General features: G+C 42.4%; 2 protein-coding genes and 1 pseudogene across 3 annotated transcripts; 1 reads left to right on the forward strand and 2 right to left on the reverse strand.

Moving 5' to 3' along the window:
* Positions 1-26387: 26387 nt before the first annotated feature.
* Positions 26388-29688, reverse strand: LOC134569168 (uncharacterized; annotated as a pseudogene).
* A 2742-nt stretch (positions 29689-32430) lies between these two features.
* LOC134569169 (allograft inflammatory factor 1-like) lies at positions 32431-43144 on the forward strand. The gene is made up of 6 exons (XM_063428081.1): positions 32431-32446; positions 32590-32645; positions 33339-33405; positions 40064-40105; positions 42227-42389; positions 42839-43144. Exons 1-6 carry the CDS (start codon positions 32431-32433, stop codon positions 43086-43088), a joined length of 594 nt encoding a protein of 197 aa, XP_063284151.1. The 3' UTR covers positions 43089-43144.
* Positions 43145-45634: 2490 nt separating this feature from the next.
* Positions 45635-74123, reverse strand: MYOC (myocilin). Of its 2 annotated transcripts, XR_010084024.1 has the most exons (4): positions 73454-74123; positions 49424-49552; positions 46118-47307; positions 45635-46086 (listed from the first exon to the last, which is right to left on the reverse strand). XR_010084024.1 is itself a non-coding variant. In XM_063426170.1 (3 exons), exons 1-3 carry the CDS (start codon positions 73986-73988, stop codon positions 46520-46522), a joined length of 1452 nt encoding a protein of 483 aa, XP_063282240.1. In that variant the 5' UTR covers positions 73989-74123; the 3' UTR covers positions 45635-46519. The 2 variants fall into 2 exon arrangements, 1 of the variants encoding a protein (XP_063282240.1); XM_063426170.1 differs by having other exon boundaries at positions 45635-47307.
* Between the last annotated feature and the right edge of the window lie 35820 nt (positions 74124-109943).

The following is a 109943-nucleotide window of genomic DNA, read 5'->3' on the forward strand; positions in this document are numbered from 1 at the left end:
TGTTTAACACTATATAGAGTGCACAAAACTGCAACCGGCTAATTGATTTGACAGATTATTAACTTTGTATGCTGTTGATCTATGCTGTGTTCCTGAGAGGCCAAATAGAGGCTAAATTAGAGGTGAGTTATAAAGACTATTAATTTGACAGTTAATGGGGACCATTTCAAAAGTGACAGCATATGCCACACATGCAGAACTGCGTTAGCAGAGAACCTTTTGAACTGATTTTAGGTAAGTTGCACTCATAGACACAGAATTGAAAGAACCTCTGAGGCCGTTTCAACACATACATATGACAAGATTCACAAACTGGACATCTATGTCAAAACTGCTCTTATGGCTCACTGAGAGTTCAATCTTCGTACTGCAAATGACTTGGGTCTGTTGTAGATTATACATTTACTTTTGGTATTAGTCAGCCTTTGGTGCAGGCTGTTGGGACTCCTCAGTTTCTTCTGTCATTGCACATTTTATTTGAGTGGGTTCCTTTCTGGCTTTAAGGTGCTTTTCAGGCATCCAGCTTCCATCCCTGGAACCCTGCTAGCTACTAGTTATAGTCTTCCCTGGGTTTCCAGGTGTGTGTGTGTATATACACACACTTTCTTTCAGCGTGATTATTTTGAGGCAAATGTAGCGGTGTGTGTATTTTTCTGGCTTTAGATATTGGCAGGGACCCTATCAGCTGCCCACTTTTGTAAGAGAGTCTCTGCTACTAGGTGGCCACATTCTACTTTAGTAATGGCAAACCTTTTTGAGCCAGAGTGTCTAAACTGCAGCTTATGACAAACTTATTTATTTCAAGATGCAAACTGCAATTAAGCACAAAAATAAGGAACTGCATTTAGGCTGTGTGGTATGTTTTGATGGCTGTTTAGTTTAACTGCATCTTCATCAGCCACACTAGATCACCTTTCCTGGATTAGAGCGTTAATGGCACAAGTTCTTCAGAAGGATCCCACTCCAATCAACATTGTGCCCAAAAGGAGGTTTTTTTTTATTAGGATTCTGATTCTAGTGTTAAAGTCTTTGGAATACTTTTGCCTCTTCTGTTCCAGACCAAACGGATGGGAAGCTGTGTTTATTATACATTATCCTCCCATAGCCAGTAACCTGTGTTTATTATACATTATCCTCCCATGGCAGTAACCTGTGTTTATTATGCATTATCCCCCCCCCATAGCCAGTAACCTGTACTTTTTATACATTATCTCCCCCCATAGCCAGTAACCTGTGTTTATTATACATTATCCCCCCACAACCAGTAACCTGTGTTTATTATACATTATCCCCCCATAGCCAGTAACCTGTGTTTATTATACATTATCCCTCCATAGCCAGTAACCTGTGTTTATTATACATTATCCCTCCATAGCCAGTAACCTGTGTTTATTATACATTATCCTCCCATAGCCAGTAACCCGTGTTTATTATACATTATCCCCCCCATAGCTAGTAACGTGCTTATTATACATTATCCCCCCACAACCAGTAACCTGTGTTTATTATACATTATCCCCCATAGCCAGTAACCTGTGTTTATTATACATTATCCATCCATAGCCAGTAACCTGTGTTGATTATACATTATCCCTCCCATAGCCAGTAACGTGTTTATTATACATTATCCCCCCATAGCCAGTAACCTGTGCTTATTATACATTATCCATCCATAGCCAGTAACCTGTGTTGATTATACATTATCCCTCCCATAGCCAGTAACGTGTTTATTATACATTATCCCCCCATAGCCAGTAACCTGTGTTTATTATACATTATCCATCCATAGCCAGTAACCCGTGTTGATTATACATTATCCCTCCCATAGCCAGTAACGTGTTGATTATACATTATCCCTCCCATAGCCAGTAACGTGTTTATTATACATTATCCCCCCATAGCCAGTAACCTGTGTTTATTATACATTATCCCTCCCATAGCCAGTAACCTGTGTTTATTATACATTATCCCCCATAGCCAGTAACCTGTGTTTATTATACATTATCCATCCATAGCCAGTAACCTGTGTTGATTATACATTATCCCTCCCATAGCCAGTAACGTGTTGATTATACATTATCCCTCCCATAGCCAGTAACGTGTTGATTATACATTATCCCCCCATAGCCAGTAACCTGTGTTTATTATACATTATCCCCCCCATAGCCAGTAACCTGTGCTTATTATACATTATCCCCCCATAGCCAGTAACCTGTGTTTATTATACATTATCCCTCCCATAGCCAGTAACCTGTGTTTATTATACATTATCCCTCCCATAGCCAGTAACCTGTGTTTATTATACATTATCCCTCCCATAGCCAGTAACCTGTGTTTATTATACATTATCCCCCCATAGCCAGTAACCTGTGTTTATTATACATTACCCCCCACACACAACCAGTAACCTGTGTTTATTATACATTATCCCTCCATAGTCATTTATCGTTAGACCTAGGCAGCATGATGTCTTAGGCCAGCCCAGAGAGTGAGTGAGTGAGTGAACAATATAATATATATGTTCAGAAACATATTAGTAATATATGTAAATCGGGTTCATGCAAAGAGGGTGAAAAGGTATTAAAGAAAAACACACTTATTGCATCAAATTTACAAAGCCAAACTTTTAAAAGCTGTCCTCATTTCTTTCTCGGGATGAGGAATATATCGGTTGTAGACTGAGGATTTCCATCTGCCCAATCTTTTAATAATATGCACTGGAGTGTCAGTGTTGAAGGAGACCGAAGCTGCCCCTATTCTAAATGAAAGGCCCGAGACATGGATACAACCCAATCTTAGGAGTAGTGTTCTGATGTAGAAGATGAATTTAGCCGTAGTCAGAGGGATTCAGTGAGAGTAGTGGTGAAATGTGTGTGGCATGACTGAGTGTGGGTAAGTAAGAGTCAAGTATTTTAACTGGGCACTAGTTCTAGTTGGGATAAAGTGGTATAGCGGATGGATGAGTAGTTTGGTTCGTTTTAGAGGTTTGTAGAGAAAGTATATAGTGATCATGATTTTTAGCGATATCCAATATTTTTAAGGTGGTCTCAAACAAACATAAAATGCTATATAAAATTTGTGGGAATATCGAATAGTCGTGTACAGTAAATCAGAGAGGGCTCCGAATAGCGAACCATCGATCGGTAACCTGGATGAAGTAGGCGGTCTATCTGTTTTATTAAATACGCGGTAATATGCTTTTAATGGGATAGGACGTTAGGAAAGGTGTGTGATTGGGATAAGTGGTTGTGGCTGTATTTACCTTATCCTGGGACCGACCTGGCTCCTAAGCTTGAGCCGCGCGTGGCTGGATCACTCCTGCCTCCATGCGGCTTGATTTCTTCTGACTTAGCCGCGTGCAATGACCACAGTGATCGGTCACGTGGCCCGCCTGGCACTAGGAGCACAGTTCAAGTCACGAGCTTGCTCTTAAAGGGGCAGTGGGAGCCAAAAGTTGATTCAGGCTCCCATTGGCCCACGTCACTCCAGCACCCCCACACACTAACGTTTTGGGGGGGTGTAGGCATGACGTGGGCCAATCACTGGTGTAACAGTAGTGTACATTTAAAAAAAAAAAATACAGGGGGCTTGTTGTCACCTTTCGGGGACCCTTGGTGTTGTACGTGGCTGGGTGGAGGAAGAGACCTTCAATGACATCAGTGAGGACAAGGAACGGGACATGGCTAGCTTGGTATCCAACCATGTGCAAATGGGGAGTTTGCGGTTGTGCAAATTGACTGTTTGCGGTGCGTTAAACGGGGAGTTTGGTCTGTCACTGTGAAGCGGGCGTAACCCTTACACTACCTGATCGATACAACATCATACCTGATGTTTTAAAGCACGTTATTCCAAACAATTTAGGAATGTTAGGTGATTTATGCCCTTTATGGATTAAAACCAGACTCTGCATCAACTATGTAATTTTCCATGGGAGTTTTGACCACCTCAGAGTTTGCAACTCACTTCACTGACAATATCTCTACAATCAGGGAAGAGCTCTCTCATATTTCTTCTTCCCCTTACAATACTTCCCCTAACCTCACTCTCACTGGACAGACTTCCTCGAGTCCAACTCTCTTCTAGACCAGCTTCGGTCTGGTTTCCACACTAAGCACTCTGTGGAAACAGCGCTGACCAAAATATCCAATAATTTTTCTGCGGCTTTTGTCACTGTTGACCATCAATAGCTTCTTCTCATCCTCCGCAATATCAGTCTACAATATCTCTCCTGGTGCTCCTCCTACCTTTCCCAGCGCTCTTTCAGTGTTTCTTTCTCTGACTCTGCTCCTTCTCCCCAACTCCTCTGTGTTGGTGTCCCCCAAGGTTCAGTCCTTGGTCCCCTACTGTTCTCCATCTATACTGTCTCCCTTGGTAAACTCATTAGCTCCTTTGGCTTCCAATACCATATTTATGCGGATGACATGCAAATCTATCTGTCCTCTCATGATCTCACCCCGTCCCTCTTGATTAGTGTCTTTGACTGCCTCTTTGCTATTTCTAACTGGATGGCTGCCCACTTCCTTAATCTCAACTTGACCAAAACTGAAATTCTGGTCTTTCCTCCATCAAGTGTTGCTACTCCTGTGTCTGTCTCCCTCCAAGTCCACAGTGCTACCATCCGCTCCACCACGCAGGCTCGCTGCCTAGGTGTTCTTTTTGACTCCTACCTCTCCTTTACGCCTCATGTTCAATCTATCGCCAAATCCTGTTACTTCCATCTCAAAAACATTGTACAGTCCATAATGAATACGGCGGCGAGTCTCATCTTCCTGTCTGCTCTCACCTCCCACGCCTCACCCTTCTGTCAGTCCCTACATTGGCTTCCTGTAAGATATAGGGCTCAATTTAAAATTCAGTTTTTTGCTTTCAAATCTCTACATAATGCTGCTCCCACCTATCTATCCTCCCTAATATACAACTATGTTCCATCTAGGCCCTTATGCTCTGCTGAAGACTTACGTCTATCTCCTGTCAGTACTCCCACCTCTGATGCTCGCCTTCAAGACTTCTCGAGGGCTGCACCGTTCCTGTGGAACTCACTTCCCTCCATCGATAGATGCTCACCCGGTCTCCACTCCTTCAAAAAATCATTAAAAACCCACTTCTTCATAAAAGCGTATAAATTAAACTGTTAATGGGGGGCGGGGCCGGGCTGCCGAGCAGAGCGGCAGCCATGCATGCGAGCTCCGGCTCGGAGCAATCTAAATGCCGAAAATCACAGACTCTAAAGCTAGCCAGAAGCCGGGGAGGCACCAGGCATTGTGTGGGGAGAGACCCGGGAGCAGAATGTGCCAACGCTCACCAAGCTGCAGCCGCGAAGTCTGCATAAATGAGACGAACCCACAAGGCCTGCACACACACGGACTGCAGGCATGTAAGGCACGATGACAGAGGGAGAGAAAGGAGCGCCGACCCGGCCCCGCTCCCCCCTTCTGGCCGACGGGGGTAAACCTGGCCCACAAGTCAGACCTTCAGAGACTGGGGTGGAAGCCCACGCAATGCGAGACCCCTTCCCGCGCGGGACCAAGATGGCGGATGGCCACACACGCAGCTGGGAGCCGCACTGGGCCACCTGGACCCTTCAAGGTGATGGATCCCATGGAAGGACCCCCCCGGGCGGCGGACTGCTCGGCACGGAGCTGGCCTTGGCCCCTGGATTTGGTGGTGGTCCAGGGGCAGATGCCCCCAACTCTGAGAGCCCTGTGGAGCCGAGGCGTGCTGGGACCCCGGTGGCCGGGGAGGCGCTGACCGGCGCCATGCATGTGACCGGAGAGGGGTGAGGCAAAAAGAGGCTAGAGCTCCAACGGGGACCCGCAGGGGTTGGGGAGGTGCAGGGGACGGGGGCCCGAGGACTTTTCAGGGGTGGGAGTCCGCCGGGCTGTTCACGTCCCTGAGTGCCCACAACACTGTGGAACCCTATGCTGCACGACAGGGGCATGCCTTGGGGGGCCGGAGAGGATCTGACACACGGGGGGTGCTGGGAGGCCCTGGGAGTGAGCAACCAGCTTAACATATATAAGCATCCCTGCCACAAGTTTGAACAGAGGTAACAGCAGGGGGAGGCTTCAACAACGACTACCCAGGAAGTCATCGGCCCCGCGCTGGTCGGTCCCCTCGGAGCGGACGCTACAATGCCACCTCCAGAGAAGAGACTCGCCTTTTATAAAAAAATTATATGTACCTACGCTAAAATACGACCAAGCTGGTTTAGAGACCTGGCTAACAATGTATATATGGTGTATCATCTTAGTTTAACTCCTTCTTTGTTTCAGCATGTGTATCATCTATCTACTTAACTTCTCATACATTGTTAAGCCATATTACTAACCATCTAAACGTCAATGTCAGAGCCAGCTACAGCTAAAACACCAAGATCCTAGCCAAACTAACCTAGAATTACACTCGACTGTTCAAACTTAGTACTTCACAATTGTGCCATATCCTGTATTATCTTCGTTCCTATCTTGTTAACAAAAAAAAGTGCAGTACCTCATGACTACCTGTGCCAAGTGTATAACATGATATGTAGTATTGAACAAGTCACTGTATACAACTGTATTTAAACCTGCACTCAAAAATAAAGAATTAAAAAAAAAAAAAATTAAACTGTTAATAGTTGCAAGAGAGGAATCAGTCAGGAGCTGTCATTAGTCCACTACTATCCTTACCTTTTGTGTCACTTTACCCTACTCACTTTAGCATGTAAGCTCATTGAGCAGGGCTCTCAACCCCTCTGTTTCTGTGTGTCCAACTTGTCTGGTTACAACTACATGTTTGTTCGTCCACCCACTGTAAAGCACTGCAGAATTTGTTGGCGCTATATAAATAATAACATATAACTATAACCCTCATTTTAACCCTGGATCAGTGATGTCATTTGCAGTACAAGATCTCTTCAAGATATGTGAGCGTACACCACATATCTTCGCTCCTCTTTCTGGCTACGGGGAGAGTCTGAGCCACAGCATTGCTGGTATAAGCTCATTTAGCAGTTCTACTAATCCAGTGGGACAAAAAGAGTATGAGCAAGGTATGAACTGCATATCTCATCAATCCGCTAAAGATTCATAGATAATATCTTGCCCAATAGAAAAGAATGAGAGGCTTTTTGAATTGTATCTCCCCTGATGCTTTGTCAGCATTATGGCTGTAGGAGCATTTTGGGAGATCTAGTCCACAACATCTGTTGTGTCGAAGGTTGCTTACTCCTGGTATAGCCTATTCCCACCACCCATGACCATTCATAGATACACACACAGACATATACATAAACACACAATCATACAGTCATATATGGTGCAATACTTCTATACCAGTACATATATGTAGAAAGCAGATTACTTTGAAAAGGTAAACGAAATAGAAAGGAACTTGAAGAAGTTAGTTCCTCTGTCATAGAGAGAAATCACAAATCAAATAGACTTCCAATATAAAATGGAGGTGAGATTCTCCAATGAGAACAACTCGGTCAGAAGTACAATGAAATATGATATAGAATGAATGGTACGAATGTTCCTGTTCATCTATGCAATATACTTTTGTGTGATTGATTTATAGACTATTTAAAATAGAAGATAGAGAAAGCAAATATATGATAGAGGAAAGTGCAAATAAAAGGGAAGGGAAGGAAGAGAGAGATGGAGATGAGATAAGACGGATTGAGAAATGAGGGGAAGAGTGAAAATGAGAAGGCATGGGGAAAGGAGAAGGAAAGTGAAATGGTTGGAACGCAAAAAGAGAATAAAGGAATTCTCGTAAACTTGAAGAGGTTTTTTTTTATTCTTCTCTATTTGTTTTTTTCTTCTTTCCTATTTTTTCCTCTTACCACAAAACTGTTAAGAAGTGTACTAGGTTTTAAATAATTTTTGCCTTAGATTTTTTAACTGTAAATTTAAATGTTCGTAATTGTCCTATGGTGCTACAAGGTGAAAATAAAAGTAGTGGTGAGAGCACTCAATAAATAGGAATATAAATTTTTACCAATATAATCATAGGCATATACCTAAAAAATATAGGAATAAAAGACCATAGGGTAATATAGTTTGCACTTATATTAAAACCACATATTAATGGTCAAACTCACATGCTTCCGAGTCACTTAAAATGCTGACAGACTAAAAGAAAAAAACTCCAAGTTTACGAGAATTCCTTTATTCTCTTTTTGCGTTCCAACCATTTCACTTTCCTTCTCCTTTCCCCATGCCCTCTCATTTTCACTCTTCCCCTCATTTTTCAATCCGTCTTATCTCATCTCCATCTCTCCTCCTTCCCTTTTATTTGCACTTTCCTCTACCATATATTTGCTTTCTCTATCTTCTATTTTAAATAGTCTATTATTTAAATAGTCCTATTTATTGAGTGCTCTCGCCACTACTTTTATTATCACCTTGTTACACTTTATTTGTGTGTGTTGAGTGATCCACACAGGTGATAGCAGCACCAAATATTCACCAGTTCCAACACATGGTATATTCTATCTTGTCCTATGGTGCTATTGAAAAATAAAGAACTAAATTTAAAAAAAAGAAAAAGAAAAGATGAACAAAATAAAAACCAACTGGTACAAGACATGTTTTGCCAATTCGGTTATCCTAAGCGCTTTTTACAGTTATGCGAATGGGTCTATATGCATTAGTCTTCCAAGCTGCAGACCACGAGTTTACAACCACCGCTTAGGTTCTCTATGGCTGGAGAGATTTATGAACAAATGTGCTTGGGTGTCCCTGCAGGGCTGTTGGTTGAAAAAGGAGGCAGCATTATCGTTGCAGCAATTTTTCACAAATCATTGCAGTTAAAACGTGTTCCTAAACAATGACCAACTTTGAACCATAAACCATCCCATTCTCAATGCTTTCCTATGGACGCTGGCGTCTTCTCACTGTGAAAATCACAGTGAGAAACGCGAAAGCGCCTCTAGCGGCTGTCAATAAGATAGCCACTAGAGGCTGGATTAACCCTATTATAAATGTAGCAGTTTCTCTGAAACTTCTATATTTACAGCAGAAAGGATTAATCCTAGGTGGACCTGGCACCCAGACCACTTCAATAAGGTGAAGTGGTCTGGGTGCCTATAGTGTTCCTTTAATTTAATTAATTATTAGAATGACCATGTATTTTTGATTTATACAGGAAATTGAAATCTGTGTTCTGTTTTCCTGTCTCTGAAGTGATTTCACAGTATATAAAAAAAAAAACATTCTAAGCTTGAAATATCGAGAGAAATCAGAGCTAACTAACTATAAACTAATTTGCTGTATTTATTGCTAAGTTGAATTGAAATTCACTCAGCGAAATAAAAGGCAAAAAATAACCCAGTACTGGACAAAATGTGCATAATACTAGTAACTTGGTGACGTTTACATTTGGGAAACTTGCCAAAGTTGGGAAGTATATGTAATAATTCTTAGTAACTGAAATGTTCTAAATAAACAAATGAGCTGGAGATCCCCTGGATTGTTTTCATGGAAAATTGTTATAATTGAAGGAACATGTGGAGATCAGTACACTCAAAAAAATAAAAAGAATATATCTGCAGATCAACACCTTAAAGGACCACTAAAGTTGCAGCTGCGATCTTGCTCTGCTGCAGCTGTGACCCCTGCGAATGTGAAAGTTATGCCATTGTTTATGGGTATGTATTGGCCCTGTATAGCTGACTGTAGTGGTCCTTTAAAGGGACACTATAGTCACCAGAACAACTACAGCTTGTTGAATTTGTTCTGGTGAGTAGAATCACTAACTTAAGGCTTTTTGCAGTAAACACTTTCTTTTCAGAGAAAATGCAGTGTTTACATTACAGCCTATGGATAACTTTACTGGCCACTCCTCAGGTGGCTGCTAGAGCTGCTTCCTGGGGCACTGTGCAGCACTGCCATTTAGTGTCTCTACCCTGTATGCACATACGGAACTTTCCTCATAGGGATGCATTGATTCAATAGATCTCTATGAGGAGATGCTGCTTAGCCAGGGCTGTGTTTGGCTCTGCCCCTGATCTGCCTCCTTGACAGTCTTAGTCAATTCTATAGGAAAACATTGTGATTGGCTCAGAACAACACTTCTGATTATGTCAGCCAAGCAGGAAGATTGGGGCAGAGTCAGCATCTGCAGACTTGAACAAAAGTAAGGTTTTACTATATTTAGGGAGGGGGGGGGGGGAGATTCAGGAATGCATGTTTGTGTTCCTAAACCCTATAGTGTTCTTTTAAGGTGTTGTTCTGCAGCTATTGCAAGCCAAGATTTCACTCATTTGAAGTGGTTGTGGTGCCCAGAGTAAGCATGTGCAACATTTTACTTTTTTAAACAATGCTACACATACAGAGTTTTACCCCTCTGCAGACAGAGGTGTGAATCCATCTTCAAGCTAACCCATGCAGTTAGGGTCACCCGATGGGTATTTATGAAAAGGGGGCCCGGTCGGGCCACTTGCACATCGGCATGCTGGGAGGAAGTGAGATCAGATTACTTCCTCCCAGCTACAGGAAGAGCCATGTGGGACGGAGAGGAACCACAGTAGGAGTGGGAGAAGACCAGACCCACACTCCCATCAGACAGAGCCAGCAGCATGACTCCAGGTAAGCCTAAAATTTTTGACATATTGTCAGTGAGCGTATGTGTGTGTCAGTCTGTGTGTCAGGGTGTGTGTACCTATGTGTGTGTCTGGGTACCGTATATCTTAATTTGTGTATGTATATGTTTATCTGTGTACGTATTTATGTATGTGGCAGTATATGTGTGTATATGCATACATCTCAGAAATCAAACACCAACACAACATGCATCCACAACCCTGCAAACAGAAACATTACAAACACACCTCTGTATTAAAACTCAGAAATTACATTATTATTATTTTATTATTTATATAGCGCCAGCAAATTCTGTAGCGCTGTACAATGGGTTATATATACAAACACCCCTTCATTCACATACCAACACTACACACAAATATACACCTGCATTTAAAAGCCAACACTACATACAAACACTAGACACAAGCACAACACCGCATTCCAATGGCAACAGTATATACAATTACACCTATACCTGCATACATATACTCTATACAAGAACATGCTTACATTCAAACACACAAACATTGCTTACATATAAAACCCTGCAAGGATAAACAAATGGTAGATTTTCAGCTGGCATAGCATTGGGGGAGTTATACGACAGATGGGGATCTGCCTTTTGCCCACCCTTTCGCTAGTAGGGGACACAAAAACATTTAGTTCCGACACTGCATGAAAGGGATTGGGGGAGATTGACATATGGAAGAGACTGCAGAGGAATTGAGATACATGAAAGGGACTGTTGGGGAATTGAGACACATGCAAGGGAATTGGGGAGTGGGGGGTGGGAGATTGAGACACATGGAAGGGACTGGGGGGAATTAAGACACATGGAAGGGGCGGGGATAATTGACACGTGGAAGGGACTGAGGGGGAATTGAGACACATGGAAGGGACTGGGGGGGAATTAAGATACACGGAGGGACTGTGGGGGAAATGATTCCATGGAAGGAACTAGGGGTAATTGAGACACATGGAGGAACTGGGTGGACATTGAGCCACATGGAAGAGACTGGGGAGAATTAAGACACATGGTAGGGGCTGGGGGGGATTTAGACACGTGGAAGGGGTGGGGCGGGTAATTGAAACATGGAAGGGACTGAGGGGGAATTGAGACATATGGAGGGGCTGGGAGGAATTAAGACACATGTAACGGACCTGGGGGTGAATTAAGACACATGGAGGGACTGGGAGAATTGATACATGTGAAAGGGTCTGGGAAGGTAAATTAAGACACATGGAAGGCACTGGGGAGGAATTGAGACACATTGAGTGACTGGGGGGAACTGAGACACATTGAGGAACTGTGGGGGTAATTGACACATGGAAGGGACTGGGGGAGAATTGAGACACATTGAGAGACTGAGGGGAAATTGACACATAGAAGGGACTGGTGAGGGGATTGAGACATATGGAGGGACTGGAAGAAAATTAAGACGCATGGAGGCACTGTGTAGAATTGACACTCATGAAAGGGAATGGGGGAGATTGAGACATATGGAGGGACTGAGGGGGAAATTGACACACATCAAAGGGACTGGGGGGAATTAAGATATATGGAAGGGACTGGGGTTGGGAATTGACACATGGAAGGGACTGTGGGAGAATTGAGAAACATGTAGGACTGGGGGAGAAATTAAAACACATAGAGGGACTGAAGGGGAAATTGAGAGACATGGAAGGGCTGAGTGGGGATGAGACACATGGGAGCAGGAACGTATTAGCCGCGAGGAAAACAAGGCATTTGCCTTGGGCAGCACTTTCTGGGGGGCGACAAAAAAAATGTCTTGTTAGCCTGGCAGCTAGCGAGAGAGCACTGATTAGTGAGCTCTCTGCTCAGCTCCCTTGCGTAACCCAGAGTGATGCTGGGAGCCGGAATATGATGTCATATTCTGGCTCCCGGCATCACTCTGCGGCGCGCGAGGGAGCTGAACAGAGAGCTCACTAATCAGTGCTCTCTCGCTAGGTTCCAACTCAAAAACATAGCCCGCATCCGCCCCTTTCTTACGCAAGATGCTACCAAGGAGCTTGTCCATGCTCTAGTAATTTCCCGCATGGATTACTGTAACCCTCTCCTGATTGGTCTCCCCAAAAGCCGTACTGCCCCGCTACAGTCTGTAATGAATGCTGCAGCTAGACTGATTTTCCTATCCAGTCGGTCCTCTCACACCTCGCCCCTCTGCCAGTCCTTACATTGGCTCCCTGTATCCTATAGGAGTCAATTCAAAGTGCTAACCCATACATTTAAAGCACTGAACAATTCCAGCCCCTCTTATATCTCTTCACTGATCCAGAGGTATGCCCCTCCTCGTACCCTCCGCTCTGCCCGCGACCACCTCCTGACCGCTGCTCGCACCCGTACGGCCAACTCACGCTTGCAGGACTTCTCACGGGTGGCTCCTCTCCTATGGAATAACTTGCCTACTGCCATCAGACTCTCCCCTAGTCTTCAATCATTTAAGAAGGGCCTTAAATCCCATCTCTTCAGGAAAGCGTATGGCCTCCCAGAGTAATCTCTCCCTTACATACCTGTCCCTATGGAATAGTGCTTTGCTCTCTCCTCCAGCTCTGCTTCACTCCTACTTGATATTTCCTATCCTAATGTTTCTAATACCCCACCTCCTATAGACTGTAAGCTCATTTGAGCAGGGTCCTCTTCAACCTATTATTCCTGTAAGTTTTCTTGTAATTGTCTTATTTATTGTTACATCCCCCCCCTCTCAAAATATTGTAAAGCGCTACGGAATCTGTTGGCGCTATATAAATGGCAATAATAATAATAATAATAACAGGAGGATCAGTTCTCACTCGCCGCCTGCAGTCACCGGCCGGCCGGCCGGCAGCCCCACTGGACCCCAGGGAAACGAGAATCCACCCCAGCATTCCCAAAGGTAAGGAGGCTAGGGGGATTAAATAAAAAAAAAAATGTGTGTGTTTTAGTGTGTGTGTGTCTTTTAGTGTGTGTGTGTGTATGTTAGTTTGTGTGTATCTGTTAGTAAGAGTGTATGCGTGTCTGTCAGTGAATGTGTGTGTGTATTTAGAAGGCAAGGAGGGGGAGTTGGTGGCGGGGGAAGGGTGTGTGGGGGGGTGCCCGAGTTTTGTCATGCCTCGGGCAGCACAAAACCAGGATACACCACTGCATGGGAGGGCAGGGTTTTTGCACTGGGGCCCAGTGGTTTCTATGCCTCAGCCCATAAATCAGTGCTTTATCTTTGAGGAGTATCCTGTTTTCATTATTAAACGTGTTGATTTCTATAAAAAAAAAATACAGCACTTTTATAATTGAATTATGACACACAGCCAGGGAGGTTTGCTTCCTGCCTTCTCCCCCATGCCTTCTCTGTGAGAAGCCTCTGATTGGTTATTTCCCGTTGAAGAGACTGAATGCGTCTTCTTGGGGAAAAAGGGAGGACTAGCAAAGCCTGCAGCCTTAAGAACTGCAGCTTTTGCAAGCTGTTTTAAGATATACCCCAATGACTACATGCATGTATGTGTGATGTTTTGTATAAAACAGTCTATCATTCCTGTCAGTATTTATTCAGGGTATATCTGCTAAACATTTATTTATTTATTTTTATTTTTGAGTGTGGATTCCTACTTTAACATTTCAATGCAGAACGCTGCAGTTTTGTATACACTGCAATATTTACATTGCAGGGTTAATTACATCTAAAGTGGCTGACTTCCTGTCAAGCCCTAGAGGAGCTTTCTCTGCAACAATGGAGTTTCATCAAACTGTCATCAAATGTGCCTCCAAGGAGCATTGTATTGGACAAGAAGACAGCAAGTGACGCCTCCAGGATCTGAGAGGATGGCAGCACCGAGTGATTCTCATCGCTTAAAAAAAAATTTAAGGAAAACATTTTTTCTCTCTCTTGCAGGGAGCACTGAAACAGTGGCAGAGAATTTGGCAGTGAGACTGCAGAGTCATGATCTGTGCACCAACAAATGTAAATTTTGCAAAATGAGATAACGAGGACACACTCTTATAACGAGGACACACATAAAGCTTTTCAGCAAGTTAAAGTGATTTAGGGGTCTGGAGTGTCCCTTTAAGCCAAAGTTATTTTGGTGCTTAAAATGTCCCTTTAAATCATGGCAAAAGCAGCAGTATTTTTGGAGCAAAATCACTACAGGTTGGAAGGAAGCAGAAAAAAAAGATTTGTTTAAACAAAAAAAAAACGAACAAAAAAATGATATATATAAAAACCACAACGATCAATATCTAACTCATCCAGCATAACTATAACCCAATTTGTACATTGCACCTAATATGTATTGGTATTGTAGTGCCCCTTTATTTGATTTTCTTGCAGTACCCTACGCCAAATAAATGCTTCAGGGCCGCTCTTTTCATATTCTACCAACCAGAATGATGTGATATACATCAAAGAAATTACAATGAATCAACAACCTTACTGCTGATGCTAGTGTTTTTAAAGCAGCTGTCTATGTTTAATGGTAGGTTGCATAAAATAATGTTTTGATACAATTACTTATAGCAGATTAGTCAATGGCATACATTTGAATCCTGGGTACACAATACTTTACAATGTTATTACTGTTTGTTTGTTTGTTTGTTTGTTTTGCTTGTTTCTTTTATTGCAATTTAGTTTCACTGCTCTTTGGTAATCACTCTGAGTATCACTTAATTTAGAAGGTAATTATAATTATGATCAGGTGCAAATAAGGTTATTTAAATGTGGGAGTTGTCAGCTAATGATTTGTCTTCACATAATGGAATCTGGTAAGAACTCTGTGGGGTGGTGATATTATTGTCTGTTCACATCTATGGGCAACGAATAAGCACAAAATTCATTAAAAATGAATTGCTAAAATGTAACACCCACACTTTCATAAAACCAACATTTAGGACCGTGGTCATTGGTTACATGTATTTTAGAACAGTGTTGGCATTTGTCTATTAAACCCAAATAGCCACTCAAGCATTTCGTGTTAGGAATACATGACTGTCTTAGTGTTCCTTTAAGTACACCACAAATGCCTAAGAGACTATCTAGGAGGAATTTTGGACATGCCAAAACAGAAGGGACAGCTCCACTTTAATATCTTTAAATGTCAGGCAACCTCTAGCTGTAAAGTGGTTCTGAATTACAACCAGCTTAGTGTTCCTAGAAACTAGTACAGGATTGAAATTGTACTATTATACTGTATTCTAAAGATTGTGTGTGTGTGTCTGTTATATGGATGGATAGATAAATGCTTGTTCTCATGGATTATGGAATCACTGCCCGGTGCTGCACAGGTACAAAATACAGAAAAACTGAAAATGACTGCACTCCAGGGACTTATAAGTAGTAATAAAACATAACTATTAATTTGTCATTTTAAAAAAAAAATAGTTTCAGCCCCAGTACATTGGCTTTCATCAGGATGGCAATAATGGTTTTATTCCAGGTCCTCCAGGTTGGGAGTATATCAGTCAGGCAATGACAGTCCTTCAAGAAGTGGCACCACCAATTATGGGAATGTCCAGTGACACAAGATACCATAATTGACGTAGCCATACTACTAGTACTTTGCCAAATTACTCTGTATTGCGGCAGTCCAGTCACAAGTCCCAAAAGTAACTGCTGCTTTGTCGTGTGAACATTTTGATTGCTGTTAGGTTGTCACATCAATCAACTGCCTAGCAATGCAGGTGACTGGCTTAAAAGATAATCGGCAACAGCAAAACTTGTGAATTGTAGGCAGTTTCTGAAAGCCAAGGCTTTAACCCCTTAAGGATCAAACTTCTGGAATAAAAGGGAATCATGACATGTCACACATGTCATGTGTCCTTAAGGGGTTAAAGGGACACTATAGTCACCTGAACAACTTTAGCTTAATAAAGCAGTCTTGGTGTATAGAACATGCCCCTGCAGCCTTACTGCTCAATCCTCTGCCATTTAGGAGTTAAATCCCTTTGTTTATGGACCCTAGTCACACCTCCCTGCATGTGACTTGCACAGCCTTCCATAAACACTTCCTGTAAAGAGAGCCCTATTTAGGCTTTCTTTATTGCAAGTTCAGTTTAATTAAGATTTTCTTATCCCCTGCTATGTTAATAGCTTGCTAGACCCTGCAAGAGCCTCCTGTATGTGATTAAAGTTCAATTTAGAGATTGAGATACAATTATTTAAGGTAAATTACAGCTGTTTGAAAGTGAAACCAATTTTTTTTCATGCAGGCTCTGTCAATCATAGCCAGGGGAGGTGTGGCTAGGGCTGCATAAACAGAAACAAAGTGATTTAACTCCTAAATGACAGTGAATTGAGCAGTGAAATTGCAGGGGAATGATCTATACACTAAAACTGCTTTATTTAGCTAAAGTAATTTAGGTGACAATAGTGTTCCTTTAATGCTTATTAGCCACCATGCATTAAAAACCTACCTACCCCTTACTATCTTTGGTATATTTGCAGATACAATTCAAACATTGTTCATAGTACTATAGGTGAGGGTCAATAAGTCATAATTTTTCATTGCATTAATTCTTCCTCCATTGCTCTAGTAATGTGGTATTAAAGGGATACTGTAGTTTAAGGAAAACAATCTGTATTGTTAATACTGAACACTATAGTGCCCTCTGGTACCCTCCTCACAGCCCTCCAAGCCTGTAAAAATAAAAAGCAAAACACTATTTAGTCACTTGATTCCAGCGCCAATGTCTCTTGGCGCTCCACCACCTCAGACTTCACCCGACAGGGAAGCCTAACAAGCAAGCGCATCAGGCTCTCCCCACAGGAAAGCGTTGCTTCAATGCTTTCTTATAGTGACTTCCAGCGTCATTGAGGTGATCTGGAGTTTTAGGTTCCAGGAAGTCTCTGCTGGCTGGCTGACAACCACTAGAAAGCAGTCTTGGCCCTGCAAGCTAATCATTGCAGTTTCTCTAAAACTGCTATGACTTACACTGCAGAACTAAGTGGGACAGGGACACTGCACCCAGGCAACTTCAATAAGTTGCAATGGTCTGGGTGCCTTTAAGCATCTGAACATCCCCCCCCCCCCCCCCTCCTCATGACTTGTTGGGTGTGTCTTAAGGCAGGAGATTGTCTGTGGGGGGGTCATGTTTGTCAATCTGGATAAAATGTGGTGTTTAACAGAAACCACCATTGGGTTATTTTCTGCTAAATTGGTCTGTCATTCAATGCTGCATAGTTATCTTTCATCTAGTTATTGTAGGCACGCATAAAAAAACATATCTGCATTAAGTCAAAAGTTTCGTGTCTTTTTTTTTTTTTTTTAAATGAAGCATGCTTTAAAAGAAAAAGTAACTCATCCCTATTTCTGAATATAAATAACATTTGGTATGAGCATGCTCCATTTTATTAAGGGTGGAATAACGCTGGCTCTGCCTTCAGTGATGAGTATTAAACCATAAACAAAAAAAGTCCCGTGTAAAAGATATATCTTCACAATCGAGTGCTGGACATCTTTTGTTTTTCTTTGATAACTTTAGTATAGACCATGAACTTTTGACCATATAGATGCACTTTGGGTCAGACAGTCTATGGTTTTCCCGCTACTTTGTAGTTAGTGAAGCACTATGTGACCCAAGGGGTATGTATTCGGCTAAATGATCCTGACCTGTACTAAAGGTAGGGATTTGTCTATTAGATTCCTACTTTCCCTTCAAAACTTTGACAAGATGGGGGGGCGGAGCCGACAGCCGAACTGACTGGTCGCACGCACTGAGAGCTCCGTGACTTTTCCGCACAAAATACAGACGAACCTGACCCTACCTGGTAAACAACACAGAAATGGGCAGGAAGACTAAGAAGCTCAAACGAGACCAGCCACGGCCTGGCACAAGCATCGGGGAACTGTGGCGGCGAGCACTGGCGCCATAGAGCCTAACATGGCCGCCTATCTGGACGACTTCGATGAACCCGAGGAACAACTCTCTGACCCCGAAAAGCTATGCCTACACACGACACAGGCGCCAGCACCACCCAAACCGCAACCGGACTCGGCCCCGGTCACGAAAACGGTCATGCAAGAACTGCTGGCGGATTTCCGCCAGAACATCAAGGCTGATGTGGCGGACATGCGGAGGGAAATCCAAGGCCTGGCAAAACGCACCGACACGCTGGAACTAGACACCCGCACCCATACGCGGCAGATGTCCTCGATGCAGCAGGATCTAAAATCGCTGCAACAGCAGCACCAGCTTCTGGAGCAAAAGTTGGCGGCAATGGAGGACTCGCACCGCGCCCGAAATATCAAAATCAGGGGCATAGCTGAAACGGTCCCGGACACCGAACTACCTCATCTCATGAGGCGTCTGATGAGCACCTTGATCCCGACCAAGCAGGTCAAGGGCACATGCTTGGATGGCATGTTTCGGATTCCCAAGTCACCAATGGCCCCAGCGGCAGCGCCACGGGATCTAATTGTCAAATTACAGAACTTACAAGACAAAAGAGCAGCTATGGTAGCCATCAGGGGCAGCACTCCGTTCACTTTCGAGGGCATGACCCTTTCCTTCTATAATGACTTATCCAGAGAAACTATGGCAAGGCGCATGGCCCTGAGGCCCTTCACCACCCTGCTTCGTGCGCACCATATCACATACCAGTGGCGCTCATTTTGTAAGCTCCATGTACTCCACGGAGACACAGCGTACTCAATAGCAGACCAGCAAGAGGCAAGTAGACACCTGTCCACCTTGGGATTACCTCTAAATTCTCTGCGGCAACCCCGCTCATCCTCTAAGCCCCATGAGTGGCACCCGGCCACTACCGAGACATTTGTTCCGAGAGAGTCCACTCTCCCCCCCCCCAGAAACCGGGCCCGGCCTGAATTTACCTAGGGAACCTGAAGGGACAATCCACCCTCCTTTACCACGGCCCTAGTGTAGCACTGCTACTATTCCTGATACGCCTATCAAGCTCACGGAGCCGGCATCGGCTACTCGAGATGGACTAATCCAGTAACGTTTGATGTTTCAAGTTGTCTTTGTTTTTTTTTTTTTTCTTTTCTCGCTTTATCCACTTACACAAGCTTTCCTTCACGGTTTGCACCGCACCGCGATGATGCTGCAGGCACAGAGGTCATTGTAGACCGTGTCCCAAGTGTTAGACCCCCATTCGACTAGTATAGTATGACGTAAATTTTTACACTTATCTACGACGAATCCACAACAGATTACCAGTTAAATGCAAATACGCGATGTCTCTCTAATCATAAGCATGCAATCGCCAGGTATATTGTTTTTCAGAACCCTGTATCCTATGTAGCGCAACACATCTATCACTAGCTCAGCAGATCCTGCACAAGTGAGACTAACGATTACTCCATTGTCACAGACGATAGTGAGCTATTGTAGAAAAGCAATTGCGTAACTAGTCATAATGTTTATTTACATTTAGGTTTGTTTTCTTTTTGTTGTTTGCTCTCTTTCTGTAACACGAAAAGTAACCTTAGCTCAGCTTGTGACCCTGTAATTTACCAAAAGTCAGTACGACAACCCGAACCAGTATTCTGACTGCCTTCTTTTCTAATTGACGTGTTGATATAATCCTTGATGAATCTACATAACATATAAAAAGTGCAATGTACTAATATGCCAAACATGTATTTCAATGTTGACCTAAAAGCTGGCAATAGCTGTTGTGGCATTGCTCACATCTTGGTATTTCTTTTGTGCACAATAAAATAAAGAATTAAAAAAAAAAAAAACTTTGACAAGATTACATTTAAAGGACCACTCTAGGCACCCAGACCACTTCAGCTTAATGAGGTGGTCTGGGTGCCAGGTCCTTCTAGGGTTAACCCATTTTTTCATAAACATAGCAGTTTCAGAGAAACTGCTATGTTTATGAATGGGTTAAGCCTTCCCCCTATGTCCTCTAGTGGCTGTCTCATTGACAGCCGCTAGAGGCGCTTGCGTGCTTCTCACTGTGATTTTCACAGTGAGAGCACGCCAGCGTCCATAGGAAAGCATTATGAATGCTTTCCTATGTGACCGGCTGAATGCGCGCAGCTCTTGCCGCGCGTGCGCATTCAGCCGACTCGGAGGAGGAGAGCTCTCCGCCCAGCGCTGGAAAAAGGTAAGATTTGGGGGGCGGGGCCAGGCCGCCGAGCTGAACAGTCGCACAAGAGAGCGGCTCCTGCACTCTTTCCACGATTAAAGCACAAAACTCGGAATTTTGCAAAAACCTGACGGCTGACAGATTCAGCACATTGCAGGGAGGCACACCCGAACTGAGGCGAGGCTTGCAGAGACTGTTTTAGTCCCTCGGGAGGTGATCCTTGCCGCCCACGATGGGGCCTACTCTGGCGGTGAGCGGGGTGGACGGCCGCCGCCCCGCTATCCTGCCTACTGGGGCCACGCTAGAAATATGAAGCTGGGTGGACCTGGCCCCGTTTCCCCCCCCCTCTGGGCCGGTGGGGGTGATCCCGGTCCACACTCCATAGCCCCACATAAAGCCAGGATGAAACAACACCCGAGGGCCGCAACCAAAATGGCAGAGACCACGTGGCTGGGTGGAAGACCGGCACTCTCTCCTCACCCAACTCACCACAAGCAGTTGACGGGTAGGAGCTGGCTCGACACCAGGGGTAAGCGCCTCAATCCCCAGACCAGCAACTTCAAACCCCAGACCGGCACCTACCGCACACAGGCTCTGAATGAGCGGAGGAGACGGAGACGCAGGCTCACACAAGCGTCCTTGCGGAAAGAGTCCCCTCAGCGAAAGCCGTTGTCCCTGCGCTGAAGCCCTGCAAGTAGATCCCCCTCAGAGCACCGACCAGGCACCGATCACCACGGACGACTGATTGCCCGCACAGGCGAGGTCCAGTTCGGCAACCAGCATAGCTACAGGGACATGGCGCCCACCAGTGACAAACACGGGACTAAACCGCAGGTACACTACATGGAGTCTATCACCCTGCCATGCGCCTGGACAGAATCTAACATGGCAGTACCATAGTTCTCGTCCCTGCTACCATTCTCTAACGGCAGGTCCTATGGCACTAAACCTTTGACTGTCACCTGGCTATCGAGGGGTTCACCTGGAGTGGAATAATCTACACTTATAAGAAGCTTTCATATATCACTGCTCCCGGCATGTCAGTTAATTATACCGACAGTCTTTAATTTGACATTCTTGCTATAGCTCTTTCAGTGTGCTTATTGTAACCATTCATGCATCATTCTATTAACTAGTCCTATTTAATAGGACATCTTAAAATATGTAACACTAGATAAGTTTAAACATCAGCGCAACTAGCTTTGTGATATGCAGATTTAACCTGACATGCTAACATATCAATCATAAATGTCTAAATGCCTGCTTTCCTCATGTTAAAAAATATAAAAATGTGCTGTCTAGACGGCCACGCTATTGAAATGTTATGAAAAATGTCCGCGGATGCTGTTGTGGCTCTGCAAATCTGATGTTCATCTTTGCACAAGAAAAATAAAGAATTTAAAAAAAAAAAAAAAAGAAAAAGGTAAGATTTAACCCCTTTCCCCTTTCCAGAGCCGGGCGGGAGGGGGTCCCTGAGGGTGGGGTCACCCTCAGGGCACTCTAGTGCCAGGAAAACAAGTGTGTTTTCCTGGCACTAGAGTGGTCCTTTAAAATGTTTTAAGCAGATAATTGTTCTCACAGTGCCTGTAATCCAGAAGTAAATATATTACTAACTTGTAATGATACCGGAGAAACTGACGGAAGCCAAGCACAGAGAGATGGACACAGGTTTCTTCAGGAAGGAAGAGATTCTTTATTGGATCACCGATCGGGACTCAGAGGGACTAGCGTCACCAAAATACAGCAAAGTCTGAGTACTGAATACATAGAGTACATTCCTTATATAGCACTGTAGCTCCTCCCACAATTAACTACACCCACACATACCCTTAACCTATTTAATGAATAGAGTCTAAACTCATCCATCCGGTCTAACCACGTGGCTCATCTGATACAAAGGAGAGGGACGCGTAATTCCAGTTCTTACATTCCTGCACCTGGTCAGTACAGTGATGACAGTATCTTAGCTACGTGTAATTAACTAACTGATACTACAAACACATATACATACATATGCCTTGTGGCAATCTTAGCCTGCTAAACTTGTATTTTACTGGAATTACATCACATTCCCCCCTTTGATGCCTCTGATATTTCACAATTACTTGAGGCATCACTTAACCTTGGTTTGCATATACCTCAGGTTACCATGAACCAGACCAGACTTATCTTATGATGTGAATCTTCAACATTCATCTTCTTGCATTGGTTCTCCCTGATCTAGAGCCTTATACTTATATATCGCCATTATCTGTGCAGCAGCCTTCCTCTCTGCTATACTTCCTATCAGGCTTTGCACAGACCTAACTACTAAGGGTATAAGACACGGTAGGAGTAGACACAACAGTAAAATCAGTAGGACTCCACCTACCACTGCCTTAAGCCCTCCAAACCACTCATACCAGCTACCAAACCAACTACTTGGATTGTACCCTTTCCATACCTGAGTAGGCACATGCGCTAGTTTAACCATATGGCTAGTAAGCTCAGCTATTGCTTGCCCTTCGTCATCTATTTGAAGACAGCAATTACTTAGGTTAAACTTCCCACATACACCTCCCTCTACTGCCAAAAGGTAATCCAAGGCTAATCTATTTTGGTAGACTGCTGTCCTCATCCTGGTGTTATGCTTCGCTAGAAGATTGAGCGCTTGTGATGTCTCATTTGTGATAATCTCAACCACCGCCTGTAATCTTATAATACGGTTGAGCATATAAATAGGGGTTCTATAACCAAAGGTACCATCCTCAGCCCACGTGGCTGGCCCATAGTAATCTATAATACGCTGGGGAGGCCATTCATCATCTTCCCAGGCGCCTATCTCTATGGGTCCCCTTTTCTTCCTATGATTCACATCATACACTTTAACACCTAAAGTCTCACCTGTTTCAATCGGTAACAAGAAGGATGGTTTGAGCATACCCAACACACATGCCCCTTCCCAGTCCTGTGGCAGCTCCGAATAGGCTTTCTTACCACAGATCCAGTACAAATTTGCTGGGGCTCTCCAAGTAGATGTGATGGATAGATCAAACCACACATCCTTTAAATTGGCATATCTAGCAAACGGGTTAGATGGTTCTGAGACATTTGAAGCCGACCACCAAGTTGTATTCTTTGTATCATCATCATAAGCTTTTTGCCCTAGACAAGTTAATTCTCCTACAGAAGTATTATACATTATTCCTTTCCTTGCTATGCAAACATAACCTATGATGGAGGTCTTTAATCTCCACTCAGATTTACCTCTAACACTCATATGATAATCGGCTTGTGTAGATATTAATTGGTCAACTGCCTCAGAACCGGACATTACCTCCTTTGCTTCCCAAGGCCATTGGTCTCCCATGTTAGTACCTCCACACACATAGCAGTTGGTAACATTAAGACTACCGGCAATACTTTCAGCTAAATCGATGAACAGGTTTTTAGCATTATGGGGGATCTTATTATCTATACTCATCTCTTCGTAAAAGGAATGGTATACTTGATGAGTCTGGGAGGATACCGTATCAGTCTCTATTCCTATAAACAATAATGTCCCAGGATCTAAGCCCGTCCCGTATATTTGAAACCCAAATAAATTTCCATACTTATCTAAGAACTTGTCGGGGTTATTAATGAGTATATGGACTGGGTTGCATTCCATAGACTTACAATAAGGGCTAGTCGGCAACTTAGTCACTATCATGTCTTTGTCTACTGTCTGTCCCCAAGTTGCCCACCCCACACAAGACCAATATGGGCAAAAGTTATAATCTCTATTTGGGCATCTAGGACTTACATATTTATTTTTGCTACTGGGACAAATATATTTATCGTTAGACCCATACGTCCTCTCCCATCTAAGATCCCCACATACATTCCACGGCTTTCTACCACTCGATATCGCTTTACACGCATCAAATAGCAGAACACCCGAAGAATGTACGGATTCTAACACCGTTTTATTAATTAGGGTCCCCTGAGGATCTCCATTCCTGAGAGTCAACCAAATTGTACGAGGCTGATACTCCGGACTGAAGCACTTAGGTTCTCCTACTCCTAAATGGCACACACTATAATCTATATTTAAGTATCTACATCTCGATACATCTCCTTTACATTCGTATTGTGAATGCCAAATTAGGGTTTGGGAAATATGGTTACCTGTTCTCGTAGTCTTAATGCATACCTCACAGCTAGGAGTGTCGGTACCTCTACCTTCCTGAATATAAAAACACATATAAATAAACACTATCAAAAGCACATCTTTCGCCGTCATCCTCAGTCTTCGTCCGTGCGATGGCGCCTCAGCTTCCAGGATGTGAGGGGCTGCAGGGAATGGAGTTCTGCTCATCTTCACAGGTGTCCCTTCGAGACTTTCCTGGCTTATACACTATGTGATGGTAAGCGGACAGGCTTTATTATGGCCTTCTCACTCACACCTGTAACAATAAAATTTGTAATCCACAATAATTCCTCGTTACTCCGACTGAGTAGTGCGTTTTAACCGGATCTTGCAGGGATTCTCTGGATCTGCTGTAACTTGCCAAGAATCGACTGCTGCTGGTTTAACCCTGGAGTGATGTATCCACGGAGTCACTTCTGCTACTTTTATTGCTGTAGGGGTAGACAAAAGAACAACATAAGGACCTCTCCACTTGGGCCCTAACGGTACATTATTCCACTCTTTAATCCACACTTGATCTCCTGGATGATAACTATGAACAGGGGGATAAATATTCACAGGTAATCTATCTTGTACCCATTTCTGTACCTCCTCCATAGTCTTACCCAACTCTACAACCTGCTGCCGGGTAATTCCTTCTCCCAACTGACTCAAGTCCCCCCTTAAGTTACCAAGTACGGGAGGTGGTCGCCCATACATGATTTCAAAAGGAGAGAGGCCCATCCTTCTGGTAGGGGTACTGCGGATTCGCAATAAAGCTATGGGTAAGAGAACGTTCCACTTAAGTTGGGTTTCCTGACACATTTTAGCCAACTGGTTCTTTATAGTTCTATTCATTCTCTCTACCTTACCAGAACTCTGGGGTCTATATGCAGTATGAAGCCTCCACTTTATACCAAGCATATGAGTCAGTTGTTGTAGGCACTGGTGAACAAAAGCTGGACCATTGTCCGATCCTATAGAACAGGGTAGTCCATATCGGGGTATTATTTCTCGTAGCAGGAATCTCACAACTTCTCCTGCTTTCTCTGTACGAGTAGGACATGCTTCTACCCAGCCTGAATAGGTGCACACAATTACCAGCAGGTAACGATGTCCACCCGATTTAGGCATCACTGTAAAGTCTATTTGTAGATCGGACATGGGGAGTCCCCCCATAAACTGAACTCCTGGTGGCTTTACTGGTCCTTGTCTTGCATTATTCTTAGCACACGTTACACATCTGCGTACAATGGCCTGAGTCAAGTTGGACAATCTTGGTATGTAGAAATGTTTTCTAAGAGATTCTTCAGTACTGTCTCTCCCAGAATGTGTCCCGTTGTGATAATTTTGGACAATTTCTACCGCTAGCGATGCTGGTATAACTATTCTTCCATCTTCTAGCTGATACCACTTGTTCTCCAGATACTTTCCCGGTTCAGTCTTTAACCACTCCTCTTCTTGAGCTGTATAAACTGGAGTCCATTGGGACAGTGGAGTTGGTATAAGAGCAGCTATATGCCCTACATACTCCTGTCTTCCTGATTCAGCAGCACGCTTAGCTGCACTATCTGCCATCCGATTTCCCTTGGTTACATCACCATCTCCTCTCAGATGCGCTCGACAATGTATGATACCGACTTCTTTCGGCTCCCACACTGCTTCCAATAGTTGTAGGATTTCAGCTGCGTATTTGATTTCTTTGCCTTCTGAATTCAGTAGTCCTCTTTCTTTATACAAAGCTCCGTGGGCATGAGTGGTTAAAAACGCATACTTAGAGTCCGTATAGATATTTACTCTTAAACCTTCAGCCAATTGTAACGCTCGTGTTAGTGCTATTAATTCTGCCTTTTGTGCTGATGTTCCTTTCGCCAGTGGCCGAGCTTCTATCACCTTGTCTATTGTTGTCACTGCATATCCTGCATAGCGGATCCCTTCTTTCACATAACTACTGCCGTCGGTGTAATATTGAACATCGGGGTTCTGGATGGGAAAATCACGAAGATCTGGTCTACTTGAGAATACTTCATCCATTACTTCCAAACAATCATGTTGACTTTCAGTAGGTTGTGGCAAAAGGGTAGCTGGATTTAAGGTGTTTACAGTCTCTAAATGCACTCTTGGGTTTTCACACAACATTGCTTGATACTTGGTCATACGGCTATTACTAAACCAATGATTTCCTTTGTAATCCAACAACGTCTGTACTGCATGTGGGACTCGTACATAAAGTTCTTGACCCAGAGTGAGTTTATCGGCTTCAGCTACTAGCAGGGCGGCTGCAGCTGCGGCTCTTAGACAAGGTGGAAGTCCGCTGGCCACTGCATCCAGTTGCTTAGACATGTAGGCAACAGGTCTTTGCCATGATCCCAAGTACTGTGTCAATACTCCCACAGCCATTCTTCTTTGCTCGTGTACATATAAGTAGAATGGTCGTGTGTGATCAGGTAGACCTAATGCTGGGGCACTCATCAAAGCCTTCTTCACATCTTCAAATGCCGTTTGCTGTTCTTGGGTCCATAAGAAGGGGTCGTGCTCTGTACCTTTGATAGCTGCGTACAGAGGTTTTGCTAGTATCGCATAACTGGGAATCCATATCCTACAGAAGCCTGCTGCCCCCAAGAATTCTCGCACTTGTCTTCTATTCTTGGGTATTGGTATTTGGCAGACAGCTTCTTTTCTCTCTGGCCCCATAATTCTTTGACCTTCAGAGATATGGAATCCTAGATACTTGACAGTTGGCAAACACAACTGAGCCTTCTTTCTAGACACCTTGTATCCTGCCTTCCAGAGAATGTGTAGTAGATCGTGCGTTGCTTGCTGACAGATTTCTTTTGTAACTGCTGCTATCAACAAGTCATCTACATATTGTAACAATACACACTCTCCTGGGATGGACTCGAAATCCAATAGATCTTGACTTAGGGCTGAACCAAATAGGGTAGGTGAATTTTTAAACCCTTGGGGCAGTCTTGTCCAAGTCATTTGGCGTTTTGAGCCCGTTACAGCGTTCTCCCATTGGAAAGCGAAAATACATTGACTTTCTGCGGCAATTCGGAGGCAAAAGAAGGCATCTTTGAGATCTAAGACTGTGAAGTAAGTAGCCCCGCCCGGAATTAAAGCAAGCAGGTTATATGGATTGGGTACAACTGGATGTATGCTAACAACCGCATCATTGACTGCTCTTAAGTCCTGCACAGGTCGATACTCATCTGTGCCGGGCTTTTGAACAGGCAGCAATGGGGTGTTCCAGGGGGAAGTACAGAATTTTAGGATACCATACCGTATGAACTTATCCAGATAGGATTGGATGTTCTTCTTAGCCTTCTGCGGAATGTGATATTGTCTTAGGCTCACTGGATAAACCCCATGTTTCAGTTCAATTTTTATTGGTGGAATATTGCGGGCCAGTCCTGGTGGGTTGTTCTCTGCCCAAACTCCTGGTATGTTAAACAATGTCTCATCACTCCTAGGGTTTTGACTAGTCAACACTGTATAAAGTCGCCACTCTTCTTCCTTTGGTACGGATAAAGTCATAATACCTGAAGGTCCATTAAACTTTAAAGATGTTGTTCCATCTGGTAGGAACGTAATCTGCGCTTGTAATTTGGATAGCATATCACGTCCCAGCAATTGGACTGGACATTCAGGCATATAAAGGAATTGGTGTTTTACTACGTGGCCTCCCAATGTACAGAGTCGACTTTTGAACCGGTCTTTCAGCACTTCTTCCAGTTGCTCCTATCACAGTAATAGTCCTTCCAGATGGAGGAGCAACTAGATTAGTCACCACTGAATGTTCAGCACCAGTGTCGATCATGAACGCACTCCTTTTCCCCCCTATTGATACATCGACCATAGGCTCCGCTCGACCAAGGGGGATGGAGCCCGGTCGGTATCAATAGTCCTCCATGACCGTGTCAGCCAATCCTACAAAGTCCCTACCTTCTCTATCGCGAGACCTTTGCGCTGCTGGAATATACCTGTCTTCCCTAACACTTCCTCTGTTCCCATTACTCCCTCTATAACCATTACTCCCTCCGGGACCTCCTCTACCTCTCGCTCTGCCTCTAAAGTTTCTGTAGCCTGCCCTGGGTTGGTCTCTCTCGTACTGCTCTCTTTGCGGACATTCGTTCCTCCAATGCCCTTCTTCCTTGCAATACGCACACTGATCCCTACTCAAAGGCTCCCTACTCCATCTATTATTGCCTCTATCTGGGCCCCGTTTATCTACGCCTGCGATCGCTACCGCTAGCATATCAGCCTTTTTACGCATCTTGCGCTCCTCCTCTTTCTTGCTTTCTGTTTCCCTATTCATATAGACCTTATTAGCTACCTCCATTAGTTGGGAGATTGACATACCTGCAAACCCTTCTAACTTTTGTAGCTTGCGCTTAATATCTCCGTAAGCTTGGCTGACAAAGGCGGAGTTAACCATTCGGGAATTGTCTGCGTCTTCCGGATTAAAGGGGGTGTACAAGCGGTACGCCTCCAATAATCGGTCATAAAAGACACTGGGCGCTTCATCGCTTTTCTGGATCACCTCAACTGTCTTCGACATGTTAATGGCTTTCTTTCCTCCGGCTTTCATGCCAGCAATTATAGCGTCTCTATAGGCTCTGAGTTGAACCATATCAGCACCATTTACGTTCCAATCGGGATCAGTGTTGGGATAATGTGTTGCGGCCCATGCTGCTGGATTAGCTTGGTTCAAAGCACGGGCTCTATCCTCTAATGCTTTAATGGCTGCTTGATTTATTCTTGTCCTTTCCTCATTGTTAAATAAAGTCATTAATAACTGCTGGCAATCAGCCCATGTCGGATTATGTGTCTGTACTATTGAGGTGAACAGATCAGTCATGGCTTGTGGTTTCTCAGTATACGAGGAATTATGGGTCTTCCAGTTTAAAAGGTCGGTAGTGGTGAAAGGGACATATACGAAGACAGGGTCAGCGTGTGCCATTTGATATAAGCTGACCCGGGATTTAAGCGAAGAGGCATCTGATAGTGCTTTAATTGTTGGGCACCAGTCAACTGTCGGGTTTGGATGGGGCTACGTAGGGAAGCGTCAGTCATGGGTTCCGGTCGGGGAGATATAGGGTATGGGGATGTGGGAGGTTGGTTTTGGAAAAAGGTAGTGAATAGAACACTTCGGGCCGAGCTAGATGAAGCTTGACCGGAAGTCTGAAGTGGCGCCAAATCAGGATATTCGTTTCTAATGGGGGTGGGTTCTGGTTCCGGAAGGGGAGATTTAGTACGAGGGGGGGTGGATCCTGTACTGGAGGAGGAAGCGGAAGTGGATGAGGGTAATGAGGGAAGGGTTACAGGACTTCCTGTATTTGCGTCACTTCCTCTTACCGGAAAGTAAGGGGGCGGCAAAGGGATCTCGGACTCAGGGGGCGTGTCCAAAATGGGCCTAACACCAGCCCTAGTGGACGAACAAGTCCTAGCTACCATGAGGCGACACTGTTCCTCGTGGCATGTCCGGAGCCATTTTGGCGAGTCATTTACGGCCTGTCTCCAACAATCAATATAAGGAAACTGGCCGTAAAGTTCAGGCCTACCTGATACAGCCACGTGTAAGCGCTGTACCAGAGTTGGATCCAAACTGCCACGTGGCGGCCATGCCGCAACCAAAGTAGGCCACTCCCTAGTGCACAAAGTGACCAAACGTACAGGGGACATCTTAACCCCAAAATCACAAACTTTGAATCCCTTTTTAAAATTCTTAACCATACATCCTAAGGGATCCGGAATCGTTGACTGCGACGCACCCATATTTAACAGTGGAACGTCGTCGACAACGATTACTATACACGCGTACTATTCAACAGTCACACCCGTTTCCTCTGGCAACAGCACCACGTGGTACGGTTACCAAGTGAAACGTACACAATAACAATAAACACTCAGGGAATTCCCGTACACACACAGCTGCTACACCAGTCACTATATAATCAATATTATGCCCTTTGGCGTAACTACACAGTCACCCACGCTATAATTCTCTATATACGAATTACCCGTCTATAACACACCCCAGTAACATCGTCTTTTACAAATAGCGGTTACAGTACGGTTAGCATAGGTCAAAGCACAAGTTAAGGTCACAATACAATTATTAGTGGTTATGGTGTTAAACATGCAATGGACGACAATGATTAGTACTTATTATATAATGTCAGTAAATATACAGGGTTATGGTACCGTGCACTATAATACAGCAACACACTATTAACACTCTCGCTAGACGGCTGAGCTCGCGCTATCTAACAAGATATACACTTTACTAAAACAATCGTTAACACATTTACAATTCCCAACTAAACTATTGGCCAGTACCTTGAATGGACTACCTAAAACTATATACACCCGTTTTGGTTAGCCACACTGCCCAATCACCACATATATAGCGAGCTAGAGAACCGAATTTACACAGACGCCTCTTAGTCGCACTATACAACGAGCTAGAGAACCGAATTTACACAGGCGCCTCTTAGTCGTACTATCAAAAGTCTAGTGGGTTCCAAATTTACACGCCTTCCCACTTAGCCCAGATAGGATGAGAACTAGCGAACCGAATTTACACAGGCGCCGCTTAGTCTCCCGGTCCCTCCGACCTAGCGAACGTAATATACACCCTAGAACGCTAGTCTAGACAAGACACCGGTGTCCGGCTAGGGCTATTTACACCAGGACCCCGCCTGACTAACCAAATCAAACGGTCTGACTAAAGAGCGTTCGATCGAGCGGTGCGCCTTCGCTCCTTCCCTCCGACAGAGGGGGCAGATACAGATTCAAAAACCCCTTTGGGCCTACCGCACAATCGGTATACCCCTAGCGGGTCCTGCCGTCTAAAACAGCAGTTATCTTACCTCCTCGTTCCTGAACCTGAGTTCACACTCATCGACGGGGACACCCCAGCACTTCTCACGTAGAGGCCGATGATCTCCTGGACAACAGACCAGTGGCGCCGAGACGAAGGGAGGTCCACGCAGAAGTTCAGGGGTGCAGCCGTAGAGAACGTGGGCAAAGATAGACCGTCTCACGCCTCTGCCTCTCAGCTACCGTTGAACGATGAGCTTCCCGGCCAATGCACCAAATGATACCGGAGAAACTGACGGAAGCCAAGCACAGAGAGATGGACACAGGTTTCTTCAGGAAGGAAGAGATTCTTTATTGGATCACCGATCGGGACTCAGAGGGACTAGCGTCACCAAAATACAGCAAAGTCTGAGTACTGAATACATAGAGTACATTCCTTATATAGCACTGTAGCTCCTCCCACAATTAACTACACCCACACATACCCTTAACCTATTTAATGAATAGAGTCTAAACTCATCCATCCGGTCTAACCACGTGGCTCATCTGATACAAAGGAGAGGGACGCGTAATTCCAGTTCTTACATTCCTGCACCTGGTCAGTACAGTGATGACAGTATCTTAGCTACGTGTAATTAACTAACTGATACTACAAACACATATACATACATATGCCTTGTGGCAATCTTAGCCTGCTAAACTTGTATTTTACTGGAATTACATCACAGTAATCTATGTATGTCTGTTACACATCAGATGCCATTATTTAATTTAGATATGCTTAAGTGTTACGTGGTTATTTTAATCAACTATTAAAGCTTATTTACTGATATTTAAATAGTCCATGATGGACTATAATCACAGTAACTTCAAATGATTTATGAAACTTTTAATATTTGATTAAATCTGTCTTCTAAAACCGTTTGAAATAAATGCATTTAATTCCATGCAGTGGAATACACCAGTGAATGTGTGAATATATATTTAATTTTATTTTTCATTTTAGACAAACTGCTGGGAAAATTTCAAAGATTGGAACTGGACATTGATTATGCCAACAAGGTTAGTAATCTTAAATAAAGCTGCACAGGGTGCAATACATCTATTTGCTCAGTGTTGTCTTAATATTCCATCAGCACCTAAGATTGGGCACAGTAAGGTTTTTACATCCTTAAAGTGATTCACAGCATTAGGACCTTAATGAGTAAAGTATGGCCTACATCCCAGCAATGGCAATCGCCCACGTGACTAATGACGTTGTTACTGTCATATTGGCATACTTCACCTATTCGAACACACTAACCCAGCACAAGTTCCTTGTTTGCTGCACACTCAATGATACGGGTTAAAGCCTACCCAGTGGCTGAGTCTCAAGAATGTTGGAAACATTAACTTATATTCTAGTTCTATATATTTGAAAGGCATGGAAGCCACAAAAACTTGTTCGTGGTGTGCAGTAAAGATGTGATTGCCTCCTTATCCATCTATATGAGCTGGACTATCATTGCAACATCATAATATCCAGATGAGACAGATTTAAGAGGGTAGATTTTTTTTTTTTTTATTGCAACCAAACCTTTTTTTTTTTTTTTTTTATTCGACACCACCTAAGAAATATTATATATAAAAAAAAAAAAAAAACTATCGTGCATGACATAGAAATTTAGTGAGCATTGAACATTAGGCGTGCAATGCATGCACCCTCTTTTTATTGTAGAACGGCAAAAGTCAAATGTAATGGTGTCTTTAATACAGGAGTATCTTGGAGATGAGCCATTCCAGGACATTACAGACCTGTCTGCCAAGCTGTATAAACTCAAATGTAAGTGCATCCCATGAGACGGAGCTACATGTAAAGGCTGCCAAGTGACTCTTGGAAATTAACAGCCAGTTTGGCATCTGCTGAAGTGAGAAAAAAAAATAATAAAAAAAATCCCCATATAGTAGACATGAAGCTGCAGCTTAAATGTATATAGATTGCTCAAAATTGCATCAAATAAAGTATTGCCTTTCATTTTGCCCATATTTTTATTGTTGGATGAAGAGGAAAACCTAGACTACTGTTAAATTGGCCAGGTGTCTCGGATCCTCATACTTTGAAGAGGCAACCGGTTTAAATGATTTTGAATACATGCAGAGGAAAGTACGTTTACAGAACATGCTAGCTGCATGGCCATTACATTATCAATTAATCCCATAAACAATATTGGTGCTATTTTTCCTCTAATTTAGCCAACGTCTATGCCCTGAACTATTAATAATTAAATGAATAATAAATAAGGGGTCCGTGCATGGCTGGTTGCATAATCTGTGCTCTTTCACCACTAGAGCTGATAGATCAGATTATTACCTGAACTCTTGCATGTTGGGTAGGTTGAGGACTAGGTGAGAGCAGGTGGCCTCTGTTAAATGTTTGCTACTGCCGTACAGTTCTAATAACTTCTTGAGTTTGAAAACATGGAAACACATGCAGGTGAGATGACAAATATAGCTTGTCTTTGGCAATTTGCCTTTTTGATGTCATTCGTATTCTTGATCTTCAATTAACTTTAATGTATTCAGTCTACATGCAAACAAGAACAGAGATGTGCAGATACTTAATGGGAAGATTTAAAGTGTCCGTTCTAAAGTGTTTCAAAATTCTTTTAAAGGGGCGGAGTCATCAGTGTACTTTGTGCTTGCTGGTTCACCGGTTCTCATGGTTGTCCAACTTTTAATACTATAGAGCATTTATTTTAGAACAATTTTGACTTTTGACCAATTCCTCCCAATATTTCCAGGAAACAATAATTTTCATGCATGGGTGTTAATGTAACATGCTGCCTTTATTCTGCCACATTCATATACTACAGGAAAGGAATCCAGTCTGCTCTCCTCTTAATTTTATTAAAGACACGGAGGATCATATTATGCATAACTCTTTCTTTATTTCCTCAGCAGCAAAGATAGAGGAATATAAATATTATCAAAATGAAAGAAAAAAAAACCGTATAGGTACACAGGCAACCAATCACATAACAGAGGAAGTGGCTATATAAGGCCCGTGTCTCCCACAATCCCCCTTTCTTTGCTGCTTCCTCAGACAGCTAAGTATTTTGCTCATTGTGCTCATGTTCATGGTATTTGATTTATGATTGTTTTATTTTGTGCTTGGTGTTGCTGCCTATTTGATTGTGCAGCAGACTTTGCTTTTTCCTTCTCATGCTTTGCCTTGCACTGGTGTCTAATCCCTGGTCTCTGTCCCCTGGGATTCCCCTTTCAGCTCTCCCCTGCGCCCGGCCTGGGGGTGCTGCGCAGGACCCGGTACCGGCTTTTAGCCGCGGCTATTGCATCTGCCGCGGCTGTTGGTGTCAGGGCTGCCATCAGGGGGTGACAACCATAACGGTTGTCACGGGCCCGGCGGCCCTGGGGGGCCCGGGCCCCATGTGTAGCGGCGGAACTGCCGCCGGTGCATTTGCACCGGTGCCCGCACGCTGATGGGGCCCATCGGGTGGCCCATGCACTTAGGGCCACCCGATGGGCCCCATATCTTCAGGGGCCCGGTCAGCGCTGCGGCCGTGGTATAGCGCGACCGGGCCGCTTTAAAAAAATATATAAAAATGCCGCCGCAGCGCAAGTGCTGCTGGGAGGAGTGGTCACTTCCTCCCAGCTAACTCCGCGCGGGAGGAGTGCTCGCGCCCGACATGAAGAGGGAGAGCCAGCCGACTGCCAGTCCCATCAGCCCCAGCCAGCCACCATCCTGCAAAGACAAGGTAAGAAGTGTCTGTGTGTCTGTGTCCTTATGCATGTTAGTATGTGTCTGTCACAGGCGTACATACTGACACACACATACTGAGACATACACACATATACAGACACACAGGCGTACATAGTCTGTATGTACGCCTGTCAGTATGTACGCGTGTGTATCTGTGTCCTTTTGTATCCGTGAATGTGTTTGTGTCTGTCTGTCTGTGTGTGTATTCCTGTGGGTGGGATTTGGAGGCGGTCTCTGTGGGCGGTTTTGGAGGCGGGCCCCCGGGGGCCCAGAACCTGAGCTCAGTTAGGGGCCCCAAAATTTCTGGTGGTGGCCCTGGTTGGTGTCTCTGTCTGCTCGCTCGCGGGCTGCCTACGCGGGTAGGGTGCACGCACCTCTTCCCCCGCCGGGTTACAGTCTGCAAGCGATCTCTGCATGTGCGGCGCCCATTTTAGGGGCGGTCCTTCCTGGTAGTCGGTCGCTCACTCTGCTGCCGTGCGGTCTGCTCTCTCCCTGGGTCCCTTGGGTGCACCAGCGTTAAGGTTCTTCTCTGTGCAGTTTTTCTGTGGGTTATTCAACCCTTTTCACTTTATTCTAATCCTCTGGTTTTTTTCTTCTTTAACTTCTGCTATTGCCATTATGCAGGATAGAGGAAGGGCCAGAGGGCCTCACTAATGATTTTAACATGGACAATCCTGAGGGTGCTAATGCCTCCCAGGAATTTCAGGCCCTATTAGATGCCACTATGGCATCTTCCTTGCAAAAGGCATTTGCTTCAGCCATGGGTGCTTCATTTGCTTCAGCCAGATTGCACAGTTCCTGAACAAGTCAGGCTGGAAGCCCAAGAAGGGCCTGGACTACTCGCTCAAAGGGTGCCAGGACAAGATCTTGGATACCCTGGGCCCTTTGTCGAAGCTGTACGAGCTTCTGGACGCCGCTACAGCAGGCGATTCCGTTCTGGATATTGACGTTGCCATAGGATGGGTACAGCGGGCTATCTGCCTGTTAGGGAATGCAAATACTGCTATGTCCTCTGAGAGATGTAAGCCGATTCTTCTTAAGATCGACCCTAAATTGGCTGCCATGACGGTGGCAGAACCAGGTCCATCCGATGAAGGGATGTTATTTGGTACTTCCTTCGTGAAAGACCTGGGATCGTATGTTAAGACCTTTACGGCCATAGACAAGGCACAGGCAAACATGAAACGCATGTTCGCACCCAAGATTTTCGGAAGGGCCGAGCGTAGCAGGAACCGTCCACCCGGCCATGGTTTTCAAGGCTTGTTCCGGGCCAACAGTGGTTCCTTCTTTCCATCCCGAGGATTTCAAGATCCGAGGACTCCTCCCTTCTTCCCAGCCAGAGGGAGATCTTAGGGCTCCAGATACCCTCACGGTGCCACTTCGGGCAGACGTCCTTATGGTGGGTACCCTTTCTTCCCATCTCGCTCATGTTCGGGTGATGGGAAGGTTGGCATTGTTCTACCGGGGGTGGGCAGATATGAATTCAGATGCTTGGGTACTGCAGTGCGTACGGGGTTATCGCCTAGAGTTTGTTTCTCTGCCTGTCCAAATTTCTGTCCCCAGGGAATTATCCCTCCCACCGGATCAGGACGAAATGATTTCGGCAGAAGTCGAGGAGATGTTGTCAAAAGGTGCTATGGAAGAATTGCCGTTTGCTGCTCCGGGCTTTACGAGCAATCTCTTCCTGGTGCCAAAGAAAGGAGGCGGGGTCCGCCCGGTGATAAATCTCCGTCCTCTCAATGCGTTCCTCCGCTATCAACATTTTCAGATGGAGGGCATACATTGCCTCAGACCTCCTTCGACAGTCGGATTGGTTGGCCAAGTTGGATCTGAAGGTCGCGTATTTTACGGTTCCCATCGCTGAGGACCACAGGGATTACCTCCACTTCACCTGGCACGGGAGGCGATGGCGTTTTACCTGCCTGCCTTTCGGTCTATCCTCAGCTCCTTGGTGCTTCACCAAGATCATAAAGCCAGTGGTAGCGTTCCTCCATACCCATGGAGTACGCCTCATTATTTACCTGGATGACATTTCATGTCATAATCATGTCCCAGTCCAGAGACCAACTACTGTTACATTTGGAATGGATGATCAACCTACTGCAAAACTTAGGTTTCCTGATCCCCACCCAATCACTGGTATTCTTGGGTTTCCGGGTGGATTCCATCCAGCAATTCCTATACCTACCGGAATCCAAGATGAAGGCCATCCAAAAAGAGCTTCGAGCACTTCGGGTATCGGAATTGTCAATCAGGCAGCTAGCAAGACTTATCGGCCTGCTTGCAGCCTCCATCTAGGCGATATTCCCAGGTCCGCTACATTACCGAGCCCTCAAACGGCTCAAGGGTTCGCACCTCCGTTCGGGGCACTCCTACGAATCCCTGATACGACTGGACGAGGAATCCAAGGATGAACTGGTCTGGTGGCTGGCACACATGAAGGGCCATTTTCGGTTCCATCCCAGATGTAGTGATAGTCCGATGCCAGCTTACACGGCTGGGGTGCTCGTTGTGGCAACGTTTCCACAGGAGGCATATGGTCCGAAATAGAGATCCTTACACATCAACCGTCTGGAACTCTTGGCAGGGGCCTTCGCGATTCGCAGTCTTACCCCAGGTCGGGCGAACTGCTGCGTTCTCCTCAAGATGGACAACATATCGGCAGTCCGCTATGTAAATCACCTGGGGGGAACCAGGTAAAGGATGTTGGCTCTACTGGCGAAAGATTTTTGCCAATTTTGCCTTGACAACGTCTCTGTGATGGCGGAACACCATCAGGTCTGGACAATTCGGGAGCGGATTGGAATTCCAGACATTTAAGAGACTCGGGAGATTGGCACTTGCACGTTTCGGTTTTCCAAAGCATAGACAGACTGGGGACGGTTCACGATGGATCTGTTCGCTTCACGTCTGAACACACAACTACCGAAGTTTTATAGTTGGAGACCGGACCTGGCAACGGACACTTTTCTCCAAGAGTGGCCGTCGGGCCGTCTGTATGCCTTTCCACCATTCAACATGATTGCTCGCACAATATCGAAGTTGGTTCGTCACGATTGTTGCCTGGCGCTGATCACCCCTCTTTGGAGATTTCGACCGTGGTTTCCACGCCTGATGGAGTTGTCAATAGATTGCCCCCGAGCTTCCAGGACCTCCTTCATGGAACTCATGGTCTGGTTGGTGCATGGAACGAGCAATGGATCCCGTATCTGCCCCTCTCCATCTGATCCTGGAGTTCCTCACGTTCCTGTTTGATTTGGGCAAGGCGTACCGCACTATCAATCTTTTCCGCTCGGCTATTTCAGCTGGACATAGCAGTTTGGATGGTTCACCCGTCGGCAGACATCCTTTCGTATGTCGCCTTCTCAAGGGTATTCGCCTCGCCCGTCGTCCTAAGTCTCGTTTCTCTGCCTTCTGGGACGTCAACATGATGCTGCAATTTCGATCATCATGGTACCCTAACCAGGAATTGACTCTCAAGCAATTGTCCTCCAAGCTAGTTGTTGCTCTGCTTGATCTCGTGTAGGAGGGTCTCCGACGTCAGAGCCCTTGATTGGGACGCCATTGTTTTCACTCCCGAAGGTGTTGATTTCAACATATCCAGGAGGACAAAATCTGCATCCAAGTTGTTTTGTGTACCCTAGATTCTCGGGGTGTCCTGCACTCTGTCCAGTAGATTGTCTAAAGGCATATCTGGAAGCTACGCAGTCTCTGCGTTCATCAGATTTACATCCCTTGTTAATTTCTTTTCAAGCGCCTCACCGACCTGTTTCGACGCCGACTCTGGCACGTTGGGTGAGTTGGCTTTTGTCTTTGGCGGGTATAGACCCCTCTATCTTCATGCCTCATTTTGTACGGGGTGCTATGGCTTCGACAGCATCTGCAGTTGGCTGTCATCTGGAGGACATTATGAGAGCAGCGGATTGGTCTCGGGAATCGACCTTCCGTAACTTCTATTTCAGACCAATTGAACACATCGCATCTCAGGTGATAGCGCAGCTTTGAACTCGCATAATATGAGCCTCCGTGTCTTTAATAAAATTCCCAGATTTTACTATTAACATGACGTAAAGTCATGATTTTATTAAAGACACAGAGGTGAGTATTATTCCCTCCCACCCTCCCGGTGTTGGGTCTAGGGATGAGATGCTGTTGGACTCTTCAGGTATGTCGCAATTTGGTCTGTTATATGTGGATTGCATATGATATTTGTACAATTTTATATTATACTTTATATTTTCCAGATCTTAGTTTTTCCCTATGATCTACCGACCGTTTTGATTTGTAAGTCTACAGTTTGGAGTTTGGTTATTACCATATTTCTCTTTTTTTTTTTTTAAACTTGAAGTTATCGACTTGTTCCCGTTTCCTGTTCTGGCCAAGTGGGATATTGTTCATCTTACCTGGTCTTCGGTTTTCGCAAGAAAGAGGGGGATTGTGGGAGACACAGGCCTTATATAGCCACTTCCTCTGTTATGTGATTGGTTGCCTGTGTACCTATACGGTTTTTTTTTCTTTCATTTTGATAATATTTATATTCCTCTATCTTTGCTGCTGAGGAAATAAAGAAAGAGTTATGCATAATATGATCCTCCGTGTCTTTAATAAAATCATGACTTTATGTCATGTTAATAGTAAAATCTGTGAATTTCAGTGTGCTGCATTTTAAAATTTAAGCAAAAGCAGTTCCCTGTCTGAATTTTAATTTTTTTATTTTTTTTAGGTGCATTCCTGCAATATGATATTAATGGCAGTGGAGAAATTGGTATGTCTTGTATCCCTTTCCAATTTGCTCATGTGGTTAATGGGTCTCTTAAAATGGTATTTAGGTGTGTTGGATAAGCATTCATTAAAGGGGTACTATAGTCACCACTACAGCCTAATGTATTTGTTCTGGTGTATACATTTAAAAAAAGCATGCAGTAAACCTGGGAACTAGAGGTTCTTCCTGGGTCAGTGCTGCAGTGTGCAGCACTGACCTTCAGCACTAGGTTTTTAAAGCTTAGTAGAATCACATTTGTTTACTGTCTTAGTGATTTAAGTGTTTTGATGTTCTAAATTGAATTAGACCGTGGTCTTATAATAAGGCATTTAGGTATAAACAATACAACTTGCTATTTCAGCTCTTCTCAATGTCAGAAAACTATTTGATTTTAAATAGCTGTGATAACATTTTCTTAAATGTGATCAGCAGTGTGCATTACAATAATAATTTCTGGCATAAGGTCTGACATTCCTCAGATGCATTGATTCATGGCATCTCGAAGGAGATGCTAATTGACACAGCATTTTGCCGTGCGTGCGCAGTGGCCTTCCAATTGGATTGGTTGAGATCATCAAATTTGCTCTCAGCCAAAGAGGCATATCAGGGGTGGGCAGTGGTGTATTTAGGATTTGGGCGCATTCACTCACTGACTTTATTATTATTTTTTTTTTATTTAACCCCCCCCCCCCCCCCCAGCCTCCTTACCTTTAGGAATGCTGGGGGGGGGGTATCCCTCACCCTGGGGCTGCCGGTCAGGCGGCACTGGCGAGGGAGCACTTTCTCCTGAGCGCTCTGCTCCCTCAAAGTCATAATTCAGCTCCCAACATCACTCTGCGGTGCACGAGGGAGCGGAGCAGACAGCTCAGGGGAAAGGGCTCCCTTGCCAGCGCCGCCTGACCGACCAGCAGCCTGTCTGGCGTGTCAGTTAGCCGCAAGGCTAACAAGACATTTGCCCTGGGCATTTGGGGGCAGCATTTTTTTTGCCGCCCCCTGGAAAATGCCGCTCAAGGCAAATGCCTTGTTTGCCTCGCGGCTAAAACGTCCCTGCGTGCGTGCACTGACTGGCGCTCGCACGCACGGACAGCCCACCTCCCCTCCCCAAACATTAACCAATTTTATTTTTTTTTGTTTAAATCTTGGGTCCTCAAGCTGTGGCCCTCCAGATGTTGCTGAACTAAAACTCCCATGATTCTTTGAATTACATAGATAGCTAGATAATCATGGGAGTTTTAGTTCAGCAACATCTGGGGGGCCAGAGTTTGAGGACCCATGGTTTAAATCCACCCAGCCTCCCTACCTTTGGGAGTGCTGGGTGGACTTTTTACTTGGGGGTCCAGTGGGGCTTTTCACAGGAAGGGAGGCATGTAGGTGGTGGTCCGGCTAAAAATCTGGGGCGGTGGCGCTGGAATATGACTTCATATTCTGGCTCCCGGCATCGCTCTGCGGTGTGTGAGGGAGCTGAGCAGAGAGCACAGGGGAAAGTGCTCCAGCGCTGCCCGACCAGATTTTTAGCCGGACAACCGCCTGGACTGTTGGCTGCTAGGCTAACAAGGCATATGCCCAGGCATTTGGGGCGACTTTTTTTTTTTTTTTTTTTTTCTTTTTTTGCCACCCCCTGGAAATTGCCGCCCACGGCAAATGCCTTGTTTGCCTCACGGCTATTATGTCCCTGGGGGTTGGGTCAGCAGCAAGGAGACCTGTGCCGTGCTTTGGGAAAAGTGAGTAAATCGCCCTTTTAATAGGTGTATGGAGGAGTGCGGGGGGAAGGAGAGGCAGGAACCTGAACAGCTATATTAAACCTAGTATCAGAATACATGTTTGATTCCCCCTTTTCCCCTCTATTCTTAAATTCTCACTGGATTTGTGAATAAATAGTTGTCCCCTAACAACTCAGACTTTTATGATTTATTTTTCCCCATCATCCTTTCATTAAACTGAAGTATTGCTTGATAATTGTATTTAATAATCTGTATCATAGTATAAATGTAGAAATGTTCTTAATGCTACCTCCTACATATTCAATATGACCATAATTTTATTATGGTGGAAACACCAAAAGCATTATTCAAATTCTTTGAAACGGAAACTGTCTAATTTCTTTTTTTGGGCTTTTGCCTGCAGATTACATGACCTTCCATGTCATGGCACAAGGGCTTGGTATCTATAGATCTATGTCAGAGTTGAAGAAACGGGTACAGGAGATAACTGGTAATAAAACTTGTTTTATCACTTACAAAGACTGTGCAATGGCCATGTTGGGTCGTCGATCTACTATGTGCCAACGGTAAGCATTCACAGAACTCTTCTTTCTTTAGCCCCCCACTTTCATTTATTAATCTTTTCTTCATTTTTGCTGGATCCAGATGATGCTCCCTTTTCTCTTCTGTCTGTCATTCTGTGGGTTTCTTTTGACAAAATTACTTTAGAAACTGAAATGTAATTTTGTCTAAAGCTTTCTGCCTATTACCAGAGGTCACACTCATGAAAATGCAGGCCCTGAAAAGTGTGTATGTTCAGTTGGGGCAAACGATTTAAAGGTGGGAGACTTCAATGATGTTTACTGTTCATGTGAAAAGGCGTAAGGAACCCACATAGCATTTATTACAATTCTAATTGCCTCCGTGGATTGACTGGTTCAGGGGAAGAACATGCAAAACTGCATTTATTTTGATTGTCATGCAGTATAAATGAGAATTTCATTCTAATTTTGAATCCATGTCTTTCATTCACCAGGATACTGACTTACAGTGAAAAAGGTGGAGAGTTTGTGAGAAGACCCTGCTTATTGGACAGTAAAGCTCCCAGCTATGTCAGTTACCTGGAATTTGCTGTACATCCTTCTCGTAACATGCCTTTATCTCCTGTTCAATACTTTCCTCCACCTCCTCCACCATCTCCTGCTGACATGGATGTATTTTCAGTCACCAGGACCTTTTCTACAGCTCACCATTCTTTTGGAAAACTGAAGCGTGGTCTTGAGTAGCAATTTAGATGTCTTGTCTTGTCTTCACTTAAGAGTTTTTTGTGTTATTTTTTTTTATTTTTTTTTTTTTTAATTCCTTCCTATTTATATAATAAATTTTGTAACCTTTGATTCAACATGTGCCTAAGCTGTCAAATAATGAAAGTTGTCAACTACAAGTGGGGCAGTGAGGTTGTAGCCATCAGGGCAGAGTACTTCATGAAAGACTGATGACCGGACACAGCTCAGGAGACACGATCTCAAGAGGTTAGTATAGACAAGAAGTGGAGAGGGGACCTTAAAATATATTAAAAAAAGTAAATATTTTGCATAAATAATGTTGAATTCAGGGATTCACTCCACCTGCTTTTTGCAAGCAAATCGAACGAAATCCAAAGGCATTCAATGAGAATCATTGGTTAAACCTTTTCTTCCATGACATTGGCTAAGGGCAAGTTGCTGTAATAATGGCATAAGAATTTACTTGTCTGTCTTGAAATTCTGCCCACACAAATTGTGCACATTAATTTGGTCCACATTTCCATACAGATAATGTATTTACATTACTTGTTTCTGGATTTAATGTGTTTGGTTAAGCTGAAATCTGCTCTAAGTAAATCGTTATTGGAAAATCTAGACACTGAAACATTGAAAGTCTGAATTTTGCAGCCCAAATGCCCCAGACTGGTGCCAATATACTGCAGGGCAACCACACATTGGTGAATTCTCAGGTTGGAGGCACACTTCAATTTTTGTTAGCCTGTACGTTTACTCCGGTTTTTGTTCTCTCCTAATTTTAAAAAACCTTTGAGCACTTTTTTTTTTTTTCATTAAACAAACTCTGCCTTTAGTTGGCTATTTTTTAGTAGAAAACGATTAGCTGAAGTAGGGAACTAGTTAATGCCAGTTAACTCAGTTTGAGCTTCATAACATGCTAATTTAGTACTTTCATACATCATTCACTTAACTGAAGCCAGGTCATCCAGTGGAGCTTTATTTGTAGACCTCACAATCCATAGAATATACTTTACAGTTCTTTCTGGACTTTCATCCAACTTAAAGGCAAGGTTTAAATTGAATATGGTCTTTCCATTGGTGGTTAGACAATTGTGCTTGGACACAATTATTACTAACTAGCACTTTTTTTTTTTTAATTGTACAATTCTTTCATCAGTATGTGGTATCACTTTTCTTTTTACATGGATGGGCATGTCTGTCATGTTCAAATGAAGGGAAAATATGAAAACTCACACATTATCTTTATATTTTCATTATTTTTATTGATATGCAACAATGAAGCTCTCAATATAGTTTGCAATCCTTGAATGTTTACATATAAATATAATGCAGAGTAGCAACATTTGCAGTTTCCTACAGATTGTAATAAAATAAACCGTACTTACTACTTCATCTTGGGGGAGGGAATAGTAAACTTCTGATTTATAGTTAATTTGCATGCATTAAATCATAGCCATTATAACCCATGTTTATAAATCCTATGTTGAAAGGAATGTATCAGATGAACAATTAAATATGGGAAACCTATGCATTAGTGGGGTGTTGAATATTGGGTAGGACCATTGGAAGTGTTTTTCATATTTGCCAAGTGGCTAGGATCAGACAATGTTTCTGCTTTAGAAAACCGATTATTCCAGTGTCCCACCTATTGCCCACCTTCAAAAAGAGTGCATACACTGAATTGTCAGGAATTTGACATGTAAAACTGCATTGCTGACACAGCTTACTTTCTATAAGTTGGCATTAAATGGGTCCTATCGTGATCTTACAAAGTGTTCTTAAACACTTTTTTGTGGATTTTTTTCCCCCCCTCTTCACCTGTTTTCAAGTTTGTTCTTGCGAATTATGATTACTCAACTCAATCATTCCTTTTTTCTTTTTTATAGAAGTCTGTAAGGCAAAGTAAACCCCAAGTATCAAACTTGCAGCTTTAACATATGCTGAAATGACTGCAACTGTAGCACTAACCACTGATCTAGCTCAATCTAAAATAATTTTTCTCCAACTTTATAATAATTTTTATACAAGCCTTATATTAAGGAGCCTTAAACTCCCCAACCTTCATTTATACATTTGCTTGTAATTGTACTATGTGTGCATCAGTTTTTGTTCCTAAATATCATGCCATTCTGTAACATTGCTATTTGGCTTTTAAGATTTGGCTCATTAAAGATCAAATGTCATTGATCTTTAAGGGATGAAAGAAGAGACAAAAGATGCAATGCAACCCATCTCAGAACTGAATCACAGTGCAGTTATCAAATTCAAGCATCTTATTTGGTAGCCAGCATTTGTGTGGTTACTGATCAAAATACTTTAATTACAGTCTGAGATAGCTGATGACTGGATGTGAACTATCAAAGAGCTGCAATAATGGGCCATTTAATCCAGTGAAAGCTATAATTTACCTTCATTATTAATATATATATATATAGATCTTAAAGGGACACTCCACTATAAAATAAAAATAACTAATGGATATACCCCAAATAAATCTTATATGCATTTAATTAGGTATATTTTTTTTCCATTGGGATATAAATACAGCTTGCAAAACCTTCAGTTCTCTTGTTTGCTGCCCCTGTAAGCCCTCCCCTTGTAACCCAACCCACACTTTATGTGGCTGTCCAATCAGACTTCCCAATACAGCTTAATGAGAAGTCTTTGCAAGGCAGGTGTACTGGGCAAAACTCCCTCTTGACTTTTTAGCTCCACTGAGCTAACCAAACCTGGAAGTAACGGAACCGGTTGTCTGATTGAAAGTCAAGGGGGTTTAACAAGGTTAACTTCTAAAAGTGTTAACATTTCTACTGAAATCTGCACTTTTTGCAAATTGTGGGGAAAAAAAGGACCCACTTCTCCTGTAAAACTTTTCAGTGAGTTAAAGTACTTTTAAGGGTCTGTAGTATCCCTTTAACTACACATTAATAGTGCTATACATAACTGCAGGCTATTTATCTTTAGAATTCTATACATTCAATATTGAAAGTTTGCCTATGTCCTATTGTCTTTACGTGTACTCACTATCTCACACATACTTGCATTTTAAAACTTTTATTTGCCTAGTTGTACTAAAAATATGCAATTTTACAAGGCCTCTACCACAAAAAAAGGCAATGATATCTTTATACTAGATATTAAATATGCCATATGCAAGTTTTTCCTTGAAGATTTAGCAGCTCTGAATGTAACAATGTTGTACAAAGCATTTGTATCTTTTCCACTCCAACACCATTAGATGGTACTTTACTGTCTGAAAGGGAGATATTCAATGACCAAAGCTCAGAGAATATTAAGGGAACAAGGTACAGAGGTTGCCTTTCACTTTGTTCTTGACTTTATAAGTGGCGCAGCATTACCCTCTTTCTTAAAGCACTCCATGCTAACGAGCTGTCATCCCACCCTACCCTTTGACATAATATATCTATGGATGTTCACATCTTGGACAACCTAACATCGTAGGCCACCATGTTGAAGTTATCCCAACCATAAATTTTCTTCTCATTCGGGTTGTAATCAATCATACTAGCATAACCATACTGATTCTGGAAGGGGACACTTATCTGGCGCTGGACACCTGTTTGAGTATCAAAAGCAAAGTTGACTGTGGTACTTGACGAGGAATAACTCCCAACAGTGTACAGCGTGCCACAGATCATAAATGCATTGGCCACTGACTGTTTGCGTATGGAGGTCTCCCAGCTCTGCTTAACATCAAGAGTTGTAGGGTCCAGTTGGGATATGACTACAGACCCTTTCATATTCTCTGTGCTATAAATCACCCACAGACCCATCTCATCAACAGCAAGGTCAATGTCTGTATAGCCACCCCAAGAGTAAGGGAATTTCCCATGGTAACCAGCGTTGGGAAGCTCCTTTTGAACGGCAACCGATTCTGTTTTGAAGTCATACTTAACTAGGATTCTTGATTTGCGACGTTGATAGTACAGAGAGCCTCTATAAACAACAGCCCCATTGCTCTCCATGGACCGAGGTAGGACGTAAACTTTTGCTGGATATCCTTTGGCTAACTGATCCGTATTTTCATATTCCATAACTTGACGTATATCTGCTCCTACAGTATTGATCCTCCAGATGGTGTCTCGGGTAAATGGGGAGGCTGGCTCAGGGTCCTTCATCCACACCCCATATTTTCCAGCAATACTATCAGCCTTTCGGAATGTACTGGGTACTCCAACCCATGTGAGCTCACCACAACTTCCTGTAAAAAAAATAAAAAATATTATTCTGTTTGGAGATCATATAATGTATGCTGTATATTTTGTTGTGAAAAGTAACTAAATTGTAGTAGTACTACATCTACTGGTGACATTATTTCTTTAACAATGTATTACGTAAGGTATAGTAACAACACAATGCCATATGTACTTTTTTTTTTTTTTTTTTTTTTTTAGCTGTCTAGCTCCAATCCAGTATTGTTCAATTTGGTTGTGGCCTTTCCATTAGATGGGTACTCTGCGTCATACGTATAAAGCTCATTGGAGTCATTAAGGTGTGGTCTGTTGTGGCTAAGTTACAATGAAATTGTACCTTGCATTAGTCTGTCCAACTATATGACAGTAGGTTCAGGTGCTTAGAGTGCCTTTAAAATTAATGGTTCTCTGAACTTCTCACAATACTCTTGACTTGGTGCAAAAATGATTAATTAATGCCTTTGATAAACTCGAGGGTTGGGGGACTTGCTGACTCCTAAACTCTGCTCATAAGTTATACATTCTTCTTCCTACCATGATGTGGAGAAGTCACAAAAATGTTTTTAATATTTTTTTTTCTGGTCACTTGTTTATAAAGAATGTAGAAAATATAAAGAATATATAATCTTTATAGTATAGTATTTAGAAAATTGGGCAGGCTAGATGGGCCGAATGGCTCTTATCTGCTGTCACATTCTATGTTTCTATAGAGCACATTATGCACCATGCAAATTCTTTAATTTTGGTTTAATCCACAAGTATATTGTCCAGACATTAGGACAAAAAATAAAAGCATAAACCATGACAGGCAATACAGTGTAGTAATCATACTTATAATATGCATTTCAAATGAGGGATTTCATTTTTTTTTTTTTTTAAAGAAAGATATAATAATGATGCCAGTGTAGTATCCCACAACACTTAAAAATAGACAATAGATAAACAAAACAAATACTGCACCAGTCAACGAAATACAAATAGCAGGATCAATCTAGAAAACAAACATATAAAAACAGTGCAAACTGTAGGTACATATAATAACCCCCTATATAGGATGGAACTCACAGGATGCAGAGCCGTCCCAGGCTCTATATGTTGTGCAGGAGGGACATATAGAGCCTGAGACGGCTCTGCATCCTGTGAGTTCCATCCTATATAGGGGTTTATTATATGTACCTACAGTTTGCATGTTTTTAAATGTTTGTTTTCTAGATTGATCCTGCTATTTGCATTTCGTTGACTGGTGCAGTATTTGTTTTATTTATCTATTGTCTATTTTTAAGTGTTGTGGGATACTACACCAGTCCTTTTGTATTCTGCAATTTGGTAGCGCCTACACACCTTTATACCATTGCATCTTAATAATCATAGCTGCATAAAAAAAAAACATGGAAATTACTGTACACCAATATTACAGTTTTAAAGACTCTATGTACTGTGACCACTTCAATGTTTTATAGTAGTCATCATGGTGCACATATATTTCATATTGCTGCTGAAGGTGTAAATCTACCTCAAGCAGCTCTTATTAGATAGCCAAGAATAAAAGCTCTGGGCTGACTAATTGGCACAGGGAACGGTCCCAGCCAATGAATGTCAGAATCAATTAGCCTGCAAGAGGCTTGCTACTGGGGAGAATCTGGCTTGCTACTGGGGGAAAACTGGGCAAGAGGCAAAATAGTTTGCCCCTTTGATGGCACCAGGGTACCCTTGGCATCATAAACAGGCTGTAGTGGCTATAATGTTTGGAGTAACCCTTTAAGAGTTTCTGAATGTTAAACACTTGAGAAATAAGAATGCAATTTCCATGTAGATTTTTTATGCAACTACTTCTAGAGACATAGATTACCAAAACGTATCTTCAAGACTAAAGTTTAATGAACACAAATCATGATCACATTCACACTTGTAATGTTTGATGTCATAGATAATCCTACGTAAACTACACTTTAATAGTATGATGTATGTACATATTCTCACCATTCAGTCAGATGAGGTGTTAATTAATATTCTAGTTGTCCTGTGGAGTTCAGTAATGGAACATTCACTGTAACTAGTTTTTGGGAGTGGTGCTAGCTGAAGCTTTTCTAAGCCATGTTGGCAGTCAATGATGAAAAGTCTTACCCCCAATGCCTTTGTTTTCTGAACTTTCGAGAACCGAGTGGCTTTCCGGAATCATCCTAGAAGCTGGTAGTGCCGTCAGCTCGGACTTTAGCTCCTGGTACCCGACACCATCTGCTCCCCACCGAGACACTGATAGTACAATAAAGGAAATAAGTAACAATAAATATGTTGTGCCATTATTTGAAATATGTCAGATAAATAAATTAATTAACGATAAGAATCTGCTCCTTTTAAGCCAAAATATCCATTTTACATTTCCCACATTTTATTGATCATTGATCAGCAACAGACCTCCATATTGTAATTTATAATATAGTTCAAAATGGTGAAATAAAATGTTTGGTAAAAAAAATTGTTGCAATATGTTTGAGAATGCACATCACAAATTAACATCTACTTGTCTGGTACAATCAGTTCTTCACACTCCATACTGTAGGAAAAAAATATTTGAATGTACTATAATACAAAGATACGCTCACACAAAGATGTGTTAAAGTGAGATTTGTGTGAGTTTCCTTGTGTTTTGCCACTTCCTCTTGAAATGTTTAAACTATGGGGGAAATGTATTTTATTTATTTGGACGACGCTGATTTTTTCCCCCCATGATGTTCAGATGGATTCTTGGATTTGTGGAGCATAAAGTTTACTGTTAAATCTCCTATTTCCCATCTTCCTGTCTCTAACCTTAAACATATAGCAAATTAAAAAATATTCCTTTTGAAAATGACACTAAAATATTTAGCTTAATTTTACTATGAAATTTAAAGCACACCGAGGGAATTAATATTTAATTTATTTATTTATTTATTTATAAACTATTTTACCAGGAAAGATACATTGAGATTTCTCTCGTTTTCAAGTATGTCCTGGGTACTTTAATTATTACTTGCAGGCCATAAATACCACAGTGACACCAAATCTTGGGAACCCCTTAGCTATGTCCTGTGTCTTGTTACAAGGCCATGACACATAATGGATACGTTGTCACTTATCTAAGACATGGAACACATCATGAGTTTAGAGACATAACCCCTCTGGGTCACACTAAAGTATTAAAGCATTTACTCCAACCTTGCCCCCACCTTTTACATACACCTGCCACGCTCCTTTGACCAAGTAAGCTAGCTACCTTTAAATTGCCAGTATAAAAAACTAAAATTAATATAATATATTGTATTTTATATTTTATAAATATAAAATGTGTGTGTTCATAATTTGACGTAAGTCTACTGTAGTCGCTTTTTTAAAGATAAGGAATTATTCCACATAATTTTACTAGCACTACAAGAAAATGCAATCAAATAATTCTCATAAGAAGTAAATATTTGCCAGGGTTTTTTGTTTTTTTTTATTGCAAATATAAAAGTTCTTTCCACAGCCAGCACTTAAAGAGACACTATAGTCACCAAAACAACTTTAGATTAATGAAGCAGTTTTGGTATATAGATAATGCTAATGTTTCACTGCCATTTAGGAGTTAAATAACTTTTGTTTCTGTTTATGCATCCCTAGCTACATCTCCCCTGTCTGTGACTGATGCAGCCTGCATGTAAAAAATGTTTCATTTTCAATCAGTTGTTTTTAGCTCCTACTCTGTAAATTGAACTTTAAAGGAACACTATAGTCACCTAAATTACTTTAGCTAAATAAAGCAGTTTTAGTGTATAGATCATTCCCCTGCAATTTCACTGCTCAATTCACTGTCATTTAGGAGTTAAATCACTTTGTTTCTGTTTATGCAGCCCTAGCCACACCTCCCCTGGCTATGATTGACAGAGCCTGCATGAAAAAAAAAATTGGTTTCACTTTCAAACAGCTGTAATTTACCTTAAATAATTGTATCTCAATCTCTAAATTGAACTTTAATCACATACAGGAGGCTCTTGCAGGGTCTAGCAAGCTATTAACATAGCAGGGGATAAGAAAATCTTAATTAAACAGAACTTGCAATAAAGAAAGCCTAAATAGGGCTCTCTTTACAGGAAGTGTTTATGGAAGGCTGTGCAAGTCACATGCAGGGAGGTGTGACTAGGGTTCATAAACAAAGGGATTTAACTCCTAAATGGCAGAGGATTGAGCAGTGAGGCTGCAGGGGCATGTTCTATACACCAAAACTGCTTCATTAAGCTAAAGTTGTTCAGGTGACTATAGTGTCCCTTTAATTACACACAGGAGGCTCCTGCAGGGTCTAGCAAGCTATTAGCAGAGCAGGAGATAAGACATTCTAAATTAAAAGAATTTGCAATAAAGGAATTGTAAACATTAGATGACTCGCTACAGGAAGTGTTTAGGAAGGATTTGTAAGTCACATGCAGGGAGGTGTACTTTGGGCTGCATACGAAGTGATCAACTCCTAAATGGCAGAGAATTGAGTAATGACATGATCTATACACAAAAAACTGCTTCATTAAGTTAAAGTAGTTTTGGTACCATAGTGTCCCTTTAAGTGTTGCCAAATGTGACACATTTTTAAGTGAGTCTTTCACCTTTTACCACTAAGAGAGTGGTGGCATTTTGTGACGTTACCTTTTGTGCCAAAGGCCAGCCGTATATTTGGTATATCATTTATAAAGGATCAACCTTTAGGATTGTACTCTGATAATCAGCAGTTCATATGGTTCCCATACATATTAACATCAAAATTATTTTAATGGTTTCATTTAAGCAGAATGTATGTCTCTCAACATAAATTCAATTTAAGTTGTTTTATTTCAGTACAAAAATAAACATGAGGTAACAAATATTAAAAAAGCACAGAATGCAGTTTTAATAAAAATAAATATTTTGTTTTTAAAAATTGTTAGAGTATTTCTTTGGGAAAACTTAATTGATAATTTGCTAAGAACATTTAATCCAACACAGAAGACAGGAAAGAACATTTTTCTTGATTTTGTCTCGTCACAGTTAGATCATCTTATAAAGTTTTTAATAGGTTAAGATGAACCTTGTGAGCCAAAGAACATCATAATGCATAAATGATAATTAAATAAATACACAGCTCATTAAACATGACATGCATTGACATGGCTGGAGGCAAATTCAACAGTGGGGGCTGAAGTGGCCCTCCAAATTATGCACATTATGGTACCTCTCTAAGCAGTTACATCACTGACTGTAGTAATCTGATCATTTTCAGTCTTAATAGTTTTCGAACAGAATTATCAAAAATTTTTAGGAGTTGAACAGTACACTGTACTTAGTTGGGCAACGGTAACTCACTGGGTGTGACTGTCTGCCTGTAACTGTGTGTGTGACGGTCTTTCTGTAGCTGTGTGTGTGACTATCTGCCTGTAACTGTGTGTGTGACTATCTGCCTGTAACTGTGTGTGTGACTATCTGCCTGTAACTTTTTCTGTCACTGTCTGCCTGTGATTGTGTGAGGCTGCCTGTAACTGTGTGTGTGTGACGGTCTTTCTGTAGCTGTGTGTGTAACTGTGTGCATGTGGCTGTATTTGACAGCACATGTGTATAACTATGTTCATCTGACTGTGCATCTGACTGTGGGACTGTGTGCATGTGACACTGCAAAAATACACACCTGCATTCACACATTGGCCTACATGTCTTTTTTTTAAATCTGAATTAAATACCCACCACAATACGATACACAATACACACACATATCATACACAGTTAACACACCTAAAACAAATATCACAGAGGTACACACCAGGTTCATAGCTTGACCTTCAACAATCAGCATGCTACCCTCCCTCCCTGCTAGGTAACAATAGGGAATTCTTTTTTTTATTTTTAAATTAGTCATTTAATAAAGCCCCTATATCAGGGGTCCTCAAACTCCAGCCCCCCCAGATGTTGCTGAACTACAACTCCCATGATTCTCTGCCTATCTATGTAATTCAAAGAATCATGGAAGTTGTAGTTCAGCAACATCTGGAGGGCCACAGTTTGAGGACCCCTGCCCTATACAAACACCACAACCCTATATAAACACACTATACATGGATGAGTGAGCGGGTGTGACCAGGCAGGGGCGCTGTGAAGATTCTCCACACAGGGCGCCTAAAGACCTAAGGCCCTGCACACACGCAAACAGTTACACAGCATACAGTAATAGGCAGATAGTCATACACATACAGAGACAGTTACACACAGTTACCCCCATCCGTTTTGTGCACTGGAGTTGGAGCAGGAGCACTGCAGTCCCTGGTGTCTAATGGTTGGGGAAGCAGTAACTGGGCAGCGGGTTCTGGCTGAATTTAGCTTTGCCACCGTTGCTCATTAAACTCAGCCTTGACTTCTAGCTCCACCCAGTGCATATTTAGCTCCACCCCCCTAATCGCAGCAGGTTTTTGAAACTCTGCACTGCTCTCTTCCAGCCTCTGTGTTTGTGTCGGCTGCCCAGCGCCCCTACTGCCATTGCGTCCTGTGCCATTGCGCCCTCTAAGGCTGGCCCTGACTATGAGAAATGATGTTGTATATTAACAATTAGGGTCTTTTCAAGCAGTCTAAGAGTTGTATAAATGCATTGAAGACCACTGGACAGGCAACATTGATATGAATAAGTTATGATGTTATACATTAGAAGTTGAATAACCAGGCATGCCACACGAACACATATACAGTAAGTAACTGATCTCCTAAAAAAAATATACCATTTAGCCACTAATCTATTGGCCTTTATTGTAGGGCAAGTTTACACCTAGCAATATGATGTACAATGTATATAAGGCAGCTTGTAATTATTATTATTTAGCAGTTATAGCCATGGATACTTGAAGTAAACACCAAATAATGCGGAAAAAAGGGTAATAAAATAACAGGCGCTATAAAGTTCTTAACACATTCACAGAAAACAACAGTGCAAATATTTTTTACGTTTACAATCCAAAATCAGCAGAACAGATTTTACATACTGTGCTGATATTAGATGCTATGTATTTGAAGACAACACATTTAGCGGTTTAATTACACTCTTTGAGTTTCAGCATTTGATATAGGGTACATCTCAGGGAGACCTGGGCTCAATTTGAGTGCACTCTGATAATTCTTATGTAATAATGCTCAACAATTTTTTACTTCTTAAACAGATTTTAGTCCTTTGACTTCAAGTGGTCTTTGCTCAGGAGCTCAACTCAATAAAAAAAACATCTGACTAGGTGGAACATTCATAGACTTGAGTTACGTGGGACAACTGCCATTTAACATTGAACACAACTGCAGTGACGCCTAGCAGGGCTGCCATCAGAAATTTCGGGGCCCCTGACACAGTTCAAAGTGTGGGCCCCCCTGGGCCCGCCCCCGAGGGCCCATTCTGAGTCCACCCACAAGGATGGCCTGTGTGGTGTGTAAAATGGATACAGATTGCACATATGTATAATGAATGTAGTTTTGTGTGTTTTAGATAAAGTGTGTGTTTGTGTGGTGAATGCAGAGTGTTTGTGTTGTGGTTTTAGTGTGTGTATGGTGAATGCTGTGTGTGTTTGTGTTGTGGTTTAAGTGTGTGTATGGTGAATACAGTGCGTGTTTGTGTTGTGGTTTTAGTGTGTGTATGGTGAATGCAGTGCATGTTTGTGTTGTGGTTTTACTGTGTGTATGGGGAATTTAGTGTGTGTGTTGAAGTTTTAGTGTGTGTATGGTGAATGCAGTGTGTGTTTGTGTTGTAGTTTTAGTGTGTGTATGGTGAAAGCAGTGTGTGTTTGTGTTGTGGTTTTAGTGTGTTTATGGTGAATGCAGTGCGTGTTTGTGTTGTGGTTTTAGTGTGTGTATGGTGAATACAGTGTGTGTTTGTGTTGTGGTTTTAGTGTGTGTATGGTGAAAGCAGTGTGTGTTTGTGTTGTGGTTTTAGTGTGTTTATGGTGAATGCAGTGTGTGTTTGTGTTGTGGTTTTAGTGTGTTTATGGTGAATGCAGTGCGTGTTTGTGTTGTGGTTTTAGTGTGTGCATGGTGAACGCAGTGCGTGTTTGTGTTGTGGTTTTAGTGTGTGTATGGTGAACGCAGTGCGTGTTTGTGTTGTGGTTTTAGTGTGTGTATGCAGTGTGTGTGTTGTGGTTTTAGTGTGTGTATGCAGTGTGTGTGTGCTGTGGTTTTAGTGTGTGTATGCAGTGTGTGTGTGCTGTGGTTTTAGTGTGTGTATGCAGTGTGTGTATGCTGTGGTTTTAGTGTGTGTATGCAGTGTGTGTGTTGTGGTTTTAGTGTGTGTATGCAGTGTGTGTGTGTTGTGGTTTTAGTGTGTGTATGCAGTGTGTGTGTGTTGTGGTTTTTGTGTGTGTATGCAGTGTGTGTGTGTTGTGGTTTTGGTGTGTGTATGCAGTGTGTGTGTGTTGTGGTTTTAGTGTGTGTATGCAGTGTGTGTGTGTGTTGTGGTTTTAGTGTGTGTATGCAGTGTGTGTTGTGGTTTTAGTGTGTGTATGCAGTGTGTGTGTGTTGTGGTTTTAGTGTGTGTATGCAGTGTATGTGTGTGTTGTGGTTTTAGTGTGTGTATGCAGTGTGTGTGTTGTGGTTTTAGTGTGTGTGTGTTGTGGTTATAGTGTGTGTATGCAGTGTGTGTGTGTTGTGGTTTTAGTGTGGGTATGCAGTGTGTGTGTGCTGGGGTTTTAGTGTGTGTATGCAGTGTGTGTGTGCTGTGGTTTTAGTGTGTGTATGCAGTGTGTGTGTGCTTTGGTTTTAGTGTGTGTATGCAGTGTGTGTGTGCTGTGGTTTTAGTGTGTGTATGCAGTGTGTGTGTGCTGTGGTTTTAGTGTGTGTATGCAGTGTGTTTGTGCTGTGGTTTTAGTGTGTTTTTGCAGTGTGTGTGTGCTGTGGTTTTAGTGTGTGTATGCAGTGTGTGTGTGCTGTGGTTTTAGTGTGTGTAAATGTGGGGGCTGTATGTACAATAGGGGGCTGCATAGGGGGGTGGGGGGTGAGAGGGGAGCTTTTTTGGCTGCATTGACATTTTATTCCCCCCTCCCTGCTTTTTACCTGGCCAGGGAGGGGGGAGCTCGCATCCCTGGTGGTCCGGTGGTCTGGTGGAGGGTGCCAGCCGCTGTCGAACTCAGACGGGGACCAGCCTGCACCATCTTAACTCTCCAGCAGCTCCTGTCTGTAACTCTCGCGAGCTGTGCTGTTTGCCGCGCGGAGCGTTGCCATGGTAACCCGTGACAACGCTCTGCCGGCTGCGGAGCTCGCGAGAGTTACGGGCAGGAGCAGCTGGAGAGTTAAGATGGTGCTGGCTGGTCCCCGTCTGCATTCTACAGGTAGCCGGGGCCCGAGGTGAACATATAGATAGCGATAATCGCTATCTATATGTGCACAAATAGAATGTGGGGCCCGGGACTCCCTGAGCAGTCCGGGCCCCCCAGGACCGCCGGTCATGCCCTGATGGCGGCCCTGACTAGTCCTAGTCCCAGTGTTGTCAGATTTACAGTGAAGGTGAACATTATCTCTTCTCATCTCCAATAGTTAAAGGGATACTATGGTGCCAGGAATACAAAACTGTGTAGCGTCAGACACCGGACCAAAGGTCCGTTCTAATCCAGGAAGCCCTCCAAGTGGCTGTCTGGTAGAAGCCACTGTGGGCAGACATAGTGCTACAATGTAAACATTGCAGTTACTTTGGTACAGTAATGTTTTACATTGCAGCACTAAATGCATTAGGGACACTGTACCCACCCAATGATGTGACTTCAGAGTGTTTAAGTTGGAAAAGTAGATGGGTATCTGTAGCTAAGTTCTAAGGAACACAGAATGGCCAATGTATTTATTATTTTTGGAGGGGGCAAGGGATAAGCTATTTCTAAACTCACTTTGGGCTGATGTCTTACAAGCTATATGGTATATTTATATAAAAAAAAAAATAACAAAGGACCTAGATCAATAAATTAAGTCAGTTTATTACATAATTCTAAACTGGTTGGAGATTTATGCTTCGCAATTTTCTGTTGGTATTTAATGTGTGAAATGACATAAATGGTATACTTTTATACTGTTTGTATAATTACACATAGGAAACTTCAAATCTTTTAATGTTGTTATAGAAACCATCTATAAATCAATCAAATGTTTTATGATTTCCTGCCAGTTTTAATTTCATGAAACAGCTACTAATAATGTCAAAGTATTTTAACCACTAAAGGTATATTTAGCTGTCTTTAGTTTTCAAGTGTTTCATAGGGTCTAGACATTATTAATAACCAACTTGGGCTTTGATTTAATATTGTTGAACACGCTTTCCATATGATTTAATATTGTTGGATACATTTTTTAAATTATTTAATATTCTGAAAATATTCAAATTTGGTTGAGAAAAACAATTTTAACCCCTTAAGCACTGGGCCAAATTTACACGTTTTGATCAAAATAAAACGTAAACAAAACTTGGAATTTTACTATGTGTCTGTTCAACCATAATTCACATCTTTCATATTAAGTGCACCCACACTTATTATATATCATTTTTATTTAACATCAAATATTTAGCTATGAAACATAATTTAATATGAATAAAATATAGAAAAAACGGTGAGCAATTAAGAAATGTTGTAATTTTTTTAGTTCTGCATGACATTTAATTGTGAATGTCGTAATACTGTTAGCTGTTACTGCAATAAAATACACATAATTGTATTCAGCGATGTCTCACATGTAAAACAATACCCCTTATGTACAGGTTTTATGGGTGTTTTGGGAAGTTACAAGGAACAAATATAGCATGTTCAATTTTTCAGTTTTTTTTCACATTGAAATTCGCCAGATTGGTTACGTTGCCTTTGAGATCCTATGGTAACCCAGGAATGAGAATTACCCCCATGATGGCATACCATTTGCAATAGTAGACAACCCAAAGTATTGCAAATGGGGTATGTCAGTCTTTTTTAGTAGCCACTTGGTCACAAACACTGGCCAAAGTTAGTGTTAATATTGGGATGTGTGTGAAAAATGCAAAAAACTAATTTGAACGTCAATTTTGGCTAGTGTTTGTGACCGGGTAAGTGAATAGGACGGAGGGGACGTGCTATGTCGCCCGCCGGCGTTTGGAGCCGGGTCCCCAAGGGTGGCATAGCATGCCCGCCATCCTTAAAGGGCTATCTTGATATGAAAATCCCACTTGGAACTGTCAGGCTTTACCCATCTGATGTTATAATCAGAATATTCTTACTAAAAACTAAAAGGAGATCCAGCAGGTACTTACCCCTGTCTCAGACATCTTACTTTTTTCATCCATTTGTTAGACTTAATCGTTAGACAACTACACACTCAAAATAAGTTCTTTTAACCAAATAAGTATTAGACTTGACATTCGTATTCATATAAATGGATTTTTTTTAAATGAAAATAAGCGTTTCGTCCATTAGTTCGGATACTGAATAACGAATGGGGAGCTGGATGAATGAATTAAAAAATGAATGGGTGCCGAACAAAATTCTTCAAAGCGCCATTTGTTTATTCGTTCATTCACAAGTCGCAATTGGCCTTTTGTATTACACTGTCTGTAATTCAAAAGGCCGAATGCTTCATCCGAATGGACAAATTGCTCATTATTTTGGTGTGCCTTTGTTCTTTCTGCTCACAAAGTCGAACGAACGAATGTGCACTGAATGAATAACCAAAACAGGGGACCTAATGCCCCCCCAACCCTGACTCATTGCTGGCAGGTGTAGGCCCTTTGTGCCCCCTCCGGCCACCACCCATTAGTGCAGGTGGGGGCCCTAAGTAATAATGGGGTGGAACCTATTCTTTGACCCAAGCCCCCAAGCATTGCTGGTGAATTGGGGCCCTGAGTAATAATGAGGGGAAACTTATTGTTCCTCCCCAGCCATTAGCGGTGAGTGGGGGCCCTAAGTAATATTGGGGGAAAACTAGCCAGGTGACAGTGGATTATTTTTTAAGGTCGGGATTTTTTTTTCCAGTGTGTTTTTAATTTTATTTTTTGCTTTCAGGTCATTTCTTAATTTTATTAGTTCAATGCAGTTTATGGTTTTTTTTGGGCCGAAAAAAGAAAATTCAAGAAAAAAAGAAGACAACAAATAGTAAGCATTAATGTTATATTTTATAAATTTATTCCTCGCTTTATTATTATTAAGGTGAGGGTGGTAGGTAGGGTATTTATTTATTGGGGGTAACTAGGGACCCCTTAGTCATCCCTCCCCTTATTACTTAGGTCCCCCCACCTGCCGGCATGGGTTCCCCCCTTTTATTACTTGGGGCCCCCACTCGCTGTCAATGGGTTAGGGCTGGGAGGGAAAATAGGTTCTTCCCTTTATTACTTAGAGTCACCACCAATGGGTGATAGGTGGAACTGATTGTCGTCGTCCCCTTTGTTACTTAGTGCTCCCACCTGCAGGCAATGGGTGGGGACGGGGGGAGGGGGGGGGAATAGGTCCCCCCTTTATTACTTAGAGCCCACAGTCTCCAATGGGTGGAGACTGCGGGGGAACAATAGGTCCCCTTACCCTTTATTACTTATTACTGTGTCAGGTCCCCCTTTATTGAATTTTGGGGGGAGGACTGCTCACTGTTTAGTCGACATTCACCTTGTCATGGGATAGCAAGTAGGGGCAGAAGGGAGGTTATAAGTATTAGTAAAGTTAGATGAGAGATCAATTTTGGTCTTTCAGCTTTTTAGTAGATAGCTTCCTAATACTTTGGGGATTTAGGGGGCTATCTACTAAACGGCTGCAAGATGCAGTTGCTACTGGTCTGGAATTTCATTCTCCGACTTAAATTCTAAACCGAAAATAATGACCAAATGGGTTCTTCAAACGAAAATAACATCCAAATTTCATCTGAAAACGAAGTCCATGGACACAATTCGGTCCTGACAAAACAAAAAAATCACCTAAATTCAGCCTTTTTATTATATTACAGCACATCAGCTTGCAGCCCAAGTCTCTGGAAAGTGCACAAAATGCAATCCTTTCTGATACAGTCCTTTGATCTTTCCCGGGAAAACAACATCGCTATTTCTTCATAATAAACCATCTAATTTGCAAGTATAATGCAATTTTTATTACATAAATCACATACTTTTTTTGTTATACCCAAATGGCTAAGAGATGGTGTAATTTCTGTTTGTTTACACTTTTATTCTAGTTCAACAATATTTTTAACTTTTCTGTGATGTTCAGTTTCTAAATAATTATTTATATTCTGGACTTATTTCAAGGAAAAAAAAAACATTTACAGGATATTTTGTACTGGATGTTAAAAAAGTTGTTTTAAGCTTAATAGACAATTCAAGATAATGGATACTTAAAACCGAACATTACACATTTTATTCAGTTACCTATCATTAGACATATTATTTTTCAGTTTAAAAAGTACTCATAAAGAATCATCCCAATGTGCCAGTGTCCAATGTGCCAGTGACCTTTATATCAATCTTTAGGAGGAGAACATTACATTTCAGAGCACAAAGATTAAAAACAAAACAAAAAGCATTTTGGATAGGGGAAATAGTTTTGGTCACTAGTTTTAACAAGTATGTTTCTGTGTAGAACATGATTGAGCATTACGTTAGAACAAGTTATACCTCATCTAATTCCCTTTTCTTTTTTTATTCTTTATTTTTGCTGTGCAGGTGGGTACTTTTTTAATTGAACTTCTGATCCCAACTTACACTATCCTCACCTAGTCCCTGATGCCAACTCATTGGGGGAAAATCCATCAAAGTGTTCTTTTCTAAAACGTGGTCTAAAATACTAAAAGTGAGGGCACTCAGCATTGAAACCAGTAGAATGCGCTGGCACATTCCGCTGTTGACACAATGCATTGCATTTTTGTACCACATTAGAATACAACACTTTAGTGAATGTCCCCAATGATTTGGCATCAGGGAATGGGAGAGGATACAATGAGGCAGGATCAGTGTTACATTGTATAGTGAGTGGGAAAGAAGTAGTGGGAGCAGGGCCGGACTGGGAAATAAAAGCAGCCCTGGAAAAAAATTATTTACCAGCCCCATAATGCGTCGTGCCAGCATAGTGTGCAGATACAGAGTTAGAAAAGATAACTTAAAATTAAAATTATTACTCCAACGTGAAAAAAAGCACATATAGGCTTAAAAAAAAAGAGTGCAGATTTATTTTAAGCAGACGTGCCTTTGCATATAACCAATGTTTCAGTCCAACTACCATGACATATTAAGGAAAGTTTAGTAATGGGACTGAAATAGTGAATGTATGTAGGGCACAACTGTAAAAAATTACGTTATCTTGTTTATTTTGAAGTCCTGTGGGTGCGCTCTTCACTTTAAATATGTTATTGTGCTGGAGTATGCACCTAGAAACAAGACTGGGCCAATATCTGCTCATTACATATGGTACATATTAATGACATTTCTTAGTGTATTATGCATATATAAATGTACATTAATATATGTGTAAATATTATAGGTATATCAAATCATACATATACATCATACATATAAAATCAGTGGCGGATCCAGAGCCTGATCTCAGGAGGGGCACTTATAGATTATTTAAAGAAATAATCCATGCACAATAACCACTACAGCTCTGTGTAGTGGTTATGGTGCCAGGAGTGCCGGGACCCACTCCCAGAGTAAATAGTCAAACCGTTGGGATATGGGGCTGTAGTAGGGTATAGGAGCAGTGGTGCAATGTGTGAGGGGTGCAATGTGTGTGAAAGGTTCAGTGTGTAGGGTGTGTGGGACAATGTGTGTATAGGTGGCTGTGTGTGTGTGTAGGGCAATGTGTGTATGGGGGTCTGTGTGTGTGTATGGGGGGCAGTGTGTGAATGTGTATGGTGTGTGTGTGGGCAGTGTTTGTATGGGGCTAGAGTTCACTCTCACCACTGGGAACACCAGGAATCCCTGGTGGTCGCAGTGGTGAGAGTGAACTCTAGCCCGTAGCTCCAGGGCTAGAGTTTCCCTGTGGCACTCTCCCTCCCCCTCTGTCTCTCTCTATTCGCCCCTCTTTCTCCCCTTGTGTCTCACCCTCCCCCTCTGTCTCTTTCTCTCTCCTTTCCCTGTGGCACTCTCCCTCCCCCTCTGTCTCTCTCTATTCGCCCCTCTTTCTCCCCTTGTGTCTCACTCTCCCCCCTCTCCCTGTGGCACTCCCCCCCTCTGTCTCTCTCTCTCTATTCACCCCCCCTGTCTCTCTCTCTCTATTCACCCCCATCCCCTCTGTCTCTCTCTCTATTCACCCCCCATCCCCTCTGTCTCTCTCTCTATTAACCCCCCTGTATCTCTCTCTATTAACCCCCCCTCTGTATCTCTCTCTATTAACCCCCCCACTGTATCTCTCTCTATTAACCCCCCCTGTATCTCTCTCTATTAACCCCCCCTCTGTATCTCTCTCTATTAACCCCCCTGTATCTCTCTCTATTAACCTCCCTCTGTATCTCTCTCTATTAACCCCCCCTCTGTATCTCTCTATTAACCCCCCACCCCCTCTGTATTTCTCTTTATTCACCCCCCCCCACCCCACCCACCTTAGAGGAGTCGAGGAGTCAGGGGGCCGGCCGCGTTCCACACTGCAGCCTCGCCGGTCCGGCTGCACTCCTACTGCTGAGGGCTGAAGGGAGAGGGAGCATATCTCTACCATGCCCCTTGCGGTTCCCACAATTCACAGCAGCATCGTGCTGTGAATTGTGGGAACCGCGAGGGAGCATGGTAGAGATATGCTCCCTCCCCCTTCAGCCCTCAGCAGTAGGAGTGCAGCCGGACCGGCGAGGCTGCAGTGTGGAACGCGGCCGCCGGCCCCCCTCTGAGTGTGCCACTGGACCGGCCACCCGGTGGCACATACTTGCGCAGCCCCCAGATACCGCGGCCCACCGGGAAATTTCCCGGTATCCCGGTGGGCCAGTCCGGCCCTGAGTGGGAGAGGGAATAGAGAGAAGGAACAGAAGAGTATTTCCAAGGGGATAGCAAGTGGGGACAGAAGGGTGAAACTGTAGGCATTTAGATGAAACAACAGAGGTCATAGAGGGGATGCCAACTGGGAACAAATATGTTTAAGAGAGGGGATATTTAAATGGGCCAGTAGGAATGTGAAGTTGAGTGAATAACTAGAGGCAGGCCTGGACTGGCCATCGGGTATTCCGGGCAAATGCTCGGTGGGCCACAATGGCCATGGGCCGAGCTCGGCAGGGGAGATCACAGGATCTCCCCTGTCTAGAGGAATGGGTAACAGGATAAGACAAAATTGTGGAAGATTCCCTGGATGTGAAAAAGAGAACACCACACAGCATAGTCTGGAGCGCTATAAAATATCCCTAAGGCTTTGCTTAGGCTCCTCGTGTGATGCAGTTCCATGTGCCAATAAAGTTTGTTTTTCTCCAGACTAACCTGACTGACATTCTCTCTTTCTTAACCAATGAGTGTTTCCATGCTATTTTGGAGTTGGATATCTCCCCACCTGGTGTTTAATCAGAGCGCTTGGTAAGCTGTCTACGTCACATATATTATTATTCATATGACCATCGATTGAGAGTCTGCTTGATCATTTTTTACTCACAATTGTGGAAGAGATATATCAAGATCCCTAGAACTTACTCTTGGAACACCAAATGTAAAAGAGAGGGCAATGAGTCCAACTTACTGGGGTAATTTACTAATAAGGCATAGAAAACCAATAACTGAAAAATGTAGCAAACTTGAAATTCTTTCTCACTTGATATTTTTTCCGTATATCTTGCATGTTGGTTGGTAATTCATACAAAGTTACTGTTCATTGAGAAGACCATGATGGCTTACACAAGCTTGATTTCTCAGAAAGTTAAAGGGACACTTCAGGCACCAAAACGACTTCATGTAAATGGACCATTCTTGCACGGTTTACCCCCAAAGTTGCCTCCAGAGGCGATGTCCACTCCCTCCCCCACTCCCATAGGCGGCATCAGGCTTCTGAATTTTAGCTTTCAGAAAGCGCGGAGTGCCGCAGGGCAGGTGCATCACTGATTGGCTGAGAACGGTCATCTGACACTCTCAGCCAATCTGTGACTCCCAAATTACAAAACTGGCTTGAAAAATGAACATTTCTTCCCAAGCCAGTTTTGTGAATGGAGAGTCACTGGTTGGCTGAGAGTGTCAGATGACCGTTCTCAGCCAATCAGCAGCATCCCTGCTTGACGGCAGGCCACATTTACTGAAACTGAGGAAAGAGTGCCTCCGGGGACCTCCTATCACCATAGCAACTTCATTTAGATTAAGTTGCTTTGGTGCCTTGAGTGTCCCTTTAAGTCATGTATTGATCCATGTGTGAATGCAAACACCAGAAATTGTTCATGCTGTATTACAATGTAAATAGTATTAGCACTGTGTGTCTTACCATGGCTTTAGAACTGATGGAGCAGGGTTAAAATCTGGACCATGTGGAAATAGTTTGTGATGGTGAGAGAGTTTCTTTCCATTAATGTAAATTTATGACCATAACAGGAACATAGTTATAATATTTACCAGGCATGGAATTTTCAATTAAGGTGTGACATTGGGCCATTATTTTCTACTGTGGGAACACACTCTCAGTTTGACAGTCCCATACAGTACAACGCATTAACAGGGTGTTTCTCATTAAAGTAAGAATTCTAAGTGAATTCCAAAGTTAAGGCCAGAGTAGTAGAACTGAAAGCATAGTTCACTTTGAATTCTCACTTTATTGAACAACCCAGTTAGTGTCCAATAAACAAAGGTAAGGGTAAAATCTAAATCTTTATTAAGAATCCATATAAATCTACGCAGACAGCAGAGGATCTCACCCTCCGTGCATCCCGCATTGCTTTTATGGGATACTCTTCTGAATTCCTTCCTATTGTAGAATGGAGGGAATCATAACCCTAACTCCCATTACTCTTAGTATAACTCTAACAGTGCAGGAACATTAAACCGAACACAATCTACCTACAATAAATGGTAACTACCATTGTGTGGCTGAGAATGATGGTAGCTTCAGTCTATCATATATGCAATGGAGACATGACGCATAGAGATATTGTCACCCTTTAGCACCCCATGTGCTCATGGACTGCAACTTTCATAATTCTCAGTCATAATATATATAGTATTTGCTTGAAGGGTCCCTCCAATAGTGTGTAGCATTCCTACTACATCACAGTGTGAATTTAATTAGCCACAAGAGGCATCCAAATGTCACTTCTGGGGTCAATTTACTAATTAGACACCCACAGTACAGGCTTTCCGTTTATTGCCAAGTGCAGTCAATCAATGTATATATGTCCTGCAGTGACATAGTGATTTGGCAGCTCTACTTTCCTGCCACCTAGAACATAATGTCTTAGATCAGGGCTTCCCAAACTTTTATGGGCCGAGACCCACTTTTCAAAATGGAAATTTTTCGGGACCCACTTGCTTTTAATGCGTATTTTAAAAAGTGAACACCATGGCAATCCGCTTCAGAGGCATACAATTGGCACACCATAGCAATCCGCTTTAGAGGCATACAATTGGCAAACTATAGCAATCCGCTTTAGATGCATACAATTGGCACACCGTGGAAATCCGCTTTAGATGCATACAATTGGCACACCATGGCAATTCGCTTTAGATGCATACAATTGGCATACCATTGCAATCAGCTTCAGAAGCATTCAATTGGCACAGCATTGAAAACAGTCAGATGCATAAAATTGGCACACCATGGCAATCAGCTTTAGATGCATAAACTTGGTATATCATTGCAATCACTTTTAGGTGCATAAAATTGGTACACCATGGCAATCAGCTTCAGAGGCATACAATTGGCACACCATGGCAAACCGCTTTAGAAGCATATAATTGGCAAACTATAGCAATCCGCTTTAGATGCATACAATTGGCACACCATGGCAATTTGCTTTATATGCAAACAATTGGCATACCATTGCAATCAGTTTTAGATGCATAAAATTGGTACATCATGGCAATCAGTTTTAGAGGCATACAATTGGAACATCATGACAGCTTTAAATACATAAACTTGGCACACCATGGCAATCAGCTTTAGATGCATAAACTTGGCATATCATGGCAATCACTTTTAGATGCATAAACGTGGCACATCATGGCAATCAGTTTCAGAAGCATTCATTTGGCACACCATTGAAAACAGTCAGATGCATAAGATTGGCACACCATGGCAATCAGCTTTAGATGCATAAACTTGGTATATCATTGCAATCACTTTTAGACGCATAAACTTGGCACATCATGCCAATCAGCTTCAGAAGCATACAATTGGCACACCATGGCAATCAGCTTTAGATGCATAAAATTGGCATATCATGGCAATCACTTTTAGATGCATAAACTTGGCACATCATGGCAATCAGCTTCAGAAGCATACAATTGGCACACCGTGGAAATCCGCTTTAGATGCATACAATTGGCACACCATGGCAATCCGCTTTAGATACATACAATTGGTATACCATTGCAATCAATTTTAGATGCATAAAATTGGTACATCATGGCAATCAGTTCTAGAGGCATACAATTGGAACATCATGACAGCTTTAAATACATAAACTTGGCACACCATGGCAATCAGCTTTAGATGCATAAACTTGGCATATCATGGCAATCACTTTTAGATGCATAAACTTGGCACATCATGGCAATCAGCTTCAGAAGCATTCAATTGGCACACCATGGCAATCAGCTTTAGATGCATACAATTGGCATATCATGGCATCACTTTTAGATGCATACACTTGGCACATCATGGCAATCAGCTTCAGAAGCATTCAATTGGCACACCATTGCAATCAGTTTTAGATGCATAAAATTGGCACACCATGGCAATCAGCTTTAGATGCATAAACTTGGCATATCATTGCAATCACTTTTAGATGCATAAACTTGGCACATCATGCAAATCGGCTTCAGAAGCATTCAATTGGCACACCATGGCAAACAGTCAGATGCATAAAATTGGCACACCATGGCAATCAGCTTTAGATGCATAAAATTGGCATAACATGGCAGTTTTAGAGGCATAATTTTGATATATCATGGCAGTTTTAGACGCAGAAACTTTACACATCATGGCAATCAGTTTTAGAGACATACAACTGCTTACTCACAGACTCGGAATCAGAAATGTTGTTGTCCTGCTCTTTCACATTGATTATCCTAGTGGTGGAACTAATGTAGAGAGGACCGTGGTGCAAGTATGTTTTCTGGGCCCCCATCTAGTGAAAGTGTGGCCAAAAGGTAGATCTCCATCTGTCGGAGAACTTCAACAATAATATGCCAGATGGAGATCTACCATTTGCACATCATTGCAGGGTTATATTTGTGAGCAGTGTTTGAATGTAAGCATGTTTTTGTATTAAGTATATGTGTGCATGTATGAGTGTATTTGTATGTACTGTTGCTATTGGAATGTAGTGGTGTACTTGTTTGTAATGTTTGCATCTGAATGAAGGGGTGTTTGTAAATGTAGTGTAGGACTTTAAATGCAGGTGTGCTTTTTGTGTGTAGTGTTGGTGTTTGAATGAAGGGGTGTTTGTAGATCATTTTAGTGTTTTAATGCAGGGGTGTGTTTGTATGTAATGTTTGCGTTTGATTGCAGTGTGTGCGTGTGTGTAGTGGATGCAGTGTGTGTATATTGTGTTTATAAAATATACATATACACAATGTGTGTTTCAATGTAAGCATGTTTTTTGTATGGAGTATGTGTGCAGTGTATACACACACACACACACACACACAGACACACAAATACACAGCGATACACACAATGACACTTAGTTTCCCACACACAGATACACAGACACTCATGTACACAGATACACACAGACACACAAATACACACACACACTGACACAAAAGGACACACAGAGACAGGAGGTGAGGGTGACAGTGTGGGAGGGAGTGTGTGTACTGGTAACAGTGTGGGGGAAGTGTGAGAAAGGGTTACAGTGGGTGGGCAGGGGGAGAAAGGGTTACAGTGGGCAGGCAGGGGGAGAAAGGGTTACAGTGGGCAGGCAGGGGGAGAAAGGGTTACAGTAGGCAGGCAGGGGGAGAAAGGGCTACAGTGTGGGGGGCAGGGGGAGAAAAGGCGACAGTGGGGGGGCGGGGGGAGAAAAGGTTACAGTGTGGGGAGAGGGGCAGGGAGAGAAGGGGTTACAGGGGGGAGGGCAGGCAGAGAAGGCGTTACAGTGGGGGTAGGGGGGCAGGCAGAGAAGGGGTTGCAGTTGGGGGAGGGTAGGCAGAGAAGGGGTTACAGGGGGGGAGAGGGGCAGGCAGAGAAGGGGTTACAGTGGGGGGTGGAGGGCAGGCAGAGAAGGGGTTACAGGGGGGAGGGGGGCAGACAGAAAAGGGGTTACATTGGGGGGGCAGGCAGAGAAGGGGTTACAGTGGGGGGAGGGCAGGCAGAGAAGGGGTTACAGTGGGGGGGAGGGCAGGCAGAGAAGGGGTTACGGGGGGAGGGCAGGCAGAGAAGGGGTTACAGTGAGGGGGAGGAGGGAAGGCAGAGAAGGGGTTACAGTGGGGGGAGGAGGGCAGGCAGAGAAGGGGTTGCAGTGGGGGGGAGGGCAGGCATAGAAGGGGTTACAGTGGGGGGGAGGGCAGGCAGAGAAGGGGTTGCAGTGGGGGGGAGGGTCAGGCAGAGAAGGGGTTACAGGGGGGGAGGGGCAGGCAGAGAAGGGGTTACAGGGGGGGAGAGGAGGCAGAGAAGGCGTTACAGTGGGGGTGGGGGCAGGCAGAGAAGGGGTTACAGTGGGGGGAGGGGGCAGGCAGAGAAGGGGTTGCAGTTGGGGGAGAGTAGGCAGAGAAGGGGTTACGGGGGGGCAGGCAAAGAAGGGGTTACAGTGGGGGGTGGAGGGCAGGCAGAGAAGGGGTTACAGTGGAGGGAGGGGGGCAGGCAGAGAAGGGGTTAGGGGGGAGGGAAGGCAGAGAAGGGGTTACAGTGGGGGGGAGGAGGGCAGGCAGAGAAGGGGTTACAGTGGGGGGGAGGGGAGGCAGAGAAGGGGTTACATTGGGGTGAGGGGGCAGGCAGAGAAGGGGTTACATTGGAGTGGGGGGCAGAGAAGGGGTTACATTGGGGTAGGGGGGCAGGCAGAGAAGGGGTTACATTGGGGTGGGGGGCAGGCAGAGAAGGGGTTACATTGGAGTGGGGGGGCAGAGAAGGGGTTACATTGGAGTGGGGGGGGCAGAGAAGGGGTTACATTAGGGTGGGGGGGCAGAGAAGGGGTTACATTGGAGTGGGGGGGCAGAGAAGGGGTTACATTGGAGTGGGGGGTAGAGAAGGGGTTACATTGGAGTGGGGGGGCAGAGAAGGGGTTACATTGGAGTGGGGGGTAGAGAAGGGGTTACATTGGAGTGGGGGGGCAGAGAAGGGGTTACATTGGGGTAGGTGGGCAGGCAGAGAAGGGGTTACATTGGGGTGGGGGGCAGGCAGAGAAGGGGTTACATTGGAGTGGGGGGGCAGAGAAAGGGTTACATTGGAGTGGGGGGCAGAGAAGGGGTTACATTAGGGTGGGGGGGGCAGAGAAGGGGTTACATTAGGGTGGGGGGGGCAGAGAAGGGGTTACATTAGGGTGGGGGGGCAGAGAAGGGGTTACATTGGAGTGGGGGAGGCAGAGAAAGGGTTACATTGGAGTGGGGGGCAGAGAAGGGGTTACATTAGGGTGGGGGGGCAGAGAAGGGGTTACATTGGAGTGGGGTGGGCAGAGAAGGGGTTACATTAGGGTGGGGGGGCAGAGAAGGGGTTACATTAGGGTGGGGGGGGGCAGAGAAGGGGTTACATTAGGGTGGGGGGGGCAGAGAAGGGGTTACATTAGGGTGGGGGGGGGGGCAGAGAAGGGGTTACATTGGAGTGGGGGGGGGGCAGAGAAGGGGTTACATTGGAGTGGGGGGCAGAGAAGGGGTTACATTAGGGTGGGGGGGGGCAGAGAAGGGGTTACATTGGAGTGGGGGGGCTGAGAAAGGGTTACATTAGGGTGGGGGGGCAGAGAAGGGGTTACATTAGGGGGGGGGCAGAGAAGGGGTTACATTGGAGTGGGGGGGGCAGAGATAGGGATACATTAGGGTGGGGGGTGGGCAGAGAAGGGGTTACATTAGGGTGGGGGGGCAGAGAAGGGGTTACATTAGGGTGGGGGGGGCAGAGAAAGGGTTACATTAGGGTGGGGGGGGCAGAGAAGGGGTTACATTAGGGGGGGGGGCAGAGAAGGGGTTACATTGGAGTGGGGGGGGCAGAGATAGGGATACATTAGGGTGGGGGGGGGGGCAGAGAAGGGGTTACATTAGGGTGGGGGGCATTGTTTGGGCTCTGTGCCCTACCTTCATTAGACATCCCTGGTGGTCCAGTGAGGTAACTCTCCGGTCTGCAGCTCCGCCGGGTGCAGAGCTGCAGACAGTGTAATAAAAGTATCGCGAGCTCCCAGAGTGTTGCCATGGTAACGCTCTGGGAGCTCGCGAGACTCCTATCACACGGTCTGCAGCTCTGCACCCGGCGGAGCTGCAGGCCGGAGCTGCTGGGCAGACTGACTGGAGGGAGCCCTGCGGCATACAGGGCAAACCGCCGGGCTCCTTCCTGGTGTCAGTCTGCCTGACTGCCCGGCGGCCCTGGATGTGTGGGTCAGCGCGACCCACTGGGAATCGCCCTGCGACCCACCAGTGGGTCGCGACCCACACTTTGGGAACCGCTGTCTTAGATAGTTAACTGATTTACCTCTTGCAGCATTAGAATGTTACATACTACAGAGCAATGCAAGCCCTATTGGTGCCAATCTAATGGTGCCAATCCAGAAAACACTAAAACTGCGTAAACAGTGCTATTTCAAAGTTGGAATATGAAGCATGCCAGTAAGAAACTGCTGAAATAAGAAATGATCATGATATACAGTTCCATATTCAAATTCAATCTTCTTTATTAATTGCCTTGCAGTATTTTTTATACACCAAATTAATACAGGTTAGATATAATATAATAATAATAATAATTAATATATATATATATATATAATGGGTTTAATGCCCCACTCCCCTATATTAATATTTTTTTGCGTTTTCATAGCTAGAGGGATGAGTAGACATTTTTGCAGCATTCCAGGAAGCACTGTACAAAATCCCAAATAGATCAAATAAAATCCAGATCTTTGTTCAAGATACATATTAACCCATTATAAGCTAAAAGGAATCTTGCCCCAAGACCCTCAGTGATATCTGTACAGCTGTTATGGATTTTGAATAAAGTTTGGTATTCTCTCCTATTGTAGAATATAAATCATTTTTACCCTAACTCCCCAAACTCTCAGCAAACCCTGAGTGCAGGAACAGGAAATCCTAATACTTTCACAAACAGCATATTGTTCATAATTTTTTTCTGAGCTAAGGATTTGCGTAAATCTAACAGTTAACATAATATATAATATGAATTCTTGGTAGATAGCAAATGAAAACAGCAGCCCCACAAAATGCAGAATTAAAAAAAATGTATTATTATTATTGCCATTTATATAGCGCCAACAGATTCCGTAGCGCTTAACAATATTATGAGAGGAGGATTTAACTATAAATAGGACAATTACAAAAAAACAAATCTTACAGGCACGATAGGTTGGAGAGGACCCTGCTCAAACAAGCTTACATTCTATATCTATCATATAATCAATTATTTAGGACCTTGATTTACAAACCAGTGTTTCACTTGCAGACATAAATGCTATACAGTGCAGGACAAGATAATTTGGATTCTGAAGCACTGTTATAGTGTCATTCATATGTATGGATAGAATTCCAGTAATCAAATGTTGCATGTTGCTTGATCATTAACTGAAAACATAGGTTGGTCATAAAAACCTGGATTTATTTTAAATAACTTCTATTCTGCCCATTTGCATTCTAAAAACTTTAACAGTTATATGTTTTCCTGCTGAGGACATCAGCACACCCCCCAAGCCTTCTTTCCAAATTTACTGGTCTCTACCACCTCTGCAAGGAGGCTGTTCTACACATTGACAACAAAAACACAGAGAACCCTGACTACACTCACACATTTACAATGTCAGCAACCCACACAGAAAGACTAGGCAAACACCCTAGAGTGGTTAAAACAATCTGCTTTATTGATGAATCCAGTAAAAAAAAAAAAAATAACAATTTAAAGATACAGCAGAAATGAGGTGTCTAGGGTGAATACATTTCTATCCTTCTAACTCTATATGTCCTGGCTACTGACTTTCAACCTAAAAATAGGGTTACTAGATCACGATTATGCCTGTGAAAACACGTATACCTAAGGGAAGTGTTTATTGAAATTGAGCCCTGAAATAAGTATTCATTATAGGTCTTCCTAAATCAACTGTTTGGTTTAACAACATTGCCAAGTTAATCATCAGCGAGTTCATTGCCTTTTTAAATGTATAAGGTTGCTGAGCTCCAGCTTAGATGTATAAACAGATCCACGCCGTTTGCATACCAAAATACCCTGCCAGTAAGTTGCTGTCCAATTTACAATGTTGTCTCAGATTTAGTTTTTTTTTCAGTACAGTGTAATACATTCAGCAGTTCTGTACAGTGGGTAAAGATGCACACATTAGTAGGACTATTCACCAAAGTGTGAATTGTCTGGAATTCAATGTGAATTTCCTTTCCTACACAGTTTTTTTTAATTACCCTAATGGCAAATTACAACAAAAATTAGCTTATATTTGGGGGCAATTATTTTGCTTTATTGATATCAAAACAAAGTTTCCCAAACTAAATACATCATATTCCCTAATTATCATATACTCATTTTGTCCTGCGCAAGTAAGAAGACTTTCAATAGATACTCTACCTTTTCTTCAAAGCAGCCCATACCCAACTGCAGTAGAGTTAATATTAACAGTTCTAGTAAAGTATGTAGATTACATTTGTTCTTTTGACACATGAATATGTAAGTTAAGAGGGATGTACACTTTGCTAGAAGTCCTATACACATTAATGAACAGCTTCTGAAAAATGCAGATTTCTATAATGTAGAATTTAATACGTCAAAAAAGAATTAAATCATTAATCAACGAGGAATCCTACGAAATGTAAATTCTACATACGACATGTCAGTATGAGTAAATCATGTGTTGTCAAACAACACATGGTGAATCTGGAGACCCCAGATGGATCTATCATGCTCTGTAGACACTTACCCTGTCTTGGAGATACTTGTTGGTCTCTGGTCCTGGGCACCTCGGCAACCTTAGGACACTGTCCTTGCACCTTCTCCAATCTTTCATTTAAATTCTGCTTTTCCTCTTCCAAAGAAGACTTTTCCTTTAGCAAGTCAGAATAAGCCATCTCCAGACTGCCCCTCTGTCCTTCCCACTCATCCTTCTCTCTCCTAAGCCTTTCCAACTCTTGATGAACATTTTCACTGGCTTGGGGTGCAAACGTTGAATGCCCTGAAACCTCTCCTCCTAACATCTTATTCACTACCCTCTCTAGCAAGGTGACTCGAGTTTGCAATGAGTCCGTATGTTGACGAAGGTCTGAGTTTTCACGACGAAGATCCTGGATAGCAGTATTTACCTCTCCAGGTTCTGAGCAGCTGCCCTCTCGAGGACTGGGTACTGTGAACGTATACGTACACTGTCCATGGCGATCATTGGCTCTCCGAAGTTGAGGACTTCCTTGCGCCATCCATATCAAAAGTGACAGCATTATGTGCAGGCCAATAGACCCCATTGTACTGTGCTGTGGAATATGACGGCACCGAAATATATATTTAATTTTCAATTATCTGACTGAAGGAGCAGATACTTGGGTACAGCCTGGGATATAGGTACAGATTTCTAATAACCAGAGTCTGTTTAAGGGCTAATTCAGTTCTCTGTTTGTGTCTGTTCACATCACCTTTCTTTTATACAGTTGGGTTGAAAGAGGGATGGGGGGAGGCGTGCTTAGCAGGGTCTGTGCTGGATAACATAACAGGAATCTTCCAGACTCTGCGAATGAAATGAGAAGTGACACAGTGCCTGGAGCCAGCTCATATTGCAGTCTCTCTCTATGTGACTCTTAGTGTTTACAAGAGAACGAAGCTGGTACATAAACTTTCAGTGGATCAACAAACTGTCCAAGCATTGATGATGGAATAGTAGTACTGAAACAATAGTGATACATTGTGTACAGTAGAATAAAATAATCTTAATTTGGAATGACAAATGGTAAAGCCAAAGCTGTTGTGGAACAACTCCCAACCTATGTGCCCAGGGACCTTCTTTTAAACTACACGTGATCTTATTTGTCACATATGCTTTGTTATTGAACTACACTCAGTGTAAAAACAAAAAACACCTCTGCAACACATATGAGACATCAGAGAAAATTTCCAAATGCACAGCATGTGCTTATGGAGATTCAAGAAATATTTAAGGCATCTATGAGTGCTTCTGCTTCACTGTGCAAACTAGTGCCAACTAGGTGTGTGTGCGTGTGTGTGACCTCTTCGCCAGACATGCCTCAAACACATCAGTGCAGAACCCCCTCCCCCTGACATGTCCTCTTGCAGCCACATCTCCCAGCATACCAGATCAGCTTAAAGATCTAACTTCTGCAGGTGTATGTATTGCAAACCAATGGCATGGGAGAGATTGTCCTGTATAGTATGATAGATTCTTAATATCCATTCTATTTATACAATGTGCATACAGAATGGCTACCAAAAAGATAGATTAATAAATATCTGGAAAATAAATACCCTATAACTGGTGCAGGGTTGTGGCAATGAAGCTCTGCGCATGCAGCATTAGAATTGTCAAAACCACAGCGTTTCCTTGGATACATATCACTTCTAAGCAGTTCATAGATATATCAATGAAATGTGCCGCCCTGCCGTATGTAGAATTTATCTGTCAGTGAGACATTAATCCACCAGGGATCTCAAAGGATTAAGCGCTTTAAAGGGACTCTCCGGGCACCATAACAACTTTAAAGTATTGAATCCTATCAGTAGCTACCCATTGAAAACAGAGCGTGAAAAAGGTACGGTCCAAGGTTTCCTGATTGAAGGTTTGGGCACTGAGTAGGATTTCAGGGGCAGAGCGATCAAGTACTGTCTTGAAGACTTTGGGATTAAACTGTTTAATAACATTTTATCCCTTTCAGGACCTCTTTGATCCATAAGTTATTTCCAATGAAGTTGCTTTGGTGCCTGGAAGTGTCCTTTAAACCATGAATCGTTCAGGCACGATACAGTCCCCTTTTTTTTTTATTACCCCTTAGTTTCAAATCTGTCATCAACAAAGGTGTGTGTATAATTTTCATACTTTTCCTCCTAAAAAGTTTTTTGTGTAAGAGAAACTGTGATTAACACTTTATGAACTGCCCTTACAAGACAATCAAGTCTACAGAAGAATAATGCAAGAAAGGATAATTTCACAGGTCACATATCTGACATACTCTCCATAGAAATGGCAAGCAAATCAAGTTCCATATTATCTTCCACAATGCTTTGCCAGCAAGGGATCTATCATTTGCCCATCTTTGTAGGGTTGCATTTAGCATTAAGCAGTGTTTGTGTCAGTATGCTTTTGTATGAGTATGTGTGTGTCAATGTAGGGGTGTATTTGTGTGTAGTGTTGTGTATTTTTATGTACTGTTGCCATTTGAAAACAGTGGTTTACATGTGTGTAGTGTTTGCCTTTTAAAATGTAGTGATGTGTCTGTATGTAGTCTTGATATTTGAATGCCAGGGTATAATTGTGTGTAGTTTTGGCATTTGACTGCTGAGATATATGCACATAAACATATACAGTGTCACACACACATGCAGATACAGACACACACTGACACACTGACACACATCCAGATACAGACACACAGATACACAAAGACACACAAGCAGATACACACACACAGACACACATACAGATACACACATACCCAAGTACAGGCATGCAGATTCACAGACACCGTAGGGCATGAATGAAACACATAGAGGGCTGGGGGTTATGAATGCGACACATGGAGTTGTTGGGGGGGGGGCAGTGCAGTTTTCGCAACACGGGCCCCATAATTTCTAGTCACGCCTTTGCACATACAGATACACAGAAACACACATACACACATGCAGATACACAGACACACAGAATGACACACAGATACAAACAATGACATTCACACTAAACCAAACACTGACACAAACACAGATACACAGACTGATATCGAAAGAGAACCTAATTTAGTGAATTAGCAAAACAATATGAGAACAAAAATACATTTTTGGCAGCCCTTTTTCTGAAAAAAAAGCAGGTATTTAGCAAGCAGTAAGTGAGATAAATCAAGATACATGTTAAAGTATGCTGTCGTTATCCAACTAATAAGGAGGTCCTTTTCCTGGGTTGGTATCCATTTCTACAAGTCTTAGAATGAGAAAAATGTCCTCTATTTATAGATGTTTAACCACACAGGAACACAACACAGTGAATGGGAGCCTCTCACATTCCAGTCTAAAACTATCCCATTCAAGTCATGTGGGGATAGTCCCAGTTTAGTACTTGATTACACATCAAATATAGATCCTAATAAAATCTAAATAAAATCATAGTTTATTTACACCAGATAGAATATTTGTCTGTGTAACTATTTAAGATATGTCTCCTACCGGCTTCTTCCTGGTTCCAGATTTCCTGAATCTCAAACTGCTTTTCCACCAAAGGAAAACTTGCACGGTTATTCAATAAACTCTAGAAGCTAGATTTACTAGAGCCCAAAATTTGATGTGTACAGCAATATCATGCCATAATTGCTGGTTACTAAATGGTATAATTCTATAATGCCAATTAGTAAAGGATTATGCGTGGAGCATAATTGCACCACAGTAAACCATAGAAACCACAACATTTGCTATTCACGAAACCCTACGCATAGTGAGCCCAGGCATAAGGTCTTACTAGGTAAGTTATTCCACACCAATTAATCCTTTCACAGATCAGAGTAATGTGCTGCTCTCTCTAGTTGTGCTGAAAATGAAAGTAAATTAAGTTATGCAAAGCATGTAATTTGCTCATGATATAATAATGGATATCAGAACTGCTCTCATCGAAATATGACCAGGTCTCTCTCTCCATTAACAATGTAAATAAGAAAAATAAGGTTAAGTCCACCAGAATATCCACAAAAAAACAAGAGATGCCCAGCTATTAGGCTTTTCTAATCTTCCACTCTATGGGCTGCAGTGTAAAACGTGATATATTAAATAAGTGTCTCCTGGACCCTATAATAAAAATATACAGTTAGGTCCAGAAATATTTGGACACTAACACAATTTTCCTAAATGTTGGCTCTGTTTGCCACCACAATGAATATTAAATGATACAGCCGACATGCATTTGAAGTGCAGGCTTTCAGCTTTAATTCAAGAGGTTAAACAAAAATATTGTATAGGGGTGGAGCCTGACCTCATGAAGGAGCAGACACCATTTACCATAGCTCCGCACAAAACTCTTTTGAAAGCTTGATCTGGGGCTTACCCCAGACCTCAATTAGGCTGTTCTGCTCAGTGATCTTGTTTCTCCTGAAGTGCCTGAGGTGGGATCTGTATCTAGTGCTCCACAGCCCAAACTTACACCAGCTTGGGACAGAAGTCTCAGAGGTCCCAGCTTGACTTACCCTCAAGGTTGAGGGATATTGGGGATCTTCTCCAAAGGCAATATCAGCCCACAATGGCAGTGCAGGAGAGCCTCGCTGCTTGGAAGTCTTGCAGAGCCTCACTCAGGCGGAGTCACTCCCGTGATCTGAGCCAACAGAACCAGACCATGCTCCTACAGACAAACAGGGTAAACAGTACCTGTTACCAAGCAGGACTTCCACAACCTTGTAGTGGAGATAAAGAATTTACTGGTGGCAGATGTGGCTATTGGATGGAACTTAAGGCAGACATGCAAGTGGTCACAGATATGGTGAAGGCCTCTAATGAGGCTATTGGTGAACTTAAATAAGTACTGTGGTCATTGAATGTTTCTGTGCAAACCTTACAAGCATCACAATATGCTCTGTCACTCCATCTCGGCACAATCATTTGAAGATCAGGGGCATTCCTGATGCAGTCACACTAGAAGAGCTCCCACATTATGTGACATGCCTTGGAGTCTCTCTCTTATCACCAAATCAGGCCCAGAAGCTTCCCTTGAATGGGACTTCTCGTCTCCTGAAGTCTGGCAGGGCACCCATCTCCGAAGTGTGAGATTTTATTGTCTGCTGTTCAGTATCCCAGGATAAGAGAATCTTACTGACAACATATCAAGATCTCACATGGTCTATCTTGCAATGGTTACTGTCTTTAAATCCTTCCACAAACCAACTGAGAGCTGCTGGAACGAAGAACCGATGGATGTGGCCAAGGTTCCTCGTGGTCACACAGAACAGGACAGTAGAAAGATTAGCTACACTTGTCAAATCTCCAACCTTCTTTAGGGCTCTAGGCTTACCAGTTCCTCCAGTTAATTCTAGGACCCATCTCAAACTGTCCCATTTTCCCTACAAGTTGTTTGAGCCTAACAACAGGAACTTGAGTTCTTGTACTTAAATGCAGTTTGAGTTCTTATATTTATTTAGCTATTTCAGTTTACTTGTATCTCATTTAGCTTATAAGCTAACAACAATTTATGTAGCCTCCCAAGAGGTGTCGCAGAACCTGGCTCCTTACTCTCCGGAGCTCTGATGATATGGGCCTTACCCATTCTAGTAGGTGTCTAGCTCCACACCTATTACTTTCCCCACTGCAACACCCATAGTTGGGAGTACACTAGCAGACAGCCTGATATTACACCTATAGTTACCGCTGAACCTGACACTTGCTAATCAACGTGCCCATACTCATTAATGTTTACTTTCTAATTTAGGCTGTTCCCATCCCAGTAGAACCCTACTGTATATAACTATTAATGCTTGGTTCCCACACTCTCGTGCATGTCACTTTACCAAATGTTATCTGTTTTATATAAACTGCATTTATATATATGGTCCACAACTGTTTTTTCTCTTATTTGACAAGCATTGATATGAAAAATAATTAAAAAAAACTATTGACAAAAAATATTTATATAGTTTAAAATGCCGCTGTCTTCAGCTGTTGTTTGTTTATGGGTCTTTCTGTCTTCAGCATGTGAAATGCATGTTTGATCGGGTTGAGATCAGATGTTTGACTCGGCCATTGCAGAATATTCCACTTCATTGCCTTAAAAACCTCCTGGGTTGCTTTCGCAGTATGTTGTGGGTCAAAGTCCATCTATAAAGTGAAGCAGTGTCCAATCAACTTCACTGAATTTGTCAGAATCTGAGCAGACAATATATGCCTATACACTTCAGAATTCATCCAGTTGCTTCTGTCTCATCAATTAACGCTATTGACCTACTGCCACTAGAAGCCATGCATGCCCATGCCATCACACTGCCTGCACTGTGTTTTATAGATGATGTGGTATGCTTCAGATCATGATCCATTCCAAACATTCTCTGTGCTTTTTTTCTTCCCATCATTCTGCAACAGGTTAATCTTAATTTCAAAGAATGCTGTTCCAGAACTGGGCTGGCTTTCTTAGGTGTTTTTTTATGATGACCCCCTGTCCACTGACGAAAGTGCCTTCAATGGGGATGTGAGCATCAGAACTGGACCATGGAGCAATGGAAGAAGGTTGCCTGGTCTGATGAATCACATTTTCTTTTAGATCAGGAGGATGGCCAGGTGCGTGTGTATGATTTACATGGCAGCAAGATGCACTCTGGGAAGAAAGCAGGCTAGTGGAAGTAGTGTTATGTTCCGGCAAATATTGTGCTGGGAAACCTTGGGTCCTGGTATTCATATAGATGTTACTTTGTCATGTACCATATACCTAGAATTTGTTGCAGACCACTTACACCCCTTCATGTAAGTGGTGTTCCTTTATGAGAGTGGCCACTTTTAGCAGAATAATGCACCCTGCCACACTGCAAAAATTGTTCAAGAATGGTTTGAGAAACATGACAAAGAGTTCAAGGTGATGTTCTGGCCCCCAAATATCAATCTGAGCAAGCATTTGTGGGATGTTCTGGAACAACAAATACGATCCATAGAGGGCCCACTTCGCAACTTGCAGGGCTTAAAGGATCTGTTGCTAATGTCTTGGTGCCAGATGCCACAGGACACATTCATAGGTCTTGTGACGTCCATGCCTTGATGCATCAGAGTTGTTTTGGCAGTACCTACTCAATGTTAGGCAGGTGATTTTAATGTTGTGGTTGTTAAGTGTATACCAAAATATACATGTATACATATTCCTTCAACAATGTTGCAGAGATACATATGTAAAACACACTATACAAAATTGCATTTACTCGGTAAGGGCTGGTGTGAAAAATGTTGTAGGGAGGTGATGACTGAGAACTAGGGCAATAGTAGATTGGTTACGAGTAGATTGGTTATGAGCCCATGACATGTTAAATTAAACTCATATCCAGAAAAGAGAAGTGGTGCTTCTTAAATCCAAAGAAAGACTGAAAAAGTAGATATGCACATCATTCTATTACAAAAAATAAACAGGAACAAAATGGCAAGTAGAACTGATATGAATACTGCAGTAGCAAATATGAGTAATGAAAACCATCATTATCATTAAAACTATCAGCTTTGGAATTTCAAACTAGAATTTATTTATGTATAGGGTAAACACTTTATCCCTTTTCTCTATTTCACATCACAGATTTTTAACAAGAACCCATACGCTTGACCATCAATTCATGCATGAGACCGAATGTCACAAAGCAAATGCATAGAAATGGACTGATGCCTTCATAACTTTGCAATTATCCTGCAATCCACAAGAGTGGACTTGCCTATCAACTTGATTTAGTGAACGAGTAATGGCTTAGCCAGTCTTGTGACCAGGGCCAGATTAAGAGCCCAATGGGCCTGGTGCTGACAATTATGATGGGCCTAATTACAAAATCTTATAAACCAAAAACACTAAAACAGTCCTACCTCCTAAGCGTCATGTATCTGATAGAGATGGTGCTGGAGAGGAAACTCATAGGATGCAGCTATGAGAAACACATACCCTAAACTAATCTTACGCTTTCATCTTTCAAGTAAACCCATACCCCCTAACAGCAGTGTCCAGTAAAGCAGGAAGTCTATGGATCGCGTAAAAGGGTGGGCCACTGACACAAAGGAAACACTGAGGCACTAGGGACACTGACACACTACGGACACTGAGAGACACTAGGGATACTAAGATACTAGGGACACTGGCTGGGAGACATGGGGACACTGGGAGTGCCCCATATCTCCCAAGTCTCAAATTCGCCCAGTGTCCCCAGTGTCTCCATGTCTCTCAGTGTCCAATAGTTTCTCAGTGTCCCCATGTCGCCCAGTGTCCCCTAGTGTTTGTATCCCCATGTCTCCCAGTGTCCCTTAGAGTCTGTGTCCCCATGTCTCCCAGTGTCCCGATGTCACTAGGACACTAGGGGACACTTAGAGACATTGGGACACTGTGAGACATGGGGACACTCAGAGACTGGGAGAGACATTGGGACACTGAGATACATGGGTACTCTGGGAGACTAGGGGACTCTGGGAGACTAGGGACACAGACACTAGGGACACTGGGAGACATGGGGACACAGAGACACCAGGGACACAGGTTGGGAGACATGGGGACACTGAGACACTAGGGGCCACTGGGAGACATGGGGTCACTGTGTCCCTAGTGTCTCAGGGTCCCAATGTTCCCCAGTGTCCCAATGTCTCACCGTCCCCATGTCTCGCAGGCTCGGAGCTGCTGTCTGGACTCTCTGCGCGGGTCAGTGAGAGAGGCAGGGAGGGAGATGCTGTAACTTCTTATCCCTGCCTCTCTCCACACAAACACCCTACTGGCCGGTGCTGGTTTTGCAGAATAATCTCTGTTTATACTGAGACAGACATTAGTATTGCCGGAATTACTGCAATACCGGCACTGGCTAGGAAGCCTCAAATACCTGAGAAATACTTCTGATAAATACCTGGCAACCCTAAGAAATACATGAGAAATACCTGGCAACCCTAAGAGTAGTGTGAATTTTTTTTTTTTTTTTTAAATCAATGGGCCTATTCCATGGGCCTGGGCCTGGGCCTGGAGCTGCAGCTCCATCAGCCCCTATATTAATCCGGCCCTGCTCGTGACATCCCCACCAGGTTTGAAAAAAGGACCCCCATTCCCCACAACTTCTTCAACATAAATACATTTTAAAACTTTGCCCATATAGCATAGCGTGCCCTAAGCTTTTTTCCTGGAGTACCCCAAACAGAGGTCTTTGATACTGCTTCCAAAAAATATTTGCAGTCTCCTCTCTCAAGAGTGTTCCCAATATCTCTCCACTGAGCAGAGGTGTATTGCTTGGTAGTCTTGCTAACAGGAGTTACGAGTTGACTAACAGAGCAAGAAAATTAGACCCTACTGAAGACAGATTGCCCATACCAGCATGAGCATTACTCCTTAACCAGCAAACAGTATCTTCTTATAAAATTGTAGAAGAATAAGCAAATATTGGTGTTGAAAGTTTTCTCTGTGAGGGTCCCAGTGAGCTCATTGGACCCAATTGGAACATGGTGGTGAGGCAGCATTTTGTTGCTCTCTCGGGCCCTTTCTTAAATGTATATCTACTTTTCAATACATTAATTGGTAATCCATTGATCTCATCAGAGGTCACACATCTATTATAGAAAATTATGTAAATCCCCTTCCTTAGTTTGAAAATACAGAAACTTGATTGTCTTCCTACATTTATGCTTTCAGACAAGATAATACTTTTTCCATGGAAATATAAATCTCCCCCAACGGGTAGCAAATGCAACATGTTTTCCAGGGAAAGATATAGACGGAGAATTAATATTAATACACATATACTCATAAAACCCAACAAAACATGTGTTAAACGTATGCATTTTACCAAAGTGTTACCAACCAACCATTCATACAGTTGCAAGAAAAAGTATGTGAACCCTTTGCTGCACATTGCTGCACGTTTACAGTTTGCACAAGAGCACCAGTGTGCTGTGCCTCTTTTTCGCCACACATAGTGTTGTGTGTTTCTTCCAAACAACTCAACTTTGGTTTCATCTGTCCACAGAATATTTTGCCAGTACTGCTGTGGAACATCCAGGTGCTCTTGTGCAAACTGTAAACGTGCAGCAATGTTTTGTTTGGACAGCAGTGGCTTCCTCTGTGGTATCCTCCCATGAAATCCATTATTGTTTAGTGTTTTACATATTGTAGATTCGCTAACAGGGATGTTAGCATTTGCCAGTGACTTTTGTAAGTCTTTAGCTGACACTCTAGGATTCTTCTTCACCTCATTAAGCCGTCTGCGCTGTGCTCTTGCAGTCATTTTTACAGGATGGCCACTCCCAGGGAGAGTAGCAGCAGTGCTAAACTTTCTCCATTTATAGACAATTTGTCTTACCGTGTACTGATGAACAGCAAGGCTTTTGGAGATACTTTTATAACCCTTTCCAGCTTTATGCAAGTCAACAATTCTTAATCGTAGGTCTTCTGAGAGCTCTTTTGTGCGAGGCATCATTCACATCAGGCAATGCTTCTTGTGAAAAGCAAACCCAGAACTGGTGTGTGTTTTTTATAGGGCAGGGCAGCTGTAACCAACACCTCCAATCTCATCTCATTGATTGAACTCCAGTTGGCTGAGTTCTCACTGTGTTCTTCACAGACATGCACTGGTAGCTAAAAATATTTCAATCTCACTTAAACTGTGCTAGACGATTCGGTCTAGATTATTAATTTTATAAAAAGTCGACCATTACAGTCACGACTATTTAAAATTATATGTGAAGATATGGGTAGTCACCACCCTGCTCTGCTTTTGCATTCAGAAGTCTGTTGGCTATCACGAGGTAAAGTCCTTGTTAGAATGTTTGAATTGTGTCAAGAGTTGTTTACATATTTCCAGGATCATAAATTAAGTAGCCTATCTTGCACAAATATTCACAAAATTAAATTACGTATGTTTATCACTCCAAGGAAAAAAACACTAATATTTTTAATGCAAGAGATAAAATATTCTCACTGTCTGGTAAGCTGCAGTTTTGGACCTCATCTGTTGAGCAAAATAATTTTAACTCTTTGCCAACACTTAAGGATTTTCTTGAATAATCAGAAATTGAACTTGAAGATGAAATTTGCAATGAATTTGTAGATCATCTTCACCATTTAATCACATCTATTAATCAGTATTTTCCATGAATGAAAACAATAATGATTGGGTTTGAAATCCATTAATCCATTCCAGTTGTATAGTCTGCCGTTTTCTTTGTACTATAAAAATAAATATGCTTGGTAGTGTTAATTACTGTTGCCGTAGATGAAAACACATGAGAGAATATCAGAGCAAGACATATCATTTTACATCAGTTGCAGTGGTGGAGGGCATGTTGTTGTAAATTGGCTGTTACAAATGACCCAAGGGAAAAGAGTAAATTAAGAACACAGGTTGTTTATTGCCACTGGAGGAGGACTCCCACGAGTTCAGTGAAATTATCTACATTCCATAGTTTACAATTTTTACCCACTCTATAACTGGTATGTAGGTGAAATTTTGTAGCTCTGTTTCATATGATACACTGAGTTCTGATTTAAGGAAATGACATATTGTACTGTAAGACTATCCACAGAGATAATATAAAATTATGTGACTTTAAAGTAAAAGATCATCAATCAATAGAAAAATAAACTTTAAATATATTGTTCCTCAGGTATACTTGAGGAAAAATGAAACTTTATCTTAATTCAGAGAAACTCTAACAGTGGTATATCCAGACATGTTTCATGCTATTCACCAATCTGTGGATCTTGCAATTCAGTCACCAAATGGGCCTGAATTTGGTCTGGATTTCAATGCGTCAATGCATGCGGCAAGGGAGGTGTAATCTTCCTGTTCAGCTCTCTCACGCGCCGCTGAGTGATGCTGGGAGCCAGAATGTCATATTCTAGCTCTGGCATCACCTCTGGGCGCGCAAAGGAAGTCGAGCAGGAAGAGCTCAGAGACCTTGCCGCCCGCCCACAATATTGGCAGCTGTCCGCCTCTGGGGGACCCTGAGGTGGCCAGACGGCCTGCTTTTCAGACCTACCCATGAAAGAGGCTAACAAGGGCGCTTAAGGGGGCAGAATATTTTGCTGCCCCCCTGAAAATGCCACCCAAGGCCAATGCCTTGTTAGCCTCACTGTAAATACAGCACTGGGTGCAGGATGTGTGAGTGTGTTGGATGGAATAGAGTCTGTATTGTGGGTGTGTATGTATGTATGTATGTGTATATATATATTATTTTTATATTTTTTTATATTAATATACTTTGGTGGGTAGTGACTCAAGTCTGTTGCTCCTCTGGGGGCTGGCAGAGTGCATTCTTATAGTGAGCTCCGGCACTGTGCATGGTAACTCGCGGCAACACTACTAACTGCTAGAGCTTGTGGTAGGAATAATATATCTCAACAAAGGTATAGGCTAGACCATGCTTTGCTTTTTCAGCCACATACATGCATAGGAACCTAGTGCATTCAGTTCAGCCATAGCTTGTTACCTGCAGCATACAGAGGTCAAGGGCAAGTTACGTGAAAACATCATTACAAATACTTAAAGGAATACTATAGTGTCAGGAATACAAACTTGTATTCCTAACACTATAATGCTCGCATGCAGCATTAAGTCAATGGCCCCCCTCTCTACGGAGATTAAAGGGACACTATAGTCACCAGAACAACTACAGCTTATTGAATTTGTTCTGGTGAGTAGAATCATTACCGTCAGGCTTTTTGCTGTAAACACTCTTTTCAGAGAAAATGCATTACAGCCTAGTGATAACTTCACTGGCCACTCCTCAGATAGCAGTTAAAGATCCTTCCTGGGTCATGGCTGACTAAAATGCATCCAAACATTCAGTGTCTCCACTCTCTGCATGCAGACACTGAACTTTCCTCATGGAGATTCATTGATTCAGTTCATCTCTATGAGGAGATGCTGATTGGCCGGGGCTGTGTTTGAATTGTGCTGGCTCTGCCCCTGATCTGCATCATTGTCAGTCTCAGCCAATCCTATGGGGAAGCATTGTGATTGGATCAGGCTACCACTTCTGCTCATGTCAGCAGGCAGTGGGCAGGTCAAAAGGAAACGGGGGGGAGGGTGTAAGCAGCTCCAGACTTGAATACAAGTACGATTTTACTATATTTTGGAGGCATGAAGGGAGTAGGGTGGCTAGATGGTGGTTTTAACCCTATAGGGTCAGTTATACATGTTTGTGCTCCCGACCCTATAGTGCTCCTTTAATGTTTTTAATTATTTTGTTTTTAATTTTTGCCTGTCTCTCCTCCATGCACCAAGTTTGGAACTTATAAGCAATTATTGGAACATTACCTAATTAAGAAGAGTGAGCACTTGAGAGGTGCAAGGCAATGATGCCATTTAGTTCTGATATACAAAGGATCACACACTAACCATTCACCTTGCTTCCTTGAGCTTCTGGGAAAGATATTTCTAATGAGATAGAGAGGGGTATTTTTTATATACACCCCTACATACTTATTAACCTTAGTAGGGAACACATGGGATGGGCAGCAGCATTGTAACATAGCTGTATGATACAAATGAATACAAATACAAAAATACAAGCCCTGCCTTTAAACTCCCACTACTCTTGGGTGGCAGCAACGACCATAGTACACATCAGCCCCAATACAGTAAAAAACAAATGCCAATGCCTTGACGGGGCAGGTAGGAATTTCCCTCTAATGGCCATTGGAGTAACTAATATGTGATATGTCATTTCCGGTTCAGCGCAAGTGAAGACAGGAGCATCAAGGGATCTGTAGAATGGTGGAGGAAATGTAAGAATTAAAGGTGGGACTTCCAGGGGACCCAGCTGTGGAAGTTCATATGTATGGATGACATCATCGGAAGAACACCCAATTGGTTTAATACCCTTATAGCATTACAGACATTCAAAAGACGGAACCAGGAACTTTGCTACATACCAAATTGAAAAAGCCATTTGTGAGGGGGATTTCCAGTACCATTACTATTTTTATTTGTAATTTTTACCTTAATGATACTTTTTATTTTTATGTGAATAAACATTCTGGATATTTTTAAGTACCCTACTTCCTATTCATCTTTGTTCCTGATTCCAGACGGGAGTGTCAACCCTAGATCTGACACTACACTTGGAAAATTAGAACCAGTTACAAAAAGGCTCTTAAAAAGGTGAGCACAATAATTATTATGAGGATATCGTGTGTTACTTTGTACACAAAACCAAAGGTGTTGCACCCAGATCTTCTCTCTTTTTATTTCCTTACAACTTGTGAGGATACACTTGGAGAAAACTACTTAAGAAAAGGTCCTAGTGTCCCCTTAAGAGCACGGAAGCCCTGAAGTTTAGAGCCTATTATAACTAAAGGCTCTAATAAATGTGAGTTTTATAAACATATAAATTAAAATTCAAACTGTGAAACTATATCACACTATTATCTTTTCTCTCCTAAAAAACAATTGAGGGGGTAAGTGGTTTTTTTTTTAAAGGGAATCTCCAGTACCAGGAAATGCCCCTTTCCCTCCCTCCCCCATCTCATGTTGCTGAAGGGGTTAAAACCCCTTCAGTGACTTATCTGAATCCAGCGCCGATGTCCCTCGGCGCTGGGTCAGGCGCTGCCCACACTCCTCCCCCACCGACGTCAGCCAGCAGGAGACCTAATGCGCATATTTAATGCTTTCCTATGGGGATTCCAGCAAGGCAAGAAGTCCTCATGAATAGCGTGAGGTTGTCCAGCGTTGTTTAAAACACTTTTCGTGTTCTAAGAACACGGAAGTCCCTCTAGTGGCGTTCTGATAGGCAGCCACTAGAGGAATACTTAACCCTGCAAGGTAATTATTGCAGTTTATAAAAACTGCAATAATAACACTTGCAGGGTTAACGGTGGTGCGAGTTGGCACCCAGACCACTCCAATGGGCAGAAGTGGTCTGGGTGCCTGGAAGATCCCTTTAACCCCTTAAGGACCAAACTTCTGGAATAAAATGGAATCATGACGTGTCACACACGTCATGTGTCCTTAAGGGGTTAAGCGCTGCACTCAGACTTGGTTAAAACAGGTGAAGGGACAAATGACCTGAACTTTCTTTTTCAAGGTTCTTTTTGGTTTTTATACTTGTGGTGTTTGGAGTACCCACAGAGTGTTTTGTGGCTATATAAGATTATTTTAATTTAAGCGCCTTTTGTGTCACACTTAGTTGCACATTGTGAGGCTGAGAACAGATCCCTGGTGTTCCCGGATGCTTAACACCAGACAACTAAATCAGGACAGTGGGACAGGAGCCTGAAATCAGGAATATTGGGAGCCCTGATAGCAGGCAATATTTATTACAACTCATTTATATATGTATTTAATACATTTTATGTAGCACTCTTCAACAGTAGAAAAGGGAAACATAATCTGGACTTTATTTGGTGAAACATATCTGTTTATTTGAACAGAAAAGCACCGAACAGAATGGCCAAAAAGACACAATAACACTTTTGTTTATAGAGACTTTGTTTAAAAATCAAGTATATTAAAGGCAAGCAATTTTTGAACATAACAGAAAATGTTCCAGAAAAATATAGCTATGTAAATACCTTCACGATTCTGTTTCATTACTTATAAAAGAGTCTATTGTTAGGACCATAATGGCATTTAATCTATTTGGCACTAGGGGGACAACAGTATATTGGCAGCAAGAGACTAATGACATTTTCAGCGAACAAAATGGACAGTCTCCCAATAGCTTGTTGTTGCAGTTTATTTGACATATTTTACAAGGTACCAAAGTGACTGATTGGCCCACCAACACACTTGGTCTTCCTATTGAAAAAAGCCAAAAATCTGAAGAATGTCAGTACTAAGATCTTGCTGTAAATATCAACGCATCAGCAAGGGAGGTCTTGCAGGAGATTTTGCAGTAATTTAAGAGCAGGTTTGATATTCCCTGTGGTTTTACAGACCACATTCTCCAAGTGATGCTTTTCCAGAACGTGTTTGTTTGTGTTTTCCTGCTTTCAATTAATGCAATCCTTCTTTGAACTAATGGCACGTCATTCAACACAAGAAGAAGGTATCTGTTAAAAGAATTTGTTTTAGGATATTACAAGAGTAGATAAAACAAGAGTTTATTGATGCTACTGTTAAAATCATATGCATAAACCATATTTATATTATAGATTAAACACACGTCTAGATCAGGGATTTGCATTATACGTTCTAGAACAGGAACAGCCAAAAGGCATACCTCCCAAGTGTCAGGGTTGCTGCGGTCTTACCTGCTTCCTCCGGCATTCCCTGACGCTACACGCTTGCTAAGCGTGTCCTTTTATTTATGCAAGCATTTGCATTCCGAATTCACATCCAAATGAAGCATTCGCCTATCCGAATTGGGTGTGCTCTCATGATGCCATGGATCAGGCTGACATGTTTTTTCTACACACAAGTTATTTGGAACTCTAAAATGACGTTCTCCAACAGGCAACAGGCCCTTCCTATTTATACTTGCCTGTCCTAGTCATTATTGCCCTGTTGAGGTTTTTATTAGCCCAATAGAGCTTTCTTGTAATCTCTACACAATTGGTATTTGCAGGGCCGGACTGGGGAAAAAAATGTAATCACAGCGGCCCACTAACAAGGGGGCGGGGCAGTGGGGGTGTGTTTTGTCACCACCCAATGACAAGTACGCCCACTCTCATAGTGAGCATGTTGGTTCAATGCTCTTCCAGGGCAAACCATGTGCAGAGCTCTACTGAAGAGCTCTAGCATTAGAAAAAGGCAGATAGTATTGTGCATGTGTTTGGAGCTTGCTTGTGGGACTGCGTGTGTGTAGAGTGAGCTGATTGTGGTGTGGTATTGTGTAATAAGGTTAATTTTAGTTGTGTTGTGTTTGTGGTGTAATGTAATGCATGTGTGGCTAGAAGCTGTAGAGAGTGTGTGTGTGTGTGTGTGTATAGGGGATGTAGCAGGTGTGCATACGGGCTATATTGTGTGTATGTGTGTATAGGTGATGTAGTGTTTGTAGGGGTTGTAGAGAGTGTGTGTTTAGGGAATGTAGTATGTGTTACAAGTAATCGTGTGTGTGTGTGTATAGGGGATCCAGAGTGTGTATGTCAGACTGGAGAAGTCATTATAAGTTGCATTTTCAGTTTAATTTGGGGAAACAACTTAAAGCATTTGCTGTGTTTCTCTATTAGAAATTTTTGCCTTTCTTGTTATATTCTTATTATGTTAAACTGTCTGGTTTTGTTGCAAAACTAGTTTATGTGAATGAATATTAACAGGTGGGAGACAGTAAAATATTTAAGTAATTATTTCATACACCAATTACTGAAAATGAAAAAAAAAACTATTTATGTATCTCAGTTTATTGCATTACCATCCAAGCCAAAGTAAATCTGACAGCTCATCACCATCTGGAATGAGAAGTTACGACAAGGGCACATTGTTGTTGTTGTTAAAATGAGTTACAAATAAACATGTATAATTATTTTCCACATCTTGTATTTCACTTTTAGCTTTAATCAAGTGATGGTTCATTCAGCAATGTACCAAATCAAAAGCTAAAAAATATATTTTTTTTTTGTTACAGTGTTATAAATTATCTTTGAAGTAGAAGTAGGGTTTGGTTCTGCTTCAAACAATAAATAATTGTGCTCTTTCTGGGAGGTACTCCACATTGTGATGTCTCTCCAAGCCCCATGAAAACAAACAAGCTTACTTTACTTATCTCCTACCTGTTGTTCTTATGGGTTTAATAAACATTTAAAATTCTTTGAAAAACAGGATAGCTATCGATGTTACATCAATGGAACTCAAGCTCTTATGTGCAATGCTTTTCTTATACTGTGCTTCTATATATCTAAGAAGTATAGCACCAAGAAATTACACAACAAAACGTAGCTGACGGATAAAAAAAAAAACAAAAAAAAAAACAGCTGGTTTTGTAATCTTAGAATTTTGGATTTGCAATTTCTCTAAGGCAAATTAATTTATTTTCTCAAGGTGGATATCTCTGACTGTTAACAGAGTGCTCTAAACTGGAGAAAATAGTGAGAAATTAGAAAATGAACACCAAAAAAAAAAAATACTTTTTAAATTTAAATCCTAAATTCTCATTCTGTGAACGTCTCAGAATGTACCAGGGATAACCCATTTAGGATCAAAGAAGACAAATGAGAAATTACTTATGGAAGATTTTGAAAATAAATATTTTAAAAAGAAAATAATACACAACGTAACTAATGGTGAAATATAGGCAGATGAAGAGGTACAAAACAATAAATTGGTTATTAAACCGGGCAACTAGGGAAGCGGGATAGTGATTTTAACATTGGAAGCATAAAAAGCTGAACATTTTAAACAATTAAATGATGAAAGGGTATCTAAAAAATTATTAAGTTATCCAATTATGGACATTAAAAATATCTTACTAAATAATTAAACAGAGCAAAGATTTTGAACATTTTAGATAAAGATGCATATGCTCCATTGTACAGCGCTACGGAATCTGATGGCACCATATAAATAATATAATAATAATAAAATAATAATAATTATCTTTTTCCCTGCAACCTCTTTTCGCAAATCCCCACGGTATCCTTTAGATTGTAAGGGCTATCTAGCTAAGCACTATGTATAAAAGAGCTTAAATGGCTAGACCTTACGGGAAGGACCCTCTCTACCCTTTGTATTTGTCTGTGTATATTGTATATTCTCCACTAATTTTACAGCACTGTGGAATCTGTTGGTGCTTTATAAATGCCAGTAATAAATAAAAAATAAACATAATATCCAAAAACCTGAACTGTTTATATTCTAACGAAAATTCCTAAAGACCCTATGTCTAAACCTGGACTCCATATAATATCGGGATTAGAGTTAATATCATCCCGCCTCTCTGAATACTTAGATATTTTCTTACAACCAGGCCCGGACTGGCCATCGGGCATACCGGGCAAATGCCCGGTGGGCCGCGATGGCCGTGGGGCCGAGGCCGGCAGGGGAGATCACAGGATCTCCCCGGCCGGCCGCTGCAGGGCCAGCGCTACCCGAGTGCGGGCCCTGCATAGTGCCTCCATGGGCCGGTGGGGAGATCAAAGATCTCCCTCACCGGCCCAAAGGCACTGAGATCCGGCCGCCTGGGGAGTGTGGGAGGGAGGGAGGCAGGAGAGAGGACCCGGTGAGCTCTAGCCAGCAGCTCCGCTGGGTCCTCTCGCGGGATTCTGAGCGTTGCCGCGGTTACCGCGGCAACGCTCAGATCTCGCGAGAGTGAACTCTAGCCTGCAGGGGCTAGTGTTCACTCTCACCACTGGACCACCAGGGAAGGAAGCACCCTCCATTACAGCACGGCCCTCCTCATGGCAGAACGGACCCCCCTCCCTCCCCTCCCAGGATAAAGGTAAGAAGGGAGGTGGGGGGGGGGGGGGGTCATATAACTTTTTTTTTTTAATTTTTTTTAAATTTAAATTAAAAAAATACACTCACACACACAGCACCCCCAGACACACACAGCACCCCCAGACACACACACAGCACCCCCAGACACACACACAGCACCCCCCAGACACACACAGCACCCCCAGACACACACACTCAGCACCCCCAGACACACACACACAGCACCCCCAGACACACACACACAGCACCCCCAGACACACACAGCACCCTCAGACACACACAGCACCCCCAGACACACACAGCACCCTCAGACACACACAGCACCCCAGATACACACAGCACCCCAGATACACACAGCACCCTCAGACACACACACAGCACCCTCAGACACACACACAGCACCCCCAGACACACACACAGCACCCCCAGACACACAAACAGCACCCCCAGACACACACAGCACCCAGACACACACAGCACCCTCAGACACACACAGCACCCCCCGACACACACAGCACCCTCCGACACACACAGCACCCTCCGACACACACAGCACCCTCAGACACACACACAGCACCCTCAGACACACACACAGCACCCTCAGACACACACACAGCACCCTCAGACACACACACAGCACCCTCAGACACACACACAGCACCCCCAGACACACACACAGCACCCTCAGACACACACACAGCGCACCCAAACACACAGCGCACCCAAACACACACAGCGCAGCACCCAAACACACAGCGCAGCACCCAAACACACAGCGCAGCACCCAAACACACACAGCGCAGCACCCAAACACACAGCGCAGCACCCAAACACACACAGCACCCTCACTCACACACAGCACCCTCAGAATGGTTGGGTGGGGGTGGCGCGGGGGGGAGGGGGGGCGCCTGAGTTTTGTCCTGCCTAGGGCAGCACAAAACCAGGATACACCTCTGCCTATATGCACTCTTAATCCTCTACACACACACACACACACACACACACACACACACAATCTCCTATACACACTCTGGGTCCTTTACACAGTAGATCTCCTACACACACACACTGCACCACCTACACACACACTACATTCCTTGTCAGCAAACACATACAAGATTCTCTAAACACACCCTCTCTACAACCCCTACACACACTACGTCACCTATACACACACACACACTATAGCCCGTATGCACACACTCACTACATCCCCTATAACACTATGCCCCCTATACACACACTCTCTACAGCCCCTAGCCACACATATTACACCACAAACACAAATGAAATTGACCTATTTACACAATACCACACCACACTCTACACACACGCAATCCCACAAGCAGGCTCCAAACATATGCACCATACACTTTCCTGGCCCTTTTGTCCTCTGGTATCCCACTTGTGGAGACACCACAGAGAATTTAAAAGCAAACACAGCGCAAGCATGTTAATAAATTTGCTTGCGCTGCGCAGAACAAATGCAGGGCCTTTTTCTAATGCCAGAGCTCTTCAGCTGGGCTCTGCGCATTGAATACATGCTCACTTTGAGAGGGGGGCGTGCTTGTCACTAGTGATGACAAAACACACCCTCTCTGGCCCCGCCCCCTTCTTAGGGGGCCGCTCTGATTAAAAAATGCCCGGGCCTAATTTTTTTCCCAGTCCGGCCCTGCTTACAACCAATGGTAAAAAGAAGAGATCGTATTTAAAAGATACAGTAACTTGCAAAGTGAGTTCACTGTATAAGATTATTGAACCCATTTGGTATGAGGGCAGTCCCCGTTTGGTACCATTCTTGAAAAATGTCTGTGATTCCTGCCATTATTATATTTAGGCAGTCAGAATATCACATCTGATTTTAGAATTTATATTTACTAATTATAAGACTTTCTTAAAAACCTTGTGTTTTCTGTACTGACTTGTTAATGAACTCACTGCATTTATTTTACGCAACGTTTACTTTTATACCATTAGCCACCATAGTCTCTATTTTTCCATTTTAAGCAAACTCTGTGTTGGCAGTTGTGCCTCATTGCTAAAGTTTTCCACTCATTTTCCTAAGTACGTTGGCAACATTTATTTTTTTCCAGCATTTTAATTAGTTTACGTGTGAACTAGTGACCATTACTTAATTTGCTGAATTTATAGAAAGATGGAAAATGTGCAATTACTTTTGATTTACGAATAGTGATGTCCCGAACGGTTCGCTGATGAATAGTTCCTGGCGAACATCGATTGTTTGCGTTCGCCACGGCGGGCGAACATATGCGATGTTCGGTCCGCCCCCTATTTGTCATCATTGAGTAAACTTTGACCCTGTACCTCACAGTCAGCAGACACATTCCAGCCAATCAGCAGCAGACCCTCCCTCCCAGACCCTCCCATCTCCCACCTCCTTTTTATTATTATTATTATTTTTATTTTTCTATTTTTTTTAATTCTAAATGCAAAACATTGTTATACAGGGGAATATTCACTAAATACCAAACATTGTTATATAGGGGAATATTCACTAAATGCCAAACATTGTTATGCAGGGGAATATTCACTAAATACCAAAATTGTTATATAGGGGAATATTCACTAAATGCCAAACATTGTTATACAGGGGAATATTCACTAAATGCCAAACATTGTTATACAGGGGAATATTCATTAAATACCAAACATTGTTATACAGGGGGATATTCACTAAATGCCAAACATTGTTATATAGGGGAATATTCACTAAATGCCAAACATTGTTATATAGGGGAATATTCACTAAATGCCAAACATTGTTATACAGGGGAATATTCACTAAATGCCAAACATTGTTATACAGGGGAATATTCATTAAATACCAAATATTGTTATACAGGGGGATATTCACTAAATGCCAAACATTGTTATATAGGGGAATATTCACTAAATGCCAAACATTGTTATATAGGGGAATATTCACTAAATGCCAAACATTGTTATACAGGGGGATAGTCACTAAATACCAAACATTGTTATACAGGGGGATATTCACTAAATACCAAACATTGTTACATAGGGGAATATTCACTAAATGCCAAACATTGTTACATAGGGGAATATTCACTAAATTCCAAACATTGTTATACAGGGGAATATTCACTAAATGCCTAACATTGTTATACAGGGGAATATGCACTAAATACCAAACATTGTTATACAGGGGAATATTCACTAAATGCCAAACATTGTTATATAGGCGAATATTCACTAAATACCAATCATTGTTATATAGGGGAATATTCACTAAATACCAATCATTGTTATATAGGGGGAATATTCACTAAATACCAGACATTGTTATACAGGGGAATATTCACTAAATGCCAAAACTTGTTATACAGGGGGATATTCACTAAATACCAAACATTGTTATACAGGGGAATATTCACTAAATACAAAACATTGTTATACAGGGGAATATTCACTAAATGCCAAACATTGTTATACAGGGGAATATGCACTAAATACCAAACATTGTTATACAGGGGAATATTCACTAAATGCCAAACATTGTTATATAGGGGAATATTCACTAAATGCCAAACATTGTTGTACAGGGGAATATTCACTAAATGCCAAACATTGTTATACAGGGGAATATTCACTAAATGCCAAACATTGTTATACAGGGGAATATTCACTAAATGCCAAACATTGTTATACAGGGGAATATTCACTAAATGCCAAACATTGTTATATAGGGGAATATTCACTAAATGCCAAACATTGTTATACAGGGGAATATTCACTAAATGCCAAACATTGTTATATAGGGGAATATTCACTAAATGCCAAACATTGTTATATAGGGGAATATTCACTAAATGCCAAACATTGTTGTACAGGGGAATATTCACTAAATGCCAAACATTGTTATACAGGGGAATATTCACTAAATGCCAAACATTGTTATACAGGGGAATATTCACTAAATGCCAAACATTGTTATATAGGGGAATATTCACTAAATGCCAAACATTGTTATATAGGGGAATATTCACTAAATGCCAAACATTGTTATACAGGGGAATATTCACTAAATGCCAAACATTGTTATATAGGGGAATATTCACTAAATACCAAACATTGTTATACAGGGGAATATTCACTAAATGCCAAACATTGTTATATAGGGGAATATTCACTAAATACCAAACATTGTTATACAGGGGAATATTCACTAAATGCCAAACATTGTTATATAGGGGAATATTCACTAAATGCCAAACATTGTTATACAGGGGAATATTCACTAAATGCCAAACATTGTTATATAGGGGAATATTCACTAAATACCAAACATTGTTATATAGGGGAATATTCACTAAATGCCAAACATTGTTATACAGGGGAATATTCACTAAATGCCAAACATTGTTATATAGGGGAATATTCACTAAATACCAAACATTGTTATATAGGGGAATATTCACTAAATGCCAAACATTGTTGTACAGGGGAATATTCACTAAATACAAAACATTGTTATACAGGGGAATATTCACTAAATGCCAAACATTGTTATATAGGGGAATATTCACTAAATACAAAACATTGTTATACAGGGGAATATTCACTAAATGCCAAACATTGTTATACAGGGGAATATTCACTAAATGCCAAACATTGTTATATAGGGGAATATTCACTAAATACCAAACATTGTTATATAGGGGAATATTCACTAAATGCCAAACATTGTTGTACAGGGGAATATTCACTAAATACAAAACATTGTTATACAGGGGAATATTCACTAAATGCCAAACATTGTTATATAGGGGAATATTCACTAAATACAAAACATTGTTATACAGGGGAATATTCACTAAATGCCAAACATTGTTATACAGGGGAATATTCACTAAATGCCAAACATTGTTATACAGGGGAATATTCACTAAATGCCAAACATTGTTATATAGGGGAAAATTCACTAAATGCCAAACATTGTTATACAGGGGAATATGCACTAAATACCAAACATTGTTATACAGGGGAATATTCACTAAATGCCAAACATTGTTATATAGGGGAATATGCACTAAATACCAAACATTGTTATACAGGGGAATATTCACTAAATGCCAAACATTGTTATATAGGGGAATATTCACTAAATGCCAAACATTGTTATACAGGGGAATATTCACTAAATGCCAAACATTGTTATACAGGGGAATATTCACTAAATGCCAAACATTGTTATATAGGGGAATATTCACTAAATACCAAACATTGTTATACAGGGGAATATTCACTAAATGCCAAACATTGTTATACAGGGGAATATTCACTAAATACCAAACATTGTTATATAGGGGAATAAAATAATGAGGGGGGGAGACCTACTGTCCTCCCCCCTGCCCCCACCCGTGAGCGTTGGGTGCGGGCCATAAATACAATGAGGGGGGGGACCAACTGTTCTCCTCCCCCCGGCCTACACCCCTGCGCGGTGGGTGGGGGCTATAAAAATAATGAGGGGGGGACCTTCTGTCTTCCCACCTGGCCCCCACCCCTGCGCGGTGGGTGGGGGCTATAAAAATAATGAGGGGGGGACCTACTGTCCCCTCCCGGCCCCCACCCCTGAGTAGTGGGTGGAGGCTCTAAATAAAAATCCCCCCCCAATTAAAGGTGACTAGGGGTCCCCAAGCCTCTAGTCAACCACCCCCCCACCCCAAAATAATAGTGAGGGGGGAATAAAATAACTAACCTGTAAAGAAAAATTCAACTTACCATTTGACGTCTTCTTTTTTCTATTATCTTCATTTTTCAGCCCAAAAAAAGGCCAAATAAAAAGCCATCATACCCGCCAAATTTAAAATAAAATAAAAAACCTGAGCGCAAAAAAAAAAATCCCGACGAAAAATAAAAGACCAGACGCTAATTTTTTTTATCCATCTTCATGGAGGGCTCCGCGCAGAGTGAGCTCTGCAGGGCGGGGGAAGGCTTATAAAGCCTTGCCACGCCCTGCAATTAGGCTAAGAACACTCTGATTGGCTGGTTTAAGCCAATCAGAGTGCTCTTTGTCACTTTACACAGCGTCAAATATAAGGCTTGTGTTTCATTTTTTTCACATTAAAATTCGCCAGTTCTTTGGAACTTTCCCACGCTGTGTAACATGACACAAAGCACTCTGATTGGGTCGCTTGAAATCCATCCAATCACAGTGCTCTGTGTAATTTTACACAGCGTGGGAAAATTCCAAAGAACTTTCCCATGCTGTGTAAAATTACACAGAGCACTGTGATTGGATGGATTTCAAGCCCACCAATCAAAGTGCTCTTTGTCATTTTACACAGCGTGGGAAAATTCCAAAGAACTGGCGAATTTTAATGTGAAAAAAATGAAACACAAGCCTTATATTTGACGCTGTAACTTTTGAAAACACCATAAAACCTGTACATGAGGGGTACTGTTGTACTCGGGTGACTTCGCTGAACACAAATATTTTTGTTTCAAAACAGTAAAAAGTATCGCAGCAATAATATCGTCCGTGTAAGTGCGTGAAAAATGCAAAAAACTTTTACTGGCGATATCATCGTTGTAATACATTTTACTGTTTTGAAACACTAATATTTGTGTTCAGCGAAGTCTCCCGAGTAGAACAGTACCCCCCATGTACAGGTTTTATGGTGTCTTGGAAAGTTATAGGGTTAAATATAGTGCTAGCAAATTAAATTCCCTTTACTTTTGGCATGGGTTGTCAGGCAGGTCCCGCTAATTGTAATTAATTAAGATAGCTAATTATGTAAAAATATTACATAAATATATATGTAGAATGAATATATGTATGTATATATATATATATATATATATATATATATATATACACGTATGTGTGTATATATATATATATATATATATATATATATATAATTTTTTAAAATATTTTTATTTATATATAGGTACCGTATATACTCGAGTATAAGCCGACCCGAATATAAGCCGAGGCCCCTAATTTTACCCCAAAAAACTGGGGAAACGTATTGACTCGAGTATAAGACTAGGGTGGGAAATGCAGCAGCTACTGGTAAATTTCTAAATAAAATTAGATCCTAAAAAAAATTATATTAATTGAATATTTATTTACAGTGTGTGTATATAATGAATGCAGTGTGTGCGTATGAATGCAGTGTGTGCGTATGAGTGCAGTGCGTGTATGAGTGCAGTGCGTGTATGAATGCAGTGTGTGAGTGCAGTGCGTGTATGAGTGCAGTGTGAGTGCAGTGTGTGTGCGTATATATTAATTTAATATTTATTTCCATTGTGTGTATATAATGAATGCAGTGTGTGTGTATGAGTGCAGTGTGTATGAGTGCAGTGTGTGTATGAATGCAGTGTGTGTGAGTGCAGTGTGTGTATATGAATGAAGTGTGAGTGTGTGTGATGCAGTGTGTGTGAGTGCAGTGTGTGTGAGTGCAGTGTGTATGAGTGCAGTGTGTGTGAGTGCAGTGTGTATGAGTGCAGTGTGTATGAGTGCAGTGTGTATGAGTGCAGTGTGTGTGAGTGCAGTGTGTGTGAGTGCAGTGTGTGTGAGTGCAGTGTGTGTATGAGTGCAGTGTGTGTATGTGTGCAGTGTGTGTGATGCAGTGTGTGTTTGTGTATGTGTTGGTGGGGGTGGGCATTTAATATATTATTAATTATTATAATTTTTTATTTTTTTTATATTATTTTTTTTGTATTATTATTCATTATTTAATTATTATTAATTTATTTTTTTATAATATTTTTTTTTCGTCCCCCCTCCCTGCTTGATACATAGCAGGGAGGGGGGCTCCTTCCCTGGTGGTCCAGTGTCATTGGTAGTTCAGTGGGGGGGGAGAGGGGTGCTGGCAGAGCTGTACTTACCTTTCCTGCAGCTCCTGTCAGCTCCCTCCTCCTCCGCGCGGTCTGTGCAGCTCCCTCTCTCAGCTCACAGTGTAAGTCTCGCGAGAGCCGCGGCTCTCGCGAGACTTACACTGGGAGCTGACCGAGGTGCTGAACGGACAGCGCGGAGGAGGAGGGAGCTGACAGGAGCTGCAGGAAAGGTAAGTACAGCTCTGCCAGCCCCCACAGCCCCCAGTCTGTATTATGGCAATGCAAATTGCCATAATACAGACTCTGACTCGAGTATAAGCCGAGTTGGGGTTTTTCAGCACAAAAAATGTGTTGAAAAACTCGGCTTATACTCGAGTATATACGGTATATATATAGTGATATATATATATACGTATGTATATATTTATGTATATAGATATATATATTATTTCATTCTACGTGTATTTTGATATAAATATATATATTAATATCACAATACAGTTAGAACGAAATAACACACATCTATATAGTTATTTATTTTTAATTATTTTTTTAATTTTATTTTTTAACGTATTGACATTTTTTTAATATTATATATAAATATATATATAACCATAATTATATATATATATATTTAATCAGTATCAGTCTACGTGTAATCTGATATTAATATATATATATATATATATATATATAATATATATATATATTAATAGTAAAATACACCTAGACAGTGTATGTGTGTGTGTATGTATTTGTGTGTATATATATATATACTTAGATCATATATATATATATATATATAACATATATATATATGATCTAAGTATATATATTTTTTTACACTTATTTAACATTTAATTGATTTGATTTCGAGCCAGCAGGGGGACTAACTGTCATTACAGGCAGTCCCCCTGCTGGCAATGCCTGAGCCAGCTAACCCGGCAATGTGATTGTGAGGTCCTCGCAAGGACCTTACTCTCACATGGCCGGGGGGCCCCCAGGAGGGAGGATCTGCCACGTGGGATCGCCAGCGACCGGGTAAGTTAAAAAAAAACGGAGGGCGTACTATTACGCCCGGCGGTGTTTAGTGCCGCTTAAAATAGGGCGTAATAGTACGCCCTCCAGTCTTAATGGATTCATAGCAGATCTGTAGCTTTAGAGGGTGTTAAACCGTGTGCTGCCTCAGCTCCTCCACTGTGTGTATGTGAGGCTGGATAGGAAGTAGACATGTGCAATTTGTTTCGGTCCGAATGTATATTCGGACGAATATCGGCAATTCGGACATTTGGATGCTTACGAATGTCCAAAGTGGCCGAAGTTCCGAAGTGCTGATATCCCGAAGATCCGAAGTTCCGTAGTTGTCGAAGTGCCGAAGTTCCGAAATGTCGAAGTGTCAAACGAAAACAAGAGAGAGGGAGGGAACATTATGTGAATGATGACAGGAATCTTAACCAATAAGCTAATTCCTTTTGTGCAATATAATTCTTGCTTGCCCAATCCGGTTTCACTATTCCCTGTCCAATGAAATTAGCAATTTTTTTTTGATGTTAGAAGACAGCCAATTAATGGTGATTCTGTCACTGACACTTGGCCAATGAAAGCCAGAGGCGGCTCTCTAATTAGGCGGTTTAGGCGGCTGCCTAAGGCCTCGTGCTGGCTGGGGCCTCGTGGCCGCCTAAACCGCCTGTGGGCAGACTGTGTCAGGTCCTCGGTCACTGACCACCGCCAGCCAGCCACCGCAGACACCGGTCTGCAGCTCCACAGTGCGCAGAGCTGCAGACCATGTGTCTCTCGAAAACCGCCCAATCAGAGCGTTGCCGCGGGTTACCACGGCAACGCTATGATGGTCTCGCGAGATTACATGGTCTGCAGCTCTGTGGAGCTGCAGACCGGGAGCAGTGGCCACCGGACCACCAGGGAGCCCACTGAACCACCAGGGACTAAAGGTAGGCTCTCTCACCCCCCACCACACTCAGCCTCCCTACCACCCTCCCCACCACCCTCAGCCTCACCACCCCCACCACCCTCAGCCTCCCCACCCTCCCCAATACCCTCAGCCTCACCACCCTCCCCACCACCCTCAGCCTCACCCCCTCACCACCCTCAGCCTCACTACCCCACCAGCCTCAGCACCCCCCACCACCCTCAGCCTCAGCACCCCCACCACCCTAAGCCTCAGCACCCTCAGCCTCACCACCACCCTCAGCCTCACCACCCCCCACCACTCTCAGCCTCACCACCCCCCACCACCCTCACCACCCCACCACCCTCAGCATCACCACCCTCACCACCCTCAGCATAACCCCCCTCACCATCCTCACCGCCCTCAGCATCACCTCCCACCCCAACCACCCGCAGCATCACCCCCTCACCACCCTCAGCCTCAGCCTCACCCCCCTCAGCCTCACCCCCCTCAGCTTCACCCCCTCACCACCCTCAGCATCAACCCCCCTCCTTCTCACATCACCCCCCTCCTTCTCACATCACATCACCCCCCTCACTCTCACATCAACCCCCCTCACTCTCACATCAACCCCCCTCACTCTCACATCAACCCCCCTCTCCTTCTCACATCAACCCCCCTCCTTCTCACATCACCCCCGCTCACTCTCACCATCACCCCGCTCTCCCTCTCACCATCATCCCCCTTTCCCTCTCACCATCACCCCCCTCACACCATCACCCGCCATACACATAACACACTTCAGTCTCAGACAAAAACGCAAACATGCTCACAGAGACATACATTCTCACACACAAGGATACTCTCTGTCAGACACACTCTCAGGCACATACACAGGTAAACTGTGCATCAATGTGTATAACATTGCGGTTTAAAAAAACAAAAAACAGAAAAAACACACACACATAAATGCTTATTTTTCCGAAGTCGCCGAAGTTGCCGTAATTCCGAAGTCGCCGAAGTTCCGAAGTCGCCAAAGTTCCGAAGTCGCCAAAGTTCCGAAGTCACCAAAGTTCCGAAGTCGCCAAAGTCTCCGAAGTTGCCGAAATTCCGAGGATTCAAAGTGCCGAAGGTCTGAAGTTCCGAAGTTGCTGAAGTTCCGAGGTGCCGAAGGTCGAAGTGTCGAAGGTCAGAAGTTCCGAGGTGTCGAAGTGCCGAAGTTCCGAAGTCCCGAATTTTCGGAATGCCGAACCGAACCAAATTTTTTCGCCATGCACATGTCTAACAGGAAGTGGAAGGGATCACTTCCCATCTGCTCACTAACAGCCGCACATACAGGAAATAAATTGCAGGAGTAGCAAGACCAGCATTGAGTGATGCACACTGTTTGACTTCTGCAACTCTAATATCATTAATCTGACTGGTCTATAGACGACATAGGCAGGTGAGTACTTTGCAAATAACCAGCACTCAAGTCTAAACCTCCTCAATTCATCTTAAAAACTAAAGTAAAGATATTAGGTACCTTAACAATAAATGTAACCTAATTTTAGCCCTAAATCCAATAATCCTGAAACACCCTCTGTACCCAAATGCAAAATTTAACCCCACTCTAACCCTAAACAACCTTTATACTACATCTTTACTTTACCCCTCTCAAGCTGTAAACCTTCTTAACACGAAACACTCTGTGTAATCTAATTCTGGTGTTTACCCTTCTGTAAACTAACCCCCTTTATCCTAATTACTTCTAACATTATGTTTAACCATGCATACATTTATGCAACTGCATACACTTAATATATTCACAATGCATTAAAAGCACATGCCTACATTTATACATATACAGTTTTCAACTCTGAATATGTTTTAGCTGGTTTTAGACCTGCAATGTCCAGTTAATAAATTCATTATGCTTATTTATATGCCTTTTGGGTTGGGGAGCATGGAGCGCGTTAATATGTTGTAGCTACAGGCAACTGAAATGTAAATCCGGAGCTGTATGTGAGCGATTGATTTAGAATAGTTGAGGTGAGAAATGCTCAGCGCATAAACAAGTGCCTTACCTAACTTAGTTTCATGTTCGATTAGAGCAAGTTAAAGCAACATTCTCAAAATGAAAGTTAAAGGATTCTGAGATGCATACATTTTTATCTTTGGGTGCACACTATGCGTGAGATAATGCAGTAATAATATAGCGTTCTTAAAGGAAAATATAGCTGGATGTCAGCAGGACCTTGGATAGATTAACTCTCAAGGTTCTGAGGGGCTAGTGAGTGAGCATTAGCTTGTGAGTGAGCAGTAGGAGTAGGATTTGGAGAGGATAAAATGAGGTATCCAGACCACGTAGGGTCACAGACATTTCTCATGAGAAGTCTCTCCTCTTACTGCTCTTAGGCTTTTTTTGTAGTAGATTCTATTTTCTCTCTCCTAGACACAATTTGTAACTATACATTGTTACCAGATGCAGAGATCATGGTACTCTTTTACTTTGTAACTTTTGTGTATCTTTTTCTAATATAAAGTAATACTAATACTAAGCTACAGAATACCAGTAGATAGAATTGGCTATGCATTTGTATAGTTAATTTCTCCCTCAGCTGATTCCTTTAACAAATATGATGATAGTTTTTGTTTTTTTTATATTAAAAGGTCAAAATCCCTTAGTAGTATAAACATTTGGTTTTGGGTTTATTTTTTTCCTTTTTGTTTGCTATCTTGAGTGTGAATTTTTAATCGTTATAATAAAGTATTTTTACAAGTTAAGAATTCTCCCTACATCCCTCCTTTACTTTGGGATCGGGGGTGGTTGGGGTTGTTGTTCTCTACAATGTTTGTAGTTGGACAAGGCCTCTTGGTATATGTAGGTTAACCCATTGTGGCATACAGCAGACCAAACATATCAAAAGAATACATAAGCAGGAAACTCATCAGGTTCTTGTAAAAATAAAATATTGATTTATTAAATATAAATGTCAATTGGTTTTAGTATGTAGCGCTGCATAAAATATTGGAGGAACCTCTTCTGATTGTCTTGTCTCAGGGACACATGCTCTTAATCAACCATTGTGAAAGCGCATATTACATTACATATATCCTGATTGAATTATTTTGCTTACTTCAAATGAAAACTGTCTGTTGCGCCCATATGTGTCATACATAGTTATCACAGTGTTGCTAGTTCCGAATGAAACTTGAAATGAAAAAATCTAAAAGATTGCAATGTCTTGTGCTGAGCAGAGCTTCCAATTACTCCTTTTAGATGAATTTGTTTTAAATATGCAAGGCATTGGTGCTGCAGAATTAATTAACTGATAAATGAAAGGTAATGGTGGAAAAGTTCACCAAGCACCTTATTCTCAGTGACACATATGTGGTTAAGACAAATGTGTTTATACACAGCAGCAGATCAAGTATCATCAGCATTGTACATGACAGAGGAATGCACTAATTATTCATATTTTATTTGTCTTGTCTTTTATGTTTCATTCTCTAATCTTATATGGTTTACAAAGCATGGAACCAATGGAAAGTGCAAATTATTCTTCCCTGAAAATTCTGTTTTTAATGAATTTAACTATAATTAAAAACACACCAAATATAATGTTAATCACATTCAAGTTGTATGATTAAATTAGGGGACTGACAAAGGTGGTTGATTCTCTTTCTGAACCAGTTTTTTTTTTTTTTTTTTTTTTTACTAACTTCTGATTACAATACATTGTGTATTGTAAACGGATGTGTGATTATTAATCATCATAAGTATGCGAAATAGTAGCTGGGTCGATGTTAAAATGCTAAATGTGAAATAAATTCCTAAGTTCTCATTGATGACAGTCATTATTTTTTAAAATTTTATTACAAAGTGACATTTCCATTGGCGTGAACATTAAAAATAACAGATTTTTTTTATTTATTTATTTTTTTATAGTGGAAGTTAAGGACTGTACCAGATGTTTTACAAAGAATGTTTGCAAAATGTATTTCAGGTTCCTTAGGGGAACTACAAACCAAACGGAATATAATGAGGAAATAGCTTTGGCCCCTGAACAACTCTAAATTTTCCAACACAAGTTTCATGCCCAACCTGCCAAGCTGCTACTGCGTAGACGTAGGCAAGCAACTTCACTAGAAGGTAAACAAAGACATCAAAGGCAGTTTATAAATGGTACATCAGATGAAAAATGGTATTAAATATTGAACATGTTGTTCGGTTCCAGAGTGATTGCCTTCCCCTCAAACACAATATTTATATGGTGCATCAACAAGGTAAATCCACCTTTCATAAACTACCTGTGGTGAGAAAGAGAGAAAAAAAATTGAAATGGCAGAAATACCTAATGACGTATTAAATGATTATAGGAGGAAATGATAAATAGCAATGTTTCTTTCTCATGATAGGAGAAAATTGTTGGCTGAGTGGGGGCAGCTGACTGACTCAGCCAACCAATGTACCCTTTTCAAGCCCGTTTTATGAATGGGGAGACTGACTGATTCTCCAAATTCCAAAATTGACACTAAAGTAGCCAAGCTTTGACCGTAGCGGCTATTTTTGGGTTTTTGTTCTGTGCAGTTTTTCATTTATTGAATTAATCTATAGATGATTCTTATAGAGCTCATTCAGATTTCGACTTGTCTTCACATCCATTTGAAACTGGGCTGCTTCTTTACTCTTAACAGCTATAATAATTTTACATTATAAAACCATTTTATATAACTCATAAGTTAATACTTTATAGACTTAAATGTAATGTAACGCAAGTACATATTCTTTTGATTAACTGTGGAATTTGGATGCCACTACCAAGAGAAGAAAAACAGACTTCATACAAAACTTGGTAAAAAAAAAAATATGAATATGTGGCGACTTCTTATCAATGAAAACAAAATATTGACTGCTGCTCATACCCTCAATACAGTTGGCACTAAAGATACAGACATAATATAAAATGAGGTTTTGGTTAAAACATGTGGCCAAAGTATAATTAAACTTTCCTATCATCTCACAGTATCCCAAGATGGACACTTCAGTTATCTTAATTTGTGTGTGCAAAGTGAATAAAGAGTTAAAAAATAGTGGTGAGAAAATACAATGACTTCACAATGACTTTTAATGCACATATAAGTGTACCCCTGCAGGACGCTAACTACAAACTAGTCTCCAGATGGTACAATACACCAGCCAAGCTCCACAAGTTTACACATTCTCACCCACTTTTTGGAGATGCTGGCAGGTAAAGGGCACATTAGAACACATCTGGTGGTCATGTCCACTGATACATACATTCTGGGAACAAATGGGGACAATGATTCGAAATATAACTGGCTATAAACTCATATGTACGCCTAAAACGGTGTTACTACACATCACAGATATATCGCTAAAAAATACAAACACTCCCTAATTTACTTCCAAGGCAGTCGTGGCCGGAGCGTGGAAGAGCACATAGCCCCCCTTCCCTGGTAACTTGGCTGGCAAAACTGGAACACTTCCGAGCATTGGAAGAACTAAGATGGGCTTCAATACACCAACCCCACAAATATAGGATCATTTGAGGGGGGGCGGAGCCTGACCTGCAAGCGAGCCAGATGCAGAAAGCCGGAGCTCCCGACTTCATTGCTAAACTAAGCAACATAACTCGGCGGGCACGGCTTCTAATCAAACCCAACAGGTTAATTAAGGTCAGAGGGACCCAGGGAAGCTAAACAACACCTCACCCGTGCGCTCACCCTGCCCAGAACCTGTGATCCTTGCTGCAGCCTACCTGGAACGGGGCTGAGGGGAAGCTGCCGATCCCCTTGGGCTACGAGAAGGGATTTGGAACAGTGGCACTCCAAACCCCCCCCCCCCCCGCCCCTCCGGACCAGCGGGGGTCATCCCGGTCCCCTACAGAGACTGTAAACTGTAATCACACTCACCATACAGTGAGAAGACACTGAATCAATCCCGACGCTCAAAAGATGGCAGAGGTCGGACACCCATGACCACGATGAGAGGACCTGGAGCAGGAGCGGCCATATGACTACGCTGCAGCTACCCAGGCGAAGTTAGATAAAATATTTCATCGCTTCTGGCGGAGACTGCAGCAGCGATGCACCGCACATATCGTCAGTCCACAGCCGGGAGGCGAGACGGCTCAAACACGACCGGTGAAAAGGCCTGCCAAGAGCCGGGCACAGGAAGAGACGCCTGCACGCAACACGGCACACCCGACACCCGGGCTGCCACAGTCCGCAGATCCCAGCACGCGCCACCAACGGATGAAAGCTCCCCGGCCCTCCAGAGGACCACCCAGAAACCCACCAGACCACAAAACTTTGACAAGTCTATACAGACTCTCTCCCAAGCACGAGACAGGGCTGACTACTCCACCAAGCTCCACAATGCAACACTGGCAGCCAATGAGTCAAGTTACAAGGTCTGGGGCAGGAGGGGAGCCCTACTGGGGACTTTGGGACTCTTACCTCTCCTCTGTCGGGTTGGGGTGGGCTGGAGCTGAAATACAAAGTCTAGTGGGCTATAGGACACCTGCACCCCAGCTCATGCCCCTGTGCGGTTGAAAGTATACACCTTTAAAACGTGTCCTAACCTCTAACATATATTACCTATGATTCTTTACAATAGCTCTAGAGTGAGCGACTACATACTCTTGTTTAGTACTCTGTCAAAAAGAGCATTCTTCTTGACATCCATATCACGCACGCTTCTACACTTGTTCAACGTTTTACTCATGTTTATAGGGCATGCTTCTGGACTGATCTATATAAAAAAAGAAAAAGTGCAAGCCTCTTCACATGACCTGTTATGTACATGCAACTTACCTTCTCATATTAACTACCTATGTCATGCTGTACAATGCTTCTTTACCTTCTATGCACTACTAAAATAAAGAATTAAAAAAATATATATATAGGATCATTTGGCAACCATGGCTGATACATGTAGGAAACAGGGTGGAGGGTACTGAATAATAGTTTACACGCTAATCACAACATACAAAATAGTTCAGAATCATAGATATGACCTAACAGCACCTAAGATCACTTTATAGATCTCACCTAGCCGAAGCATCAGGAAATGTCACACAGCTGAGGATCACCATAACTACACCTAGGATCCATATTGATCACTCAGGAGTGGCCCAAGAAGGCACTCGTGGAAGTGCGGATTATATCCTCATGGAGGCGAGACAAATTAATGTAGCAAAATAATCATTTTGTGCGAAGCAGGTCTTACCTGTGTTGATGTAAAAAAAATTGCAATGATGTTCCTGTGTGGCGCATGTATCACTCTGTATGTTGCATTAACAATATGTTCTGCTTGACAGTTAATAAAAATAATAAAAAAAAGTGGTGAGAGCACACTTGATAAGTTATGTATAAAATTACATAAAGTTACCATATACATTTCCAGTGAAAACACACATGCAATTTTTTACCATACAAATAAATAAAAAAAACTAAAATCTAAACAGATA

Source organism: Pelobates fuscus, chromosome 7 (assembly GCF_036172605.1).
Source record: "Pelobates fuscus isolate aPelFus1 chromosome 7, aPelFus1.pri, whole genome shotgun sequence".
Lineage (NCBI taxonomy): Eukaryota > Metazoa > Chordata > Amphibia > Anura > Pelobatidae > Pelobates > Pelobates fuscus.

Coding starts and splice junctions, on each gene's coding strand:
- LOC134569169 (XM_063428081.1), top strand. Junction 32,646..33,338: donor ACATTGATTATGCCAACAAG/GTTAGTAATCTT, acceptor TCTTTAATACAG/GAGTATCTTGGAGATGAGCC. Junction 40,106..42,226: donor TAATGGCAGTGGAGAAATTG/GTATGTCTTGTA, acceptor TTTTGCCTGCAG/ATTACATGACCTTCCATGTC.
- MYOC (XM_063426170.1), bottom strand. CDS start 73,988: ATGGGGTCTATTGGCCTGCACATAATGCTGTCACTTTTGATATGGATG. Junction 49,553..73,453: donor ACAAGTATCTCCAAGACAGG/GTAAGTGTCTAC, acceptor TTGTACTATCAG/TGTCTCGGTGGGGAGCAGAT. Junction 47,308..49,423: donor AGAAAACAAAGGCATTGGGG/GTAAGACTTTTC, acceptor TTTTTTTTACAG/GAAGTTGTGGTGAGCTCACA.